Genomic DNA, 109,716 nt, shown 5'->3' with positions numbered 1-109,716 from the left:
TTGGTGTGTCCAGTACCCTCTCCTATGGTCCATTTTGCAATCCCACAATGAATTTTTTTTTTTTTTGAGACAGAGTTTTGCTCTTGTCACCCAGGCCGGAATGCAATGGCATGATCTCGGCTCCCTGCAACCTCCGCCTCCTGGGTTCAAGTGATTCTCTTGCCTCAGCCTCTCAAGTAGCTGGGACTATAGGCACGTGCCATCACACCTGGCTAATTTTTTTGTATTTTTCGTAGAGATAGGGTTTCACCGTGTTAGCCAGGATAGTCTCCATCTCCAGAACTCATCATCCGCCCACCTCAGCCTCCCAAAGTGCTGGGATTACAGGTGTGAGCCACCAAGCCTGGCTACAATCCCACAATTCTAAGTCTTACATAGCCATGGCTACGGCATTAACATTTATTTAGAAGTTTACATTTTGCAAAGCATTTCTGTTGTAGACAATGTGTGGAATGACAGTAGGTGCAGGTAGGAGGAAGGGAAAAAGATGCAGGGCGTCCGGGGTCCCAGTTTGTATCAGGACAACCTGCATTAAGGCCAAAGATGATGGGTCCAGGAATTTACTTTTTTTTTTTTTTTTTTTTTTGAGACAGAGTCCTGCTCTCTCACCCAGGCTGGAGTGCAGTAGCGCAATCTTGTCTCACTGCAACCTCCACCTCATGGGTTCAAGTGATTTTCCTGCTTCAACCTGCCAAATAGCTGGGATTACAGATGCGCGCCACCAAACCCATCTAATTTTTGTATTTTTAGTAGAGACAGGGTTTCGCCATGTTGGCCAGGCTGCTCTCGAACTCCTGACCTCAAGTGATCCACCTGCCTCAGCCTCCCAAAGTGTTGGGATTACAGGCGTGAGCCACTGCGCCCGGCCCATTAATATAATTTCTTAAAAAAATATGAGTGACCATGGCCCATGACAAAGCCCTCAGGAGGTCTTGAGAACATGTGCCTAGACCTCCGTTACTGAGAGGTTTGCTCTGAGTGCTGATGCACAAGACTTGGACGAGGCAGGGAGACGGTCAGGAGGCCAACCTTGCCTTGGCAGGGGCGGTGGTGCTGGGTAAGGTGAGCCGCTGGAGGGAAGGAGCAAAGAGGAGAGATTCCACTTTCCCTCCGGGCCGTGGTCCTTTTCTCTATAACATGGAGTTGAAGGTTCCTACTGATGTCTTAGAGAGGACGAAGGTTAAATGAAGGGGCACATGGTAAGCGTTTGGCTCAGAGTAAGCTCTCAGTAAGTGACAGTTGTTGTTGTTTTCCCCCTAATAGTAAAAGGGAGCCCTTACCAAGCTTATATTCTAGTGTGAGAAACAGAACAATTGGCTGGGTGCGGTGGTTCACGACTGTAATCCCAGCACTTTGGGAGACTGAGGCGGGTGGATCACGAGGTCAGGGGTTCCAGACCAGCCTGGCCAATATGGTGGAACCCCCATCTCTACTACAAAACATAAAAATTAGCCGGGCGTGGTGGTGTGTGCCTGTAGTCCCAGCTACTCGGGAGGCTGAGGCAGGAGAATCGCTGGAACCGGGGAGACAGAGGTTGCAGTGAGCCGAGATTGTGCCACTACACTCCAGCCTGGGTAACAGAGCAAGACTCTGTCTCAAAACAAACAAACAAAACAAAACAAAACAAAACAAGCGGTAAAAATAAAGTGCTAGGATTGAGAGAGGCGATAGGGGGTGCTGTGGCGACATTTGTGTCTCCCCTTGAAATAAAGCAACACATGAATTGATAATTCTGCCCGTCTTTCTGTCCTACTCACCATCCCTCTGTCTGAATTTCTTTGTATCCCTCTGCCTGCCTTCCTCCTCTTCTATTCCTTCTAACAGGAGATTTTAGTGACTGTTGCTTCCTGAAGAACTATCCTATTTCTATTCCTGTAAAATTGTCTCCTGGGAGCAGGGAATCTCCTTTGGGAGGCTGGCTCATTCTTCTGCTCTTGGAAAAATAACTGAGGTCTCTCTGGCTCAGGATGCAGAGTGAAGCAAGGGCCAGGTGCCAGGTGCCAGGTGCAGCCATCAGGAAGTGCTGGGTCTTCTCTCTAGGGTCACTACACAATCCCACTCGCCTCCATGCCATTCCATCTTCCACATGCAGAACAACTGGATTTCATCCATCCGTTTCCAGATCTGCAGGCTGGGACCGTGGGTTGGAAGGTGGCCTCCAGTAAGGAAGGGAAGAGGGAGGAATTGTCTCGCAGTAGAAATAGCCATCATTTCCTGACACTTCCTCTGTGCCACAGGCTTAAAGATCATTTTTTAACATTTGAGTATGTATCAGTAGTATGTCTATGGAGTAAAAAAAAGGGTAATTAGTAAAAATCCCCCTGCCCTTGTCCTGAGATGTATGATGCATTTACAAACAGATACATATATATTCTTGTATTTTTCAACACTTTTTTTTTTTTGGATGGTGTCTCACTCTCTCCTGGAGGGCAGTGTCATAAGCATAGCTCACTGTAACCTTGAACTCCTGGGCTCAAGCAATCCCCCTGCCTTAGCCTCCTAAGTAGCCAGGGCTGCAGGTTGTATGCCACCACACCTGGATACATTTTATCTTTGTAGAGATGGGGATCTCACTATGTTGCCCAGGCTGGTCTTAAACTCCTGGACTCAAGTGACCCTCCTGCCTCAGCCTCCCAAAATGCTGGGGTTATAAGCATGAGCCACCACGCCCAGCCTCCACCTTGCTTTTTCACCTAATAATATACCTTCTATAAACATAATTTTCTATAGATCTCCATATAGAGCTATGTAATTGCTGGACAGATGTGTCAAAATTTATTTAACCTCTCTCCTGTCAACAGAAATTTAGGCTGTCTCTAGGCAATTGCTGTTGCTACAGTCCTGGGACCTAAGCTCTAGTCTTATATCCCCATTTTACAGATAAGAAAACAGGCTCAGAAAGGTTGTGTCATGTGGTCCAGCTCACACAGGAAATAATCTGAAACCAGGTTCCCATCCAGTGACCTTACCATTAACCACAATAAAAATAGCTTTATCAGCTGGGCACAGTGGCTCATACCTGTCATCCCAGCACTTTGGGAGGCCAAGACCAGCAAATCGCTTGAGGTCAGGAGTTTGAGACCAGCCTGGCCAACATGGCGAAACCCCGTCTCTACTAAAAATACATAAATTAGCCGGCATGGTGGCAGGTGCCTGTAATCCCAGCTACTCAGGAGGCTGAGTCAGGAGAATTGCTTGACCCCAGGAGGCGGAGGTTGCAACGAGACCAGATTTTGCCACTGCACACCAGCCTGGGCGACAGAGCAAGACGCTGTCTCAAAATAAATAAATAATAGCTTTTATTTTGAGCCAGGAAATTACTTACCCACACACGTAATTTTCTGTTTTGGAATAGTTTTAGATCTACAGAAAGCCTTTGAGGATGAGAATGCGAGTTTTCCCACGGCCCACGCCGTTTCCCCTACTGTTAACATGCTACATCAATATGGTACATTTCTCACAATTAATGAACCAAGATTGATACATGACTATTAACTGAAGTCCCTACTTTATTCAGATTTCTATAGTTTTTAATGTGTTTTAACTTGTGTTCCAGGAACTGAGTAGCTCAGATTACAGGCATGCTCCACCACATTCAGCTAATTTTTAAACTTTTTTGTAGAGATGGGGTCTCAATATGTTGCTTAGGCTAGTCTCCAACTCCTGGGCTGAAGCCATTCTCCCACCTCAGCCTCCTAAAGCGCTGGGATTACAGGCATGAGCCACAGAGTCCAGCCTCCTTTTTTAAAAAATGACCTTGACAGTTTTGATGAGTACTAACCAGGTATTCTGTAGAACACCCCTCGGTTGAATTTGTCTGATATTTTTCTTGTGACCACAGAGGTAAAGTGCCCTTCTCATCACATCGTATGAAGAGTGCGTACTAGCCACATAGCTTAATGTTGTTGATGTTAATTAATTCATTAATTAATTTTGAGATGGAGTCTCACTCTGTTGCCCAGGCTGGAGTGCAGTAGTGCAATCTTGGCTCACTGCAACGCCCACATCCTGGGTTCAAGAGATTCTCCTGCTTCAGCCTTCTGAGTAGCTGGGATTACAGGTGCCCGCCACCATGCCCAGCTAATTTTTTTGTATTTTTAGTAGACATGGGTTTTTGCCATGTTGGCCAGGCTGGTCTCGAACTCCTGACCTCAAGTGATCCAACTGCCTTGGCCTCCCAAAGTGCTGGGATTACAGGTGTGAGCCACGGAGCCCAGCTGATGTTAACTTTGATCATTTGTCTGAGACAGTGTTTTCAGGTGTTATCTACTGTAAAGGCCACCCTGCCCTCTTCCACCACCACTTCCATACTGCACTCTTTGGAAGGATGTCACTACAGGCAACCCACACTTAAGGAGTAGGGAGCTAAACTCTCTGTCCTTGAAGTATCTACATAAATGATTTCAAAATCTGCACAGGAGATTTCTCTCCATTTTCCCCATTTATTTATTTAGCCATTTATTTATATTTAGCAATTACTTTTCTTTCTTTCTTTCTTTTTTTTAAAATTGAGATGGGATTTCCCCATGTTGTCCAGGCTGGTCACTAGCAATTATTTTTTTTTTTTTTTTTTTTTTTTTTTTTGAGGCGGAGTCTCGCTCTGTCGCCCAGGCTGGAGTGCAGTGGCGCGATCTCGGCTCACTGCAAGCTCCGCCTCCCGGGTTTACGCCATTCTCCTGCCTCAGCCTCCCGAGTAGCTGGGACTACAGGCGCCGCCACCACGCCCGGCTAATTTTTTGTATTTTTAGTAGAGACGGGGTTTCACTGTGTTAGCCAGGATGGTCTCGATCTCCTGACCTCGTGATCCGCCCGTCTCGGCCTCCCAAAGTGCTGGGATTACAGGCTTGAGCCACCGCGCCCGGCCTAGCAATTATTTTTAATTTCATGGTTTTTAAAAAAATTTTTTATTTTTTATTATTTATTATTATTTTTTTTGAGATGGATTCTCGCTCTGTGCTCTGTCGCCGAGGTTGGAGTGCGGTGGTGTGATCTCGGCTCACTGCAATCTCTGCCTCCTGGGTTCCAGAGATTCTCCTGCCTCAGCCTCCAGGGTAGCTGGGACTACAGGCGTGTGCCACCGTGCCTGGCTAAGTTTGTATTTTTAGTACAGACAGGGTTTCACCGCGTTGGTCAGGCTGGTCTCTAACTCCTGATGTCAGGTAATCTGCCCGCCTCGGCCTCTCAAAGTGCTGAGATTACAGGCGTGAGTCACTGTGCCTGGCAATGTTATGTTTTTAAGCTGCACACGTACAGAGGTAGAGATGAAGCGAGGCTATAGTGTAAAACGTAAAAGACAAACTCTGCATGTAGTTTTCTCTTCACTCGGCCCTCTAGCTCCCCATCCAGGGCTACCACAGGTAGCCAGTTTCTTGCACTCTCTAGGGAGATAGCTTAGGCGTTTACAAACACGTACAAATATATTTTTTGTTTTCCTTTTTGTTCCCAAATGGTAACTTACTAAATGCACTTATTTGGAATCTTGGGGTTTGTGTGTGTGTGTGTGTGTGGATTTTTTATTTTTTAATTTTAGAGATGGGGGTCTCACTGTGTTGGCTACGCTGGTCTCAAACTTGTGGGCTCACACGATCCTCCAGCCTCGGCCTCCCAAAATGAGAGGATTACAGGCGTGAGCCACAGCGCCCAACCGGTTATTTTCGTTATTTATTTCTTTATTAGATTAGATTAGATTAGATTTTAGTTGCAGCGGGCCCATGTGCATGTTCATTACATGGGTGTACCGGGTACTGGTGGGGACTGGGCTCCCATTGTGCCCATTCTATTGTGATGTTTTAAACTCAGTGAGACAGCAGGGAGGTCGCTGCTTGTCGCCGCCGCTGGATGGAGCCTTGCCGGATCTCCCGGGCTCTGCAGCCCCTCTCCGGTCTCTGTGCTCGGCTCCTCGCGGGGTCCAGCGGGCGGCGGGCGTGAGAAGGGAAGGCTTGGGCGCCCCGCCCCGGCCTCTGTGATGTCAGCGCCGGAACCTGGAATCCCGGCTCCGCGAGGGAAGGCTGGGGAGGCGGAGGCGGCGGCGGCCGCGGGTGGAGAGGGTCCGCGGCAGCCTCTGAGGAGCGCGGGGCGCAGCCATGAGCGAGTCCAGCGCCAGTGCGCTCCAGCTCGGCAGGCCCAGCCGGCAGCCCGCGGTCCATCCAGGTAGGGCTGCGGGGGGCGCGCGCGGGGACGGTGCCCCTGGGGTCCTAGGGCGCACGGAGGGAGCCGGCTGCTGGAGGCTCGGCTTGGCCGCTATCCACTCTCACGCCCCGCGCGGCGCGGGGTGCTCCCGGCTCTGGGGAACAGCAGGTGGGAAGGGGATCTTTCTTATTCCTGCTCCCTCCTCCAACGCGTCCTCGTCCAATCCAGTGGGACCCAGCCGGGCCAAAAGGACACTAGAATGGCAGTCCGGACCGTGGTGGGTTTGTCTTCCAGCTGTTGACCAAGACAGTCTTTCAATAGCCTCATCTGTTAAATGAAGGGATTGCGAGCACCCCCTCCACGCCTAACGTTCTGGTATGAGGTGCCTGCCTCCCAGGCATTTCAGCCTTCACATACAGTTAGACCAACTTGAAACCGAATTCTGCCTTGTCTGTTTATTGCTGTGGGACCTTTGGTAAGTGGCTTGCCTTCTCTGAGTCTCAGATCCTTCAGCAGTAAAATGGGAATAGGATGGTGCAGGGAGTAGCTGAGAATCGTGTGATGTGTCTAGGACAGTGTCTGGCATTGTGGCTAGACAGTCACAATACATGGTAGCCAGCCAAGTATTAGAATCTTTTGTATTGGGTAGAATTACAGGAAAGTATACAACTCCATCAATTTCTACAGAAATATGTACAACTGCTGCCCAGTCAAGACAGAAAAGCTGCCAGCACTCAGGCAGGGTTCCTTGTAGCATTTGGAGCTTAGGAATCTTGCAAAACACAAGACCCTGCCGTAAAGTTTTATCTGCAATGTTTTCTGTTTTTCAATTTTAGAATAGAGATTTAATTAAACCAAGGATGTAGGACAAAACATGAGTGTAGATTTGGGCATTGTGGCCTTCAAATTGGATTGTTCTCAATGTTCAGAAGAAAAAAAAAATTAGAAGAGACCCACATCAGAAAACAAAAGTTGCGGTGGATTCAATGCGAATTATTTTCTATCTCAATATTAATACTGCTTATGTCAGCTGAATTTCAGCCTTTCAATAATAGCTTGTCCAGTATTTTTTTAGTTGGTTCCTATTGATCGTCATCTTATTTTAGTGGAATCCATTATACTGAAGATGTCAAGTTCCTCATTTCCCATACAAAGAATGTGAGATTCATCGTTCTTGAATCTTTGCTAAGTGTTTAAGGGTACTTTTGGCATCTTTTTAGGACAACTATAATTGGGCCCTGTAACTAAAAAGTCTCCTATGCCTCTTTGATAGAAGAGATTTTTTTTTTTTTTTTTGACCTTGTACCCACCAACATTGGTGGGAGGCTCAGAAGGGACTGTGTTTGTAACTTTGTAGCACTTTCTAAACAGTGACCTGTTGTATGGGCATTATAGGACAGTCTGTGGGGTGGGGTGGGGGATGGGGGAGGTGACAAATGAGGTCTGGCTTAAAGAATGAGAAGTGTGGGCCGGGCGCGGTGGCTCAAGCCTGTAATCCCAGCACTTTGGGAGGCCGAGATGGGCGGATCACGAGGTCAGGAGATCGAGACCATGCTGGCTAACACGGTGAAACCCCGTCTCTACTAAAAAATACAAAAAATTAGCCGGGCGAGGTGGCGGGCGCCTGTGGTCCCAGCTACTCGGGAGGCTGAGGCGGGAGAATGGCGTGAACCCAGGAGGCGGAGCTTGCAGTGAGCTGAGATCCGGCCACTGCACTCCAGCCTGGGCGACAGAGCGAGACTCCGTCTCAAAAAAAAAAAAAAAAAAAAGAATGAGAAGTGTGACCAGGCATGGTGACTCATGCCTATAATCCCAGCACTTTGGGATGCTGAGGCGGGAGGATCACTTGAGTCCAGGAGTTTGAGGTTACAGTAGGCTGTGATTGTGCCACTGGGCTCCAGCCTGGGTGACAGAACTAGACTCCATCTCTAAAAACAGAGGAGGAAGAAGAAGAGGTGTTTATCCTTCCAAATGATAAAACAGATCACTCCCTTGCTTACATAAAACTTTCCCGTGGCTGACCAGGTGCAGTGGCTCACGCCTATAATCCCAGCACTTTGGGAGGCTGAGGCGGGTGGATCACAAGGTCAGGAGATTGAGACCATCCTGGCTAACATGGTGAAATCCTCTCTCTACCAAAAATACAAAAAATTAGCCAGGCGTGGTGGCACGCACCTGTAGTCCCAGCTACTCGGGAGGCTGAGACTGGAGAATCGCTTGAACCTGGGAGGTGGAGGTTGTAGTGAGCCGAGATCGCGCCACTGCACTCCGGCCTGGGCGACAGAGCGAGACTCCGTCTCAAAAGAAAAAAAAAAAAAATTAGATGGGTGTGGTGGCATGTGCCTGTAATCCCAGCTACCGGGAAGCCTGAGGCAGGAGAATCGCTTGAACCCGGGAGGCAGAGGTTACAGTGAGCCGAGATTGCACCACTGCAGTCTAGCCTGGGTGACAGAGGTAGTCTTTGTCTGAAAAACAAAAAAACAAAAAGCAACTTTCCAGTGGTTTCTCATTGCTCTGAGAATAAACTCCAGGCTCTTCCATAGCAACCAACAGGATCTGGTGATTCAACCCCAGCCCCTCTTTCCAGGCCCTCATCACCTCGACCCGCCCTAACCTATCCTGCTCCAGCTGCACTGGCTGCCTTCCTATCCTTCCAGCATACCAAGATTGTTTCTGCCTCAGGGCCTTTGCATCTGCCATTCTCTTCACCTGGACTCCTCTTCCTTCTTAATAGGGCTGCCTCTTCCTTTTCCTGTTGGGTCTCTGCTCAAATGTCACGTCAGAGAGGCAGACCTCTGGGGCTGTCTATCTGAGGGAATGCGCCCATCTCTCTTTCTCTGACCAGTTAGTTACCTTGCTTATTCTTTCTTTTTTTTTTTTTTTTTTTGAGGTGGAGTCTCGCTCTGTTGCCCAGGCTGGAGTGCAGTGGCGCGATCTCGGCTCACTGCAAGCTCCGCCTCCCGGGTTCACGCCATTCTCCTGCCTCAGCCTCCTGAATAGCTGGGACTACAGGCGCCTGCCACCTCGCCTGGCTAATTTTTTTGTATTTTTAGTAGAGATGGGGTTTCACCGTGTTAGCCAGGATAGTCTCGATCTCCTGAGCTCGTGATCCGCCCACCTCAGCCTCCCAAAGTGCTGGGATTACAAGCGTGAGCCACCGCGCCCGGCCCTTGCTTATTCTTTCAAAGCTCTTACCACCACCTGAAGTCATCTGGTTTGGTTATTTTCTTGTTTAGTAGCAGTCTTTTTTTTTTTGAAATAGAGACTCACTCTATTGCCCTGGCTGGAGTGCAGTGGTGCGATCTCGGCTCACCACAACCTCTGCCTCCCAGGTTCAAGCGATTCTCCTGCCTCAGCCTCCTGAGTAGCTGGGACTACAGGCATGTGCCACCATGCCTGGCTGATTTGTAGTTTTAGTAGAAATGGGGTTTCACTATGTTGGCCAGGCTGGTCTCGAACTCCTAACCTCAAGTGATCTGCCCACCTCGGCCTCCCAAAGTATTGGGATTACAGATGTGAGCCACCGTGCCAGGCTGGTAGCAGTCTTTCCTAGAATGTGGATGCTTTGGAAAACAGGGGCTTTGCCTTGTTTCCCTAGAACCTAGAATGGCATCTGGCACACAGCAGATGCTATATCTATTTTGAATGAATAAGTGAATGAATGAATGAAGTGTCCTTGCAGCCACACTGGCAGCTGTAACATAGTGGTTGTAAATCTAGACTCTGGAGTCTCAGGTGCAAATGTCTTTGGCCTCTCCTCCAGCCTCCTCAAGGGGCACTCAAGGAAAGAACCTGGAAGGGGGCCGGGCGCGGTGGCTCAAGCCTGTAATCCCAGCACTTTGGGAGGCCGAGACGGGCGGATCACGAGGTCAGGAGATCGAGACCATCCTGGCTGACACGGTGAAACCCCGTCTCTACTAAAAAATACAAAAAACTAGCCAGGCGAGATGGCGGGCACCTGTAGTCCCAGCTACTCGGGAGGCTGAGGCAGGAGAATGGCGTGAACCCGGGAGGCGGAGCTTGCAGTGAGCTGAGATCAGGCCACTGCACTCCAGCCTGGGCGACAGAGCGAGACTCCGTCTCAAAAAACAAACAAACAAAAAAAAAGAACTTGGAAGGGCCCTGATGTGACTGTGTTTGAACTGACCTGACTGCCAGATGGTGGGACTTGGTCTGGAGCAGGGACGACTTGGAATGATAGAGACAAAACTCAGCAGCCCCTGGAGATGCTCTTGTGGTGGAACTGGACCCTGATTTTTTTTTTTTTTTTTTTTTTAGAGACAGGGTTTCCTTCTGCAATCTCAAACTCCTGGCCTTGATTGATCTTCCTGCCTTGGCCTCCCAAAGTGCAGGGACTACAGGTGCATGCAACCACACCTGGCTTCTTTTGTTTTGTTTTCTTTTCTTTTCTCTCCCTCTATCTCCTTCCCTCCCTCCTTCCTTCCCTCCCTCCCTTTCTCTCTTTCTCTCTTTCTCTCTCTCTCTTTCTCTCTTTCTTTCTTTCTTTCTTTCTTTCTTTCTTTCTTTCTTTCTTTCTTTCTCTCTCTCTCTCTCTCTCTCTCTTTCTTTCTTTCTTCCTTTTTTTAGTCTTATTCTGTTGCCCAGGCTTTAGTGCAGTGGTGCAATCTCGGCTCACTGCAACCTCCACCTCTCAGGTTTAATCCATTCTCCTGCCTCAGCCTCCCAAGTAGCTGGGACTACAGGTGTGCACCACCATATGTACTTGTGCACCACCATGCCTCTACTAAAAATACAAAATACTAATTTTTGTATTTTTAGTAGAGATGAGATTTTACCGTGTTGGTCAGGCTGGTCTCAAACTCCTGACCTCAGGTGATCCACCCGCCTTGGCCTCCCAAAGTGCTGGGACTACAGGCGCATGCAACCACGTCTGGCTAATTTTCTTGATTTTAAGTAGAGACGGGGTCTGGTTATGTTGTCCAGGCTGGTCCCAAACTCCTGAGCTCAATCGATCCTCCTGCCTTGGTCACCCAAGGTGCTGGGCCTGCAGGCCTGAGCCACCATACCCCGCCCAATTTTTGTATATTTTGTAGAGACAGAGTCTTGCTATGTTGTCCAGGCTGGTCTCAAACTCCTGGGCTCAAGGGATCTTCCTGCCTTGGCCTCCCAGAGCACTTGATTACAGGCATGACTGCATGTGCCGTTGTGCCTATACTTTCTGGAGATACATTGTTAGGAATTTATGTAGTTGGCTGGGCACGGTGGCTCACACCTGTAATCCCAGCACTTTGGGAGGCCGAGGTGGGTGGATCACCTGAGGTCAGGAGTACGAGACCAGCCTGGTCAACATGGTGAAACCCCATCTCTACTAACAATACAAAAATTAGCTGAGCGTGGTGGCACATTCCTGTAGCTTCCTTGGGAAGCTGAGGCAGGAGAATGACTTGAGCCTGGGAGGCAGAGGTTGTGGTGAGCCAAGATCATACCATTGCACTCCAGCATGGGCAACATATCGAGACTCTGTCTCAAAAAAAAAAAAAAAAAAAAAAAAAAAAAGGGAATTTATGTAGTTGAGTAACTATTCTTTGGACGTCTTTCAGTCCAGTAGACGGTATTAAACTTGAAAGACACATAACCATCTGACCTGTGATATTTGTTTTCCCTCTTATCTTCTAAGCCCATTTGTCCAGGTCACTTACCACCTTTAAAGGCATCACCAGAGGGAGGCAGGTCTGGACAGAGCTGAAGCTCGCACAGGCCATTCGCAGGCTGGATTCTTTCTCTGGTGACCCACCCGTCTGACTTGAGTTATTTTTTTCCCATGTCTGGACAAGACTGACCTCTGCCCAGCAACTCAGGCCTGGATTAAGTCCAGGGGCCCTCAGTGGCTTTTTCTTGTTTGTTTTTTCAGGAAGTGAAGAATTTAGAGGGATAAAAGGCGGAAATAACTTTTCAGCCTCTGACCTTTGTCACAATCTGGTTTCCTTTTATATTGTTTGGGTCTGGGTCTGCCTAGACCTTCTGATGTTCTGTCTCCACCCTTAGAGGAGGAGGAAGGGAAGCAAATGGGCCCTGAGGGATCATCACATACCAGGCCTTGGGGTTCTAGTGGCAAAGGAAGCAGGTAGGGTCTCTGCTTTCATGGAGCTTCTAGTCAAGCGAGACGCACTAAACAGTAAAGAGACAAATAGGATTATCGGAGGTAGCCCTAACTACTGGACGGAAACAAACAAGATGGTAAGATAGAGAAGGAAGAGTAGCCTACTCAGATGGGGTGGTCCATAGGCCTCTTGGGGGAGGTGACTCCTTTTTATTTTATTTTTCTGAGACGGAATCTAGCTCTGTCGCCCAGGCTGAAGTACAGTGGTGTGATCTCGGCTCACTGCAACCTCTGCCTCTTGGGTTCAAGCAATTCTTGTGCCTCAGCTTCCCGAGTAGCTGGGATTACAGGTGCGCGCCACCATGCCCGGCTAATTTTTGTATTTTTAGTAAAGACAGGGTTTCACCACATTGGCCAGGCTGGTCTCGAACTCCTGACCTCAGGTGATCAGCCTGCCTCGGCCTCTCAAAGTGCTGGGATTACAGATGTGAGCCACCATGCCCGGCCTTTTTATTTTTTGAGACAGGGTCTCACTCTGTCACCCAGACTGGAGTGCAGTGGCATGATCTCGGCTCACTTCAACCTCTGACTCCTGGATTCAAGCGATTCTCCTGCCTTATCCCCCCAAGTAGCTGGGATTACAGGCATCTGACACCATACTCGGCTAATTTTTGCATTTTTAGTAGAGTCAGGGTTTCGCAATGTTGGCCAGGCTGGTCTTCAACTCCTGACCTCAGGTGATCCACCCGCCTCTGGCCTCCAAAGTGCTGGAATTATGGGTGTGAGCCACCGCACCTGGCCTCAGGCAGTGTTTTGAGCCAAGGATCTGCAAACAACTCCTATGCTAAATCCAGCCTTTTTTTTTTTTTCTTTCTTTCTTTTTTTTTTTTTATGAGACAGAGTCTCGCTCCGTCGCCCAGGCTAGAGTGCAGTGGCACGATGTCGGCTGACTGCAAGCTCTGCCTCCTGGGTTCACGCCGTTCTTCTGCCTCAGCCTCCCAAGTAGCTGGGACTACAGGCGCCCGCCACTACGCCCGGCTAATTTTTTATATTTTTAGTAGAGATGAGGTTTCACCGTGTTAGCCAGGATGGTCTCGATCTCCTGACCTCGTGATCCACCCACCTTGGCCTCCCAAAGTGCTGGGATTACAGGCATGAGCCACTGGGCCCGGCCTTTTTTTTTTTTGGATGGAGTCTCGCTCTGTTGCCCAGGCTGGAGTACAGTGGTGCCATCTCAGCTCACTGCAGCCTCCACCTCCCTGGTTCAAGCAATTCTCTGCCTCAGCCTCCCGAGTAGCTGGGATTATGGGCACCTGCCACCATGCCCAGCTAATTGTTTTGTATTTTTGGTAGAGATGGGGTATCACCATCTTGGCCAGGCTGGTCTTGAACTCCTATCCTCGTGATCCACCCGCCTTGGCCTCCCAAAGTGCTGGAATTACAGGTGTGAGCCACCGAGCCTGGCCAACCTTTTTTTTTTTTTGTAAATAAACCTTTAGTAGAACACAGCCGTGCCCATTCATTTATGGATTATCTGTGGCTGCTTTCCTCCTACAAGGACAAAGCTGAGTAATTGCAAATAGTAAATTCTTACCTCTTTACAGAAAATGTTTGCTGACCTCTGTTCTAAGCATGTTACATGTGATTGCCATCTAATCCTCAGGACAGCTATAGGAGGTAGGAACCTCTGTCCCCATTTTATTGGTGGGAAAACTGAGGCATGGAATGATCAAGAAACTTGCCAGGTTATGCAGGCGGCAAGTGAGGCTGGGGTCCAAATCCAGGCAGGGTGGGTTGCTCTTAACTGACAGGCCTTGCCACCTTCTCAGATAGACAGAATCGCAGTAACTGCCCCACAGACACCCGACCAGATACTCCATGGGCATGAAAAGCAGGGGCTTGAGTTCCAGGCCCAGCAGCAGCTCTAATGATGGAGTTAGTCACTGCTCCTGAAGGCTGTTTGCTCATCTGTTTGTAAAGCCTTAGACTAGCCAGTCACCAGCCCCACCCAGGTGCCAGTTGGCGTGACTCATGCAGTTTCTCCTGACACTACTGTTACGAAGTCTAGCAGATCCGGGAGGTTACCAGGGCCTCTGGCTCCTCCCCTCTCAGACTAAGCACTGGGCTGCTGTGAATGAGGCCCCTCTAGGCTGTATTTATTTATTTATTTATTTATTTTGAGACAGCGTCTTGCTCTGTCACCAAGGCTGGCGTGCATTGCTTTGATCACAGCTCACTGCAGCCTCCACCTTCCGGGCTCAAGCGATCCTCCCACCTCAGCCAAAAAACATGTTATTTTTTTGTAGAGACAGGGTCTCACTATGGTGCCCAGATTGGCCTTGAACTCCTGGGTTCAAGCCATCCTCCCGCCTCATCCTCTCAAAGTATTGGGGTTATAGGCATGAGCCACTGCACCCAGCCAGTCATATTTCAATTGCTTAATAGTCCCATGTGGCCAGTGGCCACTGTATTGGACAGTGCAGATATAGAACATGCCCTTCATTGCAGAAGCCCAACAAATGGTGAGCTACCATGCCCGGCCCCCTGACTTATTTTTCTCCACGCACTTATCAACATCTGAAGTACATTGTTTTTACTTGTTTAATGTCTGTCTCCTCCAAATAGAATGAAAGTTTCATAAAAGCAGGGAAATGGTGTGTGGTGTTCAAGGCTATGTTGTAGTCCTAGAACAGTGCTTGAGTGGTGACAGTTGCTCAGTAAATGTTTCTGAGTGACTGAGTGGTGGGTGAATAAGTGAATGGATAGATGGGTCTTTCCAGGAGCAGGGCAGTGATGAGTCCCTGGCTTTGGAGGGCTTCTTGCACTTGATTGACATGTCATAGCAGCTTCAACTAGAGTCTGGGGACTTTTTTTTTCTTTGAGACAGAGTCTCACCCTGTCATCCAGGCTGGAGTGCAGGGCACGATCTCGGCTCACTGCAAGCTCTGCCTCCCGAGTTCACGCCATTCTCCTGCCTCAGCCTCCCGAGTAGCTGGGACTACAGGCGCCCACCACCTCGCCCGGCTAATTTTTTTGTATTTTTAGTAGAGACGAGGTTTCACCGTGTTAGCCAGGATGGTCTTGATCTCCTGACCTCGTGATCTGCCCACCTCAGCCTCCCAAAGTGTTGGGATTACAGGCGTGAGCCACCACGCCCTGTTGAGTCCGGGGACTTTATGAGTTCTTGGATTAAGGCCCTTTGGTAGCTGTAAGCACAGATTATCTGGACACTCTACCTTCACCTGACATCCAAAATAAAAACAATTCAGCCGGGCGCGGTGGCTCACGCCTGTAATCCCAGCACTTTGGGAGGCTGAGGCAAGTGGATCATTTGAGGCCAAGAGTTCGAGAGCAGCCTGGCCAGCATGGTGAAATCTTGTCTTTACTAAAAATACAAAAAATTAGCTGGGTGTGGTGGCGCACGCCTGTAATCCTAGCTACTTGGGTGGCTGAGGCAGGAGAATCGCTTGAACCCGGGAGGCAGAGGTTGCAGTGAGCCGAGATTGCGCCACTGCACTCCAGCCTGGGTGACAGCGCAAGACTCTGTCTCAAAAGCAAAAACAAAAATAAAAACAATTCAAGTGAAAAGAAGTCCATAATGTTCTGAGATTGATATCTACATTGACTTATCAGTGATATCAAATTGTGTGTGTGTGCATGACATTTTATCATTTCACAAGAAAGAAAAGCAAAGCACATTTCCAATAGGGCTGGTTTGTGTAAAGTACCTGAAATAGGAAGAATGTAACATATGGTCAACATCTCAGTCAATATTTTTTGCCAGCTTTTTTTACTCTTTAAATTATTTTTGTTCCAGGTGCAGTGGCTCACCCCTGTAATTTCAATACTTTGGGAGGTGGAAGCAGGTGCATTGCTTGGGTCCAGGAGTTTGAGACCAGTCTGGGTAATATGGTAAAACCCCATCTCTACAAAAAAATACAAAAAATTGACCAGGTGTGGTGGCGCACACCTGTAGTCCCAGCTACTTGGGAAGCTGAGGCCGGAGGATTGCTTGAGCCTGGGAGGCAGAGTGAGTGGAAATGGCACCACTGCACTCTAGCATGGGTGACAGAGTGAGACCCTGTCTCAAAAACAAAACAACAGGCCGGGCGCGGTGGCTGAAGCCTGTAATCCCAGCACTTTGGGAGGCCAAGATGGGCGGATCACGAGGTCAGGAGATCGAGACCATCCTGGCTAACACGGTGAAACCCCGTCTCTACTAAAAAATACAAAAAACTAGATAGGCAAGGTGGCGGGCGCCTGTAGTCCCAGCTACTCACAAGGCTGAGGCAGGAGAATGGCGTAAACCCAGGAGGCGGAGCTTGCAGTGAGCTGAGATCAGGCCACTGCACTCCAGCCTGGGCGACAGAGCGAGACTCCGTCTCAAAAAACAAACAAACAAAAAAAAAAAACAAAAAAACACAAAACAACAAAACGTTTTGTATTGTGAAAAAAATACATCATTCATATAGAAAAGAATACTATTCAAGGTTTAAATTCCTAAAATCTTTTTCTCATTTTTTTGACATCCTTGCTTTCCTGGTATTTAAAGTACTTTGGTTGGCTTGGTGGGTGATGTAACGTATCTTGTATCCTCAGCACCAAATTCATTCATTCCTGAATTATTCATTCATTCAACTTAGAAGGTATTTATTAAGCATCTGTCATGTACCAGGCTCTGTGCTAGACCCTGGTAATTCAGCGGTAACAGAAAGAGACAAGGTCCCTGCCTTCATAGAGGTTATAGAGTCAGAGACAACACACCACAAGTAAACAATTAAAAAGAACAGACTAGGCCAGTTGTGGTGGTTCACACCTATAATCCCAGCACTTTGGGAGGCTGAGGTGGGGAGGATCACTTGAGTCCAGAAGTTCGAGACTAGCCCGGGCCACATAACAAAACCTCATCTCTACTAAAATATATGTATATTAACTGGGTGTAGTGGTGCACACCTGTGGTCCCAGCTACTCAGGAGGCTGAGGTGAAGAGTATTGCTTGAGCCTGGGAGGTCAAGGCTGCAGTGAGTTATGTTGGCACCACCACACTCTAGCCTGGGCAACAAAGCAAAACCCTGTCTTAAACAAACAACAGAAAAAAGGATAGAGTAGTAACGAGGGTGAGTGAGTGCAGTGGAGTGGGCACTTAGGAGCTATGTGGTGTTCGAAGGAGTGAGCAAAAGCTCATCAAGGCAGAGAGCAAGCGTTCATCTTCTCCAGAGTCCCAGCTCTCAGTCTGGAGTCTGGCACAGAGAGAGGCTCCATACAAGTTGTCAAACAGAACTAATTCCCATAGCAGCTGGTGAGAGGCCTGGACCCAGTGACCTACGAAGTCTCTTTTTACCCAGAGTTTCCGTGATACTCTGCGTGGGAAACAAACCTCTGCTGTGAACTCAGCACCAAATACGGTTGGGCAAGGTTCTTGGCTAGGATGCGGGGGAAGGTGGTGGTGGTTTTAGTGCCCTTTAGATCATACTTGGCTGGTGCCCACTTCCTGGGAGGGTTCATGCCTGTTGGTAGGATGTGGTGTCTTGTGGGAAATGTTGCCAAGAAAGTTAGGACCTCACGATGCTCTCTCGATGGGCCTGCCTCTGCACTGCTCATTCATTCATTCATTCATTCTTCAGATGGAGGGCCTTCTTTTTTTAAAATTTTTTAATTTTTTTTATTTTTTGAGATGGAGTTTTGCTCTTGTTGTCCAGGCTGGAGTGTGATGGAGTGATCTCAGCTCACTGCAACCCCTGCCTCCTGGGTTCAAGCGATTTTCCTGCCTCAGCCTCCCAAGTAGTGGAATTACAGGCACCCACCACCACGCCCAGCTAATTTTGTATTTTTTCAGTAGAGACGGGATTTCACCATGTTGGTCAGGCTGGTCTTGAACTCCTGACCTCAGGTGATCCACCCGCCTTGGCCTCCCAAAATGCTGGGATTACAGGCATGAATCACAGTGCTCAGCCCAGATGGAGGGCCTTCTATGAGCAGGACACTGCTTTTAAGCCTCAGAAAGACTTTGTCCTTAACCTGGAAGAATAGTATATGGCAGAAAAATTGGTTATGCCTGGCCCTGCTCCCTCGTGTCTCCTGGAATTACCCAGTCATTCTCCCACCTGAGTAATAATCTCCTAATTGCTGAAATCTGGCTCCAGTGACCAAGAAGTTCTAGGCATTCTTAGAGGCACCCCGGTATCTGAAATATGCTACCCACTCCTGTGCAGATGGTCAACAGCAGCCCACGCTGACCACAGGACTACAGTGGCCATCGCAACAGCAAGGCTCTTGGCTGGACCAATTCCGTAGAACGTCTGACAATAACTGTAATGAGACATCTTCTTTAAGGATGAGGAGAACATCAAGGCTCTCAGTGGTGAAATGACCTGCGGTACAACCAGGAGTCTGTCTTGACACTCAAGCCTTGGGCAAGTCGCCAAGCCTGGGCCTCAGTTTCCCTGTTGGAAAGCCAGAGCAGGCCAAGGGTGGTGGCTTATGCCTATAATCCCAGTCCTTTGGGAAGCCCAAGGCAGGAGGATCACTTCAGCCCAGGAGTTTGATACCAGCCTAGGCAACAAAGCAAGACCCCGTTTCTGCTAAAAACTGAAAAATTAAAAAATCAGCCAGGTGTAGTGGTGTGCATCTGTAATCCCAGCTATCTGGGTGGCTGCGGTGGGAGGATCGCTGGAGCCCAGGAGTTTAAGGTACACTCCAGCCTGGGCAATAGAGCAAGATCCTATCTCTAAAAAAAAAAAAACATGCCAGGGCAGTGAAGCCCTCTGCACTTACCTCTGCAGGTTGGCGTGAGGAATGAGGTGACGTCATGCTGGGAAAAGTGTATGTTCCTATATGGAAACAAGAGGGGGTGGAGCCTAGTTGTAAAAATAATGATGCCTGTGTTTGAAGACATGGTCGTGACATTTTTTGTTTGAAGTTGGGGAACTTCCCTGGAGTGTCTAAAGAGGAAAAATCAGAACAGTTCTTTCTGGGAGGGGGTAGGTGGTGTATGAAAAACAGGATAATTACTTAGTTGATTTGTGTGGAATTTTATTTTTATTTTATTTATTTATTTGTATATTTTTTTGGAATGGAGTCTTGCTCTGTTGCCCAGGTTGGAGTGCAGCGGCGTGATCTCGGCTCACTGCAACCTCCGCCTCCTGGGTTCAAGCAAGTCACCTGTCTCAGCCTCCTGAGTAGCTGGGATTACAGGCACCCGCCACCACGCCCAGCTAATTTTTGTATTTTTAGTAGAGACGAGGTTTCACCATGTTGGCCAGGCTGGTCTTGAACTCATGACCTCAAGTGATCTACCTGCCTCAGCCTCCCGAAGCGCTAGCATTACAGGCATGAGCCACCGTGCCCGGCTTATATGGCATTTTAACATTTACAAAGCACTTGTAAATCCGCGACCCCCTGAATTTTTTCATGGTGAAGACTACAGCTTTGGGGTCTGATCAGCCTGTGATGCGTTCCTAGTTCCAACACTTACTGTGTAAGCAAGCAACACTTACTAATTGTCTGAGCCTCAGGTATTCATCTGTAACATGGAGATAATGATTTTGTTTGACTTTCGGGTTTTTTTTTTTCCTTGGAATTGGAGTCTTGTTATGTTGACCAGGCTGGTCTTGAATTCCTGGGCTCAAGCAATCCTTCTGCTTTAGCCTCCCAAAGTAGCTGAGACCACACCGGCACAATGGGGATAATTCTCTCCAAAGAGTAGTTTGGAGTATTAAGTGTGACAATGCATGTTAAATACTTTTTTTTTTAAATGTATTTCTTTTTTTCTGAGACAGATTCTTGCTCTGTCGCCCAGGCTGGAGTGCAGTGGCACAATCTCGGCTCACTGCAAGCTCTGCCTCCCGGGTTCATGCCATTCTCCTGCCTCAGCCTCCCAAGTAGCTGGGACTACAGGCACCCACCACTATGCCCGGCTAATTTTTTGTATTTTTAGTAGTGACAGACTTTCACCGTGTTAGCCAGGATGGTCTCGATCTCCTGACCTCGTGATCCACCCGCCTCGGCCGCCCAAAGTGCTGGGATTACAGGCGTGAGTCCCCACACCCAGCCCGCATGTTAAATACTTTAAATAGCCTGCTACGAGGTAGGCAAGTACTCAAGAAATCTTAGCCGGTGTTATTCATGCCGTTTGCAACTCCTTCCTCACCATTGTGCTGATGAGGCCCATGGTATTAGATCCTCCATTCCTGAGATGAGAAAATTCTGAGGCAGCTGTGGTCCCTCCTGGGGTGGCTTGGCTGGTGGGTGAGAGGCCAGTGTTTTAAACCAACCCAGGCTCCAGCTTGGGGGCCCTGACCCCACGGCAGTTGAATATTCAGTAGGTCCATGCTGTTCTATATTCAAAGACCTTTGTTCGTGGTTAATAATAGCTCTTTGTTTCTGCTAGCGGGAGGGTAGCCTCCATGCAGGGCTTAGACCCTTTTCCTTCTCAGGGTCCACACCCGCCCTACCCTCATATTGGCTCGAGGGAGCCACTGCCACTAATGGAAGTGTGTCATATCCTCAGGGTGTGCTAGGCAGGGAGGTAGAAGGGTGGGTGAGGCTCGCAGACTTGCGCATGGAGATTGGCAGGGCCCCAGCCACGTGTCCGTGTGTCATCTACAGTGGGACAGCTGCTCCATTGTGTCTGAACTTGCCCATCTGAGAAAGGCAAAGATGACAGTGTCAGAGCCAGGCCGACAGTGTCAGAGCCAGGCCTTGACCGGTCCCCACCGGGCCCTGCCCCTGCCCATCCTCATCCGGTTGGTGCCTTTATGGAGCTCTGTGTGTGCCAAGCACTGCCTGGGACCGTCGACCCATGTGATCCTCTTTAATGTTCATAAACAGGCTGTGTAGCAAGTCCTGACCTCAGCCTTGCAGCCTCCAGGGTGGTCTTTTTGTTTTTTGAGATGGAGTTTCGCTCTTGTTGCCCAGGCTGGAGTGCAATGGCATGATCTCAGCGCACTGCAACCTCCGCCTCCTGGGTTCAAGCGATCCTGAATAGCTGGGATTACAGGCATGCGCCACCGTGCCCAGCTAATTTTGTATTTTTAGTAGAGACGGGGTTTCTCCATGTTGGTCAGGCTGGTCTTGGACTCCTGGCCTCAGGTGATCCCCTCGCCTTGGCCTCCCAAAGTGCTGGAATTACAGGTGTGAGCCACCCTGCCGGGCCCAGGGTGACCTTTTTTTTTTTTTTTTTTTTGATTTTCTTTTTGTCGCCCAGGGTGGAGTGCAATGGCACGATCTCAGCTCACTACAAGCTCTGCCTCCCGGGTTCACGCCATTCTCCTGCCTTAGCCTCCCGGGTGACTGGGACTACAGGTGCCCGCCACCACGCCCGGCTAATTTTTTGTATTTTTAGTAGAGACAGAGTTTCACCATGTTAGCCAGGATGGTCTCAATCTCCTGACCTTGTGATCCGACCGCCTCGGCCTCCCAAAGTGCTGGGATTACAGGCGTGAGCCACCACGCCCGGCCCAGGGTGACCTTTAAAACGCAGTCGAAGCATGACATCTCAAGGTTCTGCCATGGCCTACAAAGTCTGGTTTGGTCCGACCCCAGCCACCCTTCTGACTTCAGCGTTTCCATTCTCCCTGTCCTAAATACCTATTGTTGCTCAACACACTGCTCCAAACGTGCTGGCTTTAGCCATGTTATTATTTCTGCTGATTCTGTGCATCAGGGATGACTCGGGGCATGGGGGAGCCCGCTTGCCCTGCTGCCTGGGATGTCTGCTGGGGCTGGAGTGCCCAAAATGGCCTCATCACGGCGATGCCTGGTGAGGATGCCCCAGGGATTTTTGTTGCTGTTGTTTTCTTTTGTTTTGGTTTTTTTGAGATGAAGTCTTGCTCTGTCACTCAGGCTGGAGTGCAGTCGTCCAGTCTTGGCTCACTGCAACCTCTGCCTCCCGGGTTCAAGCTATTCTCCTGCCTCAGCCTTGTGAGTAGCTGGGATTACAGGCGCATGCCACCATGCCCAGCTAATTTTTTTTTTTCTTTCTATTTTTAGTAGAGATGGAATTTCACCATATTGGCCAGGCTGGTCTTGAACTCCCCATCTCAGGTGATCCACCTGCCTTGGCCCCCCAAAGTGCTGGGATTACAGGTGTAATCCAGGTGTGAGCCACCTGGCTGTCCCAGGGCGTTGAAGACAGGAGCCTGGGGCCTTGGTTCTTGCAATCACCCAGGTCCTTGGTTCTTTTTGTAGGCTTAGGGGCTCTTCCTCTCCACCTTGTTGTCCTAGGTAGTTGGACTTCCTTCCAGGCAGCCCTGGCCCAAGAGCACAGAAGTGGCTACTGCAAGGCCCTCTTATGACTTTGGGCTGGAAATGGCAGAGCATTACTTCCATTGAGTCCTTTGGTTGAAGCAAGCATAGGTCCAGTGCAAATCCAAGGAGGGGACCACGCAGAGGGCCAGTGTGGCTCACTGGAGGCCACCAACAAAACCGCCTACCAGGTTCTTGCTCATTCACTCTTCCTCCAACTTGTCACACACACTCCTGCCGCTGGGCCTTTCCACTTTTGGGTTCCCTCTGCCTGGGGTGCTTTTCCCCAAATATCCAGGGGTCTCACTCCTTCCCTTCATTCATCTAAATGTCACCTTTAAAGAGAGACCGTACCTGACCCCACCTTATCAAAAACAGTTCACCCTCCCTCATATCACCTCTGTCCCCTGACACCACTCTGTTCTTTTTTTTTTTTTTTTTCATTGCACTTGTCACTTCCTGGCATAATATTTACTGCCTGTTTATTATTTGATCTCCCTCTCCCCCATCTCAGAATATAACTGCCACGTGAGTAGGGCACTTGCCTTCTTCACTGCAGTTCCCTTAACTCCAGATAGGACACATGGTAGATAGAGCTGTTGAATGAATATTTGAGATGAGGAAACAGAGCTTAGAAAGGTTGAGTAACTTTCCCAAAGACACAGAGCTAATAAGTGACAGAGTGGGGATCCACACTCAAACATTTAGCTTCGATCAAGAAGCCGTAGAAGCTTTGCTGCGTAGGGGTAATTGCTTAGGTAATTATGGCTGCCTGCCCCCTCTTCTCCCTGAGTCCTGTCTGTCTCCACTCAGACTGATCTTCCTGCAACTAAAATCCGATGAGGGGTAAAACCCATCTTGAAGGTTGCTTCCCTCCCCTTCAGCAGAAAGCCCACCAGCAGAAAGCCCACCTGCCCAAGACACAGCAAAGCTTGACTTCTAGCACTGGCCTGATATAGAAATAAGGGTTTTGGAGTCAACCCTGGATTTGTCTGCCATGCGCCCAATCACCCGCTCTCTAAATGCAAGTAAATTGGGAATGTCATTCATTCTAAGTGTCTGTGGTTAACAGGGCGGTCAAGCTGACTGAAGGCTGGTCTGGAGTGGCCTCAGCTAGGGCGGTCATCCCACATAGTCTCATCTTCCGGCAGGCTCGCTCAGGCTTGTTCTGGCTGGGCTCCAGAGAGAAGGAGAAGTCTGCAAGACCTCTTAAGGCTGGCCTTAGAACTGGCCCAGCATCACTTCTGCTCTGTTCTGTTGGTCCAAGCAGATCAGGAGGCCAGTCCGGATCCCATGAATACGTGTGAAGCTCTTAACACCATGCCTGACACACAGGAAATGCTATTATTGTTGTTGATGTTGTTGCCATGCATTTGCATAGTATACTTTACGCTTTTTAGAGTTTTACTGAATACATTACTATACCCTACACTGTGGGAGGAAGTTGGAGCAAATATTACTAGCCCCATTTGACAAATATTTAAAATATTTAAAACTTTGGGCAAGTTTAGATAACTTGCTCAAGGCCATGCTTTTAGCTAGTGGCTGCAGCCATACACTGGAAATCAGATGTTGTGCAATTTAAAGCATGTCTGCAAACGCATCTGCAGAAAGTGAGCCCATCTGCAGATGATTTCATTGTCCTGAGCACCACCGTGGTAAATATAATAAGGTCAAAATGCTGTCCTCACAGACCCAGGCTAGTAACTATCTGCAAGGGTCAGTGATGATGCCCAAGATCCAAGTTTCCTGCTTGGCTTCCAAACTCACTGGAGTGAATGATGGCTTTCTTTTCATCATTCACTGGAGTGAATGATGGCTTTTTCTTTTCTTTTACAAAGAGAACCTCTCTCTAGATGCCAGTTGCTTCTCCTCTCCACCTGTGAACTTCCTCCAAGAATTGCCAAGCTACCGGTCCATTGCACGCAGGAGAACGACTGTCCATTCCCGGGACAAGCAAAGCGGCACTTTGCTAAAGTCAACCGACTCTTACAGCTCCCAGCTGGAGGACAGAATCGCTGAAAACCTCAGCAGCCAATCTCTTCGAAATTATGCACTGAACATCTCTGAGAAGCGGAGACTAAGGTTTGTTCACTAGCCACCCGGAACCTGCATTGTGTATGTTATGGCCTAGAGGTACATTTTGTGCATGAAATGCTTTTCCTGAAGAGCTCATATAATTAAAATTTTATTCCTTAGGGTAAGTTAAGCCTCTTTGACAAAGATACCCGAACTTTCTTCTCCACTCCTACTGCTTCACTTGACTAGCCTTAAAAAAAAAAAAAAAAAGATAGCCAAACATACTCAACATATTAGAAGTTTCTTTCTAGGCCGGGCGCGGTGGCTCATGCCTGTAATTCCAGCACTTTGGGAGGCTGAGGCGGGCGGATCACGAGGTCAGGAGATTGAGACCATCCTGGCTAACACGGTAAAACCCCATCTCTACTAAAAATGCAAAAAATTAGCCGGGCGTGGTGGCGGGCGCCTGTAGTCCCAGCTACCCGGGAGGCTGAGGCAGGAGAATGGTGTAAACCCGGGAGGTGGAGCTTGCTGTGAGCTGAGATTGCGCCACTGCACTCCAGCCTGGGGAACAGAGCGAGACTCTGTCTCAAAAAAAAAAAAAAGGTGTTTCCTTCCTTCCTTCCTTCCTTCCTTCCTTCCTTCCTTCCTTCCTTCCTTCCTTCCTTCCTTCCTTCCTTCCTTCTTTCCTTCCTTCCTTCCTTCCTTCCTTCTTTCCTTCTTTCTTTCTTTTCTTTTCTTTTCTTTCTTTTTTGAGACAGAGTTTCGCTCTTGTTGTCCAGGCTAGAGAGCAATGGTGCGATCTTGGCAACCTCTGCCTCCCAGGTTCAAGCGATTCTCTTGCCTCAGACTCCCGAGTAGCTGGGATTACAGGCATGTGCCACCATGCCTAGCTAATTTTGTATTTTCAGTAGAGACAGGGTTTCACCATGTTGGCCAGGCTGGTCTCGAACTCCTGACCTCAGGTGATCCGCTTGCCTTGGCCTCCCAAAGTGCTGGAATCACAGGCATGAGCCACCGTGCCTGGCAGTTTATTTCTTGCTAGCATAAAGTACTAGGAACTGAGGGACTTTGCAGCCATTCAGGGATCCAGGCTCTTTCCATCTTGCGGCTCTGCATACCCCTAAAGCCTCATTTTTGTCTGCAACCAAGCAGGGCAAAAAGAAAGAGTTTGGAGTATGAGTATACCAGTTAGCTACACAGCAGAATAAATCACCCCACAACTGAGTAGCCTAAAATAATAGTTTCTCAAGTCTACCAGTCAGCTGGACAAATCCTAGTTTCAGTTGGGCTGAATCTTTATCCATAGTCAGCTGTGGTTGGGGAGGTGGCTCTGCTGATCTAGGCTGGGGATCAGCTGGCTGTAAGCTGGTCTAGGGTGGCTTCAGCTGGGATGATTACATGGTATCATCATGATAGCTCGGGTTTGTTCGCATGGCAACAGCTGGAGCCCAAGAGAGGATCAGAAGCCTGCAAAACCTCCTGAGACTAGGCTTAGAACCAGTTCAACTTCCCTCCTACTGCAGTCTGTGGTCTAACCAGATCACAGTCCAGATTCAATTTGGTGGAAAGAGATTCTTCCCACTAATGGGAAGAGGTGTAAAGTCTCATGGCCACGGGGCATTTACACATTCATTGAGTCACTGGGAGTTTTGGGAGTGGGTTAAGAGCCAAGTCTGAAAGGTTGGCTTTTAACATTTCTACCAGAGAGAATTTAGCCACATGGTCATAACCTAACTGCTGAGAAAGCTGGGAAGTGTCTCCAGCTAGTGCCAGAGAAGGGGAGAATGGATTCGGGTGGTAGCTTGCCATCTCCCCCATTCTTGAAGAATTTAAAACATAATTTTCCCATTGACCTGGTGTCATGACAGAAGTGGGTATTTCTGCTTAACTCTCTAATTGCTCCCCCCACAGGGTCAGTAGCGTAAATTCATTAGAAAGGTCAGGCAAAGTGGCTCATGCCCGTAATTACAGCACTTTGAGAGGCTGAGGCAGGAGGATTGCTTGAGACCAGGAGTTCCAGACCAGCCTGGGCAGCATAGCAAGATCCTGTCTTTACAAAATAAATAGATAAATAAATAAATAAAATAATAATAGAAAAATTAGCTGAGTGTGGTGATGTGTGCCTATAGTCCCAGCTACTCAGAAGGCTAAGGCAGGTGTATCACTCAAGCCCAGGAATAGGAGGGCTGCAATGAGCTATGATCATGCCACTACCCTCCAGCCTCGGTGACAGAATAAGACCCTGTCTCTACGAAAACAACAGCAAAACAAAATAACACGTTGGGCTGGGCACGGTGGCTCACGCCTGTAATCCCAGCACTTTGGGAGACCGAGGCAGGTGGATCACAAGGTCAGGAGTTCAAGACCAGCCTGGCCAATATGGTGAAACCCCGTCTCTACTAAAAACACAAAAATTAGCTGGGCATGGTGGCGGGCGCCTGTAGTCCCAGCTACTTGGAAGGCTGAGGCAGGAGAATTGCCTGAACCCGGGAGGCAGAGGTTGCAGTGAGCCAAGATCGTGCCACTATTCTCCAGTCTGGGCGACAGAGCAAGACTGTGTCTCAAAAAAAACAAAACAAAACAAATCAAAAATACAAAATAACACATTGGATGATGCACATTGGATGATACACTGTGCTTTGTAGGTTTGAGACTATGTTATCTCTGGTTTTATTTTTAATTTGGGTGGTCTTGTATTCTCAAAAAATATTGAGACTTTATAAATGTATTTCAGCTGGTACAGTGGCTCATACCTGTAGTCCCAGCACTTCAGGAGGCTGAGGCAGGTGGATTGCTTGAGCTCAGAAATTTGCGACCAGCCTGGGCAACGTGGTAAAACCTGTTTCTACTAAAATTACAAAATTTAGCTAGGCATGGTGGCGTACTCCTGTAGTCTCAGCTACTCAGGAGGCTGAGGTGGAAGGATCACCTGAGTCCGGGAGGTTGAGGCTGCAGCGACCCAAGATGGCGCCACTGCACTTCAGTCTGGGTGACAAAGCGAGACGCTGTCTCAAAAAAAAAAAAAAAAAAAAAAATTTTTGGTGCTCCCTTTGGCGGCACATATGCTAAAATTGGAATGATACAGAGAAAATTAGCATGGCGTCTGAACAAGAATGACACACAAATTCATGAAGCATTCCATATATAAATGTATTTAAAAATCAAATAAATAAATAAATAATAAATGTATTTTATTTCCCACTTTTTCAGATTCACAGATTTTGAATTCTTATAAACTACTACTGCTCTATACCCAAACTCTGCCACACCTAAGAGAGAGACATATTTTCTTCCATCAAGGGACTTCCAGGTTCACTGGAAAAATGAAACTAACAGACTCATGAGAGCAGGGCCCATGTCTATGTGGTTTACCAGTGAATCCCTAGAAAGTGGCAAAGAAGGCTGGGTGCAGTGGCTCATGCCTGTAATCCCAGCATTTTGAGAGGCCAAGGTGGGTGGATCACCTGAGGTCAGGAGTTTGAGACCAGCCTGGCCAGCATGGTGAAACCTCATCTCTACTAAAAATACAAAAATTAGCCAGGCGTGGTGGTGGGTGCCTGTTATCCCAGCTACTCGTGAGGCTGGGGCAGGAGAATCGCTTGAATCCGGGAAGCGGAGGTTGCTGTGAGCCGAGATTGTGCCACTGCATTCCAACCTGGGTGACAGAGTGAGACTCCGTCTCAAAAAAATAAAGTGGCAAAGAAAAGGACACAGGAAAGATCATTCTTTTTTTTTGAGACAGAGTCTTGCTCTGTCGCCCAGGCTGGAGTGCAATGGCACGATGTCTACTCACCGTATCCTCCCCCTCCCAGGTTCAAGCAATTCTCCTGCCTCAGCCTCCTGAGTAGCTGGGATTACAGGCACCCACCAGCATTCCTGGCTAATTTTTGTATTTTTAATAGAGACAGGATTTCACCATGTTGGTCAGACTGGTCTCAAACTCCTCAAACTCCTGATCCACCCGCCTCGGCCTCCCAAAGTGCTGGGATTACAGGTTTAGCCACTGCACCCGGCCAGGGAGGATAATTCTAATTGCTAACAGTTGTTATTCTAAGCTCTTTATTTCCTTTAATCCCCACTCCACCCTCTGAGGCAAGGTTTTCAAATTATTATTATTATTTTATTTATTTATTTTTAGACGGAGTTTCGCTCTTGTTGCCCATGCTGGAGTGCAATGGTGCGATCTCGGCTCACCGCAACCTCTGCCTCCCGGGTTCAAGTGATTCTCCTGCCTCAGCCTCCCAAGTAGCTGGGATTACAGGTATGCGCCACGACGCCCGGCTAATTTTGTATTTTTAGCAGAGACAGGGTTTCTCCATGTTGGTCAGGCTGGTCTCAAACTCCCGACCTCAGGTGATCCGCCCGCCTCGGCCTTCCAAAGAACCGGGATTACAGGCATGAGCCACCGCACCCGGGCTATTTTATTTATTTATTTTTGAGACGAGTCTCACTCTGTCGCCCAGGCTGGAATGCAGTGGCGCCATCTTGCCTCACTGCAACCTCCGCCTCCTGGGTTCCAGCGATTGTCCCACCTCAGCCTCCTGAGTAGCTGGGATTACAGGCGCCTGCCACCATGCCTGGTTAATTTTTTGTATTTTTAGTAGAGACGGGGTTTCACCATGTTGGCCAGGCTGGTCTGGAATTCCTAGCCTCAGGTGATCCATCTGCCTCAGCCTCCCAAAGTGCTGGGATTACAAGCATGAGCCACCGCGCCCAGCCAAGGGAGGGTTTTTTAACCTTAGCATTCTTGCTTTTTTTTTTTTTTGAGACAGAGTCTCGATCTGTCGCCCAGGCTGCAGAGCAGTGGCGCCATCTCGGCTCACTGCAAGCTCTGCCTCCTGGGTTCACGCCATTCTCCTGCCTCAGCCTCCCAAGTAGCTGGGACTACAGGCGCCTGCCACCACGCCCGGCTAATTTTTTTTTTTTTTTTAGTAGAGGTGGCGTTTCACCGTGTTAGCTAGGGTGGTCTCAATCTTATGACCTCGTGATCCGCCCACCTCGGCCTCCCAAAGTGCTGGGATTACAGGCGTGAGCCACCACGCCCAGCCACACTCTTGCTTATTGACATTTAGGGCCAGATCGTTCTCTGTTGTGGAGGGCTGTCTATGGATTGGAGGATGTTTAGTAGCATCCCTGGCCTTTACCCACTAGATGCCAGAAGCATGTCCCCCTCCCCCAAGTTGTGACAGTCAAAGATGTCCCCAGACCATTGCTTGATGTTCTTTGGGAGGTGTGCAAAATTGCCCCCACTTGAGAACCACTGATCTAAGGGTAGGTACTTTACTAACTCCAACTTACAGATAAGGAAACTGACGCACAACACAGGGAGGCTTGTTTGGATGGGAGGTTCAAGTCCTTTTAATAGGAGCTCCCTGTCTGATGGAGGAGGACAGACTGGTGGGAGGGTGGAGGCATGTGCCATGTGCCATGGATGGTTGGCAAATTCCTCATGTTTCCTCTCTCGCCTTCAGGCCCCAGCACTTTCTTTTTCCCCTGCTCTCCTTACTCCTTCCTCTAACACCAGCTTGGACTTGGGGCATCTCCTCCAGGTTTCCAGAGCCCTGACCACATCCCCTTTTGTAGCACTTCTCCCAGGGAGCTGTCGTTGTTGAATGTCAACATGTTTGCTTTCCCTCTAGACTCAGGATCAGCTTTGTGGGCTGTGCAGTCTCTGTTGCAACTACTCAGCTCTGCTGTTGCAGATGGTTCATAAATGAATTGGCATGGCTGTGTTCTAGGAATATTTATGGACACTGAAATTTGAATTTCATGTGATTTTCATGTGTCACAAAATACTATTTTTCTTTTGTCTTTTATTTTTATTATTTTTATTTAAAATAATTTTTTTTTTGATCCAGAGTCTTGCTCTGTCACCCAGGCTGGAGTGCAATGGCATGATCTCGGCTCACTGAAACCTCCACCTTCTGGGTTCGAGCGATTCTCCTGCCTCAGCCTTCCTAGTAGCTGGGATTACAGGTGCCCGCCACCACGCTTGGCTAATTTTGGTATTTTCCGTAGAGACGGGGTTTTGCCATGTTGGCCAGGCTGGTCTTGAACTCCTGGCTTCATGTGATCTGAGAACCGCAGGGCGCATGGTTACTCTGTTTGACATTTTGACGGACTGCCAAACTTTTTTCCATAGCGGCGGCAGCATTTTATATTCCTTGCAGCAATGTATGAGAGCTCACATATTTCTCTGTCCTTTCAGCTGGGGTTTTATGAGATGCTGAGTCTTTTTCTTTTCTTTTTTTTTCGAGACGAACTTTCGTTCTTGTTGCCCAGGCTGAAGTGCAATGGCACAATCTTGGCTTACTGCAAACTCTGCCTCCCAGGTTCAAGCGATTCTCCTGCCTCAGCTTCCTGGAGTAGCCAGGATTACAGGCACCCGCCACCATGCCTGGCTAATTTTGTATTTTTAGTAGAGATGGCGTTTCACCATGTTGGCCAGGCTGGCCTCGAACTCCTGACCTCAGATGATCCACCTGCCTCGGCCTCCCAAAGTGCTGGGATTACAGGCGTGGAGCACCGCGCTGGGCTGGGATGCTGAGTCTTGATGCTGCTGCTGTTGTGATTGTGATACTTATGTTTTCCATGCAGGGACATTCAGGAGACACAAATGAAGTATCTCTCCGAGTGGGACCAGTGGAAGCGGTACAGCAGCAAGTCTTGGAAGAGGTTCCTGGAGAAGGCTCGAGAGATGACGACCCACCTGGAGCTGTGGCGGGAGGACATTCGCAGCATAGAAGGTATCCCGCCCCGGCCTCTATGCAGGCTCCTCCTCAGAAGCCTCTGTGTCTGGGGAGCAAGTACAGCTTCGTTTCCACTAGCGTCTAGCTGAAATTGAGCATTTCCTTCTATGATGAATGTGAACAACAAACCACCGCAAGGTTTAGCAGAACCTGTGTCTTTGTCAGGAAAAAATCGTGGATATTTTCCTGTCCCTTCCAGTTGTATTTATCTTGGAATACCGCTAATGCTCATGACTGCTTGGAAATTTCAGTCGTTATTAGACTTGCCGCTAGATCTTGTTATTTAATGTGCTAGTGAAGACCAGGCACAGTGGCTCACTCCTGTAATCCCAGCCCTTTGGGAGGCCAAGATGGGTGGATCACGAGGTCAGGAGTTCAAGAGCAGCCTGGCCAACATGGTGAAATCCCATCTCTACTAAAACTACAAAAAATTAGCTGGGCATGGTAGTGCATGCCTGTAATCCCAGCTATTTGGGAGGCTGAGGCATGAGAATCACTTGAACCCAGGAGGTGGATGTTGCAGTGAGCCAAGACCGCACTATTGCACTCCAGCCTGGGTGACAGAACAAGACTCTGTCTCAAAAGAAGTGCCAGTAAAGGTGCTCACTGATGCTCACGTAGGTCATTCTATCACACATATTTTTTTAATAAGATGATCACTGTGTATCTGTTTTTATCTTATGGATTTAAATTAAATGCACAAAATAGTACTATTTAAAAATAATATTAAATTGGCAGGGTGCAGTGGCTCACGCCTGTGATCCCAGCACTGTGGGATGCTGAGGCGGACGGATCATGAGGCCAGGAGATCGAGACCATCCTGGCCAACACAGTGAAACCCCGTGTCTACTAAAAATACAAAAAATTAGCTGGGCGTGGTGGTGGGCACCTGTAGTCCCAGCTACTCAGGAGGCTGAGGCAGGAGAATGTCGTGAACCCGGAAGGTGGAGCTTGCAGTGATCCGAGATGGCGCCACTGCACTCCAGCCTGGGTGACAGAGCGAGACTCCGTCTCAAAATAAAATAAAATAAAATAAATTATTTAATAATTTAATTTAAATTAAATGCATAAATAGTATTATTTCAAAATAATATTAAATTATAATATATTAATATTAGTAGACTATTATTTTATGCATTACAATATTATGCATAAATATATTATTTTAAAAATGTTATACTTCTAATTTCAATGCATAAAATAAAAACAGACATACAGTTATCATATTATTAAAAACATTATCCCAGCCAGGCCGTGGTTCATGCCTGTAATCCTAGCATTTTGGGAGACTGAGGCAGGAAGATCATTTGAGCCCAGGAGTTTGAGACCAGCCTGGGTAACAAAGTAAGACCTTGCCTCTACAACAAAAAGTTTGTTAGTCAGTGTTTTTTTTTTTTTGAGACAGAGTCTCACTCTGTCGCCCAGGCTGGAGTGCAGTGGCGTGATCTCGGCTTACTGCGGGCTCCGCTCCCCGGGTTCACGCCATTCTCCTGCCTCAGCCTCCCAAATAGCTGGGACTATAGGCGCCCGCCACCACGCCTGGCTAATTTTTTGTATTTTTAGTAGAGACGGGGTTTCACTGTGTTAGCCAGGATGGTCTCCATCTCCTGACCTCGTGATCCGCCCACCTCGGCCTCCCAAAGTGCTGGAATTAAAGGCGTAAGCCACCGCGCCTGGCCCAAAAGTTTTAAAAATTAGCTGGATGTGGTGCTATACACCCATAGTCCCAGCTTCTGGGGTAGCTTAGGCAGGAGGATCGCCTGAGCCCAGGAGTTTGAGGCTGCAGTAAGCTATGATTGTGCTATTGTACTCCAGCCTGGGCAACAGAGCCAGACACGGTCTCAAAACAAAAACATAAATAAACAAACAGAAAGCTTTATTATCCTGAGACGAGGTTCATCACTTTCACCAAACTGCAGAGAGTTCCCATGGCCCTGAAAATACTGTGAACCCTTCCTTTCCTATAATGGTGAGAATTTGGGATTAAAAGTGTTGTTGCTAGTTGGCTTGGGCTGCCATAACAAGATACTGCAGACTGGATGGCTTAAAAAACAAATTTTTTTTTTTGAGACGGAGTCTCGCTTTGTCACCCAAGGCTGGAGTGCAGTGGTGCGATCTCGGCTCACTGCAAGCTCCGCCTCCCGGGTTCACGCCATTCTCCTGCCTCAGCCTCCGAGTAGTTGGGACTACAGGCCGCGCACCACGACGCCTGGCTAATTTTTTTGTATTTTTAGTAGAGACGGGGTTTCACAGTATTAGCCAGGATGGTATCGATCTCCTGACCTCGTGATCCGCCCGCCTCGGCCTCCCAAAGTGCTGGGATTACAGGCGTGAGCCACCGCGCCCGGCAAAAAACAAATCTTTTTCTCATAGTTTTGGAGACTTGAACAGGCCTTCTTGCTGTGTTCACGTAACCTTTGCTTTGAGTGTGCTCTGAGAAAGAGTGCAAACTCTCTGGTGTCTCTTTTTATAATGACACTAATCCCATCATGGGGGCCCAGTCTCAAGACCTCATCGAAACCTAATCACCTCCCAAAGGCCCATCTCCAAATACCATTACACTGGGGGTTAGGGCTTCACCATATGAATTTGAGGGTGGGGACACAATTCGGTCCATAGCAAGTATGCAAAAATTGGAAGTTGTGCCAAAATACAAAATTAGCCGGGCATAGCGGCTCATGCCTGCTGTAATCCTAGCACTTTGGGAGGCTGAGGCAGGAGGATCACTTGGGCTCAGGGGTTTATGACCAGTCTGGGTAACATAGTAAGATCCTGTCTCTATTTAATCTAAAAATAAAAATGAAAATAAAAAACCAAAATACAAAATTAGAAACATTAAACTTTTTTTGCATTATTTATGTTATGTTATGTTATGTTATGTTATGTTATGTTATGTTATGTTATTTTTGAGATGAAGTTTCGCTCTTGTTGCCCAGACTGGAGTGCAATGGTGCGGTCTCGGCTCACTGCAACCTCCACCTCCCAGGTTCAAGTGATTCTCCTGCCTCAGCCTCCCAAGTAGCTGAGACTACAGGCAGGTGCCACCAGGCCGGCTACTTTTTGTATTTTTAGTAGAGACAGGGTTTCACCATGTTGGACAGGCTGGTCTTGAATTCCTCAACTCAGGTGATCTGCCTGCCTTGGCCTCCCAAAGTGCTGGGATTACAGGTGTGAGCCACCGCGCCTGGCCAGGATTATCTGTTTTACAGCAAAACATTTTTCAAACATCTCCCCAAAACTGCTAAAATGGAAACTTCGTGAGGTTTGTAAGGAATGTAGTAGGATAAATAAAAGAAATTATTTTCTCCATTATTACTATTTTAAGACCTATAAAATACAATTGGTAATCTATCCAATGAACAACCTTTTAATTGTTGTTTTGTTTGGAGAATATAATATATTTCTAAAAGGCTTCATGGCTCACTTAAAACTTCAACCATGCACTCATACTTTTTCTCTTGAGATTTAAGTGTAATATTATGTTTGGAGCAAAATAATAAAAGCTAATTTTTATTGAGCATTTACTGTGAACCAGGCATTGTGTTAAGCACTTTACTCGTTACCTCAGTTAATCTTCAAGGGAAACTTTCATTTAGGTGCTTGTCATTTGCATGGCTCAGAGAGTTTGAGATCTTGTCCAAGTTCACTCAGACAGGGTGAGGCAGAACCGGGGTTTGAACCCAGGCATTCAAGATGTAGAGTCCAAGGTTTTAGCCACTATGTCTAGCTTCCTCTCTTGCAAAGTGGTAGGCTTTCTGGAGATGTTCATTCAGAAAGTGGCTTGTGTAGTAGAGGGTAGGTTCTCCCTGGGAACTGGGATTTTGATGTTCTCTGCAATTACTCTACCCCTGTGATTTCTTGGCTGGGTAGGTGCTCATCTGACATGAAGTGCAGGTGTGGTAATAAATTTCTTGCCTCTGGCAGATTGCTAAGTATTAGAGAGTGGCAAAAAACTGTGGGTATCTTATATCTTCGGTCTCCAGTAATGAGTTCTTTGCTCCTACCAAGAGCAAGAAGCCATCCTTGCTCTTCAGAATGCTTTCTATCCTCAGCAATTTAATTATTATCTAGCGGAAGGTTGGTTTTCTATTTGCAAATCAATCGATGTAATCCACCACAAAACAGAATAAAAGAAAAAAATTATAGGATCATCCCAACAGATGCAGAAAAAGCACTGACAAACTTCAGTTCTCATTTTTAGCAAATAATAAATAGATAAGAACTTTCTTAATTTTATTTTAAAAACCTATGAAAATTATACAGCTAACAACATACTTAATGATGAAATATTAAAACCTTTTTCCCTGAGATTGAAAATGAGAAAAAGGTGCCGATTATCACCGATTCTATTCAAAATCATCCTAGAAGTTCTAGCCAATGTAGCAGGATGGTCGGGGGGAAGGATAATAATTGGAAAGGAAAAAATAAAATGTCTTTTTTTTTTTTTTTTTTTTTTGCAGATGACAATGATATGCATGTAGATAATTAAGAAGACAACTATTGAAATTAATGTTATGTAACAAGGTTTATGGTTAATTTTAAAGTGTCTCTATTTAAAATGAATTGTATTTCTATATACCAACAACAAGCATTTAGAAAGTGAATTTTTTAAAATGATACAGTTTACAATAGTATCAAAAATGTCAGGGCCTGGCGTGGTGGCTCACGCCTATAATCCCAGCACATTGGAAGGCTGAGGCAGGTGGATCACCTGAGATCGGGAGTTCGAGACCAGCTTGGCCAACATGGTGAAACCCCGTCTGTACTAAAAACATAAAAATTAGCTGGGAGTGGTGGCTCACGCCTATAGTCCTAGCTACTCGGAAGGCTGAGGCGTAAGAATTCCTTGAACCCAAGAGGCAGAGGTTGCAGGGAGCTGAGATCACGCCACTGCACTCCACCCTGGGCAACAGAGTGAGACTCGGTGTCAAAAAAAAAAAAAAAAAAATCAGATATCTAGGAATATATCTAAAGAACCATATGCAATAATTGTGCACAGAAAACTATAAAGTATTATTGAGAAAAACTAAGGAAGACCTAAATATACCATGTTCATGGATCAGAAGACTTAATATTATAAATATGTCACTTCTCCTCAAATTGACCTATATATTTTATGTAATCCCAGTCAGAATCTTAGCAGACTGTGCATGAAAATTAAAACACTAATTCTAACATTTGTATATAAATGCAAAAGACCAAAGATGTCTAAGACAATCTTGAGGAGTAACAAAGCTGAAAGATACCATGTATCAGTGGGCCAGGTGTGGTGGCTCACGCCTGTAATCCCAGCACTTTGGGAGGCTGAGGTGGGCGGATCACAAGGTCAGGAGATCGAGACCATCCTGGCTAACACGGTGAAACTCCATCTCCACTAAAAATACAAAAAATTAGCCAGGTGTGGTGGCAGGCGCCTGTAGTCCCAGCTACTCGGGAGGCTGAGGCAGGAGAATGGCGTGAACTCGGGAGGCAGAGCTTGCAGTGAGCTGAGATCGCACCACTGCACTCCAGCCTGGGTGACAGAGTGAGACTGTCTCAAAAAAAAAAAAAAAAAAGATACCATGTATCAAGTCTTACAAATCTGCAATAATTAAGACAGTCTAGCATTGGTGTAAGGATAGACATGTAGACCCACGGAACAGGATAGAGTTCAGAAACAGATTCATACATATGTGGTCAGGTGATTATTTCCAAAAAAAGCAGCCAATAAATGGTGCTGAGTCAACCAGAGATTCCTATAAGAAAAGATAAATACTGAGCCCTCCCTCATACCATTCTCGAGTGATTAATTCAAGATTGATTGTAGATCTACAGGTGAAAAGTTAAAACACTAGAAGATCGAGTCTTAAAGCTAACAATTAAAAAAAAAAAGTTTCTTCCTCTTTCCAGCTACTGATTACTCCAGGTTCAGCTTTTGTGGCTAATTGAATCTATGATGTGTAGTGTGTCAATACCCCTGGTCAGTGATGTCCAGGTTTGTTTTTTCCAGGGAAATTTGGCACTGGGATTCAGTCCTATTTCTCCTTCTTGAGATTCCTGGTGTTGCTGAATTTGGTGATATTTCTGATCATCTTTATGCTGGTTTTGCTCCCAATCTTACTCACGAAATACAAGATCACCAACAGCAGCTTTGTGCTCATTCCTTTCAAAGACACGGGTGAGTCTAAGGCCTGGTTTACTATGAAGTGTGTTTGTTTTTCACTGTGTACCTCCCTACAATGCTTGCTTTGCTAAGAATCTTATTCTAATTCTTGGGCAACTGTATTAGTCAGGATGGTCTAGGTTATGCTGCAGAAACAAGTGATCCCATAACACTCATGCTGCTATGGAATAACAGCATGCAAGCATGACAGCATAACAGTATGAGATGGTGAGTGAGAAATAAACCTTTGTGGCTATTTGAGACTGTGAGTGAGAAATAACCACAAAGGTTCATTTCTCACCCACAGTCCATGCCCACTGTGGGCTGGTGAGCTTCACTCTGGAGCCCAAGCTGTTGGAGCAGCCTCTATCTGGAGCATTGATAGTCACACATACAAGCAAAAAACAAGCTCTATATGCGGACTTACATACAAAATATATAAAAAAGACATATTGCCAGATGTTTGGGGAGAATAGTGAAGGAAACACTAGAAGTAGAAGGAGAAAGAAATATTACTGTATTGGACACATTGGGGTTTGGACTGAAAATGGCAAATCACAAATATACAAACATATCTGTGCAAATATGCAAATATATATGACATTTCTAAATGTAATATACATATACAGTCATGTACCCCATGACAATGTTTCAATTAACAATGGATCACACATGCAATGGTGGTCCCCTAAGATTATAATACTGTATTTTTACTGTAGCTTTTCTTTGTTTAGACATGTTTAGATACACAAATACTTAACATTGTATTGCAGTTACCTATAGTATTCAGTGCAGTAACATGCTGTCCAGGTTTGTAACCTAGGAGCATTAGGCCATACCATACAGCCTAGGTGTGTAGTAGGCCATCCCATCTAGGTTTACGTAAGTACACTCCGTGATGTTCGCATGACGAAATTGCCTAAGGACATATTTATCAGACTGTATCCTCCTTGTTAAGCCATGCATGACTGTACATGCTTATACACACAAATTGTGAAAAACAGGCAGGCTATGGCCAGGTGTGGTGACTCACGCCTGTAATCCTGGCACTTTGGGAGGCTGAGGTGGGCGGGTCACCTGAGGTCAGGAGTTCAAGACCAGCCTGGCCAACATGGCGAAAACCCATCTCTACTAAAAATACAAAAATTGGCCAGGCAAACAAAAAAAACAAGTAGGTTATAGAGACTGTAAAACTGTTTCCACTGACATTCTGGTTTTTGTTTCTTATAGATATACAATGTACAGTCTATCCAGTAAGCAGTTCTGGACTCATTTACTTTTACAGTTATATCATAGACTTGCTTTCTGGCACTGTAAGTATTTAACATAATCCTTTGTTTAGCTCCTCAATCTACTAAAAATTGATTGATTTAAAGATCAGTTTCCCGAATTTCTGCAGTGAGAGCCAAACACAGGTGTTGGTTGACATATATACCAGTAAATGAAACAGGATTTGCAGTTACCTCATCTGAAAGAACAACGTTCACCATCAACTGCTAGAATGTCAGGAAATATGCTTTGTCACTTTCAGCCATTGGCCTTTTTCTAGTTCTTTCTTTTTATTTATTATTATTATTTTTTTGAGACAGAGTCTCGCTCTGTCGCCCAGGTTGGAGTGCAGTGGTGCAATCTCAGCTCACTGCAACCTCTGCCTCCCGGGTTCAAGTGATTCTCCTGCCTCAGCCTCGTGAGTAGCTGGAATTACAGGTGCGTGCCACCACGCTCAGCTAATATTTGTGTTTTTAGTAGAGATGGGGTTTCACCATGTTGGCCAGGCTGGTCTGGAACTCCTGACCTCAGGTGGTCCACCCTCCTCAGCCTCCCAAAGTACTGGGATTACAGGCGTGAGCCACCATGCCTGGCCTCTAGTCCTTCAACCTTTGTGTTGATCTGCAACAAGATACTGACTTCCCCCACAGAAGGAAGCTTCAGTGAAAATGAACCCAGATAGAATGTTTACAATTTCTCTGACACTGATAAACCCGAACATTTTGGAGCCCCAGACTAGATGGATGAAAGATGTGGCTCTTTTTTTCCAGAAATTACACACAGGGATGTGTGTGATGTACAAACTCACACTTTCAGATGATATGCACATATACCTGCATATCATGTACATGGGCATATGAAGATTCTCTGAAATCCCTTATAAGTCAATCCCAGGTTACCATCCCCCATCACCAGTCCCTGACTCTAAAATGGAATTAATCTCTTGGCTTTTATGGTAGTTCTAAAAGGTTTTTGTTATCGCCTTCTAAAAAAATGATTTTGGCCAGGCACAGTGGCTTACACCTGTAACCCCAACACTTTGAGAGGCCGAGGCAGGAGGATTGCTTGAGGCCAGGAGTTTGAAACCAGCCTGGGCAACATATCTCTACACAAAATAAACATAATTAGCTGGGCGTGGTGGCACGCATGTAGTCCCAATTACTCTGGAGGCTGAGGTAGGGGAATCACTTGAGCCCAGAAGGTTGAGGTTGCAGCCTGTACCACTGCACTTAAGCCTGGGCAACAGAGCAAGACCCCATCTTAAAAAAAAGATTTTGTGATTTTTCTTTTTTTTATTTCACTTTTTTCAGCAAATAAGATTGCAGCTATGAAAAGTAGCCATCTTTGCCCTTTCGACCAGGGTTTCTCAAACTTGGCACTATTGATATTCTTTTTTTGTTTTTTTTTGGAGATAGAATCATGCTGTGTTCCCCAGGTTAGAGTATAGTGGTGCAATCATAGCTCACTGTAATCTCAAACTCCTGGGCTAAATCGATCTTCCCAAGTAGCTAGGACTACAGGTGTGCACTACACTTGGCTAATTTTTAATTTTCTTTCTAGAGATGTGGGGTCTCACTATGTTGCCCAGACTGGTTTCAAGCTCCTGACCTCGATGAAGCCTCCTGCCTCGGCCTCTCAAAGTGTTGGGGTTACAGGTGTGAGCCTCTGTGCCTGGCCAAAATAATTTTTTTAGAAGGTGACAAAAAAAAAACCTTTTAGAGCTACCATAAAAGCAATGAGATTTTAAGTACTGGGGTAACAGGCATGAGCCACCATGCCCAGTGGATTAGATAACTCTGTGTTGTGTAGGCCTATTTGGTGCATGGTAGCCCGCTGAGCTGTATCCCTGGTCTCCACCCACTAGATGCCAGCAGCACTGCCCTCTTCCGACTCTGACAACCAAAAATGTTTCCAGAGATTGCCAAATGTTCCCTAGCAAACAAAATTACCCCCAGTTGAGAACCACTGCTCTAGGTGTTTGAGAAATACAAATAAGTACTTTTATTTTTTCAGAAATACTTTCTGAAAATTACTGGTATGAAAATACCTTACCGGCCGAGCGCGATGGCTTATGCCGGTAACCCCAGCACTTCAGAGAGGCCAAGGCAGGCAGATCACCTGAGGTCAGGAGTTCAAGACCAGCCTGCCCAACATGGTGAAACCCCATCTCTACTAAAAATAGAAAAATTAGCTGGGCACGGTGGGGGGCGCCTGTAATCCCAGCTACTCAGGAGGCCGAGGCAGGAGAATTGCTTGAATCCGGGAGGCAGAAACTGCAGTGAGCTGAGATCACACAACTGCACGATCCAGCCTGGGCAACAAGAGGGAGAGTTCGTCTCAAAACAAAACAAAAACAAAACAAACAAACAAAAATGCCATACCATTGAGCTTCCACTTTTCTGAATAAATTGGTAGAAAGCCTTGAATTTGTCCACTGTGTTTGATTTTGAAAAAGCACCCCTACCTTTTTTTTTTTCCTTTCTTTTTGAGACAAGCTCTGGCTCTGTCGCTCAGAGAGTGCAGTGGCAGGATTTTGGCTCATTGCAAACTCTACTTCTAGGCTCAAGCCATCCTCTCACCTCAAGCCTCCTGAGTAGCTGGGACTACAGGTGCATACTACCATGCCCAGCTAATTTGTGCGCGCGCGTGTGTGCTTTGTAGAGACAGGGTTTTGCCATGTTGCCTAGGCTGGTCTCGAACTCCTGAGCTCAAGCAATCCACCTGTCTTGGCTTCCCAAAGTGCTGGGATTACAGTGTGAGCCACTACACCCCGCCTGATTTTGAAAAAATTCTTTTACATCTCTGATCTCATGTTTTCCTAAAAACAACTCAGAGGAATTGTTGGATGGCTGTTCAAAAGTCTACTATGCAAAAAAAAAGTTTAAAAAGAAAATACATGGCTAGGCACGGTGGCTCATGCCCATAATCCCAGCGCTTTGGGAGGCCGAGGTGGGCAGATCACCTAAGGTCAGGAGCTTGAGACCAGCCTGGCCAACATGGGGAACCCCATCTCTACTAAAAATACAAAAAAATTAGCTGGATGTGGTGGCTGGTGCCTGTAATCTCAGTTCCTCGGGAGGCTGAGGCAGGAGAATTGCTTGAACCCAGGAGGTAGAGGTTGCAGTGAGCCGAGATTGAGCCACTGCATTCCAGCTTGGGCAACAAGAGCGAAACTCCGTCTCAAAAAAAAAAAAAGATTAGCCTGGCGTGGTGGTGTGCACCTGTAATCCCAGCTACTTGGGAGGCTGAGGCACAAGAATCTCTTGAACCTGGGAAACGTAGGTTGCAGTGAGCCAAAATTGCGCCACTACACTCCAAGCTGGGTGACAGAAAGACTCTGTCTCAAAAAAATAAAAATAAAAAAAAAAAATAAAAGAAAAAAGTATACTATGCAGATGAGAAAACAGAAACTGTGCAAATGTCCACTATGCAAATTAGAAGATAAAAGCCATGCAAATGTTGACTTGTGCAAATGAGAAAAGAAATTCAGTGACCTACCCAAGGTCACACTGCCTTTGAAAGCAAAGTTGGGATCAAATCCCAGAGCTGCTGTTAACCCCATTTCTTTAGATTACATCCCACAAGAAAAGTTTCTGTTTCTGGAAGGAAAAAAAAAAGTTTCTTCGCATACTGTAACCTTCTTCCTGATAGGAAAAATTTTATAGGAGAGTTAGCTGCGCTTGATTATAGACGTTCAATAAAGTAAGCATGATAATGACCTGTCTGAAAGAGAACTTTCTGCAATGATCTGGAGAATGTGGACCTGTGCTGTGTAACAATGGAAACACTAACTCTTTTTTGTTTGTTTTTTTGAGACAGAGTCTCGCTCTGTCGCCCAGGCTGGAGTACATTGGCGCGATCTTGGCTCACTGCCACCTCTGCCCCCTGGGTTCAAGTGATTCTCCTGCCTCAGCCTCCCAAGTAGCTGGGGTTACAGGCACCCGCCACCACACCCAGCTAATTTTTCTATTTTTAGTAGAGACGGGATTTCACCATGTTGGCCAGGCTGGTCTCGATCCCATGACTTCAAGTGATCTGCCCACCTCGGCCTCTGAAAGTGCTGGGATTACAGGTGTGAGCCGGGCCAAGGCCTGGATCTCTTGAGACAGAGTTCGCCTGTCGCCCCAGGCTGGTGTAGTGGCGGCCATCCACCACTGTGCAGCTCCACCTCCCGGGCTCTTCCACGCCATTCTTCCCCGCTTCTCTCAGCCTCCCGAAAGAAGCTGGGACTACAGGCTCGCCACCACGCCTCGGGCTATTTTTGTATTTTAGTAGAGACGGGTTTCACTCATGTTAGCCAGATGGTCTTGATCTCCTGACCTCGTGATCCACTCCGCCTGCCTCCCAAAGTGCTGGGATTACAGGCTGAGCCACCGCTGGCCTGCCTTAGGACAGAAATCCTCACTGTCACTCCAGGCTGGAAGTGCAGTGGTGCAATCTTGGCTCACTGCAACCTCCGCCTCCTGGTTTCAAGCAATTCTTGTGCCTCAGCCTCCCAAGTAGCTGGGAATACAGGGGTGCGCAATGACGCCTGGTTAAATTTTGGTTTTAGTAGAGACGGGGTTTCATCATGTTGGCCAGGCTGGTCTCGAACCCGTGACCTCAAGTGATCTGCCTGCCTCAGCCTCCGAAAGTGCTGAGATTACAGGTATGAGCCACTGTGCCGGGCCCAGGACCACTAACTCTTGAGCACTTGAAATATGTCTAGTGTGGCTGGGAAACTGAATTTTAATGTGATGTGATTGTTCATAATCTGAATGTAAATAGGCACAAGTGAAAGAGGGTCAGAGAGCTCAAACAGGGGCTCATTTTTCTTGAAAACAATTGAACCAAGCTCATTATCAAATCAGAAAACATTTTCCAGGCCCAGCAGACCTTTGCCCTGTAATCGTTACATTGTCTTGAGGGAGAGGTTGGTGATAACCCTGATACCAGCCCTTGGCAGCACACACAGGTTTCTTCTGGTTGGACATGTTTTTATGGCCTTTGGGAGAGTTGAAAGGAGAATGGAGTCTTCTGCTTCTACTTTTTCTTTTCCAGTTAACAAACGACTTCGTTACCCAAATAATATAAGAATGCACGGTTGTCTTGTATAATTTTAAAACACAGATATGCACAATTGTATAACGTAAATGTGCTCAGCTTCAATACATTTAAGAACACACACACACACACACACACACACACACAGAGAATGCACGGTTGTCATGAAAAATACAGAATTTATAGAGTAAAAAAGTGAAAATATCCCTCCTCGGAGGTCACTGAACATTTAACCCCATGGTTTACAGCCTACTTGACTGTTGACCTTTCTCTGTGCACTTACGTGGTCTTGCTTGATATATGAAATATCAATATAATATAGATTTTTAGTGATCTAGCCCGATCCCTGTATGGACATTCAGATTTCCTCTCATTTCCTTCCTTTGTAAACAATGCCGTAGGCAACCGCTATGTACTACCTACCTACAATGTGTCTGCTATATCTGTTCTCTCCTTCACTCTCCTGGAGTTTTCCTGCCATCCAAGGAGGTATTTGAGGCGTTCAGTCATTCCTACCATAAGAAGTCAGGCAGCAGGGTGCAGTGGCTCAAAACCTGTAATCCCAGCACTTTGGGAGGCTGAGGCTGGAGGACCGTTTGAGCCCAGGAGTTGGAGACCAGCCTGGGCAACATGGCGAGACCATAGCTCTACTTTTTTATTTTAAAAAAAGAAGGAGAAGAAGTCAGAGAGTTTTCTGAGCCACCAGGCCTTACTGTTCTTCTTCTTCAAAGTTGTTTTGGCTCTTCTTCTGAGTACATTGCGATTCCATATGAATTTTAGGATCAGCTTGTCAGCTTCTGTAAGGAAGCCAGCTAGGCTGCTAAGAAGGATAATGTTGAATTGGTAAATCAATTTGAGGAATTTGGCCATAGATCTTCTGATCCATAAACATGGGATGTTTTCTGTTTCTTTATGGCTTCTTTAATTATTATTATTTTGTTTTTGAGACAGAGTCTCGCCCTCTTGCCCAGGCTGAAATGCAGTGGCGTGATCTCAGCTCACCACAACCTCCACCTCCCAGGTTCAAGTGATTCTCCTGCCTCAGCCTCCCAAGTAGCTGGGACTACAGGCACGTGCCACCATGCCTGGCTAATTTTTGTATTTTTAGTGGGGATGGGGTTTCACTATGTTGGCCAGGCTGGTCTCGAACTCCTGACCTTGTGATCCACCTGCCTTCGCCTACCAAGGTTCTGGGATTACAGGCATGAGCCACCGTGCCTGGCCAAGATTTGCACTTCTTTAGTTAAATTTAGTCCTAATGTTTTATTCTTTTTGATGCTATGGCACATGGAATTTTATTGTTAATTTCAGTTTTGGCTTGTTATATATGCTTTTTTTCTTTCAGAGACAAGCTCTTGCTCTGTTTTCCAGTGCAGTAGCACAATCACGGCTTACTCCAGCCTCCCAAGCAGCTGGGACTATAGCCATGCACCTCTATGCCTAGCTAATTTTAAAAAACAATTTTTGTAGAGATAGCGGTCTCTCTATGTTGTCCAGGCTTGTCTCAAACTCCTGGGCTTAAGTAATCCTCCTGCCTCAGCCTTCCAAAGTTCTGGGATTACAGGTGTGAGCTACCATGCCCGGCCATCTGTGCATTTTTTTTTTTTTTTTGAGATGGATCTCACTCTGTCACCCAGGCTGGAGTGCAGCGGTGTGATCTCAGCTCCCTGCAACCTCTGCCTCCTAAGTTCAAGTGATTCTCTTGCCTCAGCCTCCTGAGTAGCTAGGATTACAGGCACGCAACACCAAGCCCGGCTAATTTTTTTGGTATTTTTAGTAGAGACGGGGGTTTTGCCATATTGGCCAGGCTGGTCTCGAACTCTTGACCTCAGGTGATCTGCCCGTCTCGGCCTCCCAAAGGGCTGGGATTACAGGTGTGAGCCACCTTGCCTGGCCCACCTGTGCATTTTTAATGCCAGGGTTTTATCAGTGCTTTATTTCCCAAACACTGAGTACTCCCTGTGCCTCTGGGACTGTTCCAGTCTCTGGAGATACAGAGAGGAAAGGGGACACTGGAACTTGTGTTCCTTGAGGCAGGGACTACTCTTCTGGTTGCCCCACAGTGAGCTGACCAGTCTAACCTCATGCTCTTGGCTTCGTTTCAGGGTTTCCTGGAGGAGACTAGCCTCTTTTACGGACATTACACCGTTGATGGGGTGAAATTTCAGAACTTCACCTATGATCTGCCCCTGGCGTATTTGATAAGCACAATCGCCTACCTGGCCCTGAGCCTTCTTTGGATAGTGAAAAGGTAAAGTCTGTCCTTGTATTCTCTCTGAATTACCCTTGATGGCTGGAGGCTGTTGGAGATACGGGAGCCCTGGGGGCCACTGCCTAAAGGATGAGCGAAGTCCAGTGGTGGGTTTTGTGGGGAAGGGTTTGTGAGTACATTGGCAGCTGAAGAGACCTGGGAGAAATAGAAGTCAGGATTTGGGATGGAGTAGCAGACTGAGGTTCTTTTTTTTTTTTTTTTTTTTTTCCCCAGACAGAGTCTTTCTCTCTCACCCAGACTGGAGTGCAGTGGTGCAATCTTGGCTCACTGCAACCTCCACTTCCTGGTTTCAATTCTCATGCCTCAGCCTCCTGGGTAGCTAGTACTATAGGAACATGCCACCACGCCTAGCTAATTTTTGTATTTTTGGTAGCGTTTCACTATGTTGGCCAGTCTGGTCTCAAACTCCTGACCTCAGGTGATCCGCCTACCCTGGCCTCCCAAAATTCTGGGATTACAGGTGTAAGCCACGGTGCCTGGCGTGGGGTTCTCCACTCAATCACTACTGAACACATCTGGCAATCCCACCCCACTGCACACACACCCTTTCCTTTGCTTTGGTGTGTATGTTAACAAGGTGTCTACTGGGTTGTAAGTAGCAGAAACCTAACTCTGATGGTTATTGAGTGGCTCACAGATCCAAGGAAGGGAGGAAACTCAAATTACAGGAAGGACAAAGATGGAGCCATGGCTTAGGAACAACATCAAAAGCAAGAATCCCTCGTCTTCAATTCTTTGGTGTAGTGGTGGCTTTCTTAAGTGGTGGGAAATAGGGCATCTTATAGTTTGCATCAGCCTTGACCTCCTGGGTCACAGGTGCAGAAATCCTTAGAAGAAACTTGTTGTTTCTGCTTCATTCAGGTTTCCAGCCCTGACCCTTCCACCGTGGCCATGGGGAGCAGCGTGTCTACGATGAGCCCCTGGAGGTTCAAGTGCTCAGCACTACACTCCTTCAGCTGTGGCCAGGGGCTAGGGTCCTATGACAACATGGCTTTTCCTGTGGGAGACAAGTGCTTTAGGGAGAGAGAGCAATTCCCAAGAGAAGAGAAGAGTATTAATTCCCTTAACAAACAACCGGTACAAAAGGTACAATGACCCAAACACAATAGAAATTTTATTTCTTTTTTATTAGCTGGGCATGGTGGCACACACCTGTAGTCCCAGCTACTTGGGAGGTGGAGACACGAGAATCACTTGAACCTGGGAGGTGAGGCTGCAGTGAGCCAAGATCGTGCCACTGCACTCCAGCCTGGGCGACAGAGCAAGACTCTCAAAAACAAACAAATGAAACAAAAACAAAACCTGTATTTCTCTTTTACATGACAGTTCTGGGTAGGGGCACAGGTTAGTGTGGTAGAATTCTTATAGTATTCTAGGACTAAAGTTGACCAAAGTTCAGCCATCTTCAGCATGTGGTTTCGAAGGTCCCACGGAGGAATGGGAAAGGAAAAGGCATGGAGGAGAACCATGCGGAGGGTATTTATAGGCCAGACCTGGAAGTGGTGTCCATCACTCACATCCCATTGGCTACAGCTTAGTCACATGACTATAACCAACTGCAAGGGAGGCCGGGAAACATTGTTCCTGGCTGGGCAGCCATTACCCAGCAGTGATACTGTACTATAGAAGGTGAACCACAAATTTTTGATGGACAACTTGCCATCTCTGCCCCAGGGGAGTTTCTTCACAGACAGTATCATGGATGGACCTCCTTATTGCCCACTTGATTGTCCCTGTGAGAGCATACACAGTGTTGTAAGCCATGGAGCTGCGAAGCCCCTTATCACAGGTGCAGAACAGACCAGGGTGCTGCGGATGGATTTGGCCCTCCATAAGGACCAGGATTCACCATTGCAAAGAAAACCCCAATGCCCAACCTGGCATTGTATCCTGAGTCAGAATCTATGAGATGAACGTGAACTAGTGAGCGTCCATCCCCCACCCAAATGTACTATGTACAAATGAGAAGAAGCCTGAGGCTGCTTTTGAGGGGCAAAGAGATGCTTGGTAAAGAAACATTGGTTGATTGGGGTTCCGTGATTGTGCCAGGGGAGATCCAAGTTTTAGGGACCTACAGGCGAGACAATTTGGAAGCGCCATCTTTAAGACAAAGAGTATGAAAATATGTTTTGTAAATGATAAATAAAACAACAAATAAGACCATAGGAACACATTGCTAGAGTCTTCCAAAGCCTTGGAAGGGTCCCTGAAGAATGAATAAGGTTTTTTGTTTTTGTTTTTGTTTTTCAAGATGGAGTCTTGCTCTGTCACCTAGGCTGGAGTGCAGTGTCCTAATCCTGGCTCACTGCAACCTCTGCCTTCCGGGTTCAAGCAATTCTTCTGCCTCAGCCTCCCGAGTAGCTGAGATTACAGGCGCTCTCCACCACGACTGACTAATTTTTGCATTTTTAGTAAAGATGGGGTTTCACCATGTTGGCCAGGCTGGTCTCGAACTCCTGACCTCGTGATCCACCCACCTCGACCTCCCAAAGTGCTGGGATTACAGGCGTGAGCCACCGCGCCGGGCCGAATGAATAAGGTTTGTTAGTTGTACAGCGAATCCAACTATGAATCTTGTTCAAGCTCAAGGCCTTGATTGCTTTCTGGGGAAGGCCATGGAGGGAGGGCTGGGTGTGATGTAATGGGAGAAAGCCCTGCTGTGGCCCAGGAAGTGGATGTGCCACAGAGTGATAAAGAGTATGGACTTTGTAGGCCAGAGACCGTGACTAGAATGTCAGTTCACCTCTTTGAGCCTCATTTTGTTCATCTGTGAAATGCGCATACCTGGAAGGGTTGTTGGGAGGATTAACATAAACTAGGCAGGTGAATGAACACCTTAGCACTGTGCCTAGCACCTTATAGACATTTATTGAATTAAAATTATTATCATCATCATCATCATCATTATCATCAAAGTAACACCAGTTCTGCCATCTAACTCTCTGGATATAGGGAAATAATTTTCCTTCCTCTGGATCTTAGTTTTCTCATCTGTAAAATGTAGGTCTGGGTCAGGCATGCTGGCTCACACCTGTAATCCTAGCACTTTGGGAGTACAAGGTGGGTGGATCGCTTGAGCCCAGGAGTTCAAGACCAACTCTGGGTAACATGGCAAAACCCTATTTCTACAAAAAATACAAATAATAGCTAGGTGTCGTAGTGCATGCTTGTAGTATGAGTTATGTGGGAGGCTGAGGTGGGAGGATCACCTGAACTTGGGGAGGTTAAGGCTGCCGAGAGCCATGATCAGACCACTGCACTCCACCCTGGGTGACAAGAGTGAGACTCCCATCTCAAAAAATAAAAAATAAAATGTAGGTCTGGTCTAAATCAGAGGCTTGCAACTGGGATGGGTCACCGTAAGCTTTATAACATAGCATATTTCTGGAGCCTGCATGAGACTTACCGAATTGAAAATCTCAGGTAAGAAACCATTTGGGAACTGGATTTGGGGAAAGTACTCCATGTGGTTCTGACATAAATTCTTTGCTGTAATCCTTTGGCAGAATGACTGATCATAACAATTCCTTCCATTTCTATTGTCTTTATGCCTCACTGGCAAATCCTAAAAATAACCTGTTTCGTCTACAGAGGACTGTGTATGGCATCTGGTGTTTTATATCCAGTGCCAGGTGTATTTTTTCCATGAAAGCATTTGAATGAATAAAAATACGCAACAATTGTATCTGACCTAAACAGGTGCTCACTAAATAGTTAATATACTATTTAAGTCATTTATTCATTGCTTTATCCATCAGTTGCATGTTAACCAAAGTATATAGTCCATGCATTATGGATAGAAAGGTGGCAAAGATAGCCAGGGGACCTGCTCTCAAGGAATTTAAAATTTAGTTAGAGTAAGGAGTTACAAGCAGTAAACAGATGAATAAGATAATTGCAGGTTAGTATCACTGCTGTGAATTAAATAAAAGGGACTGGGCTGGGCGTGGTGGCTCATGCCTGTAAGCCCAGCACTTTGGGAGGCCGAGGCAGGCGGATCACCTGAGGTCAGGAGATCGCGACCAGCCTGGCTAACCTGTTGAAACCCTGTCTCTACTAAAAATACAGACAATTAGCTGGGCGCGGTGACAGGCGCCTATAATCCCAACTACTCGGAATGCTCAGGCAGGAGAATCGCTTGAACCTGTGAGGCGGAGGTTGCAGTGAGCCGAGACTGCGCCACTGCACTCCAGCCTGGGTGACAGAGTAAGACTCCATCTCAAAAATAAGTAAATAAATAAATACGTAAAAAGGACTGGCTTGAAGTGGGGGTTACAGCCTTAGATGGGGAGATGAGGGATTACAAAGGGGTTATTTGAACCCAAACCTGAAGGATGGGAAGGAGACCAGCCATAGGGAGGGTGAGAGGAGCACCATCCCTGGAGATAGTAGTGGGAATTTCCCAGAGGCAGGAACAGGAATTTGTGTATTTATAGAAAAGAGAGAAAGCAAGTATAGTTACATGGGAGGAGAGGCGATGGCACAGCTGGATCACATAGGGATCTCTCAGCTGTATTAAGGAGTTTGGATTTTAAAAGAAAATGAATCGTCCTACCAAAAAGACATGTGCACTCGTATATTCATCACAGTGCTATTCGCAATAGCAAAGAAATGGAATCCACCAAGGTGCCCATCAGCGGAGGACTGGATAAAGAAAATGTGGTACATAAACACCATGGAATACTACACAGCCATAAAAAACAATGAAATAATGTCCTTTGCAGCAACATGGTTGCAGCTAGAGGCCATTATCCAAAGCAAATTAATGCAGGAACAGAAAACCAAATACCGCATTTTCTCACTTATTAGTAGAAGCTAAACATGGGGTACTTATGGACATAAAGATGGCAGCAAAACAAACTGAGGACTCCTAGAGTGGAGAGGGAGAGAGGGAGGCAGGGATTGAAGAACTGTTGGATGTTATGCTCAGTACCTGGACGACGGGATCATTTCTACCCCAAATCTTAGCATCATGCAGTATTACTAAGGTTACAAACCTGCACATGTACTCCTGAATCTAAAATAAAAGTTGGGTAAAAAAGTATGGATTTTATTCTAGCTGTGTTTGAAGCAATTAGATGGGTAAAGGAAATGATCAACAATGAGATACCTTGTTAGCTGCCACATATATTTAGAATGGCCCCAAACTTGACCATGTCGCAATGGGCTGAAAATGCAGCTATGTCTCACTTTTTAAGTTTCAGACACAGCCAGTTCAGGGGACTCTCTTTTGCTGTTGTTTCTATAAGAAGGATGATTGTGTTTTGGGGTCAGGTCGGTGGAAGGATTCAAAATCAACCTGATTCGGAGTGAGGAGCACTTTCAGAGTTACTGCAACAAGATCTTTGCCGGTTGGGACTTCTGCATCACTAACCGCAGCATGGCGGATCTGAAGCACAGCAGCTTGCGGTACGAGCTCCGAGTGAGTGCTCCTGGGTTTTCCCGTGGTGGGGTCCTCACCAGCAAGGTCCTGCCTTTGGAGCCTGAGTTTTCAGCTTTCAGAGAATCAAGGGTGGGGGACAGGTTGTCCCTGGTGCTTAGCAAGTTACCCCTCTATAGCTTTCAAGAACTTTTCACAGCAAACACGTTATTAGGGTTGATTACCCTAGACCTGAATAGGAGCTCTGGTGAACTGGAACTGGGAAGTGCGGTGGGGACACAGTGGCTGGAAGGAGGTGATGTCTTTCCCCAGACCCTACTACTTTACACTGTTATTTTTCCACATGAGGAGGACCTGTCATAAACACTGCTTATACCAGGAGAAATGGGAGTAAGGAGGGAATGTTATGACCACAGTGTGGGATGGAGAGTATATGAAAAAGTACAGACCGGGCGCGGTGGTTCATGCCTGTAATCCCAGCACTTTGGGGGGCTGAGGCAGGCAGATCACAAGGTCAGGAGATCGAGACCATCCTGGCTAACATGGTGAAACCCCATCTCTACTAAAAATACAAAAAATTAGCCAGGCAAGGTGGCACATGCCTGTAGTCTCAGCTACTCGGGAGTCTGAGGCAGGAGAATTGCTTGAACCCGGGAGGTGGAGATTGCAGTGAGCCGAGATTGCACCACTGCATTCCAGCCTGGGTGACAGAGCAAGACTCGGTCTCAAAAAAAAAAAAAAAAAAAAAAAAAAAGTACACAGGAGTTTCCAAATGAATAACGAGAGAAAGGAGTAAAGAATAGCATGTTAATAAACCCATCAAAGCAAAGGAGGAGGGGACAAATAAATCAAAAGCATAATAAAATGGAAGGAATCAAATCAAATCTATTATTTCTTACACTAAATACAAACAGATTAAATTCTCCTAATAAAAGCAGAGACTACTAGATTGTGTAAAAGAAAAAATAACAACACCTCACCTGTATGCTGTTTGAAGAAATGACACATACTATATTTAAGTAATATCATGAATAGTTTATAGTTCTGTTTTCACATTTATTGCAAAGCCCAATTGCAGTCTTAAATAGGTTCTACCTTTACTTAAGCCTTTAGTAGACATAAAAAATAGCTGGGCTAGGCCAGGCGCAGAGCTTCATGCCTGTAATACAGCACTTTGGGAGGCTGAGGCAGGTCAAGGTCAGGAGATTGAGACCATCCTGGCCAGTATGGTGAAACCCCGTCTCTACTAAAATTACAAAAATTAGCTGGGCATGGTGGTGCATGCCTGTAATCCTAGCTACTCGGGAGGCTGAGGCAGGAGAATGACTTGAACCAGGGAGTCAGAGGTTGCAGTGAGCCGAGATTGGACCACTGCACTCCAGCCTGGCAACAGAGCGAGACTCCATCTCAAAAAAAAGAAAAAAAGTAGTTAGGCTAAGTCTAGGATGGTATCTTGTGGGAGATGAATATTTAAAAGAAGTTTTTGTTGTTGTTGTTGTTGTTGTTTGTTTTTGTTTTTTCCTGAGATAGCATTTCACTCTGTCACCCAGGCTGGAGTATAGTGACATGATCATACATCACTGCAGACTTGAACTCCCAGGCTCAAGCAATCGTCCACATCAGCGTCCCGAGTAGCAGGGACTACAGGCATTCATCACCACACCCAGCTAAATCTTCTGGGTTTTCTTGTAGAGATGGAGTCTCCCTATGTTGCCAGGGTTGGTCTTGAACTCCTGGGCTCAAGTGATCCTCCTACCTTGGCCTCCCACAGTGCTAGGGTTACAGGAGTGAGCCACCACGCCTGGCTAGAACTCTTAAAGATGGGTGGGGAGAGAGTGATTAATCAGTTTCTATCCCTGAGTATCCCTTCATCCCACTGCTCACAAATGAATTTTCTTTTATCTTCAGGCAGATCTGGAGGAAGAAAGAATACGGCAGAAAATAGCAGAAAGGACCTCAGAAGAAACAATACGCATTTACTCTTTGAGACTGTTTTTGAACTGTATTGTTCTGGCTGTTTTAGGGGCATGCTTTTATGCAATATATGTAGCAACTGTCTTCTCTCAAGAGCACATGAAAAAGGTAAGTTAACTTGAACTCTGGCTGGACATTATGTCTAGTGCACTGAAAACCTGTGAGGTAGGTACCATTGTCATTTCTGTTTTACATATGGAGATACAAGTTTGGCTAATATGATCAAGACCTGAAAATCAGAGTGATCAGTTTCCACTTTTTTTTTTGAGACGGAGTTTTGCTCTTGTTGCCCAGGCTGGAGCACAATGGCGTTGTCTTGGCTCACTGCAGCCTCCGCCTCCCAGGTTCAAACGATTCTCCTGCCTCAGCCTCCTTAGTAGCTGGGATTATAGGCATGTGCCACCATGCCCGGCTAATTTTGTGTTTTTATTAGAGATGGAATTTCTCCATGTTGATCAGGCTGGTCTTGAACTTCCGACCTCAGGTGATCTGCCCTCCTCCGTCTCCCAAAGTGCTGGGATTACAGATGTGAGCCACTGTACCCTGCCCAGTTTTCACTTTTAAGAGAATTTTTTTTGTTTTTGTTGTTGAGACAGAGTCTCACTCTGTCGCTCAGGCTGAAGTGTGGTGGTGTGATCTCAGCTCACTGTAACCTCCACCTCCCAGGTTCAAGTGATTCTCATGCCTCAGCCTCCCTAGTAGCTGGCATTACAGGGATACGCCACCACATCCAGCTAATTTTTGTATTTTTAGCAGAGACGGGTTTTCACCATGTTGGCCAGGCTGGTCTCGAACTCCTGACCTCAAGAGATCCACCCACCTTGGCCTCCCAAAGTGCTGGGATTGCAGGTGTGAGCCACCGCACCTGGCTTTAGAGAAATTTTTTTTTTTTTTTGAGACGGAGTCTTGCTCTATCGCCCAGGCTGGAGTGCAGTGGCCGGATCTCAGCTCACTGCAAGCTCCGCCTCCCGGGTTTACGCCATTCTTCTGCCTCAGCCTCCCGAGTAGCTAGGACTACAGGCACCCGCCACCTCGCCCGGCTAGTTTTTTGTATTTTTTAGTAGAGACAGGATTTCACCGTGTTAGCCGGGTGGTCTCGATCTCCTGACCTCGTGATCTGCCCGTCTCGGCCTCCCAAAGTGCTGGGGTTACAGGCTTGAGCCACCATGCCTGGCCGAGAAATTTTTAAAAGCATCTAAAGTGTAGTGTTTGAGATCCTTACTACTCCTGGAATTTGCAATATGCAAAACTAGGCTGGACTAGGGTTTTATCCCTGACTGTTATTTATGAACTAAGGCCTTAGTTTACCTAAAATAGCAGTGGTTTTAAAAATCCAAGTTTGTCTAGTGGCTCTGCTTTATGAAATCAATCATCAGGGGTCCAGGTTCCATTCATCTTGTGGCTCTGCCCTCCCTAGGATATGGTTTTCTTTTCTTCTTTCTTTTTTTTTTTGAGACAGAGTCTCGTTCTGTCACCCAGACTGGAGTACAGTGAGTGGCGCAGTCTCGGCTCACTGCAACCTCCACCTCCCGGGTTTAAGTAATTCTCCTGTCTCAGCCTCCCAAGTAGCTGCGATTATAGGCACCCGCCACCACACCTGGCTAATTTTTGTATTTTTTGTAGAGACAGGGTTTCGCCAGGTTGGCCAGGCTGCTCTCGAACTTCTGACCTCAAGTGATCCACCTCCCTCAGCCTCCCAAAGTGCTGGGATTACAGGCATGAGCCATTGCGCCTGGCTGAGTATGGTCTTCTGTATGGTACAAGATAGCTCACCACCATGGCCACATTCTAGCCAAGGGGAAGGAGAAGAAGGGGCTAAGGAGGGCGCATTTCTTCCTTTAAAGGGCATGACCTGGGGTTTACACTAAAAACTTCCACTCATATCCCCTTGGCCAGAATTTAGTCACATGGTAGTACCTAGCTACAAGGGAGGCTAGGAAATTTACTTTTTATTGCAGATAGCTATATATTGTCTGAGTAGTCTGTTACTGTGAAAGCAGGGAATTGCTATTTCAATTTCAAATCAATCAATCCTACACCCTTGAAGATACTTTAAATTGCCCATTTATACAGAACTCACGAGTCTTCTTCTTTTTTTTTTTTTTTTTGAGACGGAGTGTTGCTTGTCGCCCAGGCCGGAGTGCAGTGGCGCGATCTCGGCTCACTGCAAGCTCCGCCTCCTGGGTTCAAGCGATTCTCCTGCCTCAGCCTCCCAAGTAGCTGGGACTACAGGTGCCCGCCACTACGCCTGGCTAATTTTTTACATTTTTCGTAGAGACGGGGTTTCACCGTGTTACCCACGATGGTCTCGATTTCCTGACCTCGTGATCCATCCGCCTCGGCCTCCCAAAGTGCTGGGATTATAGGCGTGAGCCACCGCGCCCGGCCTCACGGGTCTTCTTATATAACCCCTTAATCAATCCAGTAGAGCTTGGTTTTCTTCCCGCACAGTACTAGATACCTCTTTTTGAACATCTGAAGAAGAAGATGGCGGCTGGGCGCGGTGGCTCATGCCTGTAATCCTAGCACTTTGGGAGGCCAAAGCAGGTGGATCACCTGAGGTCAGGAGTTTGAGACCAGCCTGACCAACATGGTGAAACCCTGACTTTACTAAAAATACAAGAATTAGCCTGGCATGGTGGCGGGTGCCTGTAGTCCCAGCTCCTCGGGAGGCTGAGGCAGGAGAATCGCTTGAACCTGGGAGACGGAGGTTGCAGTGAGCGGAGATCATGTCCCTGCACTCCAGCTTGGGCGACAAAGGGAGACTCCATCTCAAAAAAAAAAAAAAAAAAAAAAAAAAAGGAAGGAGATGACTTACATTTACAGGCCATGTTGAATGACAAATATGTTTCATTTGCCAACACCCATAGTTGAGTTCTTTTCTGTTGTATCTATTTGTGGTGTAACTTCCTTATATACTCCTGACTAATAAGTTTTGTTATCCTCCTAGGAAATCGACAAGATGGTTTTTGGAGAGAACCTCTTGATATTGTATCTACCGTCTATTGTGATCACGCTGGCCAATTTTATCACCCCAATGATCTTTGCCAAGATCATCCGCTATGAGGATTATTCCCCAGGCTTTGAGATCCGGCTGACAATCCTTAGGTAATGCCTAACATGAAGATGGCAGGCATGTCAAGCCAATCACTACCTGCCCTCTCTTGCCCATGGCAGACATCGCTAATCAATTGTGGTGCCTTTTCCTGCTGAGCCAAGAGTCCTCCTCAACCTTCAGACAGCCCCCATGAATGAATCAGAATTTGTACATATGGTGAAATGTCTTTGATTTGAGAGTCTACTCCTTGATATTATGTTTTTGGTCCATATAATAGCACAGGGCATAGGCTGGGACCCTAAGAGCAGGGGTTACTCTAAAACTGTCAGAAATGACAGCTATAAGGCAGAGTCCAGGGAGTTAACAAATGAGTGGAGAAGACCAGGTGGGACTGTGCAGGACTTGAGAGTTTTCTTTCTGTTTCTCACATGCCTTAGATAGCATTTGCATGTTATATAAAACATTTTTTATTTTGAAAAAAAATTTTTTTTTTTTTTGAGATGGGGTCTCACTCTGTCCCCCAGGCTGAAGTGCAGTGGGGGGACAGATCATAATTCACTGCAGTCTCAAATCCTTGATCTCAAACAATCCTCCCACCTCAGCCTCCCACATAGCTGGGACCACAGACATGCACCACCATGCACAGCTAATTAAAAACAATTTTTTTTTTTTTGTAGAGACAGGCTTTTGTTATGTTGCCCAGGCTGGTCTTGAATTCCTGGGCTTAAGTCACCCTCTTACCTCCACCTCCCAAATCCTGTGATTACAGGCAAGAGCCACCATGCTTGGTCTCAAAGTTTTCAAACAGAATGCATAGTGTAATGATTCCCATATGCCTTTCACTTACATTTCAGTCATTCCCAACATTTTGCTAATCTTACTTCCATCCATTCCCCATTTCTTTGCTGGATTATTTTAAGCAAATCTCAGGCAACATGCCATTTCATCTGTAAACACTTCATTATACCTTTTTTTTTTTTTTGAGACGGAGTCTTGCCCTTTTGCTCAGGCTGGAGTGCAGTGGTGTGATCTCGGCTCACTGCAACCTCCACCTCCTGGGTTCAAGCAGTTCTCCTGCCTCAGCCTCTCAAATAGCTGGGACTACAGGCACGGGCCACTACACCTGGCTAATTTTTAAAAATATATTTTTAGTAGAGACGAGGTTTCACCATGTTGGCCAGGCTGGTCTCGAACTCCTGACCTCAGATGATCCATCCACCTTAGCCTCCCAAAGTGTTGGGATTACAGGCGTGAGCCACCGTGCCCAGCCAACTTCATTATATCTCTAAGTGATGGGAGCTTTAAACATATAACCATCATCACATCTAATAAAATCGAGTCGGTCTCCCCGGTGGGGTTGCAGATGGTTTTCCACAGTTGATTTGTTCAAGGCAGAATCCAAACACGGCCCACATGCTGTGTTTGGTTGTCATGTCTCCTAAATCTCTTGTATTCTTTTCAGAGTTTCCCCTCCCCTTTTGTTAAGCCTTTGATTTGTGGAAGAAACTGGATCGTTTTCCTGTAGAATATCTCCTACAGGAAATATCTGGATTTCGTCCATTGTTTCTTCCTGGTGTGTTTAATTTGTTTTTCTGTGCCCATAGTTGCTGTCAATGACTGCATAGATTCAGAGTTTTTGTTAGATTCTGTGTCAGTTTTTAGTTAAGGAAACCTCATCAGCGATGCCATGTCCTTCCTGTTGTATCCCAGCAGAGGCACAGAGTGTGGTGTTAGTAATGAGAAGAGTGATTAGAGGGCGTGGGTTCACTTTTACCCTCATTCTTTTCTTTCCTTTTTTTTTTGAGACTGGGTCTTGCTCTGTTGTCCAGGCTGGAGTGCAGTGGCATGATCATAGGTCACTGCAGCCTTGACCACCTGGACCCAAGTGCCTCAGCCTCTCGAGTAGCTGGGACTACAGGTGCACGCCACCATGCCAAGCTGATTTTTTAATTTTTTGTGGAGACAGGATATTCTCACGTTGCCCAGGTTGTTCTGAAACTCCTGGGCTCAAGCAATCCTCGCACCTAAGCTTCCCAAAACGTTGGGATTACAGGCTTATGAGCCACCATGCCCAGCCTCCCTTATTCTTTAATGTTTCTTTCTTTCTTTTTTTTTTTTTTTTTTTTTTGAGACGGAGTCTCACTGTGTCGCCCAGGCTGGAGTGCAGTGGCACAATCATGGCTCACTGCAAGCCCCGCCTCCCAGGTTCACGCCATTCTCCTGCCTCAGCTTCCTGAGTAGCTGGGACTACAGGCACCCGCCACCACGCCCGGATAATTTTTTGTATTTTTTAGTAGAGACGGGGTTTCACCATGCTAGCCAAACATTTCTATTTATTTTTGTATTACAAACCAAACAATAGAAAATTGTCTTTAAAAAAAAAAAACAAAAAAACGAGAACAAAAACTCACCGTCTCCACCCACCTCCCTTGAACCCAGTGTGTTTTTGTCCACACAGTTCCTGATGTTTGTGCCAACACTCACAGGTTTTTTCTTCCAAAAATAGTATCATATCTCTGTGATATCTCTGCAGCATACTTTTTTTCACTTTTCAGCATACCAGACATCCCTCGACACTGATACAGAAAATATTCCAGTGGTTCTTTTCAGGAATGTGTCATGTCCTATAGTGTCACTATGTCATCATGGAATTAGGAGGTCCCAGCTTTCTGATCTTTTAAAAAAATTATAGTAACATATATGTAACATAAAAGTTGCCATTTTAACCATTGTCAGAATACAATTTAGTGGCATTAAATACAGCCCCAGTGTTGGGTAGCCATCACCACCATCCATCTCCAGAACCTTTTCATCAGCCCCAAAAGAAATTCTGTACCCATTTAGGGGTTTGCTTTTTTAATTAATTAATTAATTAATTAATTTCTGAGATGGAGTTTCGCTCTTGTTGCCCAGGCTGGAGTGCAATGGCGCGATCTCATCTGGGTGTGGTGGCAATCTTCGCCTCCTGGGTTGAAGCGATTCTCCTACCTCAGCCTCCTGAGTAGCTGAGATTGCAGGGATGTGCCACCATGCCTGGCTAACTTTGTATTTGTAATAGAGATGGGGTTTCTCCATGTTGGTCAAGCTGGTTTCGAACTCCTGACTTCAGGTGATCTGTCTGCGTCTGCTTCCCAAAGTGCTGGGATTATAGGCGTGAGTCACCGCGCCGGCCTGCTTTTTTCTTTTTGAGATGGAGTCTTGCTGTATTGCCCAGGCTGGGTGTAGTGGTGTGATCTTGGCTCACTGCAACCTCCGCGCCCTAGGTTCAAGCGATTCTCCTGTCGCAGCCTCTGGAGTAGCTGGGATTACAGGCGTGCGCCACCGCGCCCAGCTAATTTTTGTGTTTTTGGTAGAGAAGGTTTCACCATGTTGACCAGGTCAGCCTTGAATTCCTGACCTTAGGTGATCCCTCTGCCTCGGCCTCTCAAAGTGCTGGGATTACAGGCGTGAGCCACCACGCCCTACATTGTTTTTTGTTGTTGGTTGTTTGTTTTTTTCTCACTCTGTCCCTGAGGCTGTAGTACAGTGGATCAATCTCGGCTCACTGCAGCCTTGTTCTCCTGGGCTCAAGCAATCCTCTTGAGTCAGTCTCCTGTGTAGCTGGGTCACCACCATACCTTGCTAATTTTTATTTTTATTTTTTTGTAGAGATGGCCAGTGGGTGGTGGTCTAACTTTGTTGCCCAGGTTGGTCTCAAACTCCAGGGCTCACGTGATCCTCCTGTCTCTACCTCCCAAAGTGCTGGGATTACACGCATGAGCCGCTATGCCTGGTTGGGGTTTTCTTTTAAGAAAGGCAGCTTTGGGCTGTCCATGGTGGCTCACACCTGTAATCCCAGCACTTTGGGAGGCCGAGACAGGTGGATTGCTTGGGGCCAGGAGTTCCAGACCACCTGGGCAACATGGTGAAACCTCATCTTTACTAAAAATAGAAAAAAAATTAGCTGGGCATGGTGGCAGACACCTGTAATCCCAGCTACTTGGGAGGGTGAGGCAGGAGAGCTGAGATCGTGCCACTGCACTCCAACCTGGGCGACAGAACAAACACTCCATCCCCCACTGCCAAAAAAAAAAAAATGCTGGGCACTGGGGCTCACGCCTGTAATCCTAGCACTTTGGGAGGCTGAGGCAGGTGGATCACAAGGTCAGGAGATCAAGACCATCCTGGCTAACATGGTGAAACCCCATCTCTACTAAAAATTAAAAAAATCAGCCGGGTGTGGTGGCGGGCGCCTGTAGTCCCAGCTACTCGGGAGGGCGAGACAGGAGAATCGCTTGAACCCTGGAGGCAGAGGTTGCAGTGAGCCGAGATCGCGCCACTGCACTCCAGCTTGGGCAACAGAGCGATACTCGGTCTCAAAAAAAAGAAAAAGAAAAAAAAAGGCAACTTCTACATTCCCTAGCCGCAGTTCCAAGGGACCAGCCGCCCTGAAGGCCTCATCTTCCCATCCTCTCTCCTTCTCTTTCCAAAGGTGTGTCTTTATGCGGCTGGCCACCATATGTGTCCTGGTGTTCACGCTGGGCTCTAAGATCACATCCTGTGATGATGACACATGCGACCTCTGCGGCTACAACCAGAAACTCTACCCAGTGAGTTGCGGGGCAGGGGCGTGGCTGGGTCCTTCCGGAATACAGTGTCATGGTCAAGAGAACAGCGGTTGAAGTCATGGGTTTGAACTGCAGTTGCTTCGCTTTCTAGTTCTAGTGATGAGACAGAGTGTGGCCCCTTGGAGTCCAACCCCAGGCACTTCTGAGGGCTTGGAAACCAAAGTCTGTGCTGAGGCTCAGAGTTTGCCTCAGCTGATGCCCTCGCTGGAGCCACAGGATCTGGAGTTGGAAAGGGAATTAGAAGGTGTCTTGGGAGCCTGGCTTTCTCTGCCTCAGCTAGGGTCTTTCAGTTTCCCTCACTCTCTTTGGTTTCAGTGCTGGGAGACCCAAGTTGGGCAGGAAATGTACAAGCTGATGATCTTCGACTTCATCATCATCTTGGCTGTGACACTCTTCGTGGATTTTCCTAGAAAGTAAGTGTGAGGGGTGCCCTTATTATCCCCCCCCCACCACACACACACACACACACACACACACATATAACTGGAGGGTCCCATTGCAGCTGCATTCCAGAAGCTGCTGGATGACTCTCTAGCCCTGGAAATCTGACAACTGGTAACTTTTTTTTTTTTTTTTGAGGCAGGGTCTCGCTCTGTCACCCAGGCTGGAGTACAGTGGCGCAATCTCGGCTCACTGCAACCTCTGCCTCCTGGGTTCGAGCAATTCTGCTGTCTCAGCCTCCTGAGTAGCTGGGACTACAGGCGCCTGCCAGCACACCTGGCTAATTTTTTGTATTTTTAGTAGAGACAGGGTTTCACCATGTTAGCCAGGATGGTCTTGATATCCTGACCTCATGATTCACCTGCCTCTGCCTTCCAAAGTGCTAGGATTAGAGGCATGAGCCACCATGCCAGGCCAAGTTTTAAATTTTTTATAGAGAGGGGCTCTTGCTATGTTGCCCAGGCTGGTCTCAAACTGGCCTCAAATGATTCTCCTGCCTCAGTCTTCCAAAGTGCTGGGATTACAGGTTTGAACCATTGTGTCTGTTCATAACTGGAAACTTTCAAGTAGCTCCAGGCTGTTGACCTCAGCATTCATTAGTTGCTAATCTAAAGGCAGCATGAAGAGCAGAAATGGGGTCACTTTCCATGAGGTTTTGCTGGGGATGGCCTTCTGCCATCAGCACAAAAGGTGCAGACTCTCCAGGCGGCAATGGACGCCCGTGTCCTGATCTGGGTTCAAGCTGCCGCCCTGCCCCTTGCTAGTCCTGTGACTTTGGGCAAGTTATTTAAGCTCTGTGCCTATTTTCTCACCTGTAAAATGGGGATAGTAGAAGTACCCACCCAGTAACTTTGTGGTGAGGAGTAAATGGGGTAAGTAATGCAGATGAAAGCACTGAGAACACTCCACAGTACAGAACTCAACAAAACGTTAGCTATCACCAGCATGATTATCATAAACTGTGTTGTCATTTCTGTTATTATTCTCTGTTCACTTAACCACTCTTTACCCATGTATGCAGATAATCTAGGCAGAGGCCAGAGGTCTAGTGAGTCCTTAAAAATAAATATGGAAGCCTGGGCACAGTGGCTTACACCCATAATCCTAGCACTGGTGAGGCCAAGGAAGGAGGATCACTTGAGGCCAGGAGTTTGAGACCTGCCCGGGCAAAGTAGTGAGACCCTGTCCCTACAAGAAACAAAAATTAGCCAGTTAGCCAAGCATGCACATGTAGTCTCAGCCACTTGGGAGGCTGAGGCAGGAGGATCGCTTGAGGCTTGGAGGTTGAGGGTACAGTGAGCTATGATTGCACCACTGCACTCCAGACTGGGTGACAGTGAGACCTTGTCTCGAAAAAAAAAAAAAACAAAAAAAAGTCAAGGATTGTATCAATTTGAGTGCCGAACTGTAGATCTGAGACTTGGAACCTGATCTTAATGATTCCTGAGTTCATTATATTCTGCATCTTTAAGACATATGACTAACCAGTGTCCGTGAGAAATATGCATGGAAATAGTCCTGATCTCTGTGATACGGTTCTGTGGCCTTGGCAGACACCAGTAGCCCAAGTGAGAATTGTCTGTTTCCAGGCTCCTGGTGACCTACTGTTCCTCTTGGAAGCTGATTCAGTGCTGGGGGCAGCAGGAGTTTGCCATTCCTGATAACGTCCTGGGGATAGTTTATGGGCAAACCATCTGCTGGATCGGAGCCTTTTTCTCACCCCTTCTCCCTGCAATTGCAACCTTGAAATTCATTATCATCTTCTATGTGAAAGAGGTAAGGAGCCGGTGGGAATGGGGGCTCATATGCTGGGCCATTTTCGACCTTCCAGGGCACCAATATGTCTGGAGCTCACCTCATATCCCATGAGACATGTCAAAATTACATCCTTTATTTAAAATATACGTTTATTCTAGAAAAATATGCTTTTTTTTTGAGATGGAGTCTCACTCTGTTACCCAGGCTGGAGTGTAGTGGCGCGATCTCGGCTCACTGCATCCTCCCCCTCCTGAGTTCAAGTGATTCTCCTGCCCCAGCCTCCTGAGTAGCTGGGACTACAGGAGCCTGCCACTGTGCCGGCTAATTTTTGTGTTTTTAGTAGAGATGGGGTTTCACCATTTTGGCCAGGCTGGTCTTGAACTCCTGACCTCGTGATCCAACCGCCTTGGCCTCCCAAAATGCTGGGATTACAGGCGTGAGCCACCGCGCCCAGCCTACTCTTGATGAATTTTTGTGTTTTTATAATTTTGAGAGTTTTGTTAAGAATTGTTTTGTTGGCTGGGCGCGGTGGCTCAAGCCTGTAATCCCAGCACTTTGGGAGGCCGAGACGGGCAGATCACGAGGTCGGGAGATCGAGACCATCCTGGCTAACACGGTGAAACCCCGTCTCTACTAAAAATACAAAAAATTAGCCGAGCATGGTGGCGGGAGCCTGTGGTCCCAGCTACTCGGGAGGCTGAGGCAGGAGAGTGGCGTGAACCCGGGAGGTGGAGCTTGCAGTGAGCCGAGATCGCGCCACTGCACTCCAGCCTGGGCGCTAGAGCGAGACTCCGTCTCAAAGAAACAAACAAACAAACAAAACATCCACATACCTGTGTTTTGGCCCATTTCTCCTTCTATTTCATCAGCATGAATTCCCCAAAGTTTGGAGTCTGGATGAAACCTTTTTCATTTTGATCTGTATTGCTGGACTACCCTCTGGAAAGGTTAGAGTGATTAACATTCCCACTGGAATGCAGGAATGAGCTTATTTATCCTTATAGAAGCTGTACTCATTGATCTTAATTTTTCTTTCTTTCTCTCCTTGTAGTGGAGTCTGCTTTATACCTGCAGACCCTCCCCCAGGCCGTTCAGAGCATCCAATTCTAATTTCTTCTTCCTGTTGGTGTTGTTGATCGGGCTGTGTTTGGCAATCATACCTCTGACAATCAGCATATCACGGTAAATGCGACGTTGTTTTCTAGAACATTTCATTTCTTCTTGATCTATTCCTCTTTTATGTAAAAGGATCCATCATATCACTTTTTTTTGTTGTTGTTGTTGAGACAGAGTCTTGCTCTGTCACCCAGGCTGGAGTGCGGTGGCGCAATCTTGGTTCACTGCAACCTCTATCTCCCAGGTTCAAATGATTCTTCCAAGTAGCTGGGACTACAATCTCCATCTCCCCAGGTTCAAACAGCCTCCTGAGTAGCTGGGACTACAGGTGTGTGCCAGTATGCCTGGCTGATTTTTATATTTTTAGTAGAGACAGGGTTTCGCCATGTTGGCCAGGCTGGTCTGAACTCCTGACCTCGGGTGATCTGCCCGCCTTGGCCTCCCAAAGTGCTGGGATTACAGGTGTGAGCCACCGTGGCTTTATTGGCTTTTCTCATGGTGTTCTACACACACAGGCTGTCAAGACTTCCAAGGCTCAAGCGATCTTCTTGCCTCAGCCTCCTGAGTAGCTGAGACTACAGGTGCGCACCACCACGCCTGGCTAATTATTTAAATTTTATTATTTTTCTGTAGAGACGAGGCCTCACTATGCTGCCCACGCTGATCTCAGACTCCTGAGCTCAATTGATCCTTTTGCTTCGGCCTTCTAAAGTATTGGGATTACAGGCATGAGCCACCACACCAGGCCGAATTTTGTTTCTTCATCTTTAAATTAAAAGCCTGGACAGGTGCGGTGGCTCACACCTGTAATCCAGCACTTTGGGAGGCCAAGGTGGGGCAGGGGGATCACTTGAGCCAAGGAGTTCAAGACCAGCCCTGGCAACATAGCAAGACCTCGTCTCAAATTAAAAACAAAAAACAAGCAAATAGACAAACAAAAAAGGAAAAGCCTGGAACTTTGAGTCCCTCTCTCAGATTTTGTTCTTTTTTTTATGAGATGCAGTCTTACTCTGTTGCCCAGGATAGAGTACAGTGCTGTGATCTTGGCTTCCTGCAACCTCTGCCTCCCAGGTTGAAGCAATTCTACTGCCTCAGCCTCCCAACTAGCTGGGATTACAGGCGCCTGCCACTACACCCAGCTAATTTTTGTATTTTTAGTAGAGACGGGGTATCACCACGTTGGCCAGGCTGGTCTTGAACTCCTTATCTCAAGTGATCTGCGCATGTCGGCCTCCCAAAGTGCTGGGATTACAGGCGTGAGCTACTGTGCTTGGTGGCTCTTTTTTAACAATTTGATTCTGTATGTGTTTTGTTGCTTTTTATTGTTATGGTAATGTATGTTATATGAAAAATTCAAGCAGTACCGAAGGGTGTAAATTGAAGAGAAAAAAATTGCTCCTTAACTTCACCTCTTATTTTCACTCTCCATAGGTGACGTAATGACTGTTAACATTTTCTTATGAATATTTCTGGAAATTATTTATGAAAAGCAATTATTTATTTTTTCAGAAAAAAATGAGATAATAGTATAATCCTGTTTGGTAACTTATTTTTTCATTTAATATTTTTTCTTTTTTTTTTTTTTTCCTTTTTTTTCCACTTAGTTTTATATTATATCCTTTCCCATGTCCATGGAAATACAAAACTCTTCTTTAAAAAATATTTTTAGCTTTGATTTTTTTTTCTTTCTTTTTTTTTTTTTTTTTTGAGATGGGGTTTCGCTCTTGTTGCCCAGACTGAAGTGCAGTGGTGTGAGCTCTGCTCACTGCAACCTCTGCCTCTCGGGTTCAAGGGATTCTCCTGCCTCAGCCTCCCGAGTTGCTAGGATTACAGGCATGTGCCACCACACCTGGCTAATTTTGTATTTTTAGTAGAGATGGGGTTTCTCCATGTCGGTCAGGCTCGTATCGAACTCCTGACCTCAGGGGATCCACCTGCCTCGGTCTCCCAAAGTGCTGGGATTACAGATGTGAGCCACCGTGCCCAGCTTGATTTTTTAAAATAGGAAATGCATTCACATAGCACAAAATTAAAAAGGTATACAAAAATGGTGAAAATTCATTTTCTCATTCCTTCTCAAGTACTTAATTTTCCTCTGAGTGATGGTCCTCTCCTCACATTTGTGTCTTTTCTGTCTTTTTTTTTTTTTTTTAAGATGCTATCTTGCTATGTTGCCCAGGCTGGTCTTGAACTCCTGAGCCCAAGTGATCCTCCCACCTCCACCTCTCAAAGTGCTGGGGTTACAGGCGTAAGCCACCGTGACTGGCCACTTTTTCTCTCTTTTTCTCTCAGTGGTTCGTTAGTATTCCATCATATGAATGGCCCATAAATTGTTCATCCATTTCCTTAAACAACATTTAGGTTGTTTCCAGGAATTTATTTTTATCCCTACATAAAGGGCTGCAATGGAAAGTCTTATACACAGACCTTTGTGATGTGAATTTAGTCAGTTCTTTCCAGGTCTTAATGTTAGTGCTTTCCTATTGTAATTTTATTTTATTTTTTTCTATCCTTTTCATTTTGAAAAATTTGAAATCCACAGAAAAGTTGAAAAACTAGCAGCAGTAAAACTCATATGCCCTTCAATTGGATGTCCCAACTGTTAACATTTTACTATGCAGTCTCCCTCAGTATCTTTCAGGCATCGATTCCATGATCTTCCCCCCAACCACATTAAAATCTTCAGATGCTCAAGTCCTTGCTATAAAATGGCATGGTAGGCCAGGCATGGTGGCTCACACCTGTAATCCCAGCACTTTGGGAGGCTGAGGCAGGTGGATCACCTGAGGTCAGGAGTTCGAGACCGGCCTGACCAACATGGAGAACCCTGTCTCTGCTAAAAATTCAAAATTAGCTGGGCGTGGTGGTGGGCGCCTGTAATCCCAGCTACTCCAGAGGCTGAGGCACGAGAATCACTTGAACCCGGGAGGCAGAAGTTGCAGTGAGCCGAGATTGCACGATTGCACTCCAGCCTGAGCAACAAGAGTGAAACTCTGTCTCAGAAAAAAAAAAAAAAAAAAGCATGGTATTTGCTTTGTTTTTTGTTTTTTTGGTTTTTTTTTGAGAGGGAGTCTGGCTCTGTCGCCGAGGCTGGAGTGCAGTGTTGCCATCTTGGCTCACTGCAACCTCTGCCTCCCGGGTTCAAGTGATTCTTATGCCTCAGCCTCTGGAGTAGCTGGGATTACAGGTGCGTGCCCCCACCATGCCTGGTTAATTTTTATATTTTTAGTAGAGACAGGGTTTCGCCATATTGGCCAGGCTGGTCTCAAAACTCCCGACCTCAAGTGATCCATCTGCCTTGGCCTCCCAAAGTGCCAGGATTATAGGCACAAGCCACTATGCCTGGCTGTATTGTTGTTTTTTATTTTTCAAATATTTTTATCTGAGGTTGGTTGAATTTGATGATGCAGAACCTTTGGATGTGGGGGGCCAACTGGATTTGTTTTCTCTATGCATACTTTTTTTTTGGATAGGAAATAATTTGAAATTAACTTATAGACCTCATAATATTTCATTGCTAAGTACTTCAGCTCCTAGACTAAGGGACTCCTCTTTATGTGTTTCCACAATAATATATCACACTTAAGAAGATTAATACTAATATCATATTTCTGCCATTTTAAATTTCTCCAATTGTCCCTCAATAGTCTTTAGTATAGTTTTTTTGTTTTTTTTTTCCTGAGATGGTGTCTCGCTCTCGCTCTGTCACCCAGGCTGGAGTACAGTGGCCCGATCTCAGCTCACTGCAATCTCCACCTCTCAGGTTCAAGCAACTCTTGTGCTTCAGCCTCCCTTGTAGCTGGGATTACAGGCACCCGCCACCATGCCAGGCTAGTTATTGTATTTTTAGTAGAGACGTGGCTTCGCCACATTAGCCAGGCTGGCCTCCATTTCCTGACCTCAGGTGATACATCCGCCTTGGGCTCCCAAAGTGCTGGGATTACAGATTTGTTTTTAAAATAGTGATCTTCCAAGTTTGACCCATTGCTTCTGTTTGTTCTATCTCCTTAGTCTCTCTTTTTTTAAATTTAAATTTAAAGTTCTGGGGTACATGTGCAGGACATGAAGGTTTGTTACCTAGGTAAATGTGTGCCATGGTGGTTTGCTATACCTATCCCCATCACCTAGGTATTAAGCCCAGCATCCATTAGCTATTTTTCCTAATGCTCTCCCTCCTTAGTCTCTTTTAATTCCTGATTCTTTGAAGAGTCCAGGCCAGTTTCCTCACTTCTCAATTAAGAGACCGGAGAGTAGAATGCCCACATTTTGGATTTATCTTGTTATTTTCTTACACTGTCATTTAACTTGCTCTCTCTCCTGAATTTCCTGTAAACTGGAAGTTAGGTCTAGAGACTTGATGAAATTTCAGGGTAAGCACTTTCTTTCTTTCTCTTTTCTTTTCTTTTGTTTTCTTTTCTTTCTTTCTTTCTTTTTCTTTTTTTTTTTTGAGATGGAGTTTTGCTCTTGTTGCCCAGGCTGGCGTGCAGTGGTTCAATCTCTGCTCACTGCAACCTCCACCTCTCAGGTTCGGGTGATTCTCCTGTCTCGGCCTCCCAAGTAGCTGGGTGGGCATGCACCACCATGCCCGGCTAATTTTTGTATTTTTAGTAGAGATGGGGTTTCACCATTTTGGTTAGCCGGGTCTCGAATTCCTGACCTCAGGTGATCCACCTTCCTCAGCCTCCCAAAGTGCTGGGATGACATTCATGAGCCACCGGGCCCAGCCGGGGTAAGCATTTTCGACCCAAACATTCCAGAAGGCCCAGGAGGTCAGGTGGCTCCTTGTAGGCCACTGTTAACAAAACATTCTGGGCGTGCGGAGGCGGGACACTCAGCCTGTGCTGCAGGCTCCTTCTGAGCCTGTTGGTCTGTGTCCTGGCAGCATCCCTTCCTCGAAAGCCTGTGGGCCGTTCACCAACTTCAACACCACCTGGGAGGTCATCCCCAAGACGGTGAGCACCTTCCCCAGCTCGCTGCAGTCCTTCATCCACGGCGTCACTTCCGAAGCCTTTGCAGTTCCTTTCTTCATGATTATTTGGTGAGTGAGAACCACCGGGACCCACTGAGGCATGTGGGCTCCTCCCTTTGGGAAATGGCAGGGGGTGGGGGTCACTCTAGACTTGACAAGTTATTGAGCTTCTTTGAACTACACTTTCCTGTCTCTAAAATGGGCATAACAGGCCAGGCGCGGTAGCTCAGGCCTGTAATCCCAACACTTTGGGAGGCTGAGGCGGGCAGATCACTTGAGGCCAGGAGTTCGAGACCAGCCTGACCAACATGGTGAAACACCATCTTTAGTAAAAAATACATAAAATTAGCCAGGCATGTAATTCTAGCTACTTGGGAGGCTGAGGCAGGAGAATCACTTGAACCTGAGAGGCAGACGTTGCAGTGAGCTGAGATCACGCCATTGCACTCAAGCCTGGGCAACAAGAGTGAAACTCTGTCTCAAAAATAAATAAATAAAATAAATAAAAATGATTTTATCCAAAGCTTGAAATCACTGGGTTTTGTTATGTTTTCCCTATTTTACAAATGAGGAAATGGGCTACAGCGTCTCCACAGTGATCATCCACATGTTAATTACATGCCCGGCTGACTTTCTCAACCATGTCGTTCTCTCTTTCTGTCATTCTGTATGTACAAGGGGAACATCAGCAAATTTTAATATTAAAATTAAAAAGCAAGGCATAAATCAGATTCTGCTGCCACTGCCAAATAAAAACTTCAGTAGCTGTTTCTTATACCCTCTGCTTGGAAGAGATGAGGGTTTTCTTTATTTTTTGTAGAGCAGGGTCTGGCTCTGTTGCCCAGTCTGGAGTATGGTAGTGCGATCATAGCTCACTGCAGCCTTGAACTTCTGGGCTCAAATCCTCCTGCCTCAGCTTCCTGAGCAGCTGAGGACTACAGGCTCACGCCACCATGCCTGGCTAATTTTACATTTTCTTTTTTTTTTTTTTTTTAGACAGAGGCTTGCTCTGTTGCCCAGGCTGTAGTGCAGTGGCACGATCTCGGCTCACTGCAACCTCTGCCTCTTGGGTTCAAGCGATTCTCCTGTCTCAGCCTCCTGAGTAGCTGGGATTCTAGGTGCCCACCACCACTCCCAGCTAATTTTTGTATTTTTATTAGAGACGGGGTTTCACCATGTTGGTCAGGCTGATTTCAAACTCCTGACCTCAGGTGATCTGCCTTCCTCGGCCTCCTAAAGTGCTGGGATTACAGGCATGAGCCACCGCGCCCAGCCATATTTTATTTTTCTAGAGATGGGGCTCTCACTATGTTGCCTGGGCTGGTCTCAAACTCCTGGGCTTCAGTGATTCTTCTGCCTGGGCAAAGCACTGGGAATATGAAAATGAGCCATCGTGCCCAGCCTTCTTTTCTAACAAAAGTAAAACTGTTTCAAGGAAAAATACGTTGGGTTGTTTTTCTAGTGGCCTTCAGATGATCCAGACTCCCTAGTGACCTGCCTGTCTTGTGTTGCAGCCTCATCATGTTTTACTTCATTGCCTTAGCTGGAGCACACAAACGGGTGGTCATCCAGCTCCGAGAGCAGCTATCCCTGGTAAGGAAGCACAGCCCCAGAGGGTCATGACTGGGGACATTTACCCGGGACACCACAAGGAAAGTGGTGTATTCCTGGGAGGGAGTGAAATTACTGCAGCCTTCTCTCACCACCACCTCCCCAAAACTCTGCCTTCAGGCCTAGCCCCATCCAGCTTCATTAATTCACTGATTCATCTATTCCTTCAAGATGTGTATTAACGGGGGTACCGTGGCTCATGCCTGTAATCCCAGCACTTTGGGAGGCCAAGGCAGGCAGATTACTTGAGCTCAGGAGTTCAAGACCAGCCTGGCCAACATGGTGAAACCCTGTCTCTATTAAAAATACAAAAATTAGTTGGGCGTGGTGGTGGGCACCTGTAATCCCAGCTACTTGGGAGGCTGAGGCAGGAGAATCCCTTGAACTCAGGAGGTGGAGGTTGCAGTGAGCTGAGATTGTGCTACTGCACTCCAGCCTGGGCGACAGAGTGAGACTCCATCTCAAAAATAAAAATAAAAAAAAGATGTGTATTAAGTACCTACTCTGTGCCTTGTACTGTGCTGGGCTGGGACACTTCGGTGAACAAGAGATAAAACTGCTGGGTAAGGCCGGGCGCGGTGGCTCAAGCCTGTAATCCCAGCACTTTGGGATGCCGAGATGGGCAGATCACGAGGTCAGGAGATCGAGACCATCCTGGCTAACACGGTGAAACCCCCGCTCCCAATAAAAATACAAAACTAGCCAGGCGAGGTGGCGGGTGCCTGTAGTCCCAGCTACTGGGAGGTTGAGGCAGGAGAATGGCGTAACCTAGGAGGGCGGAGCTTGCAGTGAGCTGAGATCCGCCACTGCACTCCAGCCTGGGCGACAGAGTGAGACTGCCTCAAAAACAAAAACAAAAACAAAACAAAACAAAAAAACAAAACTGCTGGGTAGTTACTAAGATAAATGCTGATTAATTATATTTCTCTGAAGATAATAATAAAAACAAGGTAGAGTGACTATGGGCTATCTGTTACTGCAGATGTGGCTGTAGAAGGCTTCTTTGAGGAGGTGATTTTTTTTTTTTTTTTTTTTTTTTTTTTGAGGTGGAGTCTCGCCGTCACCCAGGCTGGAGTGCAGTGGCCGGATCTCACTCACTGCAAGCTCCGGCCTCCGGTTCACTTTACTCTCCTCTGCCTCAGCCTCCCGAGTAGCTGGGACTACAGGCTCTCGCCACTCGGCCTCCGCTAGTTTTTGTATTTCTTAATAGAGACGGGTTTCACCGCCAGTCTTCAGGATGGTCTCGATCTCCTGACCTCGTGATCCGCCCGTCTCGGCCTCCCAAAGTGCTGGGATTACAGGCTTGAGCCACCACGCCCGGCCTTTTTTTTTTTTTAATTTAGGATGGGGTCTCACTCTCTTGCCCAGACTGGGGTGCAATGGCATGGTCATAGCTCACAGCAGCCTCAAATTCTTGGGCTCAAGTCATCCTCCCACCTTAGCCTCTCAAGTAGTTGGGACTATAGGCATACATCACCATGCCTGGCTAATTTTTTAATTTTTTAAAGACATGAGGTCTCCCTATGTTGCACAGGCTGGTTTGAACTCCTGGGCTCAAGTGATCATCCCCTCTCAGTCCCCCAAATTGCTGGGATTATGGGCATGAGCCTATAATGGTGAAACCATTATATAGCTGGACCCAGCTGAGACTTGAATAATAGAGAGAGGAGCCCATTATCAGAGGTCCTATTTAAGGATGAGAGTAAGAGGGAAAGAGCACAGTGAGGAAATGAGGCAGGCACTTCTGGGGGACAGGAGGGAGGGGGCGGTGTGGCCACAGGGTGGTGAGTGATGGGAAGAGGCAAGATGATATTGTAATAGCAGCCAGAGTCATTGAGTCACAGTGCCTTGAGGGCTCTGTTAAAACAGAGTTTTATTCTGAGTGGGATGGGAAGCCGCTGAAGGGTGTTAAGTAGGAGTCTACTGTGCATTTTTTTTTTTTTTTTGAGACAGAGTCTTGCTCTGTCGCCCAGTCTGGAGTGCAGTGCTGCAGTCTCTGCTCACTGCAACCTCCACCTCCCGGGTTCAATCGATTCTCCTGCCTCAGCCTCCCAAGTAGCTGGGATTATAGGCACCCACCATCACAACCAGCTAACTTCTGTATTTTTAGTAGAGAAGGGGTTTCACCGTGATGGCCAGTCTTTTTTTTTTCCTTTGAGACAGGCTCTCACTCTGTCGCCCAGGCTGGAGTGCAGTGGTGTGATCTCAGTTCACCGCAACCTCTACCTCCCGGGTTCAAGCAAGTCTCCTGCTTCAGCTTCCCAAGTAGCTGGGATTACTAGCTAGGTGTGCGCCACCTTGCCTGGCTAATTTTTTTTCTTTTTTGAGACAGAATTTCGCTTTTATTGCCCAGGTTGGAGGGCAGTGGCGTGATCTCTGCTCACTGCAACCTCCACCTCCTGGGTTCAAGCAATTCTCCTGCCTCAGCCTCCCAAGTAGCTGGGATTATAGGCACCCGCCACCATGCCCGGCTAATGTTTTGTATTTTTAGTAGAGATGGGGTTTTGGGGTTTCACCATGTTGGCCAGGTTGGTCTCGAACTCCTGACCTCAGCTGATCCAACTGCCTCAACCTCCCAAAATGCTGGGATTACAGGCGTGAGCCACCTTGCCCAGCCTAATTTTTGTATTTTTAGTAGAGATGGGATTTCACCACGTTGGTCAGGCTGGTCTCAAACTTCTGACCTCAGGTGTTCCACCTGCCTTGGCCTCTCAAAGTGCTGTGATTACAAGCGTGAGCCACCTCGCCCGGCCTAATTTTTGTATTTTTAGTAGAGATGGGCTCTCACCACATTGGTCAGGCTGGTCTGAAACTTCCGACCTCAGGTGATCCATCTGCCTCAGCCTCCCATAGTGCTGGGATTACAGGCGTGAGCCACCACACCTGGCTGTACTGTGCATTTTTTAAAAAAAGGATCAGCTGCTTTGTGGACAAGGGGCTGTGGAGCGGACACAATGACAGACCAGATGAGAGGTCATTACAATAGTCCAGTGGTTAGAATCCTCAGCCAGTGGGGTAGGTAATGATGGTATTTGTTTCCAAATATATTAAATGCACATGTGAACCTATTATTTTTTAGGAAAGTCGTGACAAGCGCTACCTAATCCAGAAACTAACAGAAGCCCAAAGGGACACGAGGAACTAACTAGACTGAGCGTGAAGATGGCGCTGCCTGTTGCTTCTAAGCTGACCTAGTGATTCTGCTGAGCCTACAGAGTCTACCTGGGTTTTGAGTGGACATTTAAAAATATATTTTTCTGGAGTTTAGGCTTTTCCATATGTGCAGCTGTGTTTACCTAACCCCCCAGCCCTTAATCAGGGCGTTAGTGACTTAGAAAAGCAGGGGAAACCCAAGCCTTTGCCTGCGGACCGGCCACTCTGTGACGACTCGACCAAAAACCAACAAGCCGTTTGAGCTTTTACAAGAGTGAAAGAGCAGGGACGGTAGTGTAGTATTTGAGCCATGAGTTTATGTGAACAAGTGTTTTGGGATGTGGACTGAAGCTCAGCCTGTCAATCAGACCAGCCCATGAATATATAACAAACAGACTGGAAGCTGGTTTCGTAAACACACATATCCACATTTTTAAGGGTTGTTTGTTTTCCCATGCTTACAATTTTTAATGCACGTGCCTTTATTTCACAAAACATGTGGCTGCGTGCAGTGGCTCACGCCTGTTATCCCAGCACTTTGGGAGGCTGAGGCGGGCAGATCACCTGAGGTGGGGAGTTCAAGACCAGTCTGACCAACATGGAGAAATCCCATCTCCACTAAAATACAAAATTAGCCGGGCATGGTGGCACATGCCTATAATGTCAGCTACTCGGGAGGCTGAGGCAGGAGAATTGCTTGAACCCAGGAGGCAGAGTTTGCAGTGAGCCGAGATCGCACTGTTGCACTCCAGCCTGGGCAACAAGAGCAAAACTCTGTCTAAAAAAAAAAACAAACGTAGAATATCTCTTAAGATTTCCATTATGGCAAAAACCATATGCAATAAATACCTCATTGTAAGCTTACCCAAAATGGATAGGTGTGAACCTTTTAACAGAAAAACAGAAGTTTAAGTTATTGTTTCATGTAATCAGTTTTCATTTTAATATCTTTGAAATATTTTTCAAAGCACTGTAGTTTTGTAATGAACTTTTCAAGCCTTCCTTCCATTGTTTTTCTTCCTTTCACTGGCTCCACACGTTTCCTGGGGAGTAGCCTGGAATTTAAAGTTGGGTGCAGGTTTTAGAAAGCTGTTGCTGTTAACAGTAATTCTCCCCACCATCTCCACTCCACTACTCAAACATGACTGACTCCTTACTCAGAGGAGCAACGATGTCTTCTCGTCCCTTTCCTGCAGCCATTTTCTTGCTTTTCCACAAAGGTATTATTGAAAGTGGGATATTTTTGTAACTGGGAGACCAATGAGCTTTTCTGTCTTTTCCTGACTTGTTAAGGTTTATGGGTTTCTAAATCTAATAACTACGGCCATACCACCCTGAACACACCGGATTTCGTCTAAATCTAATAACTGGTGTCATGGAATTTTGAGTAATCAAAGATTCACTCCAGTCTCACTTAAAAACATAGATTCTGCTGGGCACAGTGACTCATGCCTGTAATCCCAGCACTTTGGGAGGCCAAGGCAGACAGATCACTTGAAGTCAGAAGTTTGAGACCAGCCTGGTCAACGTGGCAAGACCCCATCTCTACTAAAAGTACAAAAATTAGCCAGGCATGGTGGCGTGTGCCTGTAATCCTGGCTACTTGGGAGGCTGAGGCATGAGAATCACTTGAACCTGGGAGGTGGAGGCTGCAGTGAGCGAGATCGTGCCACTGTACTTCAGCCTGGGTGACAGAGGGAGACCCTATCTTAAAAAAAAAAAAAAAAAAAAGATAGGTGAAAAGAAAAAAAACAAATTGTAATTGTAAACATTTCTGCCCAGTGCCTTTATATTAATATATATAACATTTTCACTGTGACCAGGCTTGATGATATTCAAGTTTTCTATTTGTGTGTGTGTGTGTGTGATGAACAAAAATGTACGCCTTTTTTTCCCTATTATAAAAGTGATATTGAAATATGCTAACTGATATAATTTTAGTTAAATGCTGCTAATACGCATACCTCTTACTTGAAGGTTTTTATATGTTTTGATAACTTTAATAACCTCAGGTGATGTCTGTATAATTTTTAAAGTGCAGCTCTCTCTAACAAACGTGCCTTACAACTCCTGATTAAATGGTGTCTTGAAGGTTTTAAAATGTGATCGTGTATACTGGAATTCAAAGAGGCTTCTTGTCAGCAGTCAAGTGATGATGGAAAACTGTAACAGTTTGTAAAGTTGCTCTTTGCCTTTTCCTAAAATGAGAGAGAAGAAAGAAGTGTTGAATGTAGTCCTCAGATGAGTGCTTTTAAAGCTCCTTGGCTCTGTTGAAGCCAAGGAGGGTATATGTGTGTAATTGCCCAACTGGTTCATTTTGCCCGCTGCCTGGATAACAGTCCATTCATCAAGACAGATGAATTGCAACAGAGAAAGAGTTTAATTCATGCAGAACTGGCTAAATAGGAGACCAGAATAGTATTATTACTCAAATCAGTCTCCCTGAAATTTTGGAAACTGGGTTTTGTGTGTCTGTGTGTGTGTGTTTTTTTTTTTTTTGTCGCCCAGGCTGGAGTGCAATGGTGCAATGTCGGCTCACTGCAACCTGCGCCTCCCAGGTTCAAGCAATTCTCCTGCCTCAGGCTCCTGAGTAGCTGGGATTATAGGCATGCACCACTACACCCGGCTAATTTTGTATTTTTAGTAGAGACAGGGTTTCTCCATGTTGGTCAGGCTGGTCTCAAACTCCTGACCTCAGGTGGTCTGCCTACATCGGCCTCCCAAAGTGCTGGGATTACAGGTGTGAGCCACTGTGCCCGGCCATGTGCATGTTTTGTTTTGTTTTGTTTTTGAGATGGAGTCTCACTCTATTGCCCAGGCTGGAGTGCAGTGGTGTGATCTCGGCTCACTGCAACCTGGGTTCAAGTGATTCTCCTGCCTCAGCTTCCCAACTATCTGGGACTACAGGTGTGTGCCACCATGCCCAGCTAATTTTTGTACTTTTAGTAGAGATGGAGTTTTGCCCTGTTGGCTGGGCTGGTCTGGAACGGCTGACCTCAAGTGATCCTTCCACTTCGGCCTCCCAAAGTCTGGGATTACAGGCATGAGCCACCATGCCTGGCGGAAACTGTTTTTTTAAATTTTTAATGGATAATCTGGGGGGTAGGGGGATGGAATTAGGGAATAGTATGCATTTTTGTTTTTTAAATTTTGTTTTGCCATTAGAAAAATACTTGTTTTTTATAGCAAATACAGAGAACATCAAAAGCAACAGAGACAAAAAGTTAAAAAGTACCATTTATGGGCACCCCTGTTAATCTTGGCAAAATTCCTTTTAAGATAGAAAGTACAGAGGGAGGGAAGTAGGATAGAGAAAGAAGGAAAGAACTTTGGTATTCTCATTTCTTTTTCACTTAATATGTGTTTTCTTTTCTCTTTTTCTTTTGAGACGGAGTCTCGCTCTGTGGCCCAGGCTGGAGTGTAGTGGTGCGATCTCGGCTCACTGCAACCTCCACCTCCTGGGTTCACGCCATTCTGCTGCCTCAGCCTCCCGAGAAGCTGGGACTACAGGAACCCACCACTGCGCCCAGCTAATTTTTTGTATTTTTAGTAGAGATGGGGTTTCACCGTGGTCTCGATCTCCTGACCTCGTGATCTGCCCACCTCAGCCTCCCAAAGTGCTGAGATTACAGGCGTGAGCCACCGCACCCGGCCATATGTGTTTTCTTGAAGAATCTAAAGATAGTGTTTTCTCCTGTTATTAAAAGCTTTTACAAACATTTCAATGGACTACATAATATCATACAGTTAGATCTTTTTCTTTTTTTCTTTTTTTTTTTGAGCCAGAGTCTCACTCTATCGCCCAGGCTGGAATGCAGTGGTGTGATCATGGTTCAGTGCAGCCTCAGCCTCCTGGGCTCAAGTGATCCTTTTAGCCTCACAAGTAGGTGGGATCACAGGCACACACCACCATGCCTGACTAATTTTTAAAATTTTCTGTAGAGATGGGATCTCACAATGTTGCCCAGGTTGGTCTTAAACTCCTGGGCTCAAGTGATCCTCTCGCCTCAGTCTCTCAAAGTGTTGGGATTACAGGCGTGAGCCACTGCACTCGGACATAATGTTTTGATATTCAATTGTTGCTTAACATTTTGTTTCCAGATTTTCCCAGTAATAAATAACGGGCACATCTATAAATCTTTGTCAACATTTTTTCTCCTTAGAAACAGACCTAGGCCAGGCGCGGTGGCTCACGCCTATAATCCCAGCACTTTGAGAGGACAAGGTGGGAGGATCATTTGAGGTCAGGAATTTGAGATCAGCCTGGCCAACACAGTGAAACCCAGTCTCAGCTGGGCGTGGTGGTGTGTGTACCTGTAATCCCATCTACTTGGGAGGCTGAGGTAGGAGAATTGCTTGAACCCGGGAGGAAGAGGTTCCAGTGAGCCAAGATCTCCCCATTGCACTCCAGCCTGTGTGACAGAGTGAAACTCTGTCTAAAAACACAAAAACAAAAAATAAAACAAAAAAGGAAACAGAGACCTAGATGAGGGATTACAGCAAAGGTTTTGAACATTTTAAGGCTTTTGAGAGCCAGATTCAGAATCCCAGTAGTTTTACATGAGAGTGCTACAACATCCTCACTAAGTAGTATTTGGGTTAATCATAATTTTAAGTTATTCTGGTGTGTCAACGTGAACACTAGAGTGATATAAAAACAACTTAAAAACTTGAATTCAATAATTTTACAATTGTATTGCATCTTAAAATATTTTATAGTAAACTTGGATAAAATATATAAATAATCCAAGGGTGTAAAGTAGAAAGTGAAAGCCCCCTTCTCCCAGTTCCAGCCCCCTGATGGTGCCAATATTAAACGTTGTATATCCTTGCAGACATACATCTTTGATTTTTGCCCTCATGTACATTACTCATGTAAAAATTATTTCTGTTGAGTAGATTCCTAAGACTGCTGTATTATATGATCTTTTTAAAGTATGTTGCTAAATTTCCCCTCCCTTCCCAAAAAATTCCAATTTGCACAAATATACATGCACACATGCACACAATACAGTAAGGTAGATCCCAGAGATAAAACATGTTCTCTGTAGAAAATCTGAAAACAGAGAAAAGGACTGGGGAGAAGTTTAAAGTTGGCTTTCAGCCCACCAATAGAGACAACATTATATAACACATTAACCATGTGGTGCATGTAATTTACATAATTTATATTATATATATATGTTACATATATATATATTTTTTTGAGACAGGGCCCAGGCTGGAGTGCAGTGGCAGGATCACGGCTGACTGCAGCCTCGAGCTCCCGGGCTCGAGCTATTCCCCCGCCTCAGCCCCGCGAATAGCTGGGACTATAGGTGTGCTCCACCACGCCCAGCTAATTTTTAAAATTATTTGTAGAGGCTGGGTCTCGCTATGTTGCCCAGGCTTACTATTTTAAAGTGGATATAGGATACAAACTAAAAAAAAAAAAAAACCTCCTTCCACGTAGGTAAAGCAGGAAATACCGTGCCTTGTTAATAAGTAATTCCCTCATGATCCTCTTTCCCAGGAACTTGGGTGAGAAATCACTAACCCTATCCTGATCTTTGAAACAGCAATTTAGCATTTTCATCTCCCTGGCAACCCAAGGCGCCTTGGCTTCCTTGGTCTTGCGAGTGATTGATAGTGACCCCATCCAATATAATCTTTTTGTTTGTCGTATCTAACCAATCCAACCCCTAGCGCGGGGCTAGGGGGCGTTCCCACCGGTGCGCGGGCAAGCTGAGCCTGCCTTACGTCTGCTGTGCGTCATCAGTCCGAGCCAAGGGCAGTATTGGCCCGCTCCTTTCAACGAAGTGGTTGCTCTTTTGTGCCGGCAATGAGTTGCGCCGGGGCGGCGGCGGCTCCCTGCCTGTGGCGGCTACGCCCGGGCGCCCGGCGGTCGCTCTCAGGTAAAGGGATGCGCGCAGTCACAGTCCTGCGCTGGGCTAGCAAGCTAGGGAATTTTCGCTTGAGGTTTGGGTCGAAGAGGTCACGGGGGAGACGTTCGTAACGTCACAGGCCTGCGACGGAGCGCGACTGCGTGACTTCAGCTTACGGGGCGCTGGCGGGCGGGGCGGGGCCTGTAGTTCGTGGCGAGAGTGACGGGAGGACGGGGGTGGTTTCGGCAGTGATGCCTGGGGAGTGACGCATGGCACACCTGTGCAGTGATGTCACGGCAGGTGCAGCCAGCTTTCCGAGTCGAGGACAGTTGGCGACACTGAAAATTTAGCGTCTCAGGGAGTCTCTCTTTTTGTGGTCTTTGCCCAGGGCCTTGCCAGGCAAAGTGTAGCCCGGCGACCAGCTGCCTCCGCTACTTCTGGGAGCTCGCTAGAAATACAGATTGTCGGGCCCCACCCTGACCTACTTGGTCGGTATCTGTGGTCTGTGAACAGGCCCTTTAGGTGATTTGCATGCACTGTAAACTTTGAGAGCCATCAGTGTAGTAGAAGGATCATCGAATTTGGAGTAGAGAGACATGGTTTTGGATCGTGGTTCCTGCTTTCCTTGTTTCACCTGTGCTGCCTTAGAAAATTGTCATGAAACCGGGCGCGGTGGCTCCGGCCTGTAGTCTCAGCACTTTAGGAGGCCGAGGCTGGAGGATCACCTGAGGTCAGGAGTTTGAGACCAGCCTGGCTAACACGGTGAAACCCCGCCTCTACTAAAAATAAAAATTTGCCGGGCGTGATGGCAGATGCCTGTAATCCCAGCTACTCAGGAGGCTGAGACAGGAGAATCACTTGAACCCGGGAGGCAGAGGTTGCGTTGAGGCGAGATTGCACCACTGCACTCCAGCCTGGGTGTCAGAGCGAGACTTTGTCTCCCCAACCTCCGCAAAAAAAAAAAAAAAAAAAAAATTTGTCATGAGGTCGTTTTCTCAACGTTAAATTACTGTGTACCACCTTCGGGATTTTTGCCTAATGGCAATACTGCTTGAACGTTTGATTACTAGATGTGTTTTTTTTTTTTTTTTTGTATAGCCCTGTCCCATTTTAAAATTAAATTAATATCCTTGAAACGAAATCCTTCTGGTGAATGGGAAGCCAGTGCCACTTGCCACAAATGGATGAGTAATTATTTAAAAAAAAAAAAAACTGAAAAAGTTACGAAATTGTATTAAATACTGTCTTTCTGTTACAAAGGGGAAATTAGCAAGTGTTGGAAAGGTGTTGAGGATATGCCAGCTGTAAATGGAGATATCTTCCTTAATGAAATAAAAAAGATTGCAAGAGAATTTAAAAGAGTACCCCTTACTACATGGGGTTATTTATTGCATATCCATAAGCCACTTAAAATTTCATAGGTACCACACTGGCGTGTTTCACACGTTGGGAAAATATGGACGTAAAGTGATGCATTTGAGAGCTTCTAGCACCCAGCCTCAATTTTATTTTAAAGTGTGTGGCAATGCAGGCAAAACTCCGAGGGTTGTTGAATGTGAATTTTAATGCTGTTCTGTTCGCCAGGGAGCATAACAGAATAAGAATCATTTCTGTTTATAAAGTTACTTTGCTTCTTATATCTCATTTTATCCTCATAACTCAGTAAGATAATTTTATTATTATGTGTTTTCCCTTAAAAAGGAAAGAGCCTGATTATCACCTTTTTTTTTTTTTAAAGACAGTATCTTGCTCTGTTGCCCAGGCTGGAGTGCAGTGGTGCGATCTCAGCTCACTGCAACCTCCGCCTCCTGGGTTCAAGCGATTCTCCTGCCTCAGACTCCCAAGTAGCTGAGGCTGCAGGCATGCACCACCATGCCTGGCTAATTTTTGAATTTTAGTAGAGATGGAGTTTCGCCATGATGAGCAGGTCTCAAACTCCTGACCTCAAGTGATTCTCCCTCCTTGGCTTATCAAAGTCAGGGATTACAGGTATGAGTCACCAATGATTACTGCCAATTTTATGTGTAAGAAATGTCGATCCTGATTTTCCCAAGGCTAGTGTTGGAGATGGGACACATGTTTTTGGTTTCTTTTTTTCTTTTTTTTTTTGAGACAGAGTCTCACTGTGTCACCCAGGCTGGAGTGTAATGGCACCATCTCAGCTCACTGCAACCTCTGCCTACTGGGTTCAACTGATTGTTCCGCCTCGGCCTCCTGAGTAGCTGGGACTACAGGCACACCACGATGGCTGGCTAATTTTTATATTTTTGGTAGAGATGGGGTTTCACCATGTTGGCCAGGCTGATCTTGAACTCCTGGTCTCAAGCAGTCCACCTGCCTGGGCTTCCCAAAGTGCTGGGATTACAGGCGTGAGCCACCGCACCGGGCCTATCCGTCTTTTGAGTCAGATATGCTCAGTGAGATGAAGGGGATCATGCCGAGGAATGGACCAAAGCTGGGTCATTATGCTTCAGAACTTACGTCCACACTTCTTTATTAAAAGTGTGACATTTACAGCCCCATCTGGTAGAAGATTTCAAGTGCAGAGCCACCCCAAATTTCACCAACCCACCTCATCACCTCGTGTCCAAAACACTCAAGCCTTTGTCATGAAAGAACCACATATGTATCCAAAATGAATTTTTTCCACATATTCGCTGGATGTTGAAGTTAGCCTAAGTGAAAAGACGTATGCATTAAAGACATGGTAGTCACGGCCTAAGAGCGCTAAAACATTACAAAGTGATACCAATGCTGACTGGGGGCGGTGGCTCACGCCTGTAATCGCAGCAGTTTGGGAAGCCGACATGGGAGGATTACTTGAGCTCAGGAGTTCGAGACCAGCCTGGGCAACATAGTGAAACCCTGTCTCTACTAAAATACAAAAAAGTAGCTGGGCATGATGGTGCATGCCCGTAGTCCTAGCTACTTTGGAATCCTAGCTACTCTAGAGGCTGAAACAGGAGAATTGCCTGAGTCCGAAAGGTGGAGTTTGCAGTAAGCCGAGATCGTACCATTGCACTCCAGCCTGGGCAACAGAGCCAGAGTCTGTCTCAAAACAAAAAGTGATACCAGTGCAGATCGAAGCTGCCATTACAAACTAAATGACCCCTAGGTTTCTATTTTCCGTATCTGCAAAATGAGGTGAATACACCGTACACACCTAAGAATGCTGCAAAACTCTTCCTTGCAGGGAAAAAAGCCTCTTGAGTTACTCTAATATAAGGCTCAGAGAATATAATTAAAGTGTTAAGGTTAGGAGATTTATTTTTAAAGATAAAATGTAATCTGTCATGAAGAATTTACATTTTGAAGATAAGAGTTCCTTTGAATTAATTTTGGACCATAATGAGGTGAAATTTAGACTCTAAGGCTAGTCTCAAAATCGAATGCCCAAGGGTGTGGGGTTTTAAAATTTTTTCTCTGTTGTTTTGTTTGTTTGCTTGGTTTTAGACAGTCTCACTCTGTTGCCCAGACTGGAGTGCAGTGGCACGATCTCGGCTCACTGCAATCTCTGCCTCTCTGGTTCAAGCTATTCTCCTGCCTCAGCCTCCCAAGTAGCTGGGATTAAAGGCATGTACCAACACACCCCGCTAATTTTTGTATTTTTGGTAGAGATGGGGTTTCACCATGTTGGCGAGGCTGGTCTCAAACTCCTGACCTCAGGTGATTCATTCTCCTTGGCTTCCCAAAGTGTTGGGATTACAGGCGTGAGCCACTGCGCCCGGACAGGTGTGGGTTTTTTGTTTTTTTTTTGAGACGGAGTCTCGCTCTGTCACCCAGGCTGGAGTGCAGTGGCGCGGTCTCGGCTCACTGCACGCTCCGCTTCCCAGGTTCATGCCATTCTCCTGCCTCAGCCTCCCCAGTAGCTGGGACTACAGGTGCCCGCCACCACGCCCGGCTAATTTTTTGTATTTTTAGTAGAGATGGGGTTTCACCAAGTTAGCCGGGATGGTCTCGATCTCCTGACCTTGTGATCCACCCGCCTCGGCCTCCCAAAGTGCTGGGATTACAGGTGTGAGCCACTGCGCCCGGCAGGTGTGGGTTTTAAGAGAATTTAGTCTGTGGTTCTCAGCCTTGGCTGAAGCAAAGACTTACGCACATAGCTTCTAAAAAATGTCAATTCAGAGATCCTCCTCCCAGAGATGGATTGGGGAAGAGCACCGTGTTTTTGAAAGCTCTCTATGGGCCTCTCCTGTACAGCATGTGCTGGGGGAAATGTGCCAGAGGGCCGGTGAACTGGAGAACCATGCCCATCTAGAAGCGGCTGCCATGTTAACTGCCTGGTAAGAAGATAGGCTCAGCATTTCCAGATCTTCATACACTTAAAGTGAAGCCAGAAATCCAGATCTTTAGGTAGAATCCTCTTTTTTAACACTGTAGGTTAAACAGAGTACATTTATGGGCATGCCTGGCCCACGGGGAGCTTGTTTGTGACCTCCATCCCAAAGTGCCCTTTCTTCTGTCTGTAAAAGGAACATTTGGATTTTACCTGAACATAATGAAGAATAAACTTGCATTTCAGCTTATGGAAGAAGGATCATTGTCAGATTTCGCAGTTCAGGAATGACCTTAGACAATATCAATCGGGCAGTTGTGGATCGAATAATCCGGGTGGATCATGCGGGCGAATATGGAGCAAACCGCATCTATGCCGGGCAGATGGCCGTCCTGGGTCGGACAAGCGTCGGGCCAGTCATTCAGGTGGGTGCTTCTTCATCTCCCTCACCCTGGTCTACCGAATGGGCAGATCCAAAGGCCTTCAAGTAATGAATCACGGGAGGTCAGGCGTTCCCCAGGGAGATGCCATTGTCTCCAGGAGAGCGAAAGTTGGTTCTTGGAGATGGAGAGCAAAAAGCATATTGTTCTTTTTATGGCTAAAGCACAGAGACATAGAGTACATAGACAGGTATGCAGTCATAGTGTGTCCTTTACAGGGATTGTGTGGATTGAATGAATTGCTTGCATAAAGCTCTTTGACAGCTCCTGGCACTTAGGAAGTGCCATCTAAGTGTTAGCCGTAGCTAGCATTCTCCCTTCTTCCTCTGATGTAAATAATATTTGGGGCCGGGTGTTGTGGCTCCTGCCTATAATCCCAGCACTTTGGAAGCCGAGGCCGATGGACTGCTTGAGCCCAGGAGTTTGAGACCAGCCTGGGCAACATGACGAGACCCCGTCTCTACAAAAAATACAAAAATTAGCTGAGTGCAGTGGCTCACAGCTGTAATCCCAGCACTTTGGGAAGCTGTGGCGGGTGGATCACCTGAGGTCAGGAGTTTGAGATCAGCGTGGCCAACAAGGCAAAACCTTGTCTCTACTAAAAATACAAAACAAATTAGCCAGGCATGGTGGTGCACGCCTGTAGTCCCAGTGCTCGGGAGGCTGAGGCAGGAGAATTGCTTGAACCTGGGAGGCAGAGGTTGCAGTGAGCTGAGATTGCACCAATGCGCTCCAGCCTGGGCAACAGAGTGAGACTCCGTCTCAAAAAAAAAAAAAGAAAAAAAAAAAAAAAGCAGCAAATCTCCCACCCCCAACACACACACAGAACAAAATTAGCCAGCTAATTTGAGAGACCGAGGTTGGAGGATCCCAGCTAATTTGAGAGGCTGAGGTTGGAGGATCACTTGAGCCTGGAGGTTGAGGCTGCAGTGAGCCATGAGCTTGCTACCGCACTACAGTCTTGGTGAGAGAGTGAGACCCTGTCTCAAAACAAGCAAACCACAACAACAACAAGATGATACTATTCTAGTAGTCTGGAAGGAAATTACACAACAGCTAATGTTCTGCCTTCCTGATTTTGAAATGGGTTAAACATGTCTTTTCTTATGCGTGTGGACCCTTGTTATTTACTAGGCACATTGTGGGCCTGAGAGACTTCCGCTGGAACTGTAGCTCATGGCAGTCTTACCTGGAATTGAGATAATAGATTGTTTTGTATTCTCGGCGCTATCTTCTCTTTGTCAAAGATTCCTTTACTCTGATGTCTTACTTTTTCCATTGACGTTTTGAGGGGAATGGCAGAGACAGCAGTTCCCATCATTTTCTCCGTTTCTATTTTGCTTCCTGTATGCTGCTTGGATGAGTGGGAGGCCTCTGTGGAATTCTTGCATGTCTTTATTTTTATGTTTCTTACAGAAAATGTGGGATCAAGAAAAGGACCATTTGAAAAAGTTCAGTGAGTTGATGGTTACGTTCAGGGTCCGGCCGACAGTTCTGATGCCCTTTTGGAACGTGCTGGGGTTTGCACTGGGTACGTGTCTCTCTAGAAGAGCTTATGCAAGCTTGGGGATCTAGAATGATTACATCCTTCAGGTATCATGTTCACAATTCTTGCTATGTCCTCTTACGACCTCATTCTGTTTACTTCGTATTTTTCCAGAGTTAAATTGACTACCTTTTTTGGTGTGTGGCTTAAATTTATTTAAGATAGAATCTTAATGTCAGTACTTAAAAAGAAAAAAGGTCGGGCGTGGTGGCGTGTACCCGTAATCCCAGCACTTTGGGAGCCCGAGGCGGGCAGATCATGAGGTCAGGAGTTCGAGACCAGCCTGACCAACCTGTGAAATCCCCATCTCTATTAAAAATACAAAAAATTAGGTGGGTGTGGTGGTGCAGGCCTGTAATCCCAGCCACTTGGGAGGCTGAGGTGGGAGAACTGCTTGAACCTCGGAGGTGGAGGTTGCAGTGAGCCGAGATCGGCCTACTGCACTCCAGTCTTAGTGACAGAGCGACAGAGCGAGACTCTGTCTCAAAAAAAAACAAAAAACAAAACAACACAAAAAATAGAGCCAGGGTCTCATTCTGTTGCCCAGGCTGGAGAGCAGTGGTATAGTTGTAGCTCACTGAAACCTCTTGGGTTCAAGTGATCCTCCCACCTCAGCCTCTGAGCCTCTGAGCCTCTGAGCCTGAGTAGCCTGAATAGCTTGGACTACTGGCACATGCCACCACGCACAGGTCTATTTTTTTGTAGAGATAGGGTCTCATTATGTTACCTAGGCTGGTCTCAAACTGCTGGCCTCAAGCCGTCCTCCCTCTGTGGCCTCCCCAAAGTGCTAGGATTACAGGTGTGAGGCACCACACCTGGCCTAATGTCAGTATTATAAATGGAAAATACGATAAAAATAAACAACAGAAAAAAAAAAGCTAGTATAATTCAATTGCAGCCAAATACTGTTCCCTGACAAAGATTCTCAACCTGAGGTTTGTTCACTCTTTTAAAAAAGGGAGAAGAATAAATGATATAAAAGATCAAAGGTATATTCACCCCACATGCTGACTTTCTCTTGGCCACGGTCAGGATAAAACAGCATTGAAAAGAGAATGGCTTTTCTTACTATGTAATTCCAGGTTTAACACTGGGATCCAGTCTCTCCTAAAACAGTGGTTCTCCCTCAGGGTGAGTTTGCCCCCCTGATGAGGACATGTGGCAATATCTAGGGACTTTTTTTTTTTTGAAATGGAATCTCGCCCTGTCACCCAGGCTGGATGCAGTGGCACGATCTTGGCTCACTGCAACCTTCACCTCCCAGCTTCAAGCGATTTTCCTGCCTTAGCCTCCCAAGTAGCTGGGATTATAGGTGCCCACCACCACACCGACTAATTTTTGTATTTTTAGGAGAGACAGGGTTTCACCATGTTAGCCAGATTGATCTCGAACTCTTGATCTCAGGTCATCCGCCCACCTCGGCCTCCCAAATGGCTGGGATTGCAGGTGTGATCCACCGCGCCCAGCCCTCGGGACAGTTTTGGTTGTCAAAACTTAGTTGACGCTGCTGGCATCTAGTTGGTAGAGGTCAGGGATGCAGTTAAATATCCTACCATGCATGGGGCACACAAGGAATGACCCAGCCCAGTGTCTGGTGCAGAGGTTGAGAAGCCCTGGCCACAGATGATCTCCTTTACCAGTCATATCTGCTTCTTTCTTTTCTGGTCTGGGTTTAACAATCCCAGGGGCAGGGACCGCCTTGCTCGGGAAGGAAGGTGCAATGGCCTGCACCGTGGCGGTGGAAGAGAGCATAGCACATCACTACAACAACCAGATCAGGAAGCTGATGGAGGAGGACCCTGAAAAATACGAGGAACTTCTTCAGGTATTTGTCCATGCTCTAAAACAGGGCTGCTCAAGGAGAAAAGGGCAGATAGCAATTGGGTAAGAGGAAAACGTACTAGAGATTGTTAGGGGATGATGGGGGTTTAGAGCCTCAGTTTAAAGGTGAACAAACTGAGGAACAGAGAGGTGAACCCATCTGCCCTGGCCATATAGCACAGACAGAGCTGGGACTAGAACCCTTGTCTGCTTAGTCTTTTTAAATTTTTATTTAGAGATGGGATTTTGCTCTGTTGCCCTGGCTGGAGTACAGTGGCACAGTCATAGCTCACTGCATCTTCAAACTCTTGGGTTCAAGTGATCCTCCCGCCTCAGCCTCCCAAGTAGCTATGGGACTACGGGTACATGCCACCACACCCAGCTAATTTTTTTTTCTTTTCTTTTGCGACGGAGTTTTGCTCTTATTGCCAAGGCTGGAGTGCAGTGGCGTGATCTGGCTCACAGCAACCTCCGCCTCCTGGGTTCAAACCATTCTCCTGCCTCAGCCTCTGGAGTAGATGGGATTACAGGCATACGCCACCACACCCAGCTAATTTTGTATTTTTAGTAGAAATGGGGTTTCTCCATGTTGGTCAGGCTGGTCTCGAACTCCGGACCTCAGGTGATCCGCCCGCCTTGGCCTCCCAAAGTGCTGGGATTACAGGCGTGAGCCACCGCTCCTGGCCTTTTTTTTTTTTTAAGAGATGGGGTCTCACCATGTTTTCCAGGCTGGTCTTGAACTCTTGGGCTCCAGTGATCCTCTCTCCTCGGCCTCCCAAAGTGCTGGAATTATAGGCATGAGCCACCACATCGGGCCAGAACCCTTGTCTCTTGAGCCCTGTCCTGTTCACTTCTTTTATTTTTAATTTTTTGAATTTTTTGTAGAGACAGTGTCTCTCTCTGTTGCCCAGATTGGTTTTGAACTTCTGGGCTCAAGTGATCCTCCTGCCTTGGCCTCCCAAAGTGCTGAGATTACAGGTGTGAGCCATACCACCTGGTGCTGTTCATTTTTTTTTTTTTTTGAGATGGAGTCTCGTTCTGTCAGTGCAGTGGTCTCCACCTGCACTGCAGCCTCCGCCTCCTGGGTTCCAGCAATTCTCCTGCCTCGGCGTCCCAGGTAGCTGGGATTACAGGAACATACCACCATGCCCAGCTAATTTTTGTATTTTTAGTAGAGATGGGGGTTCACCATGTTGACCAGCTGGTCTCGAACTCCTGACCTCAGGTGATCCTCCTGCCTTGGCCTCCCAAAGTGCTGGGATTACAGGCGTGAACCACCGCACCCTGCCCACTTCTTTATCATTGGTAGATTCAGAGCAGATGCTGTGAGCAGGAACCCTTTAGATTAAATAAATGAATAGATATCCTGAGATAATTTTCCACAAAAAAAGAGGCCTTTTTGGTGTTTTTTTTGCTTTTGTTTTTTTTTTTGAGACGGAGTCTCGCTCTGTCGCCCAGGCTGGAGTGCAGTGGCCAGATCTCAGCTCACTGCAAGCTCCGCCTCCCGGGTTCCCGCCATTCTCCTGCCTCAGCCTCCCGAGTAGCTGGGACCACAGGCGCCGCCACCTCGCCCGGCTAATTTTTTGTGTTTTTAGTAGAGACGGGGTTTCGCCGTGTTAGCCAGGATGGTCTCGATCTCCTGACCTTGTGATCCGCCCGTCTCGGCCTCCCAAAGTGCTGGGATTACAGGCTTGAGCCACCGCGCCCGGCCGGGAACTGTTTAGTTTTTTAGAGTCTAAATCTGAGGTTGGCAAACTATGGCCTGTGGCCAGCCACCTATTTCTTTAAATAAACTTCTGTTGGAACACAAGCATGTCCATTTGCTTGTCTCCCGCTGCTTTTCTGGTTACAGTGGCAGAGTTGGGTAGTTGGGACAAAGTATTTACTCCCTGGCCCTTTAGAGGAAAAGCTGGCCTCCCTGTCTTAGGCCATAATAAGAGGCTTTAGCCTCCAAAATGAAATGGAACAGTAGGAGAGTTGGAAGGCTAACTTGCTTTGGTGTCTTTTTATTTAACCAGGTGATAAAGAAATTTCGGGATGAAGAGCTTGAGCACCATGACACAGGCCTTGAACATGATGCCGAATTGGTAGGGCCCTACTGTTACCTGTTCTGCTTTGGGACTCCTTATTTGGGAGGTTGAGGTTTCTGTTCCCAGAAGAATAAATTTTAAAGCGACAGCCAAAAGGAGAGAAAACCAATGATGTTGCTTTGACAAAAAGCAAGGAAATGCGTTATTGCTCCAGATTGGGAATCTCCTTTCATGCATTATCCCTTCTCGTTTTCCCCAGGAATGTTTTTTTTTTTTGAGACAGTCTCACTCTGTCGCCCATGTTGGAGTGCAGTGGTGCAGTCTTGGCTCACTGCAGCCTCTGCCTTCTGGGTTCAAGCAATTCTCCTGCCTCAGCCTCCCGAGTAGCTGGGATTATAGGTGCACACTGCCATGCCTGGCTAATTTTTGTATTTTTTGTTTTTAGTAGAGACCGAGTTTTCGCTTTTTTGGCCAGGGTGGTCTCAAACTCCTGATCTCAGATGATTTGCCTGCCTTGGCCTCCCAGGAGCTTCATTTCCTTTTCTGTGAGAATCTGGATGACTCCAATGCTTTGGCAGTAGCAGAGGCATTCCAACATTTTGAATAGCTTTCTTCGAAACTAAAATAAATTGTTCCTTAGATCTATTTCTTATCCCGAGAAATCCAAAGCCTGCCCTGCCAGCCCTGAATCTTACAACCAAAAATGAGCACAAAACATGTTTCTTTGTTTGCTTATTGTTTTTAACAGGCTCCAGCCTATGCCGTCCTGAAGAGCGTTATCCAAGCTGGATGCAAAGTGGCGATATATTTATCAGAAAGATTGTAAAGTGTGTCCAGTTATGCCTGCCTATAAAAGATGACAGTAATTTACCAAGTGACATTTGCAGAGAAACAAGTGTACAGTTATCATTGTACTTTTGTGCAATGTGAATTTTGTTAATTAAATTATAAGGTTTCTTTTTTAAAAAAAAACAACAAAACTGCAGTGTTGATTTTTCTCTGGGTTGTGTTTTCTGCTATGAGACCGACAGGTCACCAGCCTCGTTCAAGTCACAGCAAACGAAGCTGAACCTTGTTTGGTCTCATACTTAATTTTCTTTTATATACATGTTTTTCTTTTACATATGTGTGTGTGTGTATATATATATATATTTTTTTTTTTTGGAGACAGGGTCTCACTCTTTTGCCCAGGCTGGGTCACAGCTCACTGCAGCCTCGACCTCCCAGCCTCAAGCAATCCACCCACCTCAGCCTTCCAAGTAGCTGGGACTACAGGTGTGCACCACCACACCTGGCTAATTCTTTCTATTTTTTTGTAGAGGCGAAGTCTCACTATGTTGTCAGGCTGGTCTCTAACTCCTGGACTCAGTGATCCTCCCATTTCTACCTCCCAAAGTGCTGGGATTACAGGTGTGAGCCACTTCACCAGGCTCATTTTCTCCTAAAACATCAAGGAGAAATCATTAATAATGTAACGGGAATCTTTAGGAGAAAAAACAATTTGGTTTACTGATAACAAAAGATAATTGGAAACATGAGAGTATTTGAGATTGGCCAAGCAGAACTATGAAGTCCATCAAGTAAGTCAAAGACCATCGTTTCCGTTCTGAATTGTGGGTGATAAGGGGTGGGAGAGTGCTACAGTCTGGATGTCTATGTCTCCCCAGAATTCATATGATGAAATCTTCACCCTCAAGTTGATAGAAGGTGGGGCCTTTGGGAAGTGTGAGGTTATGAGGGTGGAGCCCTCATGAATGGGATCAGTGCCTTATGAAAGGTCCTAGAGAGACACCTCATCCTCTCCACAGTGTGAGACTTCAAGGGGTGTGGGCTCTGAGGAAGCAGACCCTTCACAAGCACACATCAACCAGCACTTTGATCACGGACTTCCCAGCCTCTAGGACTGAGCAATAAATGTTTGATGTTTATAAGCCACCCAGACTGTGGTATTTTTTTTTTTTTTTTGAGACAGAGTCTCGCTCTGTCACCCAGGCTGGAGTGCAGTGGCGCGATCTCGGCTCACTGCAAGCTCTGCCTCCTGGGATCACGCCATTCTCCTGCCTCAGCCTCCCGAGTAGCCGGGACTACAGGCGCCCGCCACCTCGCCCGGCTAGTTTTTTGTGTTTTTAGTAGAGACGGGGTTTCACCGTGTGAGCCAGGATGGTCTGGATCTCCTGACCTCGTGATCCGCCTGCCTAGGCTTCCCAAAGTGCTGGGATTACAGGCGTGAGCCACCACACCCAACTGACTGTGGTATTTTGTTATAGCAGCCTGAACAGACTAAGATGGGCGTGTTGCTTCCATCAAAGACTATACTAAGTTGTGGATTATTTGTGAAATTGAATTACAATCTTATCTTTTCCTTAAGGTTTTTTCCCCCCCCCCCCCCCCGAAAAAAAAACCCAAACTGATTCAAATTTTCATACTTTAATGAAATATTTTATAATTTGCAAATTTTTAAGTGATGTGTGAAAAACCTAGATCAGTGGATCTCCTCTCTGGCTGCCCATTAGAATGTCCCATGGAGATTAAACTTTTTTCTTCAGTTTGTGGACCAAGAGTTTTGATTTATTTAGGGTGGAGTTCAGGGTCAGAATGGTTTCAGAAGCTCCCAGGTGATTCTGGTGTGAGTTGGAGCTGCAAGGCGCTGAACTAGATTATAAGATGTTTCTGGGAAAGAACCACATTTTAGGAATTTGCCTCCTACCCAGTCCTCTGTGTTTAATCAGCACCTGATGACTTGGCAGGACTTGCCCCACCAGGGTCTGGCTTTGAAGGGTAGTGGACACCAGGATCATTTGGATTAATCCTCTGCTACCTCTCTCTCTTCCTCAACCAAGAGTGAATTTAATTTTATGTAATTGGGTGAAAGTCTACGCATCATAATTGTAATAAATTAAGGCTGGGTGTTTGTTTGAAATAAGATAAACATAAAGGTTTGAACAAGTTGTGGATGGTTTGTAAAAATTAATCTTATAAAATAAATGCTCTGTGTGAACATACTGATTAAATTCAAAGGGATATTATTTGGTTTTTCTGTAAATTGAACCTTGAAATAAAAGCACAACAAGGTTTTCTTAAGGCACTGGTCTGCTCTTTAACAAGAATTTGTAAAGGGTTATAAAAGATTTACAAGAATCTCACCTCATGTTCAAACTAGTTAAGATTGGATAGATTTATCTATAAGGTATTACTAAAAATTGGGGATGACATTAATAGTAGACTGATGCAAGGATGAAATTTGACTGTCTTGAACAAGATTTTTATGTAATAGTAAAGGATAATGAAATATTTTTGTTTGCCTTGCAAATAAACTACCAAAAAAAGAAGGGAAAGGCAAGAGACAAATTGTTTGGAAAGTTGTCTTCCCTTTTAATGAGTAAAGGTTTTGTGCCTTTAAAAAAAGTTTTTGAGTCATCATTTTGGCTAATGATAACCTGGAATTCCATTTTATAGTATCAAGTGTTTTAAACCTTTAACATGTTCAGTAGGCTTCCCCAAATCAAACTTTAGCTTCAAGGTTGTCTTTTTTGACCCCTAACTTTTGGATGCCAACAGAAGGCCCCTGGATTATTTGACATGTTTAATTACATGGGATTGCCAAAATAAAAATAATGTTTAATCTTCTTCAGGTTACATTTTAGTGAATAACATTAATATGTGTTCCAAAATTGTATGAGATTTCTAAAATTCTAATATCTGAGTATATGATATCAATTTGAATTAGGATTATTATGTTAAGTTATTGTAAACCACAGAAATAATGAAATTTGTCAATCGTGTTTTTGACTGAGACTGTCTAAAGACATCTTGTTGTTCACAGACAATCGTAGTCTTGTTTTGATCCTCTTCAAAAGATGGTTTGTAATCAGCTATAGAACTTAGGTGCTCTTAAATGCAGATTTCCAATATCTTTAGATTGTGATATTAGAATAAAGGAAAAATATTCAGGACTCATGAAGAGCTGAAATATTCATGAATTTATCAGGCAGAACAAGAGTTAACTGAATGGGCTGAACTAATAGAAAACAGGTAATCTGTTTAATTTTTTGCTTAAAACATTGTCGATCTTTTGTTTTTCAGAGTCAAGAAAACTTTTATTTTGAACTATTTACAGCATTTAACAATTGAGTAAAGTATACTCCTGTGAAAAAAATTTGGAGCATATTTGTTCCTCTGCTGGTTTCTCTAGAATTTGGAAACTATTTGTGAGTATTCTTATGGCAATGTAGTTACTTGTGTAAGTGCAACAAGAATCCACTTTCTTTTGCAACAGGACACAATTGGAGAAACTGGTTGTTTTATCAGTTTCTGATAGAAGGGTGTGCTTCCCTTTAAGGAATCAAGCTTGACTTGCAGAGCCAAAAAAATATTTCTTGGAGAAACTGGCCTCATACCTTGTCTACAGTCCTTGTACAGGGCTCCTAACCTGTGATTGCAGCAGGACGAGCCACAGACAAAACCTCTCAGACACCAAGTTGTAGAAGGAAGGGCTTATTCAGCTGGGAGCATTTGCAGGCTACTACCTTAAAATCCAGGTTCCCCGAGTGCACAGTCTTTGTCCCTTTTAAGGGCTCCCAACACTAAAGATTTCATATGAAAGGGTTGTGATTGATTGAGCAATCTAGGGGATACGTGACGGGGGTTTCATGCACTGGTAGAGAGAAACAGAACAGGGCAGGGAGTTTCACAGTGTGCTTCTATACAATGTCTGGAATCTATGAATAATATCAGTTTCTAAGTTATGAGTTGATTTTTAACTACTGGGTTTAACCCAGGCAGGCCCAGGCCTGGTTTCGGGCCTGGCACTGGGCTGCCTGTCTTTGGTTTTACTTCCTTGTTTTTTTTCTTAAAACAGGTACTGAGTATAAAACAATATAAAACAATATGAGAGTGTCTCTCTCTTTCCTCATGATGAGTAAAGAATGTCACTTTCTAACAGGTCCAGGAGCCCCAAGTTATCTTGGGACCTCAAGAAGAGAGGAATTTACCCAACTCATAGGTATTTGAGGGTACAAACCCATTGCTGGGCTTGACTTTAAAAAGTCTTTTCTGATATTCCTTATGGAACGAATTCCATTAGAGCCAATTTTAAAAGCATATGTGAAAAATAATTATTCTTGCTGTACTTTATGCAAATAATCAGGGCAAGTATAAGACTAAAGTTTATTTTGCAAACAATCCTATTATTCTTTGTTTTTAACAAAAATGAGGGCTGGAGAGAAAAATTATTTCAAAACTTACCGCACTTGTCATTAAATTCTGGTCTTATTAGTTGTTTTTAAGTTTTTGTCTGTATTTTAGACTAACCCTGTTTATTCCTGTGAACCAACTAGTGATCTCTGGCTGCAACTCAGAAGAAACAAAGGATGGGTAATATAGAAATCTGGATCAATATTCTAGTTCTGGGCAGCTATCCTGCAGATCCTGCCAGGTGATAGGGGTAAATGAGGTGCCCATAACCTGGAGGTTTCTTTGGGAAAATAAGGCCAGGGAAGCTAACCAAAGCCAAGCTCCTTGCACCCAAATTTTAGCAGACATAACTCTAGCCACAAGTTACCTGGGTGTGTTGGCAGCCTCAGGATTTTTGTGCTGTCCTTACCCCCATGTTTTGTTTTTTTTCATGTCTTCTAATAACCTGGTTTGTCTCTTCTCACCTAGAGGTCATCAAACTCCAACCGCAATCTCAGACGATTGCCCCTTTTACCAGGGACCCTTAGATAGCCCTCTGAGTGAGCTCTGACTGCCGTTTTCCAAGAACAGCGCCCCCTGTCAGCAGGAAGCAGTTAAGAGTGATCATGGTCTTTATACTAAGGGCAATTAGATGTACCTCTTGAGAGGGGAGAATAGCAGGAGGCAGTCACATGCCTAGGCAGATAGGGGTGGATTCCTGGTGAAACCTGACTCTCAAACCAAAGACAGTTTAAAGTCTGAAAGCCAAACTACAAGTCCCAGGTAAATCCACAGACTGGATTGAGAACCGGTCTTCCTGTCTGGCGTGCTTTCCTCTGATCCGCACGCTTCACCTATTTTACATATATCTACCCTTCCTTAATTGTTTTTTTACACTGTTGTGCCCAACTTTGGTGCCTTTGTTTTAACCTTTTTTGCGTACTCAGAAACCAATCAGTATGCGCTTCCCCATTCTGAGCCCATAAAAGCCCTGGACCCAGCCAGACTGGGGGAGCGATGAACCAACATCACGTGGGGGACCACCCTCGTGTCCCCTCTCTGCCGAGAGCTGTTCCATCACTCAGTAAAATTCTTCTTCATCATCCTTGCTTTTTGATTGTCAGCATAACCTCATCCTTCTTGGATTCAGGATAAGAACTTGGGAACCATCAAATGCATGTACAAGCTGTAACACAGGTGGGCTGTGGCACACCTGGTCCAGCCACAGGCTGAGCTGGTGTGCAAATCAGGTGCAGCCAGCGGACCAAGTGGGCGGGGTGCCTCTTGCAGCAGGTCCGAGGCCAAGTGAGGCCCAGGTGGAGGGCATCACCATTCATGGAGTTCCCTGGTTGGCAAAGTGGCCAACAAAAATCCTGCATCAATACCTTGCTGATAGGAATGTAAAATGGTGTAGACATTTCAGGAAACAATCTGGTAGTTCCCCAGTTAAACAGATAGGATACAGCAATTCCTCTCTTGAGTATTAACCCAACAGAAATGAAAACATGGCCATGTGTAGTGGCTCACACCTGCAATCCCAGCACTTTGGGAGGCCGAGGTGGGTGGATCATTTGAGTCCAGGAGTTTGAGACCAGCCTGGCCAACATAGCAAAACCTCTTCTTAGCTGGGCGTGGTGTGGGTGCCTGCAGTCCCAACTACTTGGGAGGCTGAGATTGGAGGATTGCTTGAGCCCAGGTGGTCAAGGCTGCAGTGAGCCATGATTGCGCCACTGTACTCTATCCTGGGTGAGACAGCAAGACCCTGTCTCTATAAAAAAAAATGCCGGGTGTAGTGGCTCATGCCTGTAATCCCAGCACTTTAGGAGGCCAAGGCAGGCGGATCACCTGAGGTTGGGAGTTCCAGACCAGCCTGACCAACACGGAGAAACTAATCTCTACCAAAAATACAAAATTAGCCAGGCGTGGTGGCACGTGCCTGTAATCCCAGCTACTCAGGAGGCTGAGGCAGGAGAATCCCTTGAACCTGGGAGGTAGAGGTCATGGTGAGCCTAGATCGTGCATTGCACTCCAGCCTGTGCAACAAGAGCGAAACTGCGTCTCAAAAAAAAAAAAAAAGAAAAGAAAAAAAAAGAAAACATGTTCAATCATTGTACGTGAATGTTCATAATAACTAAAAGTGGAAACAACTCATGTCCATCAACTGAACAAAATGACAGTATACCCAAACAACGCACTTACCTTACTCAGCTGTAAAAAGGAATAAAGTAGTGATACGTGATACAACACGGATGAACCTTAAAAACATTATGCTTGGGTCCAGAGTTTCAGTATGGGAAGATGAAAATAGTTCTGGAAATGGATGATGTTGATTATTGAACAACAATGTGTATGTACTTAATGTCAATGGAATGTCTTCTCAAAATTGTTAACATGGGGCCAGCCAGGCACAGTGGCTCATGCCATCTGTGTCTCAGCTCTTTGGGAGACCAAGGTGGAAGGATCGCTTGAGTCCAGGAGTTTGAGGTTGCAATGAGCTATGAGAGCACCAGAACACTCAAGCCTGGGCAACTTTGAGAAACAACAACAAAAAAAGGTTTGGCCAGGTACGGTGGCTCACACCTGTAATCCTGGCACTTTGGGAGGCTGAGGCAGGCAAATCATGAGATCAGGAGTTCAAGACTAGCCTGGCCAAGATGGGGAAACCCTGTCTCTACTAAAACTACAAAAATTAGCCGGGCATGGTGGCACACACCTGTAGTACCAGCTACTCGGGAGGCTGAGGCAGGGGAATCTCTTGAACCCAGGTGGCAGAGCTTGCAGCGAGCTGAGATCACGCCACTGCATTCCAGCCTGGGTAACAGAGTGAGACTCTGTCTCAAAAAAAAAAAAAAAAAAAAGTTAAAATGGCAAATTTTATATTATGTGTATTTTACCACAATTTTTAAAAATCATGCAAATCATGCTAAGTGAAAGAAGCCAGACACAAAAGGTCTTATATTGTATTATTCCACTTACATGAAATGTCCGGAACAGGCAAGTCCATAGAAACAGAAGGTAGATTAGTGGTCATCTAGGGCTGGAGGGGCGGGGATGGGGAGAAATAGGGAGTAACTCCTAATGGATACAGAGTTTTTTCATGTGGTAAAAATGTTCTAGAATCAGTGGTGATAGTTGCACAATCTATACTTAGATTTACTGGATCATACATGTTAAAATTGTGAATTATATGGCATGTAAATTGTCTTATCTGTTTTGTGTTGCTATAACAAAATACCCGAGACTGGTAATTTATAAAGAGATTTATTTATCTCACAATTCTGGTGGCTGGAAAGTCCAGGATTGGGCAGCTGTATCTGATGAAGGCCTCACACTGCTTCCACCCATAGTGGAAAGTAGAAGGGTAGTGGGCATGTCAAAGAGATTGCATGGTTAGACAGGATGCAAAAGAGTCAAACTGAGGAGGCCAGACACTTTTTAACAACACACTTTCTTGGGAATTCACCCATTCCCCAGAAAGTGAGAACTCACTCGTCCAGCAGGAGGGCATTCATCTGTTCGTGAGGGATCCACCTCCACCATCCAAACACCTCCCAACACTGCCACATTGCGGATCAAATTTCAACATGAGTTTTGGTTGGGACAAACCACATCCAAACTGTAGCACGGACCAAAGCGATAGGAAAAATACAGGTGATTTAGTTTAGTTTTTTTGTTTGTTTCTTTAGGCTAGTTAGTTTTATGCAAATTTTAATCCTGGCTGTTAAATGAGAAACTTGATTTTTTATATTTACTACCCTTCAAGCCAGCAGAGCATGAAGAAGTTTTCATGTTCTGAGACTCGGGTGCCATTTCTTGCCCTCCCATATCAAAGCTAATTTTGTAAGTACTGCAGCTGGGAGTCTTAGTCCCATAAAGCACTTTGTACAATTCTTATTAAAAACCCAGGCTGTTTGTTTAGCTTCCCCTTCAGAATTGATGGCCGACGTTTTATGCTTCTGAGAGCTTCCAGAACAAGGCCAGAGAGGTTTTTTGAATCTCCCTTTGATTGTTTTTAATTCCATTACAGCTTGTCCTTGTGTATTAACAAGGTAATCTTGTCTTTCTCTTACTTTCCTGATCTGACCTTTCAGGGAAAATGTGATTTTAAAATTGGACACTATCCAAAGATGATGGCAGGATGAGAAAGGATATTATTCTAGCAAGTACTGCAGTTCCAAAGAGGCGATCTGAACTGTAAGTCTTTGCAAGTCTTTGATTCCCTCATTATTCAAAGTGTGGTCTATGGACCAACAACAGTGGTATCACACGGGAGCATGTTAGAAATGCAGAATTTGGGAGTCTCTCCAGACCTACTCAAACAGAATTTGCATTTGAGAAAGATGTGGTGGTTTTAAAGTATGTCCACAAATTCCTTGATACACCTATGTGCAGTGGAGCTTGCTTCCCCTTGCCTTGTTTGCAGGCTGTACTCAGTGACTTGTTTCTAACAGAACATGGTGGAAATGAAGTGTGACGTCCAAAGTTAGATCATAAAAGACACTGTAAAGGTTGGGCGTGTGTGGCTTACACGTGTAATCCCAGCACTTCAAGAGGCCAAGGCAAGAGGTTTGCTTGAGGCCAGGAGTTCAAGACCACTGTGGGCGATATAGCAAAACCCTATCTCTACAAAAATAAAATAAAATAAAATAAAATAAAATAAAATATTAGCTGCGCATGGTGGCATGTATCTGCAGTCTTAGCTACTTGGGAGGCTGAGGTGGGAGGGTCATTTGAGCCCAGGAGTTAGAGGCCGCACTAAGCTATGATCATATCACTGTACTCTAGCCTGGATAACAGAGCCAGAATCTGTTTTTTTGTTTTTGTTTTTGTTTTTTTTGTTGTTGTTGTTTTTTAAAAAAGACACTGCAGCTTCCACCTTTCCCCCTAGGATTACTCACTGTGGGGGAACCTAGCTGTCATGTCATGAGGACACTCAAAGCACTTAATCTGTGGAGCTGCTCACATGGCCAAGAACTGAGGTCTCCTGCCAATAGCCATGGGAGTACACCATCTCGCAAGTGAATCCTTTGGCCTTGCAAGTGAACCAAATTCAGCCTTCAGATGACTGCAGCCCCCAACATGTTGACTCCAACCTCATGAGCGACCCCAAGCCAGAATCAACCAGCTAAGTCACTCCTGAATCACTCAGGAGTGATTAGATAGACCCTCAGCAACTATTTGAGATGATAAATGTTTGTTGTTTCCAGCTGCTGAGTGTTGGGGTCATTTGTTACGCAGCAACAGATAACCAATACAACAGCTCCAGGTGATGTGGAAGCACATTAAAGTGTGAGGCACACTCAGCCAGACCATAAGCTCCTGGAAGGCAGACACCAATTTGGTGGTTTCCATGTCTTCAAGGCTTAGTGGAGTGCCTGACATGCAATACATTTTTGTTGGACTAAAGACAAGGTTAAATTGCCCTGTTTTTAAAACATTAAAACTTTTCTTTTGTAATAAATAATGCATGTACACACATAGGAAATTATTCCAGCAGTGCTAAAGGGTATTTTCAGTGACAAGTAAATCTCCCTGCAGACTGTTGATTGATAGCAAACTCTGTTACCAACTTCCTTCCTTTGAGATAAGCTAGTAGCAACCTACCACTAACAGAGTGCATTCTTTTTTCTTTTTTTCCACGTCCAAAAGTAATACTTGCCTCAAAATCAAATATAAACTGCATATAAGTAGAAGAAAGAGAAAAAGAAAAAAAGGCTCTTCTTCCAAACGTTCCCTAGAAGCAACCACTATTAATAATTCAATGTATATCTTTCGGGATGGTTTTTAGAAATCTTTTATCCACGTACATGTTTGGGTTTGTATTGTTCCCCAGATGGAATATTATGCATTTGATCTGCGATTTGTGCATTTCACCCGGTGACCTACACTGGCCATCTTCCCAAGTCAATTCATAGAGCCCCATCTCGTTTTTTAATTGGCTGCCATACTCTTCCAGGGCAACCACTGCTGACCTGACCCAGCTCCTACCCCAGCCCAGGCCTGTGCTTGAATCTCCTTGGCCTGGTTCCAGAGGCTGTAAACCTAACCACTAAGCCACTGTTCCTCCGCTTACCTTCTCTTTTTGCCTCTTGGTGGACATCTGGGTTGCCTTTTTTCTTCTTTTTTTTTTTCTCCTGAGACAGGGTCTCCTTCTATCGTCCAGGCTGGTGGGCAGTGGGGTGATCATTGCTTACTGCAGCCTCAAACTTCCAAGCTCAAGCGATCCTCCTGCCTCAGCCTCCCAAGTAGTTGGGATTACGTGAGCCACCACGCCCGGCCTGGGTTACTTCTAACACAGGATTTTCGGGGCCCCTACCGCTTAGGAGGACCATCTTTCAGAAGGAGGGACCCCTGGGAAGGAAGTACGAGCTCAAGGTTTTAACCCTTTGGGAGATCCCATACCTCTGATAATTTGATAAAAACACCAGACCCTCATTAAGGTCCTCCTTAAGAGCCCTTGAGCCAGGTGACTTGAGGCCAAGAAAACACGACGTTTCCCAACTCAGGGAAACCAAAGGCACCTTTCAAAGTGGAGCTTCAGCCTCAATACCGCTCATGTCTGTCTGCTGCGGGTTCCCGAGAAACATCCCGGGGCGCAGAGTGCTTTCCCACCTCATGTGTTCAGAGCTTTAAAAGGCGCCTCTCGCCCCCAGGACGTGTGTCCTCTCACTCCTGCGTCTGAAACGGCAGCCCCGCGGGGCTGAGCCCGAACACTACAGGTCCTTTCATCCTGGATAGCGTAGAGAGATCGGCTCCCTGGCGCACCAAGGGCAAGGAAGGTCTCGGGCCCGCGGCGCTCGCCTGGGTCCGGCAGAGGGCGCCCGCGCCCCACGCTGCGAGCCCTGCGAGGCTCTGCTGCAAGGTCGGCTGGACAACGCCCGGCAGGAGAGCCGGGGGAGTGCTGCGCGTTATGTATGATGCATAAGATAACCTGACCACCATCATCCCGCCCCGCGATCTCCGCTGTTGAACGGGAACTGATGTCACGTGTGTGCATGGCCAGAGGCGGAGGGCTCGGCTGGCTGCTCCAGTCTGCGCTGTCCACGCGTCTTGGGTGTCCTATCTCGGTGGATACATTTTTCTTTTTCAGAAAAGGGAAACAGGAAAACAGGGGGACGATTAGTCTCTATCTAGTGGAGCCACGTGGAGAAACCAGCTTCAGGTATCAAACAACATCCAAGGGGCTGCACTGATTTATTTATTTATTTTTTAAGAGACAGGGTCTTGCTCTGTCGCCCAGGCTAACCATATCTCACTGCAGCCTTGAACTCCTAGATTCAAGCGATTCTCCTTCCTCAGCCACCTAATGTGCTGGGGTTACAGGTGTGAGCCACCATACCCATCTAATTTTTATTTTTATTTTTAGTGATGAGGTCTCACTGTGTTGCCCAGGCTGGTCTCAAACTCCCGACCTCAAGTGATCCTGCCTCAGCCTCCCAAAGCGTTTTGTTTTGTTTTTTTGAGAATTTCTCTTTATGATACTTTCTTCCCTCCACTTAAAGAAATTCCAATTATATTTCCAAAATTAGACAGAATTTCCCAATGTTTAATCCTGGATTTTTAACTGGGCACGCCTGTCAGAATAAACTCGAGATCTGGAAAAAAAAAAAAAAAATCTACAGATGCTCCTGCTCTATCCAGTCCTACTGAAGCAGAAGCTATGGGGCTGGGCCTAAGGGATGAACATATTATAAAAACTCACACAGGACCTCTGATGTGTAGCCCTGGTTAAGAAGCAATGGTTTAAGCTGGCTGCGATTTCCAGCACTTTGGGACGCTGAGGCAGGCAGATCACTAGAGCTCAGGAGTTTGAGACCAGGTTGGGCAACACAGGGAGACCCTGTCTCAATAATAATAAATTTGACCAGGCGCGGTGGCTCACGCCTGTAATCCCAGCACTTTGGGAGGCCAAGGTGGGTGGATCACTTGGAGTCAGGAGTTCGAGACCAGCCTGACCAAGTTGGAGAAACCCCGTCTCTACTAAAAATACAAAAATTAGCCAGGTGTGGTGGTGGGTGCCTGTAATTTCAGCTACTTAGGAGGCTGAGGCAGGAGAATCGTTTGAACCCGGGAGGTGGAGGTTGCAGTGAGTCGAGATCATGCCACTGCACTCCAGCCTGGGTGACTCCATCTTAAAAAATAATAATAATATTAATAATAATCTTTTTAAAAAGAAGCAATAGTTTAATTCCACAAAAGCATTCATCCTAAATCTGCCTCTGCTTGGATGTACTTCCCACGCTTTACATCCTACTTGCCTGGGCTGATTCAGGATATCCATTCTGTCCCACTTTTCCTGCACCGTTTTCTGCTAAGATGTGACCCGTTGTTCCAATTTTCTGTAACTTATTCAGTGCTGTGACAGCTGGAAACATGTTTCAGACCAAGCTGTCTTTGCCAGGTGGAAACAATGACAAACACCCATACTTCCGGTTCTGCTGGGGCGGCAGCCTCTGTATGGTATTTTCCATGCCTAATTTCCAAGTGGCTTTATTGCAACAATTAAAAAAAAAAAAAAAACTGCACAGAAATGACACCTGTTGCACTTACTTGCTGATGCTCTGTGTAGGTGTGTATATTTAAATAAGACCACGTGGGCATTTAAAAAAAATTATTGAAGTTATTCATTTGGCTGCTTTAAGGGCACACATTATTCTAAGTGCTGAGGAATAAAAGAATTTTAGAACACGAAATTCATATTTCCCCCTTTTATCATTTAGAAGCAACAGAAAACATTTCACTTTTGCTTCCTTGGAGTACAGCGGCACCATCACAGCTCACTGCAACCTCTGCCTTCCGGGTTCAAGCGATTCTCCTGCCACAGCCTCCCAAGTAGCTGGTATTACAGGTGTGCACCACCATGCCTGGCTGATCTTTGTATTTTAGTAGAGATGAGGTTTCCCCATGTTGCCCAGGCTGGTCTTAAACTCCTGGCGCAAAGTGATCTGCTCGCCTCAGCCTTCCTAAGGGCTGGGATTACAGACGTGAGCCACCTTTGCTTCCAATAGGAAGTTATTAGCTCTGCTAAATCAGGGACCCAGAGACCTCTTTCTCCAGGTATTGCTTGATCCAGGAACTGAAACCAAACATTTGACTTTTCTTTCGCTTTCTGTCTCCTCACTGCTTTCCGCAGTGTTGATACTAGGTTCACAATGACCCTCCCCCCCACCCTACACACACTCCCCTGTGGTCCTCCTCACCTATGGTAGCAAAATGGCCATAGCGCTTCTATATAGGACATCCTAACACCGCTCCATCCACAAGAAAGATGACAGTCTCTTCCTCTTGCTTCTGCAGAACACAGGGAAGCTGCGGAATCCACAACCACACCCCTTCCCCATCGCTCCCTTACTTTTCCCCAATCACTGTGGACTGGGGAGGCCTGTGGAGCTCTCATTGGCCAGGCCTGGTCACATGGTTGCTCCCGCAGCAGGTGGCGTGGGAAAAACTCCACCGGGCCCTGCGGGCTGAGAGTGGGGTAGGGGTGGTTCCCACAGAGGAAGCCAGAATCCTGTTCCAGAAGAGATAACAGGTGTTGGGCAGATCAAAAGGCCTGATGTCCCCTGAGCCCTGGAGGTCAAGATGTAGTCAGGACTTGAGAGTGGATATCAATTAGGCAGTGGGGTCAGGATGGCCTGGAGACAGGAAGACGGAACCCAGTGGGGGACATTTACGTAGCGCTGGTCTTGAGGGTGGGTGAAGATCTGGGTGACAGCTCCGTGGGGACCCAGAGGCAGCATAGTGTAATGGGCTCCACCGCCAGTGGCGGGGATGGGAGAGGTATCCTTGCTTACCACTTACCAAGCGTTACGAAACCTCTAATGTTCTTAGTTGTAAAATGAGAATACCTGGGTTGTCATGGCTGAACCTTGAAAACAAATGCTAAGTGAAGGAAACCAGTCACAAAACACCATCTATTGCGTGATTCCATTTACCTAGAATGCCGGCATAGGCGAATCTACAGAGAAAGTAGGCTGGGCGCAGTGGCTCACGCCTGTAATCCCAGCATTTTGGGAGGTTGAGGTGGGCAGATCAGCTGAGGTCAGGAGTTTGAGACCAGCCTGGCCAACATGGAGAAGCAGCATCTCTACTAAAAATTTAAAAATTAGCCAGGTGTGGTGGCACATGCCTGTAATCCCAGCTATTCGGGAGGCTGAGGCACGAGAATCGCTTGAACCCAGGAGGTGCAGGATGTAGTGAGCTGAGATCGCAACACTGCATTCCATCCTGGGTGACAGAGTGAGACTCTGTCTCAAAAAAAAAACATAAAAAAAAAAAAAAAAAAAAAAAAAAAAAAAAAGATAAAGAAAGAAAGTAGATCAGTGAGTGCCTAGGGCTGGGGAAATGGGGGCATTAGAGGCCAATGGCAAAGGGTGCAAGATTTACCTTTGGGGCAATGAAAATGCTCTAAAATAGACTGTGATGATAGTTGCAAGACTGTAAGTGTACACCTTAAATTGGTGAATTGTATGGTATGTAATTATATTCCAATAAAACTTTTTTTGAAGGTTAATGTGTTAAGTGCTTTGGACAGTGAGTGCCTAGTCCACCTCCTTTGCATGCCTCCTCAGTCCACAGGTGGTAGCATCTTCCTACAGTTGCATGTCCTTGGAAGCATCACCATCCTTCAATCTTAAGTTCCCTTCATCCTGTGCTGACTTTTCTGACCAGTCCCCTCATTCAGTTCCCTTCAATAAGCCTCTTTTCTGTGTGCCTCTCTCCTGCCAGGATAGAAATCAACTCTCCAGAAAAGAACAGATGTCGGTGACTAATTGGAAAGGACCTGGGATGGTTAATTTTATGTGTCCACTTGAGTGGGCCACAGGGTGCCCAGACATTTGCTCGAACATTATTCTGGGCGTGTCTGCAAGGGTGTATCTGGGTCAGATGAACATTATCGTCAATAGACTGAGTGAGACCGACTGCCCTTCCTAATGTGGATGAGCCCCTTCCAATCAGTTGAAGGTTTGAATGGAACAAAAAGGCTAAGTAAGAGGGAACGCCTCCTGTCTGACAACCTGCAAGCCGGGACATCGTTTTCTTTCTGTCCTTCAGACTTGAATTGAAACATTGGTCTTTCCTGGGTCTCAAGTCAGTGACTTTTGCTGTTGTTATTGATGGTTTTTTTTGAGATGGGGTATCACTCTGTCGCCCAGGCTAGAGTTCAGTGATCTTGGTGTGATCTTGGCTCACTGCAACCTCTGCCTCCCAGGCTCAAGCAATTCTCCCACCTCAGTCCTCTGAGTAGCTGGGACTATAGGTACGTGCCACCATGCCTAGCTACTTTTTGTGTATGTATGTGTGTGTGTGTGTGTGTGTGTGTGTGTGTGTGTGTGTATATATATATATATATTTATATATATTTGTAGTGACGGGTTTCACCATGTTGCCCAGGCTAGTCTTGAACTCCTGGACTCATATGGTTTGGCTGTGGTCCCACTGAAATCTCATCTTGAATTGTAGTTCCCATAATCCCCACATGTCATGGGAGGGACCAGGTAGAGATAATTGAAGCATGGAGGTGGTTTTCCCCATCCTGTTCTCGTGATAGTGAGTGAGTTCTCACGAAATCTGATGTTTTTATAAGGGGCTTCCCCCTTTGCTGGGCACTCATTCTTCACATTCCTGCTGCCGTATGAAGAAGGACGTGTTTGCTTCCCCTTCCACCATGATTGTAAATTTCTTGAGGCCTCACCAGCCATGCAAAACTGTGAGTCAATGAAACCTCTTTTCTTTATAAATTACCCAGTCTCTGATACGTATTAGCAGGGTGAGAACGGACTAATACATGGACTTAAGCAATCCATCTCTGCCTCCGCCTCCCGAAGTGCTGGGATTACAGGCATGAGCCACTGTGCCTGGCTCAAGTCAGTGACTTTTGGACTGGAACGACACTATCAGCTCTCCTGGGTCTCCAGCTAGCCAACTGCAGATCTTGAGACTTCTCAGCTTTCGTAATTGCTCTGAGCAAATTCTTTATAATAAATCTCTGTGTGTGTGTGTGTGTGTGTGTGTACATTTGATTGGTTCTGTGATTCTGTTTCTCCAGAGAACCCCAACTAATACATGACCTCAAGATGAGTCAGTGATGAGTTTCAGGCTGAATGACTAGGAAAACAATCAAAATATAGGACAAAAATAAGGAAGTCGAGGGAAGTGATTCATTTCAAGGGAAGATTTTTTTTTTTTCATTCACAAACATTTATTTAGCATGTGCCCTGTGCCAGACAGAATTCCAGCCAATGGGGATTGAAAGTTCTAACCAGTTGCCTAAACTAGAGTCCAACATGTATTCCTGACTCTTTCTTCAGCCTTATCTTCAACATCGAATTAACCTTAAAACCTGTTATTTCACCTCCTTGCATTGCTTTCAAATCCATTTCCATGACAGGTAGAGAGGTTTTGAAGGATAATCCTCAACTCGTTGGAGTCACTGTGTCTCCCTTTCAGATCCACAACAGTTTGTAATGATTTCACTTACAGGTCAGAAGGACCATGGACCTATTTGAAGCATTTGGAGATTTATCATATGTGAAATTAGGAAATTGAAAGTTATTGGGATTGATCAAAGCATATGAACATAAAATATACTTCGCATCTCCGTACTTCTTAAGGTGATGAAGAACGGTGTGGCTGACGATATTGTTTGTTGAGGGATCTGATAGTGTCCAAAGAAAAATTACCTGCAATTTTCCCTCCCTCCCTCCCTCCCTCCCTCCCATCCTTCCTTCCTCTCTCCTTTTCTTTTCTCTTTTTTCTTTCCTTCCTTCCTCCCTCCTTTTCTTTTCCCTTCCCTTCCTTCCTTCTTTCCCTTTCTTTTCTTTCTTCTCTTTTCTTTTTTCCTTCCTTCCCTCCCTCCCTCCCTCCCTGCCTCCTTCCTTCCTTCCTTCCTTCCTTCCTTCCTTCCTTTCTTCTTTCCTTCTTTTCTTTTCTTTTCTTTCCTTTTCTTTTGTTTTCCTTTTCTTTTCTTTTCTTCTCTCTCTCTGAGACAGAGTTTTGTTCCTGTTGCCCAGGCTGGAGTTTAGCTCAGTGCAACTTCCACCTCCTGGGCTCAAGCAGTTCTCCTGCGTCGGCCTCCTGAGTAGCTGGGACTACAGGCTTTAGAACTGGTGGCTTTATAAGAAGAGGAAGAGAGATCTGAGCTAGCACAGTCAACCCCTTGCTCTGTGATGCCCTGTGCCATCTTGGGACCCTGCAGAGTCTCCCCACCAGCAACAAGGCCTTCACCAGAGCAGCCCCTTAACCTTGGACTTCCCAGCCTCAATAACTGTAAGTAATAAATTATTTTCCTTTCAGATATTCTGTAATAAGCAACAGAAACTGGACAAAGACAATCACTATTTTTTGAATCAATGAATATTGAATGAATTATCTGTAATAAACACAAATACCTGTTAGGTGAACAAAAGTCACACAGTAGGACAAGGATCATTCCATTAAAATAACTCTGAGTAAGCATAGCTGCCTGCCTTTTCCATCCCTCTGTGTGGTTAAGATAAGCTGTGCCTAGTTTAGGCTTTGAGTTTTTACTCATGCAAAGTGAACACTGGCTTCCTACTGGGCACGGTGTGGACTGGAGATCCCAGATGATTGACAAAGTGGATATTGTTAAAACCTCCTAAAACATGCAGGTGTTGAGGTGGTCCTTCATGCAGGGTCAGAAATGAAATGCATCAAATTAAACCTCAGGTGGTTTTGCAGAGGAAATGGAAGGTAGATTATGTGCTGTGCACAGCCCTGACACGAGGGCAGGGCTGATGATCCATCCCTTTTAAGCACACAGTGTGGCATAGATCACCTCCAGCTGCAGAAAAAAAGGCTGACCTTTAGATAGGGCTATAAAAAGAGCCAAATTCACTCCTTCTTTGCTCACAAAGTGCCCTCAACAAAGGAGGAAAAGTGAAGGACCTCTGTGTTCAAGTGCCAGGTACACAAAAGCGACTTGGCATTTTGTCAAGCTGATGGTCAGAGCATGGAGTGACAAAGAAGGTGCTTAGACTTGGGGAAGCAGTATGTGTCTACGTGAGAAGCTGCCAGTGTGACTCTCAGCAGAGAGGGGCATCTTGTTAGTGCCAATCTTGCAGTACAATCAGGTGACCAGGGAGGTGGTTTAGAAAAGCTTAAGAGGTTCTGGAGCAAGGAGTCCAAGATCACTGGGAAGTTAGCTTTTTTAATTTTTTTTTTTTTTTGAGACAGTGTTTCACTGCATCCCAGAGTCTGGAGTGCAGTGGTGTGATCATGGCTCACGGCATCCTCAACTTCCTGGGCTTGAGTAATTTTCCTGCCTCAGCCTCCCGAATGGTTGGGACTACTGGTGGGCACCACCATGCCTAGCTAATTTTTTTTTTTTTTTTATAGACAGGGTCTCACTATGTTGCCCAGGCTGGTCTCAAACTCCTGGGCTCAAATGATCCTCCTATCTCAGCCTCCCAAAGTTCTGGGATTACAGGTGAGAGCCACCATGCCCAGCCTGAGGTTAGTTAGCTTCTGAGGATTTAGAAGTCACATTCACATTTCGATGAATTCAATGGGTTGGGATAGGTTAAAGGATATTATGCCCTCCAG

General features: G+C 46.2%; 2 protein-coding genes, 1 long non-coding RNA gene and 1 other non-coding gene across 8 annotated transcripts; 3 read left to right on the top strand and 1 right to left on the bottom strand.

Annotated features, from left to right (window-relative positions):
• Positions 1 to 5,921: 5,921 nt before the first annotated feature.
• On the top strand, positions 5,922 to 75,334 carry TMC7 (transmembrane channel like 7). Of its 3 annotated transcripts, XM_031658417.1 has the most exons (16): positions 5,926 to 6,150; positions 24,277 to 24,520; positions 31,055 to 31,203; positions 37,196 to 37,363; positions 38,579 to 38,661; positions 45,766 to 45,911; positions 51,207 to 51,354; positions 53,221 to 53,394; positions 56,237 to 56,394; positions 60,816 to 60,933; positions 61,267 to 61,364; positions 62,982 to 63,168; positions 64,202 to 64,332; positions 69,149 to 69,304; positions 70,750 to 70,828; positions 73,926 to 75,334. In XM_031658417.1, the coding sequence occupies exons 1-16, from the start codon at positions 6,084 to 6,086 to the stop codon at positions 73,989 to 73,991; spliced, it is 2,172 nt and encodes a 723-aa protein (XP_031514277.1). In that variant the 5' UTR covers positions 5,926 to 6,083; the 3' UTR covers positions 73,992 to 75,334. The 3 variants fall into 3 exon arrangements, with proteins under 3 accessions (XP_031514278.1, XP_031514279.1, XP_031514277.1); XM_031658418.1 differs by lacking the exon at positions 70,750 to 70,828 and having other exon boundaries at positions 5,922 to 6,150; positions 73,926 to 74,121; XM_031658419.1 differs by lacking the exon at positions 37,196 to 37,363 and having other exon boundaries at positions 5,925 to 6,150; positions 73,926 to 74,121.
• On the top strand, positions 27,499 to 27,605 carry LOC116271415. The gene has a single exon (XR_004179969.1). It is a non-coding gene; the product is annotated as a U6 spliceosomal RNA (small nuclear RNA).
• Positions 74,913 to 79,829, bottom strand: LOC116271309. Of its 2 annotated transcripts, none has more exons than XR_004179827.1 (2): positions 79,739 to 79,829; positions 74,913 to 75,054 (listed from the first exon to the last, which is right to left on the bottom strand). It is a non-coding gene; the product is annotated as an uncharacterized LOC116271309 (long non-coding RNA). The 2 variants fall into 2 exon arrangements; XR_004179826.1 differs by lacking the exon at positions 79,739 to 79,829 and adding an exon at positions 79,536 to 79,698.
• COQ7 (coenzyme Q7, hydroxylase) lies at positions 79,735 to 90,964 on the top strand. Of its 2 annotated transcripts, none has more exons than XM_003916604.4 (6): positions 79,735 to 79,893; positions 84,389 to 84,567; positions 85,999 to 86,113; positions 87,814 to 87,953; positions 89,968 to 90,036; positions 90,728 to 90,964. In XM_003916604.4, exons 1-6 carry the CDS (start codon positions 79,821 to 79,823, stop codon positions 90,803 to 90,805), a joined length of 654 nt encoding a protein of 217 aa, XP_003916653.1. In that variant the 5' UTR covers positions 79,735 to 79,820; the 3' UTR covers positions 90,806 to 90,964. The 2 variants fall into 2 exon arrangements, with proteins under 2 accessions (XP_003916653.1, XP_009194347.1); XM_009196083.4 differs by lacking the exon at positions 79,735 to 79,893 and adding an exon at positions 83,881 to 84,149.
• The last annotated feature ends 18,752 nt before the right edge of the window (positions 90,965 to 109,716 follow it).

Source organism: Papio anubis, chromosome 18, assembly GCF_008728515.1.
Source record: "Papio anubis isolate 15944 chromosome 18, Panubis1.0, whole genome shotgun sequence".
NCBI lineage: Eukaryota > Metazoa > Chordata > Mammalia > Primates > Cercopithecidae > Papio > Papio anubis.
Note: the sequence above shows the minus strand (reverse complement) of the source record. Positions and strands in the feature narration are given on the sequence as shown.

Bases quoted from the DNA above. Each gene is read 5' to 3' on its own strand.
- TMC7 (XM_031658417.1), top strand. From the start codon at position 6,084: ATGAGCGAGTCCAGCGCCAGTGCGCTCCAGCTCGGCAGGCCCAGCCGG. The intron at 38,662-45,765 runs GTAAGTATTTAA...GCTTCGTTTCAG, and splicing joins TAGACTTGCTTTCTGGCACT to GGTTTCCTGGAGGAGACTAG. The intron at 56,395-60,815 runs GTAATGCCTAAC...CTCTTTCCAAAG, and splicing joins ATCCGGCTGACAATCCTTAG to GTGTGTCTTTATGCGGCTGG.
- COQ7 (XM_003916604.4), top strand. From the start codon at position 79,821: ATGAGTTGCGCCGGGGCGGCGGCGGCTCCCTGCCTGTGGCGGCTACGC. The intron at 87,954-89,967 runs GTATTTGTCCAT...TTATTTAACCAG, and splicing joins AATACGAGGAACTTCTTCAG to GTGATAAAGAAATTTCGGGA. The intron at 90,037-90,727 runs GTAGGGCCCTAC...TGTTTTTAACAG, and splicing joins TTGAACATGATGCCGAATTG to GCTCCAGCCTATGCCGTCCT.